Here is a 144,179-nt window from a genome sequence, read left to right as displayed (position 1 = left end):
TTCCTCATAGCTGAGTTTCTCCATGCCTGTCTTTGACAGCTTGGTCTTTGTGTTGGGGTGTCTGTGTCAGTACAGAAACGTTGGCTGTCCAATGATGCATATGTGAGGCATATGGGTGTTAAAGACCACCTTTTTGCCGCTGCATATCCACTATATTGTCAAAAGTATGGGGACACCTGACTTTACACACACATAAACTTTAATGGCATCCCAGTCTTAGTGCTAGAGTTCAATACAGACAACAACATATAAACAGACAATATAAGGGGGGGGGGGGGTACTGTTGTCCCTACATATGGGGATTCTCTCTATAGTTCACAAGGTTTAGGAGTGTGTCTGTGGTAATGTTTGACTATTCTTCCAGAAGGTCATCCCCAAACTGTTCCAACAAAGTTGGGGGCATGAAATTGTTCAAAATGTCTTGGTATGCTGATGCCTTAAGAATTCCCTTCACTGGAACTAAGGGGCCAAGCCCAACCCCTGAACAATAACCCCCAAACCATAATACCCTGACCTCAACCCGATAGAACACCCTTGGGGTGAGTTAGAATGGAGACTGCGAGCCAGACCTTCTCCACATCACATTGTCCACATCAATGACTGACCTCACAAATGCACTTCTGGAAGAATGGTCAAACATTCTTCCAGATGTGTCTTCCATAGACACACTCCTAAACCTTGTGGACGGCCTCCCCAGAAGAGTTGAAGCTGTTATAGCTGCAAAGGGTGGACCAACTCAATATTGAACCCTACGGACTAAGACTGGGATGCCATTAAAGTTTATGTGCGTGTAAAGGCAGGCGTCACAATACTTTTGGTAATATAGTGAATATGAAGTGCAGTGCCAATGCGAATTTGCTGCGAATTGAAAAAGAGTCCTGTGCATTATCTGAGCACTGCGGTGCAGTTCAGATGTGAAATCCCACCTATTGCCTTCTTTGGGAATGCATCTGAATCGCACATGTCATCAGTTTTGACATCTCTCGCCGATGATCTCCACACACTGAGAATCCTCATTGACTGACATAGAAACGGCCAGTTTATGAAGCTGCGATCTCAGCGCTTCACTAGCGATCTGTGTCAGAATTCACCCTCCCCGATTACCCAGAATTCACCTTCCCCGATTACCCAGAATTCACCCTCCCCAATTATCCAGAATTCACCCTCCCCGATTACCCAGAATTCGCCCTCCCCGATTACCCAGAATTCACCCTCCCCGATTACCCAGAATTCACCCTCCCCGATTACCCAGAATTCGCCCTCCCCGATTACCCAGAATTCGCCCTCCCCGATTATCCAGAATTCAGCCTCCCCGATAACCCAGAATTCGCCCTCCCCGATTACCCAGAATTCGCCCTCCCCGATTACCCAGAATTCGCCCTCCCCGATTACCCAGAATTCACCCTCCCCAATTATCCAGAATTCACCCTCCCCGATTACCCAGAATTCGCCCTCCCCGATTACCCAGAATTCTCCCTCCCCGATTCCCCAGAATTCGCCCTCCCCGATTCCTCAGAATTCACCCTCCCCGATTACCCAGAATTCGCCTCCCCCCGATTACCCAGAATTCACCCTCCCCGGTTACTCAGAATTCACCCTCCCCAATTACTCAGAATTCACCCTCCCCGATTACCCAGAATTCGCCCCCCCCCCGATTACCCAGAATTCACCCTCCCCGATTACCCAGAATTTGCCCTCCCTGATTACCCAGAATTCGCCCTCCCCGATTACCCAGAATTCGCCCTCCCCGATTACCCAGAATTCGCCCTCCCCGATTACCCAGAATTCACCCTCCCCAATTATCCAGAATTCACCCTCCCCGATTACCCAGAATTCGCCCTCCCCGATTACCCAGAATTCTCCCTCCCCGATTCCCCAGAATTCGCCCTCCCCGATTCCTCAGAATTCACCCTCCCCGATTACCCAGAATTCGCCTCCCCCCGATTACCCAGAATTCACCCTCCCCGGTTACTCAGAATTCACCCTCCCCAATTACTCAGAATTCACCCTCCCCGATTACCCAGAATTCGCCCCCCCCCCCCGATTACCCAGAATTCACCCTCCCCGATTACCCAGAATTTGCCCTCCCTGATTACTCAGAATTCACCCTCCCCGATTACCCAGAATTCGCCCCCCCCCGATTACCCAGAATTCGCCCTCCCCGATTACCCAGAATTCGCCCTCCCCGATTACCCAGAATTCGCCCTCCCCGATTACCCAGAATTCACCCTCCCCAATTATCCAGAATTCACCCTCCCCGATTACCCAGAATTCGCCCTCCCCGATTACCCAGAATTCTCCCTCCCCGATTCCCCAGAATTCGCCCTCCCCGATTCCTCAGAATTCACCCTCCCCGATTACCCAGAATTCGCCTCCCCCCGATTACCCAGAATTCACCCTCCCCGGTTACTCAGAATTCACCCTCCCCAATTACTCAGAATTCACCCTCCCCGATTACCCAGAATTCGCCCCCCCCCCCGATTACCCAGAATTCACCCTCCCCGATTACCCAGAATTTGCCCTCCCTGATTACCCAGAATTCGCCCTCCCCGATTACCCAGAATTCGCCCTCCCCGATTACCCAGAATTCGCCCTCCCCGATTACCCAGAATTCACCCTCCCCAATTATCCAGAATTCACCCTCCCCGATTACCCAGAATTCGCCCTCCCCGATTACCCAGAATTCTCCCTCCCCGATTCCCCAGAATTCGCCCTCCCCGATTCCTCAGAATTCACCCTCCCCGATTACCCAGAATTCGCCTCCCCCCGATTACCCAGAATTCACCCTCCCCGGTTACTCAGAATTCACCCTCCCCAATTACTCAGAATTCACCCTCCCCGATTACCCAGAATTCGCCCCCCCCCCGATTACCCAGAATTCACCCTCCCCGATTACCCAGAATTTGCCCTCCCTGATTACTCAGAATTCACCCTCCCCGATTACCCAGAATTCGCCCCCCCCCCGATTACCCAGAATTCACCCTCCCCGATTACCGAGAATTCACCCTCCCCGATTACCCAGAATTCGCCTTCCCCGATTACCCAGAATTTGCCCTCCCCGATTACCCAGAATTCGCCATCCCCGATTACCCAGAATTCACCCTCCCCGATTACCCAGAATTCGCCTTCCCCGATTACTCAGAGTCACCCTCCCCGATTCACCAGCTCAGAGGTGATGAAGCGGGGAGTGAAGAGGGAATCCCCCGGGGGGACCTGAGGGGGAAGGAGGAAGATTTTTAATTTCCTTCTACCTCGTTCAGACCCCCCAACATTGTAACCATGTCTCCCTGTCATATTTATATATATATATATATATATATATATATATATATATATATCAGTGTCCATCTGCAGCCTTGACCATCATTGCAGCCTTGTCAGTGTCATTTTCAACTTTGCCGTTTCAAAAATGGCATCGCCGAGATACAGAGCCGGATGTCCTGTGTATTTCGGCGGCTCTTGGTAGCTCTCGGCCGTTCTCGGCGGCTTTCGGCCGCTCTCTTGCCACCTCACGCAGGACTGCAAGAGAGGCCGAAAGTCACTGAGGATGCCCGAAAGCCGCCGAGAATGGCCGAGAGGCTCACAATCGACGGGAGATTGGCGTATAACACGCACCCACAATTTTCTCCTGATTTTAAGGGGAAAAAAGTGTGTGTTATACGCCGATAAATATGGTATATATATATATATATATATATATATATATATATATATATATATATATATATATATAAAATGTGTGTGTATATACATATATATATAATGTAGGGGGATTGTTAACATTAACCACGTCGTCTGTCATTGTTCTGAGCGGTGATAATTTATCACTTCTTAACCAGTTCCCTACCGCCATGTAGTAAAATGACGGCGGCAGGAACCCTTCATATGATGTCCTTTGCTTCGTGGAATGGGGAGAGCGCGCGCTCACGGCATTACTAAAAAAAAAAAAAATGGGAAAATTATTATAGCAAAAATTATAATTATGTACAAGCAAAAATGCTGTTTTTTATTTTCCTTGCATGTCCCCCTCGGATCTACAGAGACTCTACTTCCAAGTGCAAGTGATCAAATACCACCAAAAGAAAGCTCTATTTGTGGGGGGGGGGGGGGGGGGGGAACGTTAAAAAATGTAATTTTGGGTACAACGTCGCATGACCGCGCAAATGTCATTCAAAGTGTCACAGCGCTGGAAGCTGAAAATTGGCCAGGGCAGGAAGGGGGTGAAAATGCCCGGTATTGAAGTGGTTAATAAACTGACATTTTTTGAGACACTGACATGTTTCGGTGAATTTCTGGTGCTTAAATCTCGTAAAGTATCACGAGATTCCAGTATCAGGGGCCGTTCTCCACTGCTGGAAGCGTTTGTAGATCGCTTCACTTCTCCACAGGTGAAGCGATCTACTCCGCTTCATAAACAGGCACACAGAGGAGAAAGATCTCCGCTGTGAATACCGGAGAATGAAGCAGTGAATAGATTTCACCGATTCATAAACTTACACCTTTGTGTGAAAAAAAACGATAAAAACTTTGTTTGGGTACAGCATACCTCCTAATTTTTTGAGATGGGAATGAGGGACATCTATCAGCAAAAGTATGCAGGCATAGGACACACCCCTGGCCACACCCCCTTAAAGGAGAATTGTACAAAAAAACAAGATTGGTTAAAGGGGTTGTAAAGTACATTTTTAAAAAAAATTTTAAATAACAAACCTGTTATACTTACCTAACCTCTGCAGCTCGTTTTGCACAGAGTGGCCCCCGAACCTGCTCTTCTGGGGTCCCTCGGCGGCTGTCTCTGCTTCCTGCAAGTACTTCTTACGTTCATGCGAGCTCCCTCACATGGTGAGAAGCACTTGTGGGCGCGCTCCCGTGATACAGACGGGGGCTATAGCGGCTCGCTGTATCACTCGGCCCCGCCCCCAGCGCGCTGCGTCATTGGATGTGATTGACAGCAGAGCGAGCCAATGGCTGTGCTGCTTTCAATCCATCCACTCCAGCCAATCAGCGGCCAGGCTGAGCGGGGAAGAGGAGGTTGGGAGCGAGCGCGGGCCTTTCGAGGGGTCAGGTATGTAAAACGGGGGGCGGCACTGTCAGATGTTTTTTCAACTTAATGCATTAACCTCCCTAGCGGTAATCCCGAGTCTGGCTCGGGTTGGGATTTTCATTACAATAGCGGTAACCCCGAGCCAGACTCGGGTTTGCACCGCTCAATGCAGGGAGGACACAGGGATCGTTACTTACCTTGTCCCCTGGATCCAGCGATGTCCGCCGCGCTGTGTGATCGAGCCGTCCTGCGCTCGATTCACAGTGCCGAATGCCGCCGAGCTCCGTTCCCTGCGACGTTACGGCGCACGGGAGCGGAGAACGGCGGCAAATTCAAAAAAGTAAAAACACACAAAACACACACAGCACTGTAATCTTACAGATTACAGTGCTGTAGTAAAAAATACACACCCCCTTTGTCCCTAGTGGTCTGTGCAGTGCCCTGCATGCACTTTTATATTATAAATACTGTTTTTTACTGCTTGGAATTTGGAGATTGTCCATAGCAACCAAAACATGTCCCTTTTTCATTTTTTTTTGGATTTGATTACATTATTGAATAATTTTTATTATTCTTTATTATATTATAAACTTTATCATACCCGGGATGTCCGCTAGACTCTGGTTTGAAGAGATTTCAGAGCGTTATTCCTAAGAATTACAGGACTACAAAATAAAAGCCAGATTTCCATGCAAAATAATTGTACCGCTTTCAGCACCTTATTCCAGACTGAATCATACCGCCAGGGAGGTTAAGGTGAATAAATATTTACCTTTACAACCCCTTTAAACCCACAAGTGCTTTTTTTTAACACTTCTATTCCTTTATATTGGCTTTTGGAATTTACAAATGCAGCAATTTAGAAATCAGATGAAAGGTTTAGCTCTGGGAAACACTTTTTGATAGATAAAAAGTGCATTTTCTATACAACTATATGGATCAGACCAAAATGAGGGACAAAGGAGGGGGAAAGAGGGACAGAGGGACATTGCTCCAAATCAGGGACAGTTGGGATCTATGGTACAGCGTTGCATGACGGCGCAATTGTCATTCAAAAAGTAAAAGTGCCCGGTAATTGAAGTGGTTAAACTTCATCTGAAACTTTCTTATAGAATCTTAACATCTGTTTTGTCTGGAAATATTAAACACAGTTCATACATATGATACTTTATAGATGTAATTTCTTCTGTTTATTGAGTTCCAGAGGAGGCGGTTCTACAAATAGCATTGTATTTATTACTCATATCTCACCATCTGCAATATGACTATGATATAACGCGTGTTTACTTTATCACGCACTAATCTGATGAATTCTAATTTTATCAAATGCCATGCTGCTTTTCAGTGGAGGACGCTCAAAATGGACGCACAGTACAATTTAAACAATATAAACTCCAAATGGCAATGACATTCAATCTATACAGCTATAAAAAAAATAAAAAAATCACTGACAATGGAAAGTTTTCTGTTATAATACTGAGACTCCTACCAGCCGATACGGGTCATGTGACCTGTGCTGAGGCCTGGGTCATGTGATGGATGCTGATGTAAAAACCTTTGGGGGGGGCTATTTTAACCGCTTCCCGACCGCTGATATACAAGTATACCCCACTTTTAAGTACACAATGGGGTTTATTTACTAAAGCTGGAAAGTGCAAAATCAGGCTCACTTCTGCATAGAAACCAATGAGCTTCCAGGTTTTATTACCAAAGCTTAATTGAACAAGCCAAGGTTAGAAGCTCATTGGTTTCTATGCAGAAGTGAGCCTGATATTGCACTTTCTAACTTTAGTAAATAAACCCCATTGTGTACTTAAAAGTGGGGTATACCTGTACTGTTGCAGAAGGGCACGTACAGGCAGATTAACGTACCTGTACGTTGCCCTTTAAGAGGCAGCTTGCGGGCGCTAGCCCACCGGGAGCTCCGTGAGCGTGATCGTGGGTCTTGCGGACTTGATGTCCGCGGAAAAAACCCACGATCGTCTGACGGAGAGGAAGAACGGGGAAATGCTGATGTAAACAAGCATCTCCCCGTTCTGCCTAATGACACTGATCACAGCTCCCTGTAATCGGGAGCGGTGATCAGTGATGTGTCACACACAGCCCCTCCCCCCCACAGTTAGAATCACTCCCCAGGACACACTTAACCCCAGCAGCGCCACCTAGTGGTTAACCCCTTCACTGCCAGTCACATTTACACAGTAATCAATGCATTTTTAATCGCTGTATAAATGTGAATGGTCCCAAAATCGTGCCAAAAGTGTCCGATCTGTCCGCCATAATGTCGCAGTCCCGATAAAAATCGCTCGTCACTGCCATTATTAGTAAAAAAAAAAAAAAAAAAGAAGAATAAAAATGCCATAAAAGGATCCCCTATATTGTAGACGCTATAACTTTTGCACAAACTAATCAAAAAACGCTTATTGCGATTTTTTTTAACCAAAAATATGTAGAAGAATATGTATCGGGATAAACTGAGGGAAAAAAAAATTATATATTTTTTGGGGATATTTATTATAGCAAAAAGTAAAAAAATTATGAATTTTTTTCAAAAATGTTGCTATTTTTTTGTTTATAGCGCAAAAAATAAAAACCGCAGAGGTGATCAAATACCACCAAAAGAAAGCTCTATTTGTGGGGAAAAAAAGGACGTTCTATTTTGTTTGGGAGCCACGTTGCACGACCGCGCAATTGTCAGTTAAAGCGACGCAGTGCCAAATCGCAAAAAGTGCTCTGGTCTTTCGCCAGCCAAATGATCCGGGGCTTAAGTGGTTAAAGAGACTGGTAAAGCCTTTAAAGGGTACCTCCACATTCATGGGGAAAAAAATAACACATTAAAAAAAAAATTAATACAGTGTATACAATTGCTACACAAATCATATTGAATTTAAATGTTATTAAAAAAAATCCTTTCCTTTTTAACCAGTTCCAGACCAGCCACCACAGTTGTACTGCAGCAGGTTGGCTCCCTGTAGCTGTACGTCAGCTCTTTAAGACGCTGTAGGAGGCGTTCGGCAGAGCATGTGCGCTTGCAGTGTGTGCACACCCGCAGCATGTGCCCGGAGCCCATGTGGGTGCCCGGCGGGCACGATGACCGCATGGCACTCACGATCTTTTGTGACAGAGCGACAACCGGGATCTGTGTGTGTAAAGACACAGATCCCGGTTCTCTCAGGGGAGAAGAGAGAGATCGGTGTTCATACTAAGAATGAACACTGATCTGTCTGCTCCCCTAGTTAGTTAGTTCCATCCCCCCTACAGCTAAAACACACCCAGGGAACACAGTTAACCCCTTGATCGCCCCTAGTCTTAACCCCTTCAGTGCCAGTGACATTTTTACAGTAATCAGTGCATTTTTTATATATATATATATATATATATATATATATATATATATATATATAGATAGATATATATAGATAGATAGATATATGCACAAATGTTTTGCTTTCACATTTATTTTAAACTGAATAGGTTGTTTTACAAGGTCTTCAATTACAATCACATTAACATTTCTGTTGGGCTCTTTATTTCTCTGGGTGTGGCAACCACAGACCATGTGACTCCAGGAGAAGCAATGGGGGGGGGGGGGGGGGGGGTGGTATAATGGATCAATTAATCCTAATTTCCTCTAGAAGTCTGTATGTTTTGCTGTGATGCATTACCCCAAGCAGGCTTGAGTTAATTCTATAACTCAGCTACATTGACATAGTTTGACAAGTTGACATTGTCTGACATACAGGTAGCCACCAGAGGGCGCACCTACCTGTATATGAAATATGTTAATTCAAATGTGGAACAGCGTCAAATCACATTGTGACTGTCGGAGAGAAAATTACTTTCAGGTCAACTTAACAATAAAATAGGAAAATAAATGCCGGTCTTCCTCTGAAATTCTGGGTGGATAGAATGACTTGCTGGCCCTATTGGAGACCCCCCGGCCTGCCATCACCCCAGCTATGTGGTCTCAGCGCCTCCAAATTTGGGAGAAGGGATTGTACATGTGTGTCTGCAGTATACAAGGTGAGAGCATGGACCTGCCATCTACCCGGAGATACACACAGGCCGTACACAGGATTATTGCTGGTGATAAAAGCAAACTTGACAGCTGAAGAAAACCACTTAAGGCATAATCTTCCCCAGGATCTCTTCCTCCACCATCCCGCCACATTTATTATTTCTGATAAGTAACATTCTGCTATGAAAGGTCTCATACATTATCTGTGGCCACACCGAAATGCTGTCTCTGAGCAAAGTATAAACTATATATGTGTCTGCATCTATCCACCAATCCATCCACATACAGTATCTATCTATCTATCTATCTATCTATCTATCTATCTATCTATCTATCTATCTATCTATGCAGTATCTAATTCTATAGATCAAATTTTATATATATATAAAATATCTCTCTTTATAATATATCTTTCTATATATCATCCAATTTGTTATATGTGGATACAGTATCTATCTCTCTCTTTCTCTCTGTCTATCTATCTATCTATCTATCTATCTATCTATCTATCTATCTATCTATCTATCTATCTATCTATCTATCTATCTATCTGCCTGCCTGCCTGCCTGCCTGCCTGCCTGCCTGCCTGTCTGTCTGTCTGTCTGTCTGTCTGTCTGTCTGTCTATCTATCTATCTATCTATCTACCTACCTACGTACCTACATATCTGTCTATCTATCTATCTGTCTATCTATCTATCTATCTACCTACGTACCTATTTGTCTATCTATCTACCTATCTACCTATCTGTCTACCTATCTGTCTATCTATCTACCTACCTACCTGTCTATCTTTCTATCTATCTATCTACCTACCTACCTATCTGTCTATCTATCTATCTACCTACCTACCTATCTATCTATCTATCTACCTACGTACCTATCTGTCTATCTATCTACCTATCTGTCTATCTATCTACCTACCTACCTGTCTATCTATCTGTCTACCTACCTATCTATCTGTCTATCTATCTATCTATCTATCTATCTATCTATCTATCTATCTACCTACGTACCTACATATCTGTCTATCTATCTATCTGTCTATCTATCTATCTACCTACGTACCTATTTGTCTATCTATCTACCTATCTGTCTATCTATCTACCTATCTGTCTATCTACCTACCTACCTACCTGTCTACCTATCTATCTATCTATCTATCTATCTATCTATCTATCTATCTATCTATCTATCTATCTATCTATCTACCTACGTACCTATCTGTCTATCTATCTACCTATCTGTCTATCTATCTACCTATCTATCTGTCTATCTATCTATCTATCTATCTATCTATCTATCTATCTACAGTGGCACAAATAATTATTTGATCCACTGCTGATTTTTTTAAGTTTGCCCACTTACAACGGAATGAAGGGTTTGTAAATTTTATCATATGTGTATTTTAACTGATAGAGACAGAATATCTACCAAAAATCCAGAGAAAACTGGTACAATCTAAGGTCTCTAACTCACATTCATACATACACATACTAGGGCCAATTTAGACAGGAACCAATTAACCTACCAACATGTCTTTAGCGTGTGGGAGGAAACTGGTGTACCCGGAGGAAACCTACGCAGGCACAGGGAGAACATGCAATTGAGTTGCAGTTCAGTGAATAAAATAAGTATTTGATCCCCTACCAACCAACAATAATTCTGGCTCCCACAGACTGGCTACAGTAGGTGCTCATGTGGTACACAGATTAGTCCTGTCAATTTAAGAAGGTGCTTCTAACGACAACTCATAATGTGTATAACAAACACCTGTCCACAGAATTACTTTCTTCCATTCAACCCTCACCATCATGGGTGAGACCAAAGAGCTGTCAAAGGATGTTGGGGACAAGATTGTAGACTTGCACAAGGCTGGAATGGGCTACAAGACCATCAGCGAGAAGCTGGGTGAGAAGCAGACAACTGTAGGAGCGATTATCCGCAAATGGAAGAAATACTAAATAAATATCACTCGTCATCAGTCTGGAGCTCCGGGTAAGGTTTTGCCTCATGGGGTGAGGGTGATCATGAGAAAAGTGAGGGCTCAGCCCAGAATTACACAGGAGGGGCTTGTGAATGATCTCACCGCATTTGGGACCACACTTGCCAAACAAACCATTGGTAACACAATACGCCGCCATGGATTGAAATCCTTCAGAGCCCGCAAGGTCCCCTCCTCAAGGAGGCACATGTACAGACCCGTCTGAAGTTTGCCAATGAACATATAAATGATTCAGAAGGGGATTGGAGACTTTCAAATGGACCTAGTCCGTTTGTGTGTTGCCAAGTCCGTTCGTTCAGAAAGTCCGTCGGAACTCCACCGAAAGTCCGTCAGGAAGACCGTCGGACCTAATCTGCCGGAAAGTCTGCTCGTGTGTATGCGGCATAAGTCATGTTTTCCTTGAGGATCAAATACTTATTTTACTCACTGAACTGGCTATTGAACTTCCTTGTTTTGTCCCGTTTACGTCATCACGTTCAAAACGAATGGACTTTTAAATGGACCTAGTCCATTCGTGTGTGGCCAAGTCCATTCTTTCAGAAAGTCCATCGGAACTCCACCGAACGTCCGTTGGGAAGACCGTCGGACCTAATCTGCCGGAAAGTCTGGTCGCGTGTACGCGGCATAAGTCATGTTTTGCTTGAGGATTAAATACTTATTTTACTCACTGAACTGCAAGCCAATTTAATTTCAGTCTATACCACGAAGAATTAATGAAGTTCTGAAGGCAAAAGGGCTCCAAACTGATACTAGCAAGGTGTACCTAATAAGGTGAGTGTATATTGATTGAATGACATATCAAAATGGTCAAATAAGGAGAGCCGCAAAAATATCAAAAGAATGCGTGAAAAACATTGCCACATTGAAACCAAGGATCATATTTTATTTATTGTAATAGGATAGGGTTATATAAAGTATGAAAAATCTTTCCCACGCAACTAACGGAGTCTACTCTCGCTTTAATTTGTGAGACTGGGACAGAAGGGGTTTGCCGATGCAAGGAGATAACACAATGAGCTTAGACACATATAGTATGGATAAGTCTCATATGAGGGATGGAGATATCTGGGATAGATGAGAGAAGTGCAGCAATTCCAGAATTAGGGTGAAATCAATTGGCCTCAACTATCCCTTTGCAAATAAATTTACTAGCAATCCTTCCTAAACATCAGGGTGCTATAATACTCTGACTTTAATGGCGCGTACACACGACCAGACTTTGCGACGGACTTGGTCTGGTGGACTGGAATCCGTCGGACAATTCGATCGTGTGTGGGCTCCAGCGGACTTTTTCTTCCCAAAAGTCCGGCGGACCTAGAAATAAAACTTGCTTCAAAAATTTCCAACGGACTCAAGCTCAGTCGAAAAATCCGGTCGTCTGTGTGCTAGTCCGACAGACTAAAACCGACGCTAGGGCAGCTATTGGCTACTGGCTATGATCTTCCTTATTCTATGTCATCACGTTCGAAAATCCGTCAGACTTTTGGAGTGATGGTGTGTGGCCAAGTCCGTTCGTTTGAAAGTCCGGCAGACCTCAGCTGTAAAGTCCGTCTGATTGTCCGCCTGACCTTGTCCATCGAAAAGTCCGGTCGTGTTAATGCGGCATAATGCCGCGTACACACGACCGGACTTTCCAAGGACTCGGTCCGGCGGACTGGAAACAGGCAGACAATTCGATCGTGTGTGGGACCTTGTCCGTCGAAAAGTCCAGTCGTGTATACGTGGCATTATCCTACAAAAACTCTGACTTTTGTGCAAGTGTACAAAGTGTGCAAGTGTAAGAATTTATGCTGGATTTAAGCAAAAGGGTGGTCACACCAAATATTGATTTGATTTAGATTTTTCTTCTGTTCGCTCACTTTGCAGTTTGTAAATTGATAAAAAATAAACATTTAAAATATATATTTTGGAAAGCATTCTCACTTTACAGCATTTCTTCACACCTGCCTAAAACGTGTGCACAGTACTCTATCTATCTATCTATCTATCTATCTATCTATCTCTATCTATCTCTATCTATCTCTATCTATCTCTATCTATCTCACTATCTACCTATCTATCTCACTATCTCACTATCTCACTATCTATCTATCTATCTATCTATCTATCTATCTATCTATCTATCTATCTATCTATCTATCTATCTATCTATCTATCTCTATCTATCTATCTATCTATCTATCTATCTATCTATCTATCTATCTATCTATCTATCTCTATCTCACTATCTACCTATCTATCTCACTATCTCACTATCTCTCTATCTATCTATCTATCTATCTATCTATCTATCTATCTATCTATCTATCTATCTATCTATCTATCTATCTATCTATTTCTATCTATCTATCTATCTATCTATTTCTATCTATCTATCTCTATCTATTATAATTGCTGTTTGTCTTATTAAATAAACTATTGTGTGTTATAAACATCAATCACAATCACAACTGCTCTTTATATAACCTTGAAGAACAAAATCACGAGGAAATCATGATAATACAATTCATTAAAATAACACTGAATTAATCTTAAAACAGTGTAAAAGTAAATGACAATAACATTAATTTCCAATCAGTCGTCTCCCCATGTGAACAATTTATATTCATGGCATTAATATGATAAGCCCGCAAGAAGGCTGTATATAGAAAATCATTGTGTCGTGTCCCTGCTTTCAGCAATTACAATCCAGACACAATGCTCAGAGCCGCTGTCTGTATTATCATCTATTATAACACATTTACTGGGCTTTAAAAATGGCAGAGGACACAATAGAAAGATTTGTCACTTAGTCACGCGGTGTTCAGTATGGAGGGCTATGTTCTGGTGGAGTGGAGCAGCGTTCTTGAATATCCCACCTATACAGGATGAGTTTGGCTTTTTAGCTGACCCATGTTCAGGACTTTTTTTTTTTTTGTGAGAACATGGTGGAACGCAGTTCCGGCACCTCCAGAACCTCCAGCACTGAATGTATGTAATGGCAAGTGGGGTGCTGGGTTGTGCCCGAGGGTCTGTTGTTGCTGGCTGCTGGGGGACCTATTGCCATTGGGGGGAATCTACTGTTGTGGGGTGCGGGATCTATTTTATTGTTTTTGTAAGGGGGTCAATTATTGCTGGGTGTGATCTACTTTGGAGGAAGGGGTCCATTGTTGCTGGCTGCTGGAGGGTCTATTGATGCTGGCTGCTGTTAATACTATTGTTGCTGGTATGGATCTATTGTTGCTGAGGTTTATTGTTGCTGGGGAGGTATTTTGTTGCAGGGGGGTCCATTGTTGCTGGGGATATTTTATTGCTGTGGAGTTTTTTGTTCCTGAGGGGGTCTATTGTTGCTGGGGGGTCTATTGTTGATGACTGCAAGGGATCTATATTACTGCTTTTCTTGATACCGTATTATTCACAAACTCCATACAAATTACTCAGTACCACAAAATGATATTAGGTTCTGTATTCTTCAAAAGGGGCAGAACTGGGAGGCTGGTAAGGGGTGGCGTGAAAGAGAAGAGTACCTGCAATGGTGGCAGGTGTTGGGGTGGAGGGGGCGTCAAACAACAAACACCACCCCTCCCTCGTGTTTGCTGTCTGCCGGTCAGCCCTCCGGCACTTACCCCATCTAAATGGGGAGCCTATCGGGTAGCCGTGGGCATCAGCGGCATCCGGCAGTGGCAGGCATCGACGGGCATCAGGCATCAGCGGGCATTAGGCATTGGTAGACATCAGGCAGTGGCAGGCATCGGGCATTGGTGGGCATCCAGTATCAGGCAATGGTGGGCATTGGGCTCCTGTGCCTTTTCTCCTCCTTCTTGCTTCCTCCCTGTGTCTCCCTCCCTCCTCCTAGACGTCCAATAGGATTGCCTGTCCTTTCAGCCGATCAGGTGATGGGTCTCAGACCCGCTTCCTGGTTGACCGGGAAGAGGATCAGTGTTATTATAGAAAATATTCATTCGCTATTGCAACACACCTGGGTGGGCTCCGGACGCAAAGCTCTGTGCCCAGAGCCCTCTATTTCGAAGTCTATTAGAGCCTCTAGCTCTAATCAGGTGGTTAAAAAAACACCCCCGTCGCTGTAATTCATGCACCTGGCGTCCTGAAAGGGGCCGGACACATAGATAGGAGGGCGGCGCCATGGATGGGGGGGCGGCGCCCATGCGCCCATGAGCCCAATGCACCCTTAATGGACACCCCTGAGTACCTGCACCTATTCTCTGAGAAAAAAAGCACTGCCAATGTCTGTCACCAGTGTAGAAATATAGTAAGTGTCCAGCTGGTGATCGCTGCAGCACCCGCTACAGAGGAGCCTGTAATCCAGGAACATGTGCGAAGGCAATATAGACAAGACTGTCACCAGTGCAAGTCTGTGAATAATATAAAATACATCTTTCCAATACATACATTTTTTCTTTAATTGATTCTTAAGGCAAAATGTACAGAAAAAAGAAAAATACATGTTGATCCTGCCATCCTGATCCAGCGCTCCTAACATCCTTTGCTTTCAGCTTCTACTGCACTGAAATCCCCAACACCACTATCAGTCCTGCACAGTTCTCTTCTGTGAACTACAGAACACCTCCGCTAATGTTATGAAGATGAGGTAAGGAGGAGGGTTCTTCTATTGTCCAAAGCAGAAAACAGCAGTCTTGGATGACAAATAGAAAATTTAAAGCTGCTATAGATGAGCTGGGATTTTTCGGAGACGTCACTTCCTCTTTTTGGAACGCATGTTGGAACGCAGACTGGCGTTCCCCATTTCAGTTTCCTTTGGCTTGTTCTTGTTATTGCTAATGTAAGTGTATTACTATTCCCAATGAAAAATACTGCACTATATGAGGTTTCCCCACTCTCTTCTAACGCTTGGAACACTGGGCAATACCGAGTACCCTTTAAGCTTGGTGTGACGAACTCCGGACACCCCGACTGGGTACCTCCGCCAAGAAGCTGCTTCCCAAACTCTGGAACACGAGGTCAGTGAATCTGGCTATAGCTACCCCAAAGAACTAGGCGATACTAGTTTTGGAGCAAACCAGAAGAAGAACTCCTTTATTAGAGAAACTTGCGGAAATTATGAAGAAAACCCTCAGATAAGGACTACTCCCATTATCACAGACAACGGCCACCTCGGACATTAGAGCTAATCCTATTATCATGGACAATGGCCACCTCAGACAGTCTGGCTTCCCCATAGGAATACCTTATGCTTAAGAATCCAATTAGTTATCCTTCTCAATAACTAAAAGCGGAGGTTCACACAAAAATTTCGGAACCCTCCCCGCTTCCGGAGTCACATTTGGCACCTTTCAGGGAGGAGGGGGGTGCAGATACCTGTATAATACAGGTATTTTCAGCCACTTCCGGGCATAGACTCCTCTACTCCTCTCCCCCCCCCCCCCCCGCTGTCTGCTAGGAAACACACGGGTCCCAGAGACAGCAGGGACCATCCGGTTTGCGCAGCGCGACTTGCGTATGCGCAGTAGGGAACCGGGGAGTGAAGCCACAAGGCTTAATTACCTGATTACCTTACTGAAGATGGCGGCGGAGAACCGAGCGGCAGATCAGCTTCGGGTGCCGACATCGCGGGCGCCCTGGACAGGTAAGTGTCCATATTTTAAAAGTCAGCAGCTGCAGTATTTGTAGCTGCTGACTTTTTTTAAATAACATTTCGGCGGACCTCCGCTTTAAGAACACATTAAAACACAGAGTTCTCTGGTAGAAATGTGTTCTCCAAAAAATTCATTTGTTTTCGTTTCATTCGTTTTTTGTTTTTGTTTTTTTGGTTTTTTTTGGGTCATTTGTTAAGATCGAAATTCATTATTTTGAATAAGTTTGGAAATTCGCAAATTCGAATTCGGAAAATTAGAAAATTCGGAAATGTGGAAATTCGAAAGAATGAAAACCTAAAAATTCTAAAGTCCAAAAATGTGGAAAAAAGCCAAAATAATAACTAACAAAATTAAATAATAATAACTAACTATTAAATTATAGGTATTGGAATTTCCTTTTAAATTTGGCTATTAGTGAACACAACAAATATGAATTTATCCAAAGTTACGAACTATCCGAAAAAATTAATGCCACATCTAAACAAAAGGAAACGTAACAAATGAATAATAATAATAAAATGTTTTTAATTTTTATTATTATTTATTTTTATTCATTCATTATTTTCCATTTGTTTAGAATTCGTTATTTCGGATAATTCGTAACTTCGGATAAATTCGTATTTATTACGTTCACTAACAACCGAATTTGAAAGGAAATTCCAATACCAATAATTTAATAAACAAAGAGAAAAAAAAGAAAATATTTGGGACTTTAAATGAGGTAATAGGGGCCGTTCAAATCCCCTCCTCCATCCCGGTTTCATATTTAAAAGGAAGGAGCGGCAAGCGGGACTTTGTATGAGGCACACGGGAGCAGAAGCACAAAATTTGATAAAAAAACATATTTTAATAAATACAGGTAGTCATATATTTACATATTAATACACGTAGCCATATATTAGTATTTTCTATTACATCAGATTATACATTGCAACAAGGACTTAGTAGTAAACACATGAAGGGTCAAACACTAAATAAGCACAAATCATATGTAAATACATGACACATTGAAGCGTAATTTAGGAGAAAGAAATTTATAAAGAAACAAAGGTCGAGAAGGAACGTTCATGCTTTGTTTAAGATTGTATACACAAAACGGCAGTTGAAAGCTTTACGTGTTCCGTGACCTTATAGTCACTCGTCAGGAGAAACACCGTAATGTAAAAAAGAAAAATGTGCATTTATTATTTGGATCACTTGGAGCCTCGAAAGCATTGGACCCATGATCAGCAGATTGCAGGTGCCATGCAGGACTCCTGCAGACTTCTCACCGTATCTGTGTGCCCATATCTCATACAGGCAGGCAGATACACACTTACAGGAAGAATGAATGAACTACCGTGGTAGTTCATTGAAACTACAAGCTGACAAAGGCTGTGTCTGGACTTGTAGTTTCCCATTCACAGGGAGCTGTAAATGAATGACGTGGCTGGGTGGGCAGAGTCCCGCACGGCCATGTTTTTTTTCGAACAGTGACAGCGGACACCCGTAGAAGATGTCCCACTCACTGTCACTGCAGAAAGGCTGCAGCTGCTGGAACATGTTACATGTTCCACCCTGAATACAGGTGGAACATGTACATAAGGATTGAGAAACTCAAAAATAGGTGGTACATAATGAGAGGAGAATTAATTAGAAAATTATAAATGTTATTACAACATGATTAAGAAACATAGAAAACATACACAAAACACCCTATATGGACACAGTTACCAGTTACCCAATAATAACGCAATTATGAAGGTTGGATCTGAGGTAGAAAAATTGACTTAATGGCATGTCCAATAAAGAAAATTTGACCCAATATAGCCTCCAAAACTTGCTCGTCGACGCGTTTCCCTAGATATTAGCTTCCTCAGGACAAATACTGGGTAGATGATCTCTGCCTTTGCCTTGGTCACATCTCTAGAGACGCTCCCCTGTGTTCCTGTTAAAGACTTGCTTGGCTGACATTCCTTCTTGCTCCAGATCCTGCTTGCTGTTCTATTACACTCATCTCTGGCTCCCTGACGTTTTGGCTTGTCTGACTATCTGTTCCGGTTCCTGAACTCTGGCTATGTTTTGACTACGTTTACCTTTTTTTATTATTATTAAAAGTGTGATTTAACTGTACTTCTGTCTCAGTCTGATTCATGGTTTCTGACACTCATCCAACATCAGTGCCTGACCTCACAAATGCCCAATACACAAAATGGTAAAAAATTCCCATAGACACACTCCCAAACCTTGTGGACGGCCTTTCCAGAAGAGTTGAAGCTGTTATAACTGCAAAGGGCCAACTCAATATTGAACCTTACAGGCTAAGACTGGGATGCCATTAAAGTTCATGTGCGTGTATTACTTTTGGTAATATAATGTATATACAGTGTATTTTCTATATAAAACATGGCCAACATTTTGGAGACACAAATATCTCCCCTTATCAAGCTGACAATACAGAACAAAAAGGCCACCTTGATGAAGAGGGCCTTTGTTTCCTCCAAAATGTTGGTGGCTGTGTTCCACTGCTCCTCTCTTTGCGCACAAGTCTATGACATGGGTGAAAAAACTCCATCTGTAAAGAGAATTTTCTTGGTTTTGAAAACAGTAGGGGAAAATAACCAACCTTGACAGGTCTTCATTGCTCTAAATGGCCTCTCTATAACATACAGGGGGAGATTTACTAAAAGCGGAGTGTGCAGAATCTGGTGCAGCTGTTCATAGAAACCAATCAGCGTCCAACTTCAGCTTGTTCCATTAAGCGTTGACAATAAAATCTGGATGCTGATTGGCTCCCATGCACAGCTGCACCAGATTCTGTGTGCTCCAGTTCTGGCAAATCCCCCCTCATTGTCTCCAATTGTCAAGAATATGTAGTTGGTGCTCAGCCAACGGTGATGCCGTCAACTGTCCGTTATTAGAAACAAAGCAGCATACCATGTTCACATGCAACATATTTTAGGTAAATCCCATATAAAACATGGTCAATGTTTTGTGTAGGACCTTTATTTCGCCAAAACATTGGTCATCTTTTGTTTGGGACTTCAGTAAAATGTATTGCTTGTGCACATAGTGTGCTGGCTTGTTCTAGTAATGAACAGTTGATGGCACCACCATTGGCCAAGCACCCTCTACATCTTGCCGATTAGAGACATTGTTGTATGGATTGGTGATTTGGAGCAATAAAGACCTGACAAGGCTTCAAATTTTCCCAAACTGTATTCACAACTAAGATAGCTCAAAATGAAGAGGACAAGGAAGGTGGGACTTTATGTGAACTGAAGCACATGATAGCGAAGGAGTAATTTAGTTGAACAAAAGGAATTGTATTCATATAGCAATGTACACATACATACATAAATTGTTAGTATCAAGTAAAGGTGTAACATGGTAACAACAATAACCATAATGATAACAGGGATATCTCAAGATATAACCACTGGCAATGGTAAAATGATAAACATAGTGATGGACAATAAACAATTTAATAAATATAGTATCTCAAGTAAGATCGTAATAAAAATTCCATAGTTCAACATGGACAAGCTTGAATAAAATGATAATTATGAGATAAAGCCTGCAGGACCTATGGCCTCACTGGACCTGGAGAGGTAAGTATGATATAGTAGCTTAAAAATAGATGTAGATGGGTGGAAACACGGCATCAAGTAGCTCTACGCGTTTCGTGGCTGATACGCCACTCATCAGGAGCATGCACGTGAAAATCTAAAAATAAAAAATATGAAAATGATCAATAATCATTGAAGGCATGAGCAGGGGTAAAATGACACCCCATCACAGCACCGAAGTGCAGACTTACTGATTAGAATTGGCTAGCTCAGGGGTAGGGAACCTTTTTGATGGAGAGAGCCATGAACACTACATATTTTAAAATTTTATTTGGTGAGAGCCATACAATATGTTTAAAACTAAATACAAGTAAATGTGTGCGTTTTATGTAAGACCAACACTTTTAAAGTACAATAAGTCTCTGAATTAAACAATCAGGTGTTCTTTATTAAGAGATAAATCACAGAACAAAGAAATACAGCAAAGTTGCCGAACATGACATGACCTCTGAATTCTTTTAATAACGTTGTTATGCTGTTGCTAGCCAATGATGAATAAAGTATTTCTTTCCGTTAATGCGACTTCTAGTGCTGAATGGTTTTGCTGATGGCTTTGTAGTCTTGTTGATATGTGGTGAGGTTAAGCTTCATGCAGGCGTTGAGACTTCCATCCATTAAACGTGATCGTAGGTTGGTCTTAATGTTCTTTTTTTAATCAATTAATCAACTAATTTTGATTAATTATAACTGTAATGTTTCCTTCTCTCCCACTGTAATATCCACGTCATCTCCTCCCACTGCAATATCCACGTCTCCCCCACTGTGATGTCCACATCTCCCCCCACTGTAATATCCACATCATCTCCCTCCACTGTAATATCCACGTCATCTCCCCCACTGTAATATCCACGTCTCACCCCACTGAAATATCCACGTCTCCCCCACTGTAATATCCACGTCTCCCCCCACTGTAATATCCACGTCTCCCCCACTGTAATATCCACGTCTCCCCCCACTGTAATATCCACGTCTCCCCCACTGTAATATCCACGCCATCTCCCCCACTGTAATATCCACGCCATCTCCCCCACTGTAATATCCACATCTCCCTATGTCTGACTCTGCTTGCTTACCACTAGCAGGCACATCCAGGAGCAGATGAGGCGGGCGGTGATGATTATGTCAGCTCACCTAGGCCGCCGCCGGGTGTACCAAGATGGCCGCAGCTCCGGAGCTAGGTCGAAGCCGTGGCCTTTCCTATGGGCTCAATCCGCAGATCGGCACACCATGCAATCCGCGGATTGAGAGGCGAGAGCCAGATGTAGCCATCAAAAGAGCCACATCTGGCTCACGAGCCATAGGTTCCCAACCCCTGGGCTAGCTAATGATGCAGTGGTGAGGCTCCAAAAGCATCCGGGATAACCTCCAACCGGGGGCCATGGCAGACAGCCCAACAGGGGCGACCCAAACAGGCAGTCAACAGGGCGGGCATGGGACCACAAGGAATCACTGTTAAGAGTGAAAAAAAGATCATGATTGAACTTAGACCCTACCGGTTCATGATTTCATGTAAAGTCCTATAGGGAAGGAAATACGTGACCTTACCAGGTCTTGGACTCCTTAAAGTCCCTAAAAATCCTCTTTTTCCTATTTAAGATAGTTAGCTATATTGAAAGTTTATACAAAATAATAAATTTAGGGGCCCAGGCACTACCTCTAGAAGGTGTTTTCTAAAATGGCAACTATACCCTTACCAAATAGGGTGATCTAAATTTTTTTTTTTAGCTAAGTAGTCTTTATGTCCCGTAGATGAGAAAGAAGAAATGTATCTAATGTAAAAGCAAAAAACAACAACAAAACTTTTTATTTTTTATATTGAAAGTTTGCTTTTTGTAGGCCACACCCATAGACTTGAACAAAAGAGATGATAAGTGCAGCACAACCACTATGCAGCACTACTAAAATAAAGCAGAGCCTGCACATGCACCGATATAATTACTAACTATACACCGGTATTATATAATAATACCCATTGGGAAGATTGGCAGAACTGAGAGCACACAGAGAAGAGCCCTCTCCATGCGCTGTTACATTGGCTATATTCGGGGTCCATGCAGTTATCCTTAATCACTTTGTAATTTCTACCTTCATGATATAAATGTAATGTGTTATAGCTGCTCGTAAATTGAAAACCACCGCTGACTTTAATCTAATTGAAGCCAGCAAGCAACCAATTAAAATTATATGTTTTTTTTTTCTTTTATACTGTATCATGCCACTTTCCATTACAAGAAAAATGAAACCTTGGTTTGAGGTCACTAACCATTTAAAGCCAAGGATGAGGAAGCTGGTTTCAATGGTTGATCCTAATTCAAGGCCGCAGAGTTAGAAATGTCAGTGTTGATGCCGTAGAGTAAAGAATAGAAAATATTAATGTTTCAGTAGGATCTACACAATATATAAAAAAAATATATATAATAAACGCCATCACAGTTAAAGGAAATGCAATACTTTAAAGCAGCCTTTCTCAAGCTTTTTTTCCCCAAAGGAACCCTTGAAATTATGTTTCAGGTCTCGGAAACCTGTGCTAAAACCAACTGGTGATCAGTAGAAAATAATTCCCTTCCTTTGGTGTTTAGTGGGATGAAACCCCCCGTAACAACACTGGTCAAAAGGCAGACAGCTAAGAAGTCATCTGTGCCGGATGGGACTGACCCCATAAACTATGCGGTCATCATCAAATGGGAGGAACCTCAAGCAATATCTAGAAGAAACTTTGGGTTTCGATGAGTCCCAATTAATAATGGCTGCTTTAAAGTATATGTGGATCCAAGACAAAAAAATATAATATATTTAAAGTGATACTAAACACACACTGTTCAATATACATCCCCATCAAATCATTCCCTGCATCTATTACCTTTTGTACCACCACCCCCTCCCTTTAGAATGTAAGCTCTACGAGCAGGGCCCTCCTGTCCCTTCTGTATTATTATTATACAGGATTTATATGGCGCCAACAGTTTACGCAGCACTTTACAATATATAAAAATGAAAAACCGGTAATAATACAATAAAATACAAGAGGATTAAGAGGGCCCTGCTCAGAAGAGCTTACAGTCTAATAGGGTGGGGCAGGTGGTACAAAAGGTGGTAACTGTGGGGATTGAGCTGATGGAAGTGGTAAAAGATTAGTTGGAGATGTGTTAGCCCTTGTGCACACGGTCGGAGAATCTGTCGGAATGAGTCTTATCGGACCGTGTCGTCAGATAATCCGAATGTGTGTGGTATGCATCGGACTGATTCCATCCGAATCTCCGTCCGACCCAATTTTCCAACATGTTGGAAATATTTCCCGACCAACTGGGCCGGACGGACCTAATCCGATCATGTGTAGAGCATTTTCATCAGACCAAGTGCCACGCATGCTCAGATCAAATTCCTACATCAAAGCTATTGGCTACTAGCGTGAATGTAGTCCCATCGTAACGAAATTACGTCATCACGTTCTGAAAGATCGGATTTTTCGCCAACTTGGCCCGACCGTGTGTATGCAACAGTTTTGGACACAATCTGTCGGACTAAATCCGAGGGGCAAAATCCGACGGATTTGGTTTGCAAAATCTCCGACCGTGTGTACGTGGGCATAGGCTTTCCTGAAGAGATGAGTTTTTGGGGATTGCCTGAAGGTAGCAAGAGTAGGGGATAAGCGGACCGGTGGAGGTAGTGAGTTTCAGAGGATGGGAGAGGCTCTGGAGAAATCCTGGAAACGAGCATGGGAGGAGGAGACAAGAGAGCTTGAGATTAGGAGGTCTTGAGAAGAGCGGGGAGGATGATTTGGGTGAACTGTACTGTAATTGTGCTGCCCCCCCTCTACATTGTAAAGTGCTGCGTAAACGGTTGGTGCTATATAAATCATCTATAATAATAATAATATACATTGGGCTCCATTCATAGAACCAGAAGGTATTTAGGTATCTAGACACACTTTCCCTAAATTTTGCAGGCTATCCTGCAATTGTTATATCACTATACAATTTTGCGGTATGTACTACAAAAGGCTTCAAACTGTCAGTAAATACGGCATGAAAAGAGTTTAAAGGTTTTTTTTCTGAGAAATATCAGAGAAAAAATTAATTTAAAAGCCAGGTTTCTCAACCATGGTTCCATGGAAGCCTAGGGTTTCTCCAGAGGTTTCTAGAGGAAAATAGTATACAAAATTACACATGTACAGTATATAAATAGCATTCTTCCACCAATAAAAAAGACAACGTTGTCACACCCCTCCAGCCTGTGCCTTAAGGCCCCTTTCACACTGGGGCGGGGTATTCGGCCGCTAGTGAGGCGCTTTTAACCCCTGCTAGCGGCCGAAAAAGGGTTAAAACCACCTGCAAAGCGCTGCTGCAGCAGCGCTTTGCCCGTGGTATAGCCATGCTGCCCTACTGATTTCAATGGGCAGGAAAGGTATACACACCGATCCTTCACCGCTCCAAAGAAGCTGCTAGCAGGACTTTTTTTACAGTCCTGCCAGTGCACCGCTCTAGTGTGAAAGCCCTCAGAGTGAATGGAGCGGCTCTTTCAGGGTGCTTTGCAGGCACTATTTTTAACGCTATAGTGCCTGCAAAAGGCTCAAGTGTGAAAGGGGTCTAAATGAGAGGGACCACTATTATTCTACATGTAGCATCCCACCCTCATTGAGTTTTAGCTGGTTATTGGGCATGGAGTAGGAGGAGAGAAGGGGCTGGGCTGTCATTTACCACTATGTACAGGCATACCCCACTTTTAAGTACACAATGGCGTTTATTTACTAAAGCTGGAAAATGATAAATCAGGCTCACTTCTGCATAGAAACCAATAAGCTTCTAACCCCAGCTTGTTCAATTAAGCTTTGGTAATAAAACCTGGAAGCTCATTGGTTTCTATGCAGAAGTGAGCCTGATTTTGCACTTTCCAGCTTTAGTAAATAAACCCCATTGTGTACTTAAAAGTGGGGTATGCCTGTATACAACCACATGTGTGACTCTATAGTCACATGGGCTGCTCAGATGTGATAGGGAGGAAATGCTCAGCATGGAAACTCACTGAAAACTGAGCATGTGCAGAGCTACCACTGCAGCTTCAAAATCCCTAGCTGAATTTGGGACATGAACAGAAAGGAAAGATAGAGAGCAGCAGGATCAAACAGGTTTTTTGCAGACTACAGAAAAGGAATCTCATAGTGACTGAGTGAGTATGAACAGCATGTAATACACCATCTGTTGGTAGTTTTTTATGATGTGGGTTTAGTGACACTTTAGGCTTACCAGTCCTTAGAAGTGGTAGCTGTATTACTTTTATTTTATAGGCTTTTTGTTTACTTTGTTTTCACGTGGTGGTCCTATCAGTATTGCGCTTCCTGCCCTAGAGAGTGAAACGCTCATTCACTTTACTGTATCTATGTAAAAGCAGCGAATCCAAAGAGATTAAAACTCCAGGTGAAGATCCCACATTCACACCATCCTTGCTCACTTAGGAGATGAAGGGTGACGGCTCAGGAGAAACAATTAGTAGAGGAAAGGAAAATGGACGGGCGCACTCCAATTTAACACCTTTATTCATATAACGTGATCCATACACCAACAGAGGCACAGGTACACATATAGATAGCTGACGATTTTTACACCGTTAGTGGTGCTTAATACGCACTTGTATTTAGTGGTACTTGCACTATGTATTTGTATATCGCACTATTGTCACTTTGTTATCTATCATTTTATTCTATTTTGATCAATTATGCACTATAAATTATGATATATATTGTCACTTTTACATCAGATCTAAACCATTGGTACATAAGCTAAGAATTAACAGTTTTTAATCATAATTTTTATATTTAGGATCAGACCATATCCTCAATTCCCAGGTTACCAATTATCAGCTTATAGTATCAATTAGGAGGAACCAGCGCTGTTTTATTTATTATTTTTATGCACATGCCCAACTTTATGGGCATATTCTGAACAGCAGCAGACCCACATATATACTTTTCTGTCCAGTTCCAAGGCGCGAGTGGCTCATTATATATAGAAAATGATAAATGGTTTGCAATTTATTTTTTACAAATAAATATGTGAAACGTGTGGCGTGCATTTGTATTCAGTTCCCTTTACTCTGATGCCCCATAACTAAAATCTAATGGAACCAATTGCTTTCAGAAGTCACCTAATTAGTAAATAGAGTCCACGTGTGTGTAATTTAAACTCAGTATGAATACAGCTGTTCTGTGAAGCCCTCAGAGGTTTGTTAACCACTTGAGACCCGCGCTATAGCCGAATGACGGCTACAGCGCGGATCTCCTTTGCCGGGACGACGTCTATTGACGTCGTCCCATGCACGAGCGGCCTGAACGCCCCCTGAGGGGCGCGCACGGCGCGCTCTGTGATCGGCGAGTCTAAGAGACTCGCCTGATCACCGATCCGAGCAAGGGGTCGATCCCGACCCCTTATCACGTGATCAGCTGTCAGACAATGACAGCTGATCATGTGATACAACGGAGCCGGTAATCGGCTATTATTTCTCCTCGCGCTGACAGCGCGAGGAGAAAAAAAAAGAGGCGATCACCGGCGGCCATGATCGGGACATCAGTCCCGATCACGGCCAGCCCTGCCAGTGCCCACCTGCCCCCTGCCAGTGCCCACCTGCCCCCTGCTTTGCCACATCAATAAAAAATGTGTCCCCCCTGTCAGTGCCACCCAGCAGTGCCCATAGTGCCACCCAGCAGTGCCCACAGTGCCACCCAGCAGTGCCCACAGTACCACACAGCAGTGCCACCCAGCAGTGCCCACAGTGCCACCCAGCAGTGCCCACAATCTGCCTCAACTAAGGTGCTGCACCCCAGTGCCACATATCTATGCCCATCAGTGTCATCTACCAGTGCCCATCAGTGCCCAGCAGTGCCGCCCATCAGTGCCCAGCAGTGCCACCTATCAGAGCCACCTATCAGTGCCACCTATCAGTGCCTATCAGTCCCATCTATCAGTGGTACCTATCAGTGCCCCTTAGTGCCACCCATCCGTGCCACCTATCTGTGCCCCCCATCCGTGCCATCTTATCTGTGCCCATCTTTGCCCATCAGTGCCGCCTTATCTGTGCCCATCGCTGCCACCTTATCTGTGCCTATCAGCGCCCACCAGTGCAGCCTATCAGTGCCCACCAATGCAGCCTATCAGTGCCCACCAGTGCAGACTATCAGTGCCGCCTCATCAGCGCACTTCAATAAAGGAGAAAAATTACCTGTTTGCAAAATTTTATAACAAACTATTAAACATGATTTTTTTTTTTTTGCATCTTTTTTTGTTTGTTTAGCAAAAAATAAAACTCCCAGATGTAATTAAATACCACCAAAAGAAAGCTCTATTTGTGGGAAAAAAATGATAAAAATTTCATTTGAGTACAGTGTTGTATGCCCGCGCAATTGTCATTCAAAGTGCATCAGCGATGAAAGCTGAAAATTGGTCTGGGACTGAGGGGGGTTTAAGTGCCCAGTAAGCAAGTGGTTAAATAACCATAGTGAACAAATAGCATCATGAAGGCCAAGGAACACACCAGACAGGTCAGGGATAAAGTTGTGGGGAAGTTTAAAGCAGGGTTAGGTTATATATCCCAAGCTTTGAACATCTCACGGAGCTCTGTTCAATCCATTATCCAAAAATGGAAAGAGTATTTCACAACTGCAAACCTACCAAGACATGGCCGTCCACCTAAACTGACCGGCCGGGCAAGAAGAGCATTCATCAGAGAAGCAGCCATGAGACGCCCATGGTAACTCTGGAGGAGCTTCAGAGATCCACAGCTCAGGTGGGAGAATCTGTCCACAGGACAACTATTAGTCGTGCTCTCCACAAATCTGCCCTTTATGGAAGAGTGTCAAGAAGAAAGACATTGTTGAAAGAAAAGCCATTAGAAGTCCTGTTTACAGTTTGTGAGAAGCCATATGGGGGACACAGCAAACATGCGGAAGAAGGAGCTCTGGTCAGATGAGACCAAAATTGAACTTTTTGGCCTAAAAGCAAAACGCTATGTGTGGCGGAAAACTAACACCTCACATCACCCTGAACACACCATCCCCACCGTGAAACATGGTGGTGGCAGCATCATGTTGTGGGAGTGATTTTTTTCAGCAGGGACAGGGAAGCTGGTCAGAGCTGATGGGAAGATGGATGGAGCCAAATACAGGGCAATCTTAGAAGAAAACCTGTTAAAGTTTGCAAAAGACTTGGGGTGGAGGTTCACCTTCCAGCAGGACAACGACCCTAAACATACAGCCAGAGCTACAATGGAATGGTTTAGATCAAAGCATATTCATGTGTTAGAATGGCCCAGTCACAGTCCAGACCTAAATCCAATTGTGACAAGACTTGAAAATGTCTGTTCACAGACGCTCTCCATCCAATCTGACAGAGCTTGAGCTGTTTTGCAAAGAAGAATGGGAAAAAATGTCCCTCTCTAGATGTGCAAAGCTGGTAGAGACATCCCCAAAAAGACTTGCAGCTGTAATTGCAGAGAAAGGCGGTTCTACAAATTATTGACTCAGGGGGGCGCCATACAAATGTACCCCACACTTTTCACATCATTATTTGTAAAAAAATGGGGAAAACCATTAATCATTTTCCTTCCACTTCACAATTATGTGCCACTTTGTGTTGGTCTATCTCATAAAATCCCAATAAAATACATTTATTTTTCTTGGTTGTAACATAACAAAATGTGGAAAATTTCAAGGAGTATGAATACTTCTTCAAGGCACTGTACATCGTACAGATGCCCCACTGCACAGGTGAGTTAAGGGCATTCTGCCCAGCCCCCCCCCCCCCTTTTTGATATTGCCCTTTAAGAATTATTAAAATCACTGCTGCCTACCAAAGTGGAGTTTTCTTGTTCAATTTATTTATTGAAATATTAGAGTACAAAAAGTACAAAACAGTTGATTCAAATGAGACAGTTGTTGTAACAAATGCCTTGAGTAATATAACAATCATTATGTTTTCTGTGCATTAGTAAAAAAATGCCTTCAAGCGGTTCTAAAGGCAGAAGGTTTATTACCTTAATGCATTTCCTTATAGCAGGTTAAACAGTACAGTGCTTGTGCTGTCTAACCTGTCCCTCTCTAAGCTGTAAAAAACCTGGTTGATCTTGCCTGTTCCTGTGTCCCCTTTAGTGTGCTAAACATGGTAATCATGGCTGCTGATCCATGACTACAGTGGTCAGGTTGCATGCCTCCGTCATCCCACTGCTCTCCTCTCTCCCCCCCCACCTCCCTGCCTGTCAGCGGCTGTGTGTGTGAGCCAACCCCTCCCCTCCTGCCACTATTAATAGCTGGCAGTAAAGTTAAATAAAGATTACTGCCAGTCCCTTTGTTTTATGAAGCCATCCTACACTGTGTAAATGTTAGTGTAATACGATGCCTGTAAATACCTTATCTCTGATCTGTTGTGACCGGTCACGTGACCTCCAACCGCTCTCCTCCTCCGATCTAAAGGCTGCAGCAGGCAGCACAACGGTCACGTGACCTCTCCGGCTGACATCAGAGGGGATCTTGGCCCCTCCCACTGTAGCCTTTAGATCGGGGGAGGAGAGCGGTCGGAGGTCACGTGACCAGCCACGACAGATCGGAGATAAGATATTTACAGGCATCATTTTACACTAACATTTACATAGTGTAGAATGGCTTCATAAAACAGAGGGGTTGGCAGTGATTATTTTTTCTTTTACTTTACAACCACTTTAAGGTAGAAAATTATTCTGGGTGCAGCTCCCCCCCCCCCCCCCCTTATACTTACCTGAGTCCGATCTCAATCCAGTGATGTGTATGAGAGCGGTGGCTCTCCCGGATCTCTCTCCTCATTGGCTCACACAGCAGTGGGAGCCATAGTCTCCTGCTGCTGTCAATCACAGCCAGTGGCCCAATAAGTAGAGATCAGGGGATGGGGACAAATCCTCTAGCGTGCCCCTTTAGCAAGAGGCTTGAAAAAAAGGAGAATTTCAAGAGAACATTACAACAATATAAAAAGATATAAAATGAAAAAAGGTATAGAGACAGGAAGAATAGGAAGACAGAGTGGGGTAGCGGTGGGGGGAGGTTGGTGGGGTAGGGGGTACAGGGGTTCTTGGAGGTCACCCATACACTGGACACCTTAAATGTAAGACAAAGGGAATTTTGCTTTGGTGCATATCTCCCAGGGCAATATACAGCCCCCCCATCCCCCCCCCCCATGTAATTTGTTTGACAAAAATGTTCCTGATAACCCAGTAAATTGCCATTACCTGAAAATGTCTCATTCATAGTCTGCTATAATGTTTCCATTAACATATCATTAAATTGTATTTTATCTTTTTATTTATTATTGTATTTTTTTTTTTTAAGCAAGCAGAGTATATCTCTGAATCCGGCTTGGTTTAAGCCTCTAACAAAAAAAAATGACCAGATGCTTGAAAATGTCAGACATGGTTTTTTCAGAGACAAACTCTGAAATGTAAGCAGAAGCCATGCGTCAGCAAAGATCGTAATGCACTTGCACTGGAAAGATAGATGACTTTTTTATTGCTCGGATCATTTTATTTATTAACTTGACTTAAGGTGATAGTCACAGGGTGTTGCAAGATGAACCCTGACAATTTTTTCTTTGTCTACATCTTCATGTTTAATGATTATTAACCACCTCAGCCCCGGAAGAATTTACCCCCCGTCCTGACAATTGCGTGCACATGCGACGTTGCACCCAAACAAAATTGATGTCCTTTTTTCGCAGAAATTATTTTGGTGGTATTTCATCACCTCTGGGGTTTTTATTTTTTGCGTTATAAAAAAAAAAAGCAAAATGATGTCATAAATCCACCTTTTTTTCTCAGAGAATCGGTGCAAGAACTCCCTCCTTCTGAGTCATCCTTTCTCTCTGCCCCCTACCCACCTCTGAGCAGCGTTCCTTGGTTCTGCCCCCTACCCACCTCTGAGCAGCGATTCTTGGTTCCGCCCCCTACCCACCTCTGAGCAGCGTTTCTTGGTTGCACCCCCTACCCACCTCTGAGCAGCGTTCCTTGGTTCCGCCCCCTACCCACCTCTGAGCAGCGTTTCTTGGTTCCACCCCCTTCCCACCTCTGAGCACCTTCCCTTGGTTCCACCCGCTACCCACCTCTGAGCAGCGTTCCTTGGTTCCACCCCCTACCCACCTCTGAGCAGCGTTCCTTGGTTCCGCCCCCTACCCACCTCTGAGCAGCGTTTCTTGGTTCCACCCCCTACCCACCTCTGAGCAGCGTTCCTTGGTTCCACCCCCTTCCCACCTCTGAGCACCTTCCCTTGGTTTCACCCCCTTCCCACCTCTGAGCACCTTCCCTTGGTTTAACCCCCTTCCCACCTCTGAGCACCTTCCCTTGGTTTCACCCCCTACCCATCTCTGTGCAGCATTCCTTGGTTCCACCCCCTTCCCACCTCTGAGCACCTTCCCTTGGTTTCACCCCCTACCCACCTCTGAGCAGCGCTCCTTGGTTCCACCCCCTTCCCACCTCTGAGCACCTTCCCTTGGTTTCACCCCCTACCCACCTCTGAGCAGCGCTCCTTGGTTCCACCCCCTACCCACCTCTGAGCAGCGCTCCTTGGTTCCACCCCCTACCCACCTCTGAGCAGCGTTCCTTGGTTCCACCCCCTACCCACCTCTGAGCAGCGTTCCTTGGTTCCACCCCCTACCCACCTCCCAGTACCGCCCCTTTTAGAGAAAACAGAATCAAGTATCACTCAGTTATTTGTGTGGAATTTGTAAATGATAACAAGAAAGAAATTAAAATACTTTCTTGCAGTGAGCAACAATAGACCCTGAACCCAGCAACAGTAGACCCCCAAGCAACAATAGATCCCCCATTAACAATAGACTCCACTTTAGCAACAATAGATCCCCCACACAAAAATAGACTACAAGCCGCATCAAGAAAATACCACCCCAGCAACAAGAGACCCCCATCAGCAACAACAGACCTCCCAGCAGCTAGCATCAATATACCATCCAGCAGCCAGCAACAATAGACCTTTCCCTCAACAGTAGACCCCCACCACCACCACCAGCGACAATAAACCCCCACACAAAAATACATCCCTACCACCGACAATAGATCCGCCAGCAACCAGCATCAATAGGCCCTCCAGCACACCCAGCACCCCTTGCCATTACATTCATTAATTGTTGGAGGTGCCAGGACTATATACACCTGTGTTCCCACTGAAAAAAGCCCTGCATACATCCCAGGAGTTTTCATGGGCATTTTTATCTTCTTTCATCTGGAGGAAGGGAGAAGGGGCTTTTCCAGCTAAGCACACCCACCTTCCTGCATGCCTGAGCAAAAGGCAGATAGATTCCAGGAAAGTAAACGCCTTAAGAATCATCTATCCTTACTCAAGATGGCCTTGGCTAGAAATGCTAGGGGGCGTTTATCAAAGTGATTTCTCAACAAAAGCAAGCATGGAGACATGGATGGATCGGTGAGTTTGCTTTTACATAGTTACATAGTTTAGGGTGACCAGATTTTAAAAATGAAATCCGGGGACATATTTTTTTTTTATACTAGTAATGGCAGCAATCAGCAACTCATAGCGGGACTGCGCTATTGCGGTGGACAAGTCGGACACTAATGCCGCATACAAACTACCGGTTTTCCCATCGGAATAAACTCCGAAGGTTTTTCCGACGGAGTTCCGCTGAAGCTGTCTTGCGTACACACGATCACACCAAAGTCCGACCGTCTAGAATGCGGTGACGTACAACACGTATGACGGGACTAGAAAAAGGAAGTTCAATAGCCAGTAGCCAATAGCTGCCGTCTCGTACTTGCTTCAGAGCATGCATAGTTTTTGGTCCATCGGAACAGCATACAGACGAGCGGTTTTCCCGATAGGAATTGGATCTGTCGGAAATATTTAAAACATGTTCTATTTCTAGGTCCGTCAGAATTTTTGAAAAAAAAAAGTCAGATGAGGCATACACACGATCGGAATATCCGATGAAAAGATTCTGTTGGACTTTTTCTGTTGGAGATTCAGCTTGTGTGTACGCGGCATTAGTGACACATTGTGGGAACCAGTGACACTAATACAGTGATCAGTGCTAAAAATATGTACTGTCACTGTACTAATGACACTGGCTGGGAAGGGGATAACATCTAGGGCAATCAATGGGTTAAATGTGTGCCTAACAAGTGTTTTCTCACTGTGGGGGAGGGGCTTTTACCAAGACATAGATCCCTGTACTTGCTTTGCAGGAACACAGGATCAATGTATTCCACACTGACAGAATGGCGAACTGCCTTGTTTACATAGGCAGACCACTAGGCGAGTCCGCCGGATCCGCTGATTGGCTCTGATACCCAGAAATGCAGGATCACGTATATAAGTGATCCTGCGCAGTGCGACCGCCCTGCAGCAGTAAATCGGCTATCAGGCAATTGGCAACTGGTTAAGATCATCAGCATTATGATAACTCACAGGCAGCGGGCACTCTATCATGGCTCTGGCTGGCTCTGTCACAGTGTGTCACATACCATGGCTGCTGGGTGCTGATTTTGTTAACTTCTGACCAATAACTGCCCCCCCCGCTGCCTGTGAGTTCTGATTAGGGATGAGCTTCGTGTTCGAGTCGAATGCATGTTCGATTCGAACATCGGTCGTTCGTGCGTTCGCCGAATTCCGAACGTTTGGGCCGTTCGCGGCAAAATTCGTGTGGCCCACAATGCACTGCGATGGCGCAATGCATTGCTGTCTCACGATTGGCCAAGCATGCACTGTGACCCCGCATGCTTGGCCAATCGCAGCGCCAGTAGCGAGGAGAGCAATGGTTGGCCACAGGCATCCTGCCTGTGGCCAATCATAGCTCAGACTGTGTAGTGCACGCCCCACACTATATAAAGCTGCCTTTCAGGCGGCCTCGTGTAGTGTTTGTTAGCATCTGAAGCAGTGGGTGTTCTGTGTACCTTCAACACAGTTACACACCAATCGTTTTTGGCTGATTTACTATTTTGCTCTTGTGTAGTGGTTACTGTCTGTGCCCTGACCGCAGTATACACCACTATATTCACCTCACCTATATAGCTAGTGATCTATCTTTAATAATAGAGCTTGCAGTCAGTAGTGTTAGTGCGTGCTGTCTGCGTGCTCTGTACCCAGTACATACCACTATATACACCTACATAGCTGTTCTCTATTTGAGCCCGATTGTCATTTGCTGGAGTTATTGGAAGTTGTGTGTGCCTCCAGCACAGCACAGTATACATCTGTATATACCCCTTTAACTCTGCTGTTTTCTGGTTATTGTCTGCGTGCCCTGACCGCAGTATACACCGTGATATTCACCTCACCTATATAGCTAGTGGTCCATCTTTAACAATAGAGCTTGCAGTCAGTAGTGTCACTCAGGAGATAGTGCGTGCTGTGTGCGTGCTCTGTACCCAGTACATACCGCTATTATCCACCTACATAGCTGTTCTCTATTTGGGCCCGATTGACATCTGCTGGAGTTATTGGAAGTTGTGTGTGCTTCCAGCACAGCACAGTATACATCTGTATATACCCCTTTAACTCTGCTGTTTTCTGGTTATTGTCTGCGTGCCCTGACCGCAGTATACACCGTGATATTCACCTCACCTATATAGCTAGTGGTCCATCTTTAACAATAGAGCTTGCAGTCAGTAGTGTCACTCAGGAGATAGTGCGTGCTGTGTGCCTGCTCTGTACCCAGTACATACCGCTATTATCCACCTACATAGCTGTTCTCTATTTGGGCCCGATTGACATCTGCTGGAGTTATTGGAAGTTGTGTGTGCTTCCAGCACAGCACAGTAGACATCTGTATATACCCCTTTAACTCTGCTGTTCTATAAAAAAGGCATCTGCAGGAGTTAGTGGGTGTTGTGTGCCTCCAGCACAATATAAACTACCCAACTACTGTTTTACCCAACTCCCTTCAGGCCATTACCATGTCTGGAAGGCCAGCAAGGAGAGGCAGACAGGCGCGAGCCGATAAAAGAGGGCAAGCAGGCTCTGTGTCTAGAGACAACAGTGCTGGTAGTGGACGCGGTGCATTGTCATCAGCACGTGGCCATGGGACATGCTTGTCCTTCTTTTCTGCAGCTGGACATGTTGAACCGCAACATGCCAACGACTTGGTAGAGTGGATGACCAAGCCCTCTTCATCCTCCTCATCCTCTCTCACCCAGTCTCAGGGTAGTAGAAAAGCAGCTGCCAACACATCGTCGTCCCTCCTCTCAATGTCATCATCAGTGACTCCTTCCCTAGACCCACCACGTCCTCCTGAGGAGTCTCCTGAACTCTTTGAGCACAGTGTTGGGTACATGCTCCAGGAGGATGCCCAGTGTTTGGTGGGCTCTGATGATGACACTCAGCTAGAGGAAGGCAGTAGCGTGAGCACAGAGAGAGGGGATGCTCAAGAAGGACAGCAATCTGGCAGTCATGTTCCACAAGCTGCAGCATACTGCCAGGTTTGCTACAGCGATGAAGAGGGAGGGGATGATGAGGGCACTGACTCCACGTGGGTGCCTGGAAGGAGGGAGGAGGAGGAGGAGGAGGAGGAGGAGGAGGAGGAGACACATGTCCAACGAGGCAGGATGCCCTCCGGGGGCCAGCTTAGGGGCAGCACACCGACTGAATCACACCGCAGAGCTCCGCCTGCGCAGAGCGCTTCCTCTGCGCAGAGCGCTTCCTCTGCGCAGAGCGCTTCCTCTGCGCGTTATTCTAAAAGTTCTTTGGTGTGGGCCTTTTTTGAGACGAGTGCATCAGATCGCACCGCTGCTATTTGCAACATATGTCTCAAGCGTATCTCACGTGGCCAAAACATCAGCCGCTTGGGCACCACATGCTTGACCAGACATATGTTGACCTGCCATGCAGCTCGTTGGCAAGCATACCTCAAAGACCCACACCAAAGAACAAAGCGGACCTCTCCTTGCTCCTCATCAGCTGGCATCTCCAACCCCACTAGACCTTCAGTCCTCTCTGAAACCTGCTCTGAGAGGAATGAAGGTGTAGAATTAGGTGTGTCACAGCCAAGTGCTTCCGGGAACTCTGCTAGTGGTACATCCACGTCCGATTATAGCAGACAAATGTCCCTGCCCCAGCTGCTGGACCGGCGGAAGAAATTTACTCCCAGCCATCCACATGCCCAGCGGTTGAATGCTAGCTTGGCTAAATTGCTAGCACTTCAACTGCTGCCTTTTCAGTTGGTAGACTCGGCCCCCTTCCGTGAGTTTGTACAATGTGCGGTTCCTCAGTGGCAGGTCCCCAAACGCCACTTTTTCTCACGGAAGGCGATTCCGGCTCTCTACCGGCATGTGGAAGGCAATGTCCTTGCCTCGCTGGACAGGGCGGTCAGCGGTAAGGTGCATATTACCGCTGACTCATGGTCCAGCAGGCATGGACAGGGACGTTACCTGTCTTTCACGGCCCATTGGGTCACTCTTCTGGCTGCTGGGAAGGATGCAGGACAAGGTGCAGTAGTATTGGAGGTTGTTCCGCCCCCACGCCTCCAAAATGCTACTATTGGTTGTGACACACCTCTCTCCTCCACCCCCTCCTCTTCTTCTTCCTCCATGGCCTCTTCCAGTGCTCTGTCCTCAGAACCAGCGGTGCTCCGTAGGCGTTGCAGGGGCTACGCAAGTACGCAGGCAAAACGATGCCATGCCGTGCTTGCGCTGGTTTGTTTGGGGGACAGGAGCCACACTGGGGCGGATGTTTTGTCAGCTCTGCAGGGGCAGGCCGAGAGGTGGTTGACGCCACGCCAGCTTAAGCCAGGAATGGTGGTTTGCGACAATGGCACCAACCTCCTCTCCGCCCTCCGACAGGGACAACTGACCCATATGCCCTGTGTAGCTCACGTCCTTAACCTGGTGGTGCAGCGGTTCTTGGGCAGGTACCCCGGCTTACAGGATGTCCTGAAACAGGCCAGGAGAGTCTGTGTGCATTTCCGCCGATCATTTAATGCCTGTGCTCGGCTGGCTGAGCTCCAAAAGGAGTTGAACCTGCCCAAGAACCGCCTTATATGTGACATGCCCACCAGATGGAACTCAACATTGGCCATGCTGCAGCGGCTGCACACGCAGCAGAGGGCCATCAATGAGTACCTGTGCGACTACGGCACCAGGACAGGGTCAGGGGAGCTTGGTTTTTTCTCACCACGCCAGTGGGGCATGATCAGGGATGCATGCACTGTCCTGTCACCGTTTGAGGAGGCCACAAGGATGGTGAGCAGTGACAGTGCATGCATCAGTGACACTGTACCTCTTGTCCATCTCTTGGAGCATACGCTGCGTGGAATAATGGACAGGGCACTTGAGGCAGAACAGAGGCAGGAAGAGGAGGACTTCCTTGCCTCTCAAGGCCCCCTTTATCCAGACAGTGTTCCTGCTGTGCCACCCATCACACAGGAAGAGGGTGAGGAGGAGGAAGAGGAGGAGGAGGATGATTGTGTCAGCATGGAGGTGGAGGCTGGCACTCAGCATCAGCAGCAGCAGTCTTATAGGGATGATTTACAGTCCCAAGAAACACGTGGACTTGTACGTGGCTGGGAGGAGGTAGCTGCGGATCATGTTGTCCTTAGTGACCCAGAGGACTCCGGACCGAATGCCTCAGCTAACCTACGCTGCATGGCCTCCCTGATCCTGCAAAGCCTGCGGAAGGATCCTCGTATTCTTCGGATCAAGGAGAGGGACCATTACTGGCTGGCCACTCTCCTTGATCCACGGTACAAGGGTAAGGTTGCCGACCTTATCTTGCCATCGCAGAGGGAGCAGAGGATGAGACATCTCCGGGAGGCCTTGCAGAAAGCTCTGTGCAACGCGTTCCCAGAGACTAGGAGGTCACAAACTCCTGGTCCTGGACAACGTGTTGCTGAGGCATCAGTCAGAAGGAGCGGTGGAGAAGGTGGCCGTCTGACTGATGCTTTCAGACAATTTTTTAGTCCGCAGCCCCAAGGTATGATTGGTTCGAGCACCCATCGCCAGCGTCTAATTTACATGGTGCAGGAATACCTAGGGGCAAGGTCAGACTTGGACACCTTTCCCACTGAAAATCCTCTGGCTTACTGGGTCTTGAGGATGGATCACTGGCCAGAGCTTGCACAGTATGCAATTGAGCTACTGGCCTGTCCTGCATCCAGCGTTCTTTCGGAACGCACCTTCAGTGCTGCTGGTGGCTTCGTTACCGATCACAGGGTGCGCCTGTCCACCGAATCAGTTGATCGACTGACCTTCATCAAGATGAATCAGTCTTGGATCACCCACAGCTACCAAGCACCTGAAGCTGATGTAACCGAATAATTTTTTTTGAAATACCACATCCCTTCAAGACTGCCTATGCTGATGCTGAGTGACTGTCCTGTTATGTTGATTGTCTATCCTCTTCCTCCTCCGCTGATATGTTGGAAGAACATTTTTGGTTCTGGGTGATGCCAGCAGCCCAATTTTTCTGCCCCTGTTTAACAGGGGCGTTTAAGTACAATTTTTGATGCAATGCTTTGCAGCAGGGCTAATTCCTGCAAAAAAACTAGAGTATATGGCAGAGGTTGCAGTGTGATGGCACCAGTGCCTAAGGCCCAATTTTTCTGCCCCTGTTTAACAGGGGCGTTTAAGTACAATTTTTGATGCAATGCTTTGCAGCAGGGCTAATTCCTGCAATAAAACTAGAGTATATGGCAGAGGTTGCAGTGTGATGGCACCAGTGCCTAAGGCCCAATTTTTCTGCCCCTGTTTAACAGGGGCGTTTAAGTACAATTTTTGATGCAATGCTTTGCAGCAGGGCTAATTCCTGCAAAAAAACTAGAGTATATGGCAGAGGTTGCAGTGTGATGGCACCAGTGCCTAAGGCCCAATTTTTCTGCCCCTGTTTAACAGGGGCGTTTAAGTACAATGTTTGATGCAATGCTTTGCAGCAGGGCTAATTCCTGCAATAAAACTAGAGTATATGGCAGAAGTTGCAGTGTAAAAAAATGTTACCCTGTGACACTGCGCTATCCAAACAGAAAAAACAAAGCTGCTATCACAATCACAAGGATATAAAACAGTGAATCATTAACAAATATTAAATCATAGTGTAGCGCTAAAGAACAAACTATTACATAGCAATATGTGATCATAAAATATTTTAACCAATCACAAAACTCATATAGTGTGCAAGAAATACACCTTAAGTGTATAATTCATAAGTGTATATAAAAAAAGTCCAAAGACAAAAAATAAAAAATAATAAAAGTCTCTGTATAAACGTTGATCGAATCCAAACGTGAGATAAAGGTCACCATCCACCTTCCTTAAATGAGACTAACATGCAGACACCATGTGGTATTCCCGTCACCTTTCAAGATAGAGGCTTACCAGATGTAATAGACCCACACGAATCTACACTCGGAGGGTCACACAGGCTTGTGTACTCGTATACGAGATTTTTAGACGTAGTTTTTCCAGGAAAGTAGCGAATCAGACTGGATGTCTCGGCTAGTTGACAAATCCTTCAGCAGTAAAATCCAACTCAAATAGTATTGAACCCATACAAAGAGAAAATAGGGGCCACAATAGTGTAATTCCGTTTAAGAAAAATATTTAATAAAAAGGTAATAAACTTACATGTAACCAAAGAATCAAGCGCTTAGTCAGTAAAAACAGTGCTACAGCAGGAGTCCCGACGCGTTTCGTCCTCCACAGACGTCATCTGGGGTAACACTCCACTGTAGCACACTCACTTTTATATCCCCCCTTTCAATCTGGGCGAGAATTCCATCTGCCTGTGTCACCGTATATTACTTCCGGTTTAAGATGGCGCCCGGCGTGCGTTCCACGCCTCGCTCTAATATTACAACAAAAATCCGCCAGCGTTTTAATGCCATAACACATGCGGAGTAAGCCGATAGATAAAATCAGCCTTAATCCACCTAGAAAGACAAAATACTAAAGATCTTCCCATCACACAAAGAAACCTCATATCCGGGTCATAGCTGAAATAATGACAGACGCCCAATAAGAGGACTGATCACACAGTGGGCGTATCACATTGCATAACTAACCTCATATCCGGGTCATGAGTGAAATGATAACACACGCCATACGTGGGAGACTAATCCCGCGGTGGGCGTGTCCCCGATTAGAGCGTGAGGTTTCCAGACAACGGCGCTGGAACGCAACGTCCACAGGAAGCGCCGGTGTACCTGACGCCGGAAGTGACGTAGAAGGAAATACGTCACCTCCGGTCAAGGCACATCAAACATCGGAACTGACTCAACAGGAAATACGTCACCTGCAATCAACCACGGAGCGCATATATATGTTCCGGAACGCACGGCTCAAGAGGCTGTGCACTAGTATACCCACCTGTTCAAAATTGCAAAAAATACTGATACGAAGTAGACTCAGCACAAAAAAATGGAAAATAGATATAAATAAATATAAATAATAATAAAAATAAAAAAATATAAAAAAATGAAAATGAAAAATCTCCTTATTTTAAGTAAAAACTTTAAATCGAATAGCACCTAGCAAACAACCAAAGGGTGCATTCACCAGGGACATGAATATATCACCCCCAAAAAAATTTTTCATTTTTCCTTCCTTTATTTAAAAATATCCTTATACAGAACAATAATTTTTTATGTATAAAAAATCAAAGCCAGCAATAGTGTACTATATGTCTGAATGTTCATCAAACCAGTTAGCATTGACACATACGGCAGATGGAATTCTGTCCCAAAAGGATTTTTTTAAACATATTACATAGAAAGTATAAAAAACTAGGCCAAAGTGAAACATTGACAATATACACATTAACCATCATTAATAAAAGCATTAATATCCCACTCTATATTTAGGCCAAATGGAGAGTAGGATCGAATAGTATATATCCAATAGGTCTCTAATCTTGAAACACCTCGAGTCATAGCACCCCCTCTCCAGGGCGGTGTGTATTTGTCAATAGCCAAAAACTCGGTACCCGTAGGGTCACTATTGTGACATTCCCTATAGTGTTTCGGGACAGTATGTTTAGAGACCTTACCCCTTATTAGAGCTATATGCTCACCTACTCTAATCGCAAACGTTCTTGTTGTCCTCCCCACATATTGTTTCCCGCATGGGCAAGTGATCAAATAAACCACATACTTAGTGCTACAAGTACAAAATGATTTTATAGTGTATGTTTTATTGGTTACTGTTGATGTAAACTCAGTTGTTTTTTGTCTTCCGGCTGTATTAAATTGGCAAACGCCACATTTTTTACAGGGGTAAAAACCTGTTAAGTTGTGAAAAAAAGATGGACGACAGGGTGGATTAATGACATTGGGAGCAATACGACTCCGTAAGGAGGGCGCACCCCTAAAGAGTACTTTCGCTCTCTCAGGTAACCTAGATCTAAGAACCGGATCACTTCTTAATACATCCCAATGTCTGTTTATAATGGTCTTGATTTGTTTATGCTGTACTGAAAAAGATGTAAGCATAGACCATCTATAGGTGTCATCCGATTCTTGGCGTGATTTCTCAACAACCAGGCTCTCCCTATTAGTACCGATAACTTTCTGTATCTCTGCATCAAGAACATTAGTGTCATATCCCTTATCCTCAAATTTTTGTTTGAGGGTTTCTGCCTGTGTCCTGAATGTGTCCAGGTCTGTGCAATTCCTCCGCAGCCGTAAAAACTGGCTCCGTGGTATCGAACTCAACCATGTTCTATGATGACAGCTATCGAGGGGAATAAAACTATTCCTATCCGTCGGTTTAAAATGCGTTTTAAACACAAATTTGTTATCTACTAACTCAATTTCTAAATCAAGAAAATTGATCTTAGAGAAACTCATTTCAAACGATAATGAGATACCCCTGTCATTACAGTTCAAATTCCTAAAAAATTCAGTTAGCGAATCCGGTGAACCACTCCATAGGAGGAGGATGTCGTCTATATACCTAGCCCACAGGACCAAAGAAGGGTTCTGCTGGGCATAGACGACATCCTCCTCCCACTTGGCCATAAATAGATTAGCAAGACTGGGGGCAAACTTAGCCCCCATGGCTACACCGCGTTGTTGTAAATAATACTTATCGCCAAACCAAAAATAATTGTGTTCCATAGCAAATTCTAAAAGTTCGATGAGATAATCACATTGGAATGGCGCCAAGGAATCTTCAAGATCCAAAAAATGCCGGGCGGCCTCTATACCCATCCCCTGAGGTATACAAGTATAGAGGGACGCTACATCCGCTGTAGCCAGAAGACATTGCTCATGTAGTACTAAGTCCTCAAGTCTCCTAATTGTAGCACCTGTATCTTTAAGATAAGAGGGGGTTTTCTTAACAAGAGGTTGCAAATAAAAATCTATGTAGCGGCCTATACGTGAAGTGACCGAATTTATACCACTCACTATAGGCCTACCAGGGGGGCTCACCAAATCTTTATGGATCTTCGGTAAGTAATAAATTACGGGAATACGTGGGGAAATAGGAACCAAAAAATTTTTTTCTTTATTATTCAAGATTTTTTGATCGTGACCTCTCTTAATAAGATCTATAAGTTGTTTTTTATATGTAATCGTAGGGTTGTTGGCAAGTTGCTTATAAGTACCTGGCTCATCCAAAATCCTGTGCATTTCCATTTCATACTGTTCCCTGTCCAAAATCACGACTCCTCCACCTTTGTCCGCTGGACGAATAACTACATCTTTTTGTTCACATAAAGATTTAAAACCATTTACTGAAAAAGTGGTTCTATTAACGCTTCTGGTGGGAAGTCTGTCCAAATCTTTTAATACTAAATCCCTAAATATTTTAACAGCTGGAACCGTAGATACAGGGGGTACAAATAAAGACGGGTTAGCCAACCCTGAATGTACGGTTCCAGATGTGGCCGCTGAATAATCTGTTCTGAAGGGATTGGTTGTCAAATACCGCTGAATATTAATCTTTCTGATGAATTTGTGTATATCAATAAAAGTATTAAATTTATTGAGTGTTTTAGGGGGTGCATATTTTAATCCTTTATCAAGTACTGACAGTTCGGCATGAGAAAAAGATTTCTTGCTTAGATTAAACACACCCTGTCCTACTAAACCCGCCTTCTTTTTCCTCCTTTGTACTCGCTCTCCGCCTCTACACCCTCTCTTGGGTCTTGATCCCTTTTTCGGATATGTGGATCCTCGCGAAAATCCTGACTCCTATAGTTAGTATTAGGTGGATTATACCCAGATGGTACATAGGTATTGTTCTTAATGTCTGGATCACGCAATTCTCTCAATGGGGAGAACCTATTATATGTAGGGACCAAAGTAGTATTATAGTATTGCGGTCCACCATAGTGGGGGTTGGGGGGAGCACGTCTAGGTGATGGAGAGTAATAAGAGGAGTCATTATACTCCCTATACTGGTGAGCATCATGATTATATGGACGTCCTCTATTAAAACCTCTACCACCTCTTTTTCCTCGATTGTTACCTCTTCCCCTCTGGGGATTATTGGGGGTGTGGGGGGTATAATGATGTACTCTCTGTTGGGAAGGGGGTGGACCCTCACACATCCCACTCTGTGCAACTTCACTATAAGACATAGGAGGCAAGGCAATCCTCTGCGAGGCACTAGGACCTCCGGATTGGGAACCATTAGTAGGTTGTGCATCTATGGCAGGTGTATTCTGAACAGATTTCTGCCAACCGAAGACAATACCCGTTTTATAATCATTAACATCTCTTGAGTACTTTTTCTGTTTCTTATATTTTTGTTCCCTGTCTTCTTTCTCCAGATGGTTTAACAAATTGGCAGAAAGAGAGTTATATTCCGGGGTGTCTTTAAACATCATCAGTTTATCTTTAATTTCTTTGATTTCTTTATCCAACAAGGCCATTTTACTGTTCTTCCTTGAAATCAGAAAGCCCAACAGATTAATTCCTGCCTCATTAAAGTATTTAAACCAGATATCCAAATCCGTTTCACCCTGTTGGGGGTTTACATCCCACCTTAAGCTTCTAGGGACCATATGCTCTGCAATGTATTGTTGCAGGAACACAAGATCCCACTGTAGGTGAAGTTCAGACGTCATGATATTTTTAAGTCTCATAAACATCCCACCCACCTCGGTGTTACTACCCGTAGCAACAAATACACCATCTGTGTTAACTTTGTGCGAAGCACGATATTCAAAGATATCCATACCCACGGTGGAGTGTGTAAAAAAAGGGGAAGAGGGATTGCCGCAATGTGTATATCCAAACAATATATAGTCAAAAAAATGTTACCCTGTGACACTGCGCTATCCAAACAGAAAAAACAAAGCTGCTATCACAATCACAAGGATATAAAACAGTGAATCATTAACAAATATTAAATCATAGTGTAGCGCTAAAGAACAAACTATTACATAGCAATATGTGATCATAAAATATTTTAACCAATCACAAAACTCATATAGTGTGCAAGAAATACACCTTAAGTGTATAATTCATAAGTGTATATAAAAAAAGTCCAAAGACAAAAAATAAAAAATAATAAAAGTCTCTGTATAAACGTTGATCGAATCCAAACGTGAGATAAAGGTCACCATCCACCTTCCTTAAATGAGACTAACATGCAGACACCATGTGGTATTCCCGTCACCTTTCAAGATAGAGGCTTACCAGATGTAATAGACCCACACGAATCTACACTCGGAGGGTCACACAGGCTTGTGTACTCGTATACGAGATTTTTAGACGTAGTTTTTCCAGGAAAGTAGCGAATCAGACTGGATGTCTCGGCTAGTTGACAAATCCTTCAGCAGTAAAATCCAACTCAAATAGTATTGAACCCATACAAAGAGAAAATAGGGGCCACAATAGTGTAATTCCGTTTAAGAAAAATATTTAATAAAAAGGTAATAAACTTACATGTAACCAAAGAATCAAGCGCTTAGTCAGTAAAAACAGTGCTACAGCAGGAGTCCCGACGCGTTTCGTCCTCCACAGACGTCATCTGGGGTAACACTCCACTGTAGCACACTCACTTTTATATCCCCCCTTTCAATCTGGGCGAGAATTCCATCTGCCTGTGTCACCGTATATTACTTCCGGTTTAAGATGGCGCCCGGCGTGCGTTCCACGCCTCGCTCTAATATTACAACAAAAATCCGCCAGCGTTTTAATGCCATAACACATGCGGAGTAAGCCGATAGATAAAATCAGCCTTAATCCACCTAGAAAGACAAAATACTAAAGATCTTCCCATCACACAAAGAAACCTCATATCCGGGTCATAGCTGAAATAATGACAGACGCCCAATAAGAGGACTGATCACACAGTGGGCGTATCACATTGCATAACTAACCTCATATCCGGGTCATGAGTGAAATGATAACACACGCCATACGTGGGAGACTAATCCCGCGGTGGGCGTGTCCCCGATTAGAGCGTGAGGTTTCCAGACAACGGCGCTGGAACGCAACGTCCACAGGAAGCGCCGGTGTACCTGACGCCGGAAGTGACGTAGAAGGAAATACGTCACCTCCGGTCAAGGCACATCAAACATCGGAACTGACTCAACAGGAAATACGTCACCTGCAATCAACCACGGAGCGCATATATATGTTCCGGAACGCACGGCTCAAGAGGCTGTGCACTAGTATACCCACCTGTTCAAAATTGCAAAAAATACTGATACGAAGTAGACTCAGCACAAAAAAATGGAAAATAGATATAAATAAATATAAATAATAATAAAAATAAAAAAATATAAAAAAATGAAAATGAAAAATCTCCTTATTTTAAGTAAAAACTTTAAATCGAATAGCACCTAGCAAACAACCAAAGGGTGCATTCACCAGGGACATGAATATATCACCCCCAAAAAATTTTTTCATTTTTCCTTCCTTTATATAAAAATATCCTTATACAGAACAATAATTTTTTATGTATAAAAAATCAAAGCCAGCAATAGTGTACTATATGTCTGAATGTTCATCAAACCAGTTAGCATTGACACATACGGCAGATGGAATTCTGTCCCAAAAGGATTTTTTTAAACATATTACATAGAAAGTATAAAAAACTAGGCCAAAGTGAAACATTGACAATATACACATTAACCATCATTAATAAAAGCATTAATATCCCACTCTATATTTAGGCCAAATGGAGAGTAGGATCGAATAGTATATATCCAATAGGTCTCTAATCTTGAAACACCTCGAGTCATAGCACCCCCTCTCCAGGGCGGTGTGTATTTGTCAATAGCCAAAAACTCGGTACCCGTAGGGTCACTATTGTGACATTCCCTATAGTGTTTCGGGACAGTATGTTTAGAGACCTTACCCCTTATTAGAGCTATATGCTCACCTACTCTAATCGCAAACGTTCTTGTTGTCCTCCCCACATATTGTTTCCCGCATGGGCAAGTGATCAAATAAACCACATACTTAGTGCTACAAGTACAAAATGATTTTATAGTGTATGTTTTATTGGTTACTGTTGATGTAAACTCAGTTGTTTTTTGTCTTCCGGCTGTATTAAATTGGCAAACGCCACATTTTTTACAGGGGTAAAAACCTGTTAAGTTGTGAAAAAAAGATGGACGACAGGGTGGATTAATGACATTGGGAGCAATACGACTCCGTAAGGAGGGCGCACCCCTAAAGAGTACTTTCGCTCTCTCAGGTAACCTAGATCTAAGAACCGGATCACTTCTTAATACATCCCAATGTCTGTTTATAATGGTCTTGATTTGTTTATGCTGTACTGAAAAAGATGTAAGCATAGACCATCTATAGGTGTCATCCGATTCTTGGCGTGATTTCTCAACAACCAGGCTCTCCCTATTAGTACCGATAACTTTCTGTATCTCTGCATCAAGAACATTAGTGTCATATCCCTTATCCTCAAATTTTTGTTTGAGGGTTTCTGCCTGTGTCCTGAATGTGTCCAGGTCTGTGCAATTCCTCCGCAGCCGTAAAAACTGGCTCCGTGGTATCGAACTCAACCATGTTCTATGATGACAGCTATCGAGGGGAATAAAACTATTCCTATCCGTCGGTTTAAAATGCGTTTTAAACACAAATTTGTTATCTACTAACTCAATTTCTAAATCAAGAAAATTGATCTTAGAGAAACTCATTTCAAACGATAATGAGATACCCCTGTCATTACAGTTCAAATTCCTAAAAAATTCAGTTAGCGAATCCGGTGAACCACTCCATAGGAGGAGGATGTCGTCTATATACCTAGCCCACAGGACCAAAGAAGGGTTCTGCTGGGCATAGACGACATCCTCCTCCCACTTGGCCATAAATAGATTAGCAAGACTGGGGGCAAACTTAGCCCCCATGGCTACACCGCGTTGTTGTAAATAATACTTATCGCCAAACCAAAAATAATTGTGTTCCATAGCAAATTCTAAAAGTTCGATGAGATAATCACATTGGAATGGCGCCAAGGAATCTTCAAGATCTGGGTATAATCCACCTAATACTAACTATAGGAGTCAGGATTTTCGCGAGGATCCACATATCCGAAAAAGGGATCAAGACCCAAGAGAGGGTGTAGAGGCGGAGAGCGAGTACAAAGGAGGAAAAAGAAGGCGGGTTTAGTAGGACAGGGTGTGTTTAATCTAAGCAAGAAATCTTTTTCTCATGCCGAACTGTCAGTACTTGATAAAGGATTAAAATATGCACCCCCTAAAACACTCAATAAATTTAATACTTTTATTGATATACACAAATTCATCAGAAAGATTAATATTCAGCGGTATTTGACAACCAATCCCTTCAGAACAGATTATTCAGCGGCCACATCTGGAACCGTACATTCAGGGTTGGCTAACCCGTCTTTATTTGTACCCCCTGTATCTACGGTTCCAGCTGTTAAAATATTTAGGGATTTAGTATTAAAAGATTTGGACAGACTTCCCACCAGAAGCGTTAATAGAACCACTTTTTCAGTAAATGGTTTTAAATCTTTATGTGAACAAAAAGATGTAGTTATTCGTCCAGCGGACAAAGGTGGAGGAGTCGTGATTTTGGACAGGGAACAGTATGAAATGGAAATGCACAGGATTTTGGATGAGCCAGGTACTTATAAGCAACTTGCCAACAACCCTACGATTACATATAAAAAACAACTTATAGATCTTATTAAGAGAGGTCACGATCAAAAAATCTTGAATAATAAAGAAAAAAATTTTTTGGTTCCTATTTCCCCACGTATTCCCGTAATTTATTACTTACCGAAGATCCATAAAGATTTGGTGAGCCCCCCTGGTAGGCCTATAGTGAGTGGTATAAATTCGGTCACTTCACGTATAGGCCGCTACATAGATTTTTATTTGCAACCTCTTGTTAAGAAAACCCCCTCTTATCTTAAAGATACAGGTGCTACAATTAGGAGACTTGAGGACTTAGTACTACATGAGCAATGTCTTCTGGCTACAGCGGATGTAGCGTCCCTCTATACTTGTATACCTCAGGGGATGGGTATAGAGGCCGCCCGGCATTTTTTGGATCTTGAAGATTCCTTGGCGCCATTCCAATGTGATTATCTCATCGAACTTTTAGAATTTGCTATGGAACACAATTATTTTTGGTTTGGCGATAAGTATTATTTACAACAACGCGGTGTAGCCATGGGGGCTAAGTTTGCCCCCAGTCTTGCTAATCTATTTATGGCCAAGTGGGAGGAGGATGTCGTCTATGCCCAGCAGAACCCTTCTTTGGTCCTGTGGGCTAGGTATATAGACGACATCCTCCTCCTATGGAGTGGTTCACCGGATTCGCTAACTGAATTTTTTAGGAATTTGAACTGTAATGACAGGGGTATCTCATTATCGTTTGAAATGAGTTTCTCTAAGATCAATTTTCTTGATTTAGAAATTGAGTTAGTAGATAACAAATTTGTGTTTAAAACGCATTTTAAACCGACGGATAGGAATAGTTTTATTCCCCTCGATAGCTGTCATCATAGAACATGGTTGAGTTCGATACCACGGAGCCAGTTTTTACGGCTGCGGAGGAATTGCACAGACCTGGACACATTCAGGACACAGGCAGAAACCCTCAAACAAAAATTTGAGGATAAGGGATATGACACTAATGTTCTTGATGCAGAGATACAGAAAGTTATCGGTACTAATAGGGAGAGCCTGGTTGTTGAGAAATCACGCCAAGAATCGGATGACACCTATAGATGGTCTATGCTTACATCTTTTTCAGTACAGCATAAACAAATCAAGACCATTATAAACAGACATTGGGATGTATTAAGAAGTGATCCGGTTCTTAGATCTAGGTTACCTGAGAGAGCGAAAGTACTCTTTAGGGGTGCGCCCTCCTTACGGAGTCGTATTGCTCCCAATGTCATTAATCCACCCTGTCGTCCATCTTTTTTTCACAACTTAACAGGTTTTTACCCCTGTAAAAAATGTGGCGTTTGCCAATTTAATACAGCCGGAAGACAAAAAACAACTGAGTTTACATCAACAGTAACCAATAAAACATACACTATAAAATCATTTTGTACTTGTAGCACTAAGTATGTGGTTTATTTGATCACTTGCCCATGCGGGAAACAATATGTGGGGAGGACAACAAGAACGTTTGCGATTAGAGTAGGTGAGCATATAGCTCTAATAAGGGGTAAGGTCTCTAAACATACTGTCCCGAAACACTATAGGGAATGTCACAATAGTGACCCTACGGGTACCGAGTTTTTGGCTATTGACAAATACACACCGCCCTGGAGAGGGGGTGCTATGACTCGAGGTGTTTCAAGATTAGAGACCTATTGGATATATACTATTCGATCCTACTCTCCATTTGGCCTAAATATAGAGTGGGATATTAATGCTTTTATTAATGATGGTTAATGTGTATATTGTCAATGTTTCACTTTGGCCTAGTTTTTTATACTTTCTATGTAATATGTTTAAAAAAATCCTTTTGGGACAGAATTCCATCTGCCGTATGTGTCAATGCTAACTGGTTTGATGAACATTCAGACATATAGTACACTATTGCTGGCTTTGATTTTTTATACATAAAAAATTATTGTTCTGTATAAGGATATTTTTATATAAAGGAAGGAAAAATGAAAAATTTTTTTGGGGGTGATATATTCATGTCCCTGGTGAATGCACCCTTTGGTTGTTTGCTAGGTGCTATTCGATTTAAAGTTTTTACTTAAAATAAGGAGATTTTTCATTTTCATTTTTTTATATTTTTTTATTTTTATTATTATTTATATTTATTTATATCTATTTTCCATTTTTTTGTGCTGAGTCTACTTCGTATCAGTATTTTTTGCAATTTTGAACAGGTGGGTATACTAGTGCACAGCCTCTTGAGCCGTGCGTTCCGGAACATATATATGCGCTCCGTGGTTGATTGCAGGTGACGTATTTCCTGTTGAGTCAGTTCCGATGTTTGATGTGCCTTGACCGGAGGTGACGTATTTCCTTCTACGTCACTTCCGGCGTCAGGTACACCGGCGCTTCCTGTGGACGTTGCGTTCCAGCGCCGTTGTCTGGAAACCTCACGCTCTAATCGGGGACACGCCCACCGCGGGATTAGTCTCCCACGTATGGCGTGTGTTATCATTTCACTCATGACCCGGATATGAGGTTAGTTATGCAATGTGATACGCCCACTGTGTGATCAGTCCTCTTATTGGGCGTCTGTCATTATTTCAGCTATGACCCGGATATGAGGTTTCTTTGTGTGATGGGAAGATCTTTAGTATTTTGTCTTTCTAGGTGGATTAAGGCTGATTTTATCTATCGGCTTACTCTGCATGTGTTATGGCATTAAAACGCTGGCGGATTTTTGTTGTAATATTAGAGCGAGGCGTGGAACGCACGCCGGGCGCCATCTTAAACCGGAAGTAATATACGGTGACACAGGCAGATGGAATTCTCGCCCAGATTGAAAGGGGGGATATAAAAGTGAGTGTGCTACAGTGGAGTGTTACCCCAGATGACGTCTGTGGAGGACGAAACGCGTCGGGACTCCTGCTGTAGCACTGTTTTTACTGACTAAGCGCTTGATTCTTTGGTTACATGTAAGTTTATTACCTTTTTATTAAATATTTTTCTTAAACGGAATTACACTATTGTGGCCCCTATTTTCTCTTTGTATGGGTTCAATACTATTTGAGTTGGATTTTACTGCTGAAGGATTTGTCAACTAGCCGAGACATCCAGTCTGATTCGCTACTTTCCTGGAAAAACTACGTCTAAAAATCTCGTATACGAGTACACAAGCCTGTGTGACCCTCCGAGTGTAGATTCGTGTGGGTCTATTACATCTGGTAAGCCTCTATCTTGAAAGGTGACGGGAATACCACATGGTGTCTGCATGTTAGTCTCATTTAAGGAAGGTGGATGGTGACCTTTATCTCACGTTTGGATTCGATCAACGTTTATACAGAGACTTTTATTATTTTTTATTTTTTGTCTTTGGACTTTTTTTATATACACTTATGAATTATACACTTAAGGTGTATTTCTTGCACACTATATGAGTTTTGTGATTGGTTAAAATATTTTATGATCACATATTGCTATGTAATAGTTTGTTCTTTAGCGCTACACTATGATTTAATATTTGTTAATGATTCACTGTTTTATATCCTTGTGATTGTGATAGCAGCTTTGTTTTTTCTGTTTGGATAGCGCAGTGTCACAGGGTAACATTTTTTTGACTATATATTGTTTGGATATACACATTGCGGCAATCCCTCTTCCCCTTTTTTTACACACTCCACCGTGGGTATGGATATCTTTGAATATCGTGCTTCGCACAAAGTTAACACAGATGGTGTATTTGTTGCTACGGGTAGTAACACCGAGGTGGGTGGGATGTTTATGAGACTTAAAAATATCATGACGTCTGAACTTCACCTACAGTGGGATCTTGTGTTCCTGCAACAATACATTGCAGAGCATATGGTCCCTAGAAGCTTAAGGTGGGATGTAAACCCCCAACAGGGTGAAACGGATTTGGATATCTGGTTTAAATACTTTAATGAGGCAGGAATTAATCTGTTGGGCTTTCTGATTTCAAGGAAGAACAGTAAAATGGCCTTGTTGGATAAAGAAATCAAAGAAATTAAAGATAAACTGATGATGTTTAAAGACACCCCGGAATATAACTCTCTTTCTGCCAATTTGTTAAACCATCTGGAGAAAGAAGACAGGGAACAAAAATATAAGAAACAGAAAAAGTACTCAAGAGATGTTAATGATTATAAAACGGGTATTGTCTTCGGTTGGCAGAAATCTGTTCAGAATACACCTGCCATAGATGCACAACCTACTAATGGTTCCCAATCCGGAGGTCCTAGTGCCTCGCAGAGGATTGCCTTGCCTCCTATGTCTTATAGTGAAGTTGCACAGAGTGGGATGTGTGAGGGTCCACCCCCTTCCCAACAGAGAGTACATCATTATACCCCCCACACCCCCAATAATCCCCAGAGGGGAAGAGGTAACAATCGAGGAAAAAGAGGTGGTAGAGGTTTTAATAGAGGACGTCCATATAATCATGATGCTCACCAGTATAGGGAGTATAATGACTCCTCTTATTACTCTCCATCACCTAGACGTGCTCCCCCCAACCCCCACTATGGTGGACCGCAATACTATAATACTACTTTGGTCCCTACATATAATAGGTTCTCCCCATTGAGAGAATTGCGTGATCCAGACATTAAGAACAATACCTATGTACCATCTGGGTATAATCCACCTAATACTAACTATAGGAGTCAGGATTTTCGCGAGGATCCACATATCCGAAAAAGGGATCAAGACCCAAGAGAGGGTGTAGAGGCGGAGAGCGAGTACAAAGGAGGAAAAAGAAGGCGGGTTTAGTAGGACAGGGTGTGTTTAATCTAAGCAAGAAATCTTTTTCTCATGCCGAACTGTCAGTACTTGATAAAGGATTAAAATATGCACCCCCTAAAACACTCAATAAATTTAATACTTTTATTGATATACACAAATTCATCAGAAAGATTAATATTCAGCGGTATTTGACAACCAATCCCTTCAGAACAGATTATTCAGCGGCCACATCTGGAACCGTACATTCAGGGTTGGCTAACCCGTCTTTATTTGTACCCCCTGTATCTACGGTTCCAGCTGTTAAAATATTTAGGGATTTAGTATTAAAAGATTTGGACAGACTTCCCACCAGAAGCGTTAATAGAACCACTTTTTCAGTAAATGGTTTTAAATCTTTATGTGAACAAAAAGATGTAGTTATTCGTCCAGCGGACAAAGGTGGAGGAGTCGTGATTTTGGACAGGGAACAGTATGAAATGGAAATGCACAGGATTTTGGATGAGCCAGGTACTTATAAGCAACTTGCCAACAACCCTACGATTACATATAAAAAACAACTTATAGATCTTATTAAGAGAGGTCACGATCAAAAAATCTTGAATAATAAAGAAAAAAATTTTTTGGTTCCTATTTCCCCACGTATTCCCGTAATTTATTACTTACCGAAGATCCATAAAGATTTGGTGAGCCCCCCTGGTAGGCCTATAGTGAGTGGTATAAATTCGGTCACTTCACGTATAGGCCGCTACATAGATTTTTATTTGCAACCTCTTGTTAAGAAAACCCCCTCTTATCTTAAAGATACAGGTGCTACAATTAGGAGACTTGAGGACTTAGTACTACATGAGCAATGTCTTCTGGCTACAGCGGATGTAGCGTCCCTCTATACTTGTATACCTCAGGGGATGGGTATAGAGGCCGCCCGGCATTTTTTGGATCTTGAAGATTCCTTGGCGCCATTCCAATGTGATTATCTCATCGAACTTTTAGAATTTGCTATGGAACACAATTATTTTTGGTTTGGCGATAAGTATTATTTACAACAACGCGGTGTAGCCATGGGGGCTAAGTTTGCCCCCAGTCTTGCTAATCTATTTATGGCCAAGTGGGAGGAGGATGTCGTCTATGCCCAGCAGAACCCTTCTTTGGTCCTGTGGGCTAGGTATATAGACGACATCCTCCTCCTATGGAGTGGTTCACCGGATTCGCTAACTGAATTTTTTAGGAATTTGAACTGTAATGACAGGGGTATCTCATTATCGTTTGAAATGAGTTTCTCTAAGATCAATTTTCTTGATTTAGAAATTGAGTTAGTAGATAACAAATTTGTGTTTAAAACGCATTTTAAACCGACGGATAGGAATAGTTTTATTCCCCTCGATAGCTGTCATCATAGAACATGGTTGAGTTCGATACCACGGAGCCAGTTTTTACGGCTGCGGAGGAATTGCACAGACCTGGACACATTCAGGACACAGGCAGAAACCCTCAAACAAAAATTTGAGGATAAGGGATATGACACTAATGTTCTTGATGCAGAGATACAGAAAGTTATCGGTACTAATAGGGAGAGCCTGGTTGTTGAGAAATCACGCCAAGAATCGGATGACACCTATAGATGGTCTATGCTTACATCTTTTTCAGTACAGCATAAACAAATCAAGACCATTATAAACAGACATTGGGATGTATTAAGAAGTGATCCGGTTCTTAGATCTAGGTTACCTGAGAGAGCGAAAGTACTCTTTAGGGGTGCGCCCTCCTTACGGAGTCGTATTGCTCCCAATGTCATTAATCCACCCTGTCGTCCATCTTTTTTTCACAACTTAACAGGTTTTTACCCCTGTAAAAAATGTGGCGTTTGCCAATTTAATACAGCCGGAAGACAAAAAACAACTGAGTTTACATCAACAGTAACCAATAAAACATACACTATAAAATCATTTTGTACTTGTAGCACTAAGTATGTGGTTTATTTGATCACTTGCCCATGCGGGAAACAATATGTGGGGAGGACAACAAGAACGTTTGCGATTAGAGTAGGTGAGCATATAGCTCTAATAAGGGGTAAGGTCTCTAAACATACTGTCCCGAAACACTATAGGGAATGTCACAATAGTGACCCTACGGGTACCGAGTTTTTGGCTATTGACAAATACACACCGCCCTGGAGAGGGGGTGCTATGACTCGAGGTGTTTCAAGATTAGAGACCTATTGGATATATACTATTCGATCCTACTCTCCATTTGGCCTAAATATAGAGTGGGATATTAATGCTTTTATTAATGATGGTTAATGTGTATATTGTCAATGTTTCACTTTGGCCTAGTTTTTTATACTTTCTATGTAATATGTTTAAAAAAATCCTTTTGGGACAGAATTCCATCTGCCGTATGTGTCAATGCTAACTGGTTTGATGAACATTCAGACATATAGTACACTATTGCTGGCTTTGATTTTTTATACATAAAAAATTATTGTTCTGTATAAGGATATTTTTATATAAAGGAAGGAAAAATGAAAAATTTTTGTTGGGGGTGATATATTCATGTCCCTGGTGAATGCACCCTTTGGTTGTTTGCTAGGTGCTATTCGATTTAAAGTTTTTACTTAAAATAAGGAGATTTTTCATTTTCATTTTTTTATATTTTTTTATTTTTATTATTATTTATATTTATTTATATCTATTTTCCATTTTTTTGTGCTGAGTCTACTTCGTATCAGTATTTTTTGCAATTTTGAACAGGTGGGTATACTAGTGCACAGCCTCTTGAGCCGTGCGTTCCGGAACATATATATGCGCTCCGTGGTTGATTGCAGGTGACGTATTTCCTGTTGAGTCAGTTCCGATGTTTGATGTGCCTTGACCGGAGGTGACGTATTTCCTTCTACGTCACTTCCGGCGTCAGGTACACCGGCGCTTCCTGTGGACGTTGCGTTCCAGCGCCGTTGTCTGGAAACCTCACGCTCTAATCGGGGACACGCCCACCGCGGGATTAGTCTCCCACGTATGGCGTGTGTTATCATTTCACTCATGACCCGGATATGAGGTTAGTTATGCAATGTGATACGCCCACTGTGTGATCAGTCCTCTTATTGGGCGTCTGTCATTATTTCAGCTATGACCCGGATATGAGGTTTCTTTGTGTGATGGGAAGATCTTTAGTATTTTGTCTTTCTAGGTGGATTAAGGCTGATTTTATCTATCGGCTTACTCCGCATGTGTTATGGCATTAAAACGCTGGCGGATTTTTGTTGTAATATTAGAGCGAGGCGTGGAACGCACGCCGGGCGCCATCTTAAACCGGAAGTAATATACGGTGACACAGGCAGATGGAATTCTCGCCCAGATTGAAAGGGGGGATATAAAAGTGAGTGTGCTACAGTGGAGTGTTACCCCAGATGACGTCTGTGGAGGACGAAACGCGTCGGGACTCCTGCTGTAGCACTGTTTTTACTGACTAAGCGCTTGATTCTTTGGTTACATGTAAGTTTATTACCTTTTTATTAAATATTTTTCTTAAACGGAATTACACTATTGTGGCCCCTATTTTCTCTTTGTATGGGTTCAATACTATTTGAGTTGGATTTTACTGCTGAAGGATTTGTCAACTAGCCGAGACATCCAGTCTGATTCGCTACTTTCCTGGAAAAACTACGTCTAAAAATCTCGTATACGAGTACACAAGCCTGTGTGACCCTCCGAGTGTAGATTCGTGTGGGTCTATTACATCTGGTAAGCCTCTATCTTGAAAGGTGACGGGAATACCACATGGTGTCTGCATGTTAGTCTCATTTAAGGAAGGTGGATGGTGACCTTTATCTCACGTTTGGATTCGATCAACGTTTATACAGAGACTTTTATTATTTTTTATTTTTTGTCTTTGGACTTTTTTTATATACACTTATGAATTATACACTTAAGGTGTATTTCTTGCACACTATATGAGTTTTGTGATTGGTTAAAATATTTTATGATCACATATTGCTATGTAATAGTTTGTTCTTTAGCGCTACACTATGATTTAATAGAAGTTGCAGTGTGATGGCACCAGTGCCTAAGGCCCAATTTTTCTGCCCCTGTTTAACAGGGGCGTTTAAGTACAATTTTTGATGCAATGCTTTGCAGCAGGGCTAATTCCTGCAAAAAAACTAGAGTATATGGCAGAGGTTGCAGTGTGATGGCACCAGTGCCTAAGGCCCAATTTTTCTGCCCCTGTTTAACAGGGGCGTTTAAGTACAATTTTTGATGCAATGCTTTGCAGCAGGGCTAATTCCTGCAAAAAAACTAGAGTATATGGCAGGGGTTGCAGTGTGATGGCACCAGTGCCTAAGGCCCAATTTTTCTGCCCCTGTTTAACAGGGGCGTTTAAGTACAATTTTTGATGCAATGCTTTGCAGCAGGGCTAATTCCTGCAAAAAAACTAGAGTGTATGGCAGAGGTTGCAGTGTGATGGCACCAGTGCCTAAGGCCCAATTTTTCTGCCCCTGTTTAACAGGGGCGTTTAAGTACAATTTTTGATGCAATGCTTTGCAGCAGGGCTAATTCCTGCAATAAAACTAGAGTGTATGGCAGAGGTTGCAGTGTGATGGCACCAGTGCCTAAGGCCCAATTTTTCTGCCCCTGTTTAACAGGGACATGTAATTACAATTCTTGATATAATATTTCACAGGAGGGCCCCTTCCTGTGCCCACCCAGAGTAACGGTGAGGACTTATAGTGTTGTGGCACCAGCACCACAACCACCAAAGGTCAATTTTTCTACCACTGTTCAACAATGGCATGTAATTACAATTCTTGATATAATCGTTCACAGCAGGGCGCTCCAGCGCCCACCAAGAGTCACTTTGAGGGCTTACAATGTTGTTGCAAAACCAACACCTTGTTCCGCCATTTCTGCAGAGCATATAGGGCAGGCCCCTACTTTCAAACATCCAATTTACAAACATCTCCTACTTGCAAACGGAAGGAGACAACAGCAAGTGAGATGAAAAAAGATGGACGACAAAACAAATTATACAGGGGTGATAACCCTTCCCTATGTTTTCCAAAAAGCTTAAAAATATTTTTTTTGACTGGAGCTACACTTTAAAAATGTACCAGTTGAAAATTACAAACAGATTCAACTTAACACAACAAACCTACACAGTCCCAGTCTTGTTTGCACCGCCTGTATACTGCTGTTCTGAGTATATAGGGCCTGGGGGCCACACGCATTTCCTTTTTTTAATATGGGTACAGGGTTCCCCTTAATATGCGTACAAGACCCAAATAGGCTGGTAATGGGCAGGGAGGGCTACCCATGCCATTTTTCTGAATGATTTTCAACCATATTGCAGGAACCAGATATAACATTAAAACCGCAAGCAGTTTTAAATGGTGTTATTTCCGCTTAATGTCATTTTGTGCAGGGACTGTTCTAAACACGGGAAACACGTGGCACTTCACAGGCATACTACAGACACCCCCCAGGCACCATATTTAAAGGAATATTTCACTTTTTTTTTTCACTTTAATCGTCATTAATATCAGTGCTCCCACCAAAACGGTAGTTTTTAAAAAAAATTTTTGCAGTGACCCATGTCCCCTGAGGCAGGAGGCAGGTCGCCAAACCCTTTTTAGGACACTATCTTGCATATTAGCCGTTAAAATTAGCACTTTCCAATTCGAACGTTCGAGTCCCATAGACTTCAATGGGGTTCTAACGTTCGTACCGAACGCGGGGGTCGTTCGCAAGTTCTGGTGCGAACCGAACCGGGGGGTGTTTGGCTCATCCCTAGTTCTGATACCATCCATTATGCCAGAGAGACAGACACAGTGCAAAGTAGTCTATTCACAGACACCCCCAAAGCACGCCTGTGTTGAAGCCTTGAAGGCACTGGCAGCCCCACGATTGGATCTGCTTCCCCTCTATTCCTGCTGCTGGACATCATCAGCTGAGCTCAGCTGCCTTTCTCTGCCCGTTGCCACCACCGCCGGCCTCACAGCCTCTCAGGTCTCACTCTCCGACCCCGGCTACTACTGGGTGGGGAGCAGAGGAAAATGACTCTGCCGGGGAAGGCAAGGAGATAGGCAGGCAGGCGGCTGGCCGGGATTTGAGCCAAGGCAGAAGAAGATGTGAGCGGAGCTGAATGGGCATGTGCCAGAAATTGAAGAAATAGTCCATCCGCTCCGACCAGCACATCATCTTCAGAAAGGATCACAGATAATGGAAAAAATACACCCCCCTAAGCTAGTAGGAGCGGGGGGTGTAATTCCAATATTTTTTTTTTTTTATTCTGCACTGACTGTCTTTGAAAATTGCCCCAACTCCTGTTGAAGTCAAATCCGGGGACAAAATCGGGGACAGACTTGGTCCGGGGACAGTGTCCTCAATCCAGGGACTGTCCCCTGAAACCAGGGACATCTGGCCACCCTAACATAGTTAGTCTGGTTGAAAAAAAGACACAAGTCCACCTAGTTCAACCAATAAATATTTGAATATTAAAAATGAAATAAATGTCCTGTAGACCACCACAAGTCCCAGCAACGTAAATCGATCCGAAGAACATCGGCAGAGGATTTTTGATTTGGTTGCTGTGGGCTGTTGCGCTTTGGACACTTTGGGCTATTAAATAAAGTCCTTTGTTTATAAACCGGATAAAAGCTCTCCCAGATGTCAATCCTTTATAATCTAATTACAGAAAGGAGAGATCTTTAAACCCAATTTGCGGTACCTTTTTCTGAAAGGTGTTAAATCATTCTCATTCATCATACTGAAACGGCATGATTCCCAGTCTGAGCTCTGCATAAACGCTCCTGGAGAGTCCTGTACTGTACGGGCGGAATACTAAACATGCACCGTGTCAGACTGAGAATTAGCTGTAATTCAATTATGCCAGACAAAGACATCTCAAGACAGGAGTGTATTCAATAAAGCAGCAACGAAGCATAAAGTGTAATAAGCCATAGCGCCCAATCAGATTTCAGTTTACCGGCATCAAAGAAAGATCTGATTGGTTTCTGTTGGAAAGGTCTCCAAGTCTGCTCTTGCCCCTAGATATTCCTGCACCATGTAATGCAGACACTGGCGATGGTTGCTTGAAATGATCAGACTTTGTCGCTGAGGACTGAAAAATCGTTTAAAGGCATTGGTCAGCCAGCCACCTTCTCCACCGCTCTTCCTCTGACTGAATGAAGCCTCAGCAACACGTTGTCCAGCACCAGGAAATTGTAACCTCCCAGGGTCTAGAAATGTGCTGCACAAACCTTTGTTCAAGGCCTCCTGAAGGCGCGCAGGCGCACTGAGCGCGGCATTTCCAAGAATGGAGCTGCCGCGCGTGTCGACTCCCGTGCGCATGCGTGGGAGTGACGTCATCGCGGCTTCGCCGAATGACAGCGGCGGAGCTGCGAGACGCCACCAGCAAGATGGATGCGGTGGACTACAGGGGACAGCGGTGACTTCGCTGGCTCCTGTGTCAGGTAAGTGACACATAATGGGCTACTATGCGATGCGTAGTAGTCCATTATGCTTTGCCTTTGCAGGGAATGAAAAAGGAAGTAAACCCATCAGGGTTTACTTCCTCTTTAATACCAAAAATCCTAGGGTCCTCTCGCAGGCTTTGCAGAATCAGGGAGGCCATGCAGTATAAGTTTGCAGAGGCATTCGATTCTGAGTCCTCTGGGTCACTAAGGATCACATGGAAAGACAAGGGGTGGTAGGTTGCGCTATGGGGCCTATATATAAGTACAAAGAAGTGGTATGTTGAGATAGGTAAGAGCAGCCTCTATTAATATCCACCTGGTGGGGTGGAGAACATTAAGAGGGGGTTGCAGTGAATAGATCTGGCGCTATACCTATATATTGTCAGAGAATATGTCACTGGGGACTCATTTGTCCGAAGTGTTCAGCATAATAGCAGGTGGTAATAAGAAATGGGATTAGTTATATTAGTGTACCAATGAAATAAAAAGTGTTAAACCAGCCCAATTATATAAAAAATAAAGTGTACAACATCCTACCACTTGGTGTAACACTAGTGAAGTATAAAAAAGTATTATGAAAAAATTAAAAAATATTTTTCAAAAACAATAAATATTTTCCAGCGTGCTGGCTTTGTAGGTGAAAAAAACAAAGAAATAATGAAAACTAATAATCCTCAAAAGGGTTGTGACAAATGCTGGTACAAATAAATATATAAAGTGCTAGTGCTATTGCATTACTGATAAATTAGTGACAATAAGTATAAAACCAAGACAGACTGTGCTGTTTTCAAAACTGTTAGTGCACTAACGTGACGGTGAAGTTTATACAAAATTCATGCACCAAGTAGAATGATACAATAAGTGGTAAATATCAATGCTTCAAGTGAAACGTGCAAAAAAAATTAAAAAATAAAAAAGTATAAAAATGAAAAGTCTCTGGTGAAATAAAATTGATGGGATTGTCCCGTGAAATGGGGAGAGGGGGTGTGATAAATTCAGATCTTATTCTCCATGCATTGTGGTCACTTCTAGGTTGTACTCTCACCGGAAAAAAGACTCCATCCGGGGTGGATCAGCCTTCACAATATTAGCTATTGTGTCGCTCTCTGGCTTGCTTCTGGTAAAATGTTGGGGATCCCTCGTTATTTCCAGGTGGAGTGTGCCACAGTATATATGTTAAAAAAGAGGACCATCCATAGTGTGATACCGTATGAGAAACAGTTTTATTGACAAAGATTAAAACTACTTACAATTGTGAGTAGGAATGGTAGCGGTTTAGTTAGATTATTCTTATTGCTTTAAAGCAGCTGCGAGCATTCCGTTCGGCTTCCCCGCCGTCTATACTGAAGGTGTATGTCGATTAGGCCACGCCCTACGCGTTTCGTCACTCGGACGTCATCTGGAGCTCCAGATGACGTCCGAGTGACGAAACGCGTAGGGCGTGGCCTAATCGACATACACCTTCAGTATAGACGGCGGGGAAGCCGAACGGAACGCTCGCAGCTGCTTTAAAGCAATAAGAATAATCTAACTAAACCGCTACCATTCCTACTCACAATTGTAAGTAGTTTTAATCTTTGTCAATAAAACTGTTTCTCATACGGTATCACACTATGGATGGTCCTCTTTTTTAACATATATACTGTGGCACACTCCACCTGGAAATAACGAGGGATCCCCAACATTTTACCAGAAGCAAGCCAGAGAGCGACACAATAGCTAATATTGTGAAGGCTGATCCACCCCGGATGGGGTCTTTTTTCCGGTGAGAGTACAACCTAGAAGTGACCACAATGCATGGAGAATAAGATCTGAATTTATCACACCCCCTCTCCCCATTTCACGGGACAATCCCATCAATTTTATTTCACCAGAGACTTTTCATTTTTATACTTTTTTATTTTTTTAATTTTTTTTTGCACGTTTCACTTGAAGCATTGATATTTACCACTTATTGTATCATTCTACTTGGTGCATGAATTTTGTATAAACTTCACCGTCACGTTAGTGCACTAACAGTTTTGAAAACAGCACAGTCTGTCTTGGTTTTATACTTATTGTCACTAATTTATCAGTAATGCAATAGCACTAGCACTTTATATATTTATTTGTACCAGCATTTGTCACAACCCTTTTGAGGATTATTAGTTTTCATTATTTCTTTGTTTTTTTCACCTACATAGCCAGCACACTGGAAAATATTTATTGTTTTTGAAAAATATTTTTTAATTTTTTCATAATACTTTTTTATACTTCACTAGTGTTACACCAAGTGGTAGGATGTTGTACACTTTATTTTTTATATAATTGGGCTGGTTTAACACTTTTTATTTCATTGGTACACTAATATAACTAATCCCATTTCTTATTACCACCTGCTATTATGCTGAACACTTCGGACAAATGAGTCCCCAGTGACATATTCTCTGACAATATATAGGTATAGCGCCAGATCTATTCACTGCAACCCCCTCTTAACTAAGGATCACATGATCTGTAACTACCTCCTCCCACCCATGTAAAAATCCTTGGGTTTCTGGGGACGAAAAAAACATCCCTTGAAGACTGTTATCCTCTACATCCATGCTGGCACAATCCTCCTCCTCCTCCTCTTCTTCTTCCTGTGTGTTTAGCGGGCCCGCAGGAATGCTATCTGGATAAAGGGGTCCTTGAGGGGTAAGGAAGCCCTCTTCTTCCTCCCGCTGTTCTGCCTCAAGTGTCCTGTCCATGATTCCACAAAGCCTGTTCTCCAACAGGAAGACTAGAGGGACAGTGTCACCGATGCATGCATTGTCTCTGCTCACCATCCTTGTGGCCTCCTCAAATGGTGACAGGACAGTGCATGCATTCTTGATCAGTAGCCACTGGCGTGGTGAAAAGAAGCCAGGCTCCCCTGACCCTGTCCTGGTGCCGTACTCACACAGGTACTCATTGATGGCCCTCTGCTGTGTGTGCAGCCGCTGCAGCATTGCCAACTTTGAGTTCCACCTGGTGGGCATGTCACAAAGGAGGCGGCTGGTGGGCAGGTTGCATTCCCTTTGAATGTCAGCCAGCCACACACTGGCATTGTATGACCAGCAGAAATGACCACAGACTTTTCTGACCTGCCTTAGGAGATCCCTTAAGCCTGGGTGCCTGCTCAAGAACCGCTGTACCACCAAATTCAGGACGTGTGCCAAACATGGAACATGGGTCAAGTGTCCTTGTCGGAGGGTGGAGAGAAAGCTTGTGCCATTGTCGCATACAACCATTCCTGGCAGAAGCTGGCATGGCGTCAACCACCTCTGAGCCTGCCCCTGCAGAGCTCACAGAATCTCTGTCCCAGTGTGGCACCTGTCCCCTAAGCAGACCAATTCAAGCACAGCATGGCATCTTTTAGCCTAACTGTATGCGTAGCCCCTTGAATGCTTACAGAGTACCGCTGGGTCAGAGGAAAAATCTGCAGAAGAGGCCATAGAGGAAGAAGAAGAGGAGAGGGTGGAAGAGAGAACTTTGGCAGAATCACCACTAGCATTTTGGAGGTGTGGTGGCGGAACAAGCTGCAACAACACTGAAACCTGTCTTGCATCCTACCCAGCTGCCAGCAGAGTTACCGCCATAAAGAGTACCAGTCACTGCCTATTACTGATGTTTACATTCCTTGTGACAGCAATAAAAGTGATCAGGAAAAAATGTTTTAAAGGGACAGCGTAAAAAGAAATAAATAAAATAAATAAGAAAAAAATATATATATTTTTTTAAGGCACCCCACCCCGTATACATAAGTCGTGCCAGCAAATGTATTTGGAGATTTTTAGGTACGATAGGTTGTTGCCGTTCCATGAGTGTGTACAATTTTAAAGCATGGCATGTTAGGCATCTATTTACTGGGGGTACTATCATCTTTGACATTGTATAAAAAATTGGGCTAACTTTACTGTTTAGTTTTTTTTTTCATTCATTGAAGTGTATTTTTTTTTTTTTAAATGCGTTTTAAAGACTGCTGCACAAACACAGTGTGACATAAAATATTGCAACAATCACTATTTTATTCTCTAGGGTCTCTGCTATTTATATATATATATATATATATATATATATATATATATATATATATATATATATATATATATATATATACATATACAATTATACAATGCCTTGCGAAAGTATTCGGCCCCCTTGAACTTTTCAACCTTTTGCCACATTTCAGGCTTCAAACATAAAGATATAAAATTTTTATTTTTTGTGAAGAATCACCAACAAGTGGGACACAATTGTGAAGTGGAATGAAATCTATTGGATATTTTAAACTTTTTTAGCAAATAAAAAACGGAAAAGTGGTGCGTGCAAAATTATTTGGCCCCTTCACTTTCAGTGCAGCAAACTCACTCCAGAAGTTCAGCGAGGATCTCTGAATGATCCAATGTTGTCCTAAATGACTGATGGTGATAAATAGAATCCACCTGTGTGTAATCAAGTCTCTGTATAAATGCACCTGCTCTGTGATAGTCTCAGGGTTCTATTGAAAGCGCAGAGAGCATCATGAAGACCAAGGAACACACCAGGCAGGTCCGTAATACTGTTGTGGAGAAGTTTAAAGCCGTATTTGGATACAAAAAGATTTCCCAAGCTTTAAACATCCCAAGGAGCACTGTGCAAGCGATCATTTTGAAATGGAAGGAGTATCAGACCACTGCAAATCTACCAAGACCTGGCCGTCCCTCTAAACTTTCAGCTCAGACAAAAAGAAAACTGATCAGAGATGCAGCCAAGAGGCCCATGATCACTCTGGATGAACTGCAGAGAACTACAGCTGAGGTGGGAGAGTCTGTCCATAGGACAACAATCAGTCGTACACTGCACAAATCTGGCCTTTACGGAAGAGTGGCAAGAAGAAAGCCATATCTCAAAGATATACATAAAAAGTCTCGTCTAAAGTTTGCCACAAGCCACCTGGGAGACACACCAAACATGTGGAAGAAGGTACTCTGGTCAGATGAAACCAAAATTGAACTTTTTGCCCACAATGCAAAACGATATGTTTGGCGTAAAAGCAACACAGCTCAACACCCTCAACACACCATCCCCACTGTCAAACATGGTGGTGGCAGCATCATGGTTTGGGCCTGCTTTTCTTCAGCAGGGACAGGGAAGATGGTTAAAATTGAGGGGAAGATGGATGCAGCCAAATACAGGACCATTCTGGATGAAAACCTGTTGGAGTCTGCAAAAGACCTGAAACTGGGACGAAGATTTATCTTCCAACAAGACAATGATCCCAAACACACAGCAAAATCTACAAAGGAATGGTTCACAAATAAACGTATCCAGGTGTTAGAATGGCCAAGTCAAAGTCCAGACCTGAATCCAATCGAGAATCTGTGGAAAGAGCTGAAAACTGCTGTTCCCAAACGCTCTCCATCCAACCTCACTGAGCTCGAGCTGTTTTGCAAGGAAGAATGGGCAAGAATTTCAGTCTCTCGATGTGCAAAACTGATAGAGACATACCCCAAGCGACTTGCAGCTGTAATCGCAGCAAAAGGTGGCTCTACAAAGTATTAACGCAAGGGGGCCGAATAATTTTGCACGCCCCACTTTTAATTTTTTTATTAGTTAAAAAAGTTTCAAAAATCCAATAGATTTCGTTCCACTTCACAATTGTGTCCCACTTGTTGGTGATTCTTCACAAAAAATAAAAATGTTATATCTTTATGTTTGAAGCCTGAAATGTGGCAAAAGGTTGAAAAGTTCAAGGGGGCCGAATACTTTCGCAAGGCACTGTATATCTATATGTATAGGTATATATATGTAGCACTAACCCCCGAAGGAGGTGCTGGTTAGATTTGGGCTTACCGTTACCTCCTGTTTTCCTTGTTGTACGTCTAAGGGTTCCCGTGGTAGATGGCCCAGTAACTTAGAGACTGACAACAGATCCACTTGAATAGATTTTATTTGAAAAAACTTAGACAATGAAACAGTCTCTTCAATTGGGATCAGAGGGTTGTTCAGGTACTCTTAATATCAAAGTCAAATTTGTTGAAGAACTTGCTTACTTTGATTGCATCCAGAGAATAGCCATTTACAACTGGATGATCACTCAAGTTGGACAGTTCCTCTCTCACAAGGACTAGCAGCCAACATGGTGTTTACTCAGGAACAAGTCTCTGCCACAGACGTTGTTGTAGAACATACAAGATAATGTCTCTGCCACAGACGTCATTGTAGAACACGTAGGAAGACTAAGCTTGAGCACACTTGTACGATACCTGGATCTTTCAGCCAGCTTGGCGATATCCACAAGTCCAGATTCTCTTGGTTACTTCAGCCCTTCCAGGCTCTTACTAAGAAGTCAACCCGTGCGTGGTCTTCCTCTGAAGAGTCCGCCCCTGGAATGCTTGAAGTCACTGGGTCTCTCCCGAACCGGAGACGGCACCCAACCACCTCAGAATCCTCCTTTAGTTTCCTTGCCTCAGGCTAGCCAGCCCCGGGACATTAAAGCAAGGTGGATCCACACCCCAGGCCATAGCCTTCCTGGGGGCTGGTCAGGAGGACCAGGACCATGAAGTCAGTGCATCATTCTGGACCGGAATCCCGAGCCACGTGACACCTAACCAGACCATCGTTCCATGCCTGCCAGAAGAGACTGTGCCCCCTGTGGCCAGACTGAACGTCTCACAGTCCAGTCAGACTGATGCTGAAGTATAATTTAGACAATTGCACCCAAACTAAACTGCAGTTTAGGCAAAACGTTAACTTTGGAAAAATGCATAGCACGTGCTCTTCAGGAGCCGCCGCTACATATCTCTCTCTCTCTCTCTCTCTCTCTCTCTCTCTCTATATATATATATATATATATATATATATATATATATATATATATGTATACATACATATATATATTCTAAGTCTAGCAAAAAAAACACTGATTTTAACTTGTAAGCAGCAAGTGTCAGAAATAGGCCTGGTCTTGAATTGGTTAATCACCAGTAAATTACAATGTAACAAGATCACGGCCCCATTTTTGTTCCGGAATTGCGCTCCTCGCTGCCCGTTGGCTTCCATATCGTTCTGCAACATAATCTGCGTCACTGTTTTTCCTTTTGCTTAAAACCCGAGACGGAGTGAATATTTCATCTAAAGAATATTGACGTTCCCGTCTGTGTTTCAAGAAATGTTCTCCGGCTCAACGGAGAGCATACGTTTTCCTTTGCCTCAGCAGATGGGATGAGTTGAAAGCAAAATCTAAATTAAGACAGTTTATTTTATGATGAATATTCCAGAATGCGTAAAAATATATTTTGGTGCGCATCGGCTCGGGCTCCAGCGCTATACTAACTTCTGTATCGCTCTCTAACAATGATTTTTTCTGAGGTTCGGCATCCAACGCCGTGCTGAAATGCCTCATTAGTTTTGTTATTAAATTTTAATGTGTAACCTTTCGAGACTGTAGCACTAGCTCACATCAAAGCCTTGTAGCTGGGCTACTTCATCCCGGCCTCTGCTGCCCAAACCAGGCAGCCAGTAACTATCTCATCAAATAAATCAGAGGTAGCAAGAAGATTCATGCAGATTACATAGCCGGGGGAGCGAACATGCATTCCAGCTGCACTCCTGGTCTAGTTTATTCTTTGGTGACCCTGTTATAGTAATTAAAGATGAACTCCATACAGATATAAAAGACACAAATTAATGCAGCTCTGTACTCTTCAATACAATATTAAATGTATCTTTTTTTCAATGCAGGCTGTGTAAGTACCTGAATCTGACATGATATTCCATTGCAGTCCTTGTGCAGCAGATTAGTGGAATGTGGAAGCAGCACAAGGAGCCAGTCAATTGTGCAAGGAGGATGCACAAAGGAGGAGAGAGCAGAGTGATGATCTCATCAGTCTGTTGCTTCTCCTTTCACTGTCCAGTCACAGGCTGAGGAAGAGGCAAGACATGTACAGTGGTGTGAAAAAGTGTTTGCCCCCTTCCTCATTTCCTGTTCCTTTGCATGTTTGTCACACTTAAGTGTTTCGGAACATCAAACCAATTTAAACAATAGTCAAGGGCAACACAAGTAAACACAAAATGCAATTTGTAAATGAAGGTGTTTATTATTAAAGGTGAAAAAAAATCAAAACCATCATGGCCCTGTGTGAAAAAGTGATTGCCCCCTAAACCTAATAACTGGTTGGGCCACCCTTAGCAGCAACAACTGCAACCAAGCATTTGCGATAACGTGCAATGAGGCTTTTACAGCGTCCTGGAGGAATTTTGGCCCACTCATCTTTGCAGAATTGTCCTAATTCAGTTACATTAGAGGGTTTCCGAGCATGAACGGCCTTTTTAAGGTCATACCACAACATCTCAATAGGATTCAGGTCAGGACTTTGGCTAGGCCACTCCAAAGTCTTCATTTTGTTTTTCTTCAGCCATTCGGTGGTGGACTTGCTGGTGTGTTTAGGATCATTGTCCTGCTGCAGAACCCAAGTTCGTTTCAGCTTGAGTACACGAACAGATGGTCGGACATTCTCCTTCAGGATCTCTTGGTAGACAGCAGAATTCATAGTTCCTTTTATCACGGCAAGTCTTCCAGGTCCTGAAGCAGCAAAACAGCCCCAGACCATCACACTACCACCACCATATTTTACTGTTGGTATAATGTTCTTTTTATGAAATGCAGTGTTCCTTCTACGCCAGATATACTTGGACACACACCTTCCAAAGAGTTCCGCTTTTGTCTCATCGGTCCACAGAATGTTGTCCCAAAAGTCTTGGGGATCATCAAGATGTGTTGTGGAGAAATTGAGACGAGCTTTGATGTTCTTTTTGCTCAGCAGTGGTTTTCTCCTTGGAACTCTGCCATGCAGGCCATTTTTGCCCAGTCTTTTCCTGATGGTGGAGGCATGAACGCTGACCTTAACTGAGGCAAGTGAGGCCTGCAGTTCCTTGGACGTTGTTGTGGGGTCTTTTGTGACCTCTTGGATGAGTCGTCGCTGCGCTCTTGGGGTAATTTTGGGCGGCCGGCCACTCCTGGGAAGGTTCACCACTGTTCCATGTCTTCGCCATTTGTGGATAATGGCTCTCACTGTGGTTCGCTGGATTCCCAAAGCTTTGGAAATGGCTTTATAACCCTTTCCAGACTGATAGATCTCAATTACTTTCTTTCTCAATTGTTCCTGAATTTCTTTGGGTCTCAGCATGATGTGTAGCTTTTAAGGATCTTCTGGTGGACCTTACTGTGTCAAGCAGCTCCTATTTAAGTGATGCCTTGATTGTGAACAGGTGTGGCAATAATCAGGCCTGGGTGTGGCTAGAGAAATTGAACTCAGGTGTGGACAACCACAGTTATAGTATGTTTTAACAAGGGGGGCAATCACTTTTTCACACAGGGCCATGATGGTTTGGATTTTTTTTCACCTTTAATAATAAACACCTTCATTTACAAATTGCATTTTGTGTTTACTTGTGTTGTCCTTGACTATTGTTTAAATTGGTTTGATGTTCCGAAACACTTAAGTGTGACAAACATGCAAAGGAACAGGAAATGAGGAAGGGGGCAAACACTTTTTCACACCACTGTATGTTTTTTTCCAAATGCTGCTTTTTGCATGGAGAAACCTCCTGCTCCTGAAGACGTTGCCTATTGATGACGAAACGCGTTTCGGTGCATCACTTCTACCCTGTAGGTGAAAGGAATGCCCAGCTACAGGCGACATCCATCTTGCTTGGCCAATAGAGGGCCGATGTGAAGGTCTCTTGGTGTTTTTTTGTGGCGCTTTTAACATTTTAACAAACTTTTTAGCTAATAAAATATAAAGGTTTTCCACTATGAGAGGTTTCATCTCTTTTTCTTACTTCCTGCCTACTGAATTCATTTGAGAAAAAACAAGATCACATTAAGGAGGGGACAGGATCCAAGCCAGGAGCCCTCTAGAAGGTTGAGATAGGTCCCATAGTGACCAACAAAGTGGTTGTGACTTCTCTTGCTGTAGATTAAGGGGGTCATTGGAGTCTGGTGAGTGTGGTGCATGTCACAAGAGCACGAGGTGGAATAACACTATAAAGTATCATTTTTGGGAGTTTGTGTTTAAAGTACTCAAGTTTTTTTGCACATCCACAAGGACTGTCACATTTGTTTATTTCATGGACACCTAATTTATAGACTTTTTGTTCAATAATGTTAACATAGAAGTTTGATTATTATAGGATTATTATACGTGCTATTTTAAAAAGCACATGTAGCAAGAAGGAGAACCTCCAAGGCCAAAGATAGCTGACATCCTTCAATATGTCAAGAAAGAAGAAAGAACAAAGGGGTGCGACTTTAAATGAATTTTGTGGTTGCAATATAGTAGTTTGATGATCATAATAGAAATGTATTGATTGCCAAGAAGTACAAACAGGGTATAAGATGTAAAAATACATTAAAATAATGCATGGGTAAAACAATACATCTTGGTTATAGCTTGAATACACAAACAATGGCAAAACAATCATTTTCCAAAGTGCACCAAAAACACATTTTAGGTAAAACCATAATACAAAGTAATGCCTGCAAAGCCTCTGGCCTCTTGGATCCTTATATGGGATATTAAAGGTTAGCTAGCAAAGCTGTATGAGTATTGATAAATATCAAATTGTATGGCAGCTCTATGCATTTCGTGGCTAGAAGGCCACTCGTCAGGAGCCAGCACTTGATGTACCTAAAAGTAGAAATATTGATGTAAATTTAGATGGTAAGGTAAATGCACATATGAACAGGGGGTAGAACTAGACACCCCCATATCAAATGCAAGTTGACTTACTCAAGTTCATAAGGTGGTGGTGTGGTGCCAGGCAACACTAGCTATCTAACAGTATCCCCCACCGCGGCAGGCAATTAAAGGGGGGTGTCCCAGGGGCCCCACCCAGGGCAGGCATGAAACCAAGGCAACCTATGTGTGAAAAATAAAATGAACCAGAAAATTCACAACAGGAAAGTCAATGAACGATGGAGGTGAGGAGGGAGAATCAGTGCTGGGGACTAGAAAGGGTGATGAAGGCTGGTGCCTAAAAAGTGATGGAGGGAGGAAAGTTGAAGAGAGCAAGTTACCACCAGCGAAGTGGGAAAGTGACGGATAAAACAAGAAACAGAGGTGAGGTTGACTGGATACCTATATAGAATAGATCAGTTAATTTATAAAGAGAGAAATCCGGAACTGTGTGAAAGCCAGTGTAAAGCGGAGCCTCGTGTGTCACAACCCACCCGGAAGATGCCCATATAAACGGCACCCCAGGACCGCCCACCGACGTCACGCCGCGTAGCATGACAAGGGGAGGGGAAAGGCGAGTCGGGCATTAAGTGCCCAGCCAGCCTGCACCAACAATCCCCCAGTCCGCTCGCGAGCGTAGCTCCCACATGTCTGGGTGTGACGGCGCCCATAAAGCGCCGCACGTCAGGCACGGGATGCGTGACACTGATGTGCTGTGGCTGCGCCCACACCCCCCCCAGGTTTGGCAAAGGCGGGGGGTGGGAGGGAGCCCGTCAGACACATCACAGCTCCCGGATAAGGTCAACCAAAAAAGGATGGCGAGCTAGCCCGGCTAACAACTCACACCACCAACGCAGTGAATCACCCAAACAACTTTTAATCTTTTAGCCAACGTGGCTCAAATGATTGTTCCCTTTAACTGGCGGCAGCCATCAGTCCAGCACAGTCCTGGCGTTACAGCTTTCTGGCATTTTCCCATTAGTTAAATGTTAAATGGGTGTGCAAGGTTACTATCAGCAGAGTGTCCTTGACATCACATAACCCATATTTGTTATCCACAAGGTATTGATAAGACTTCACCAGTAATGGAATCTGGAATCTGGCTTTTCACAAATGGTTACACTGTCCAGGTTACTTTTACGGCCGTAGCCCCTAACATTCACACTAATGCCACGTACACATGACCGGACTTTTGGACAGCAAATGTCCGACAGAGCGAATCTGGACAATTCGATCGTGTGTGGGCTCCATTGGACCTTTGCTGTCCAAAAATCTGACGGACTTTAGAAATAGAACATGTTTAAAAAAATTTCGACAGAACTCCGCCGGATCCAGTTCCTATCCAGAAATCCGCTCGTGTGTATGCTAGTCCGACGGATGAAAACCGAAGCTAGGACAGCTATTGGCTACTAGCTATGAACTTCCTTATTCTAGTCCGGTCGTACGTCATCACGTTCGAACTAGTCAGACTTTGGTGTGATTGTGTGTGGCCAAGTCCGTTCATTCGGAAAGTTCGTCGGAACTCCGCCTAAAGTCAAAGAAAAGACCGTCGCACCTAGTCCATTGAAAAGTCAGCTTGTGTGTACGTGGCATAAGAGGTATTTCTCTTTTTAAGAGCTTGATATAAAGACATTGGAGTAACTTCAGCAGAGTGTCTTCTACTCCACAGATGCACATTTATAATTCCCCAGCGAGCTAGCTGTACCATTTCCATAACAATTGCTAGTAGAGCCCGAGGCTGGGCAGAATCATGGTTACTCTTGTAGCATTCACCGTAGTGATAACATTTAAATTCTCTTTGTGAAACTAATATTATTAACGTTAAGTCAATGAATAGACTCAGAACAAGTCACAGTGGGGCTTCCGAACCTCGCTTCTTTTCCATGTTTCGGTAGTAACAACTTGCTTACACAATTCTTAAGGCGGTGAAACTGTTGCAACTTCACCTGCAGTGAACATTTCATCCCTTACAATGAGAGACAAACAATACGGAATACAGTCTCTAAAACTCAGCACATACTAGCAACCTTACACCGTTACTTTATCCCTTGTAGCTTTTTCAGATTCCTTATCTACGATCTCATGGACAGGGTATAAAGGTTTCCATATTAGAATCATTGCATTGAGGGCATTTGGTGCTGAGACTGTAACAGGTGATTTTAATAATCCAATGTTCCTGCCAATCTTCTGCTATACCTTCCATTAATTCCTCATCACTTTCACTACATTCTTTGCTGTCCAGTATCGCATTCAGATTGGATTCGAATAGACCAGCCAGCAAGATGTCTGGCTCTGTAATGTTAGAACAATCTCGGTCCAGTACACAGCTGCATACATTTGGCATTGTCGCATGTGCCTCGAGGGCACCCCTTTTATAGACCGCTGACTCCGCATGAAAGCAGGCACACTGCTTTCATGCTCCACTGGCTTACCCGATTCTGGTATTTTCCCTTCAGGCGGTTCAGACAGGGTGAGTAGCTGAGCCTGACCCCTGCTCCTAGGAGCAATCAACATGTGGAGCCTAGGGGAGGTCATTGATCCAATGTTAGCAGCTTCTCGCCCGGTTTGGGCAACGGCCGGTAAACTCTGAGTACCGATTCCAGCAGGGACCACAACACCCCCGTTCTGGTTCATGGGGTAGAGACGATCTCAAATAAGTGTGTTCCCCAACATCCACACATGATCCGAGGCCTCAACAGGGGGGTCAGACTAGATCACTTCACTTCTCACAGATCAGCCCCAGTGCCTCGTAGCCTCAGACTGGATACAGGACGAGTTGACCCTCTGCGGTCCATCCCTGAAAGGTACATCGCCTGGGCCGACAGCGTGCTCCAGAATTACCCAATCGTCTTCACTATCCTGCAATCAAACACAGGCGGTGGCACTTCCTTATGCTCCTCTGCAGAGCGGGAGCTCTTTCCCCGCCAACGGATTGGTGCAAATGTTTCTTGGGAACTGTGGCGCCCGCCCACATCTTACTGCGACATGCCAGAACTATAATGGGGTCCATTTTGGGGCCTGTTTTAACCGCTGGCGGGAAGTGTCAAAAAAACAGGCTGAATCTTTCCCATGAGCAATGAGACTTGGTGGTTCTTCCCCACAGTGATAGTACACACGACAACACAGTCTATAAGACGGGTAAATGTTACTTGCCACCTTCCCATGGAGCCAGGTGAAGTTCTGGTGGGGCTACTGCAAAGACCACACCTTAAAATCTAAGTACAAACAAGTACAGAAACAAATGTATCAAAAACAAAGAATGTATCAAATTTACGATAAGGTACCCAAATGAAACCCGAGGATGCCCTTGGTGTTGTAAACCCGTGGTGCCACTAGTGGGTGCAGCTTCCCATTTCTAACATGGCCGAGCTGTCTTTTCCGGCACGATATGTGTGAAGCTATCGTATTGCCCCCACGGCGCTTGGCACTGACGTCACTGATGCAGAATGTCCGACCTCTCTTGGCGTGCTGTTTGCGTGCCTCCATGAGGTATGGCGCGGAGGATTGGGGACCTGCTTAGCAATTAACTGAAGTTAATTCTGCCTATAAATAGCCAGTGTCAGATACATTTAGGTTTCATTAAGCTCTGTGACTGGCGGGGTATGCATACCACAGGGACACCTTAAGGTATGTCATTTGTTCAATGTATTGAGCTTGTGATATATCAAACTACACCCTGTTCAAAATTGTTATTCAAATTCTATTTCAGTGTCACAAAGATTAAATATTTTGTTTTTCAGTTTAACTCATGGATGGCATTGTGTCTCAGGGCTCTTTTGATCACTGAAAACAATCTCGGACACCTGTGATAATTAGATTGCCAGGGGAGCCCAATTAAAGGAAAAACTACTAAAGGAGGGTGTTCCACATTATTAAGCAGAGCACCATTTTCAAGCAATATGTCGAAGAAAAAGGATCTCTCTGCTGCCGAAAAGAGTGAAATAGTTCAATGCCTTGGACAAGGTATGAAAACATTAGATATTTCATGAAAACGTAAGCGTGATCATTGCACTATTAAGAGATTTATGGCTGATTCAGAGTTTGACGGGTTTCATGCAGATAAAGGCACATTGAGGAAGATTTCTGCCAGATCCATGCATCGGATCAAGAGAGCAGCTGCTAAAACACCATTACATAGCAGCAAACAGATATTTGAAGCTGCTGGTGCCTCTGGAGTCCCACAGACATAAAGGTGTAGAGTCCTCCAGAGTATTGCAACTGTGCATAAACCTTCCATTCGGCCCCCACTAACCAATGCTCACAAGAAGAAATGGCTGCATTGGGCAGAAAAATACACGAAGACTAATTTTCAAACAGTCCTGTTGACTGATGAGTGCCGTGCAACCCTGGATGGAGTAGTGGATGGTTGGTGGATGGCCATCCTGTTCCAACAAGGCTGCGACGTCAGCAAGGCGGTGGTGGAGTCATGTTTTGGGCCGGAATCATGGGAAGAGAGCTGGTCGGGCCCTTTAGGTTCCCCAAAGGTGTAAAGATGACCTCTGCAAAGTATGTGGAGTTCCTGACTGACCACTGACTGGTACAGAAGGAAGAACTATGCTTTCCATAACAAAATCATCTTCATGCATGACAATGCACCATCTCATGCTGCAAAGAATACCTCTGCATCAATGGCTGCTATGGGGATAAAAGGAGAGAAAGTCACGATGTGGCCTCCATCCTCCCCTGACCTCAATCCTATTGAGAACCTTTGGAGCATCCTCAAACAAAAGATCTATGAGGGTGGGAGGCAGGTTACATCCAAACAGCAACTCCGGGAGGCTATTCTGACATCTTGCAAACAAATTCAAGCAGAAACTGTCCAAAAACTCACAAGTTCAAAGGATGCAAGACTTGTGAAGTTTCTATCAAATAAGGAGTCCTATGTTAAAATATATAACGTGACCTGTTAAAATGTTTAAAAAGTTAAAATGTTATTCAAAGTTTGATTTGAAATAGCTTTTGATTTCAGTAAATATGCTGCAAACACAACAAATGACAATTTTCAGTTCTTTACAACCTATAAAGGGTTTTAAAACTTACTGTGCGTAATAATTTGGAACAGTGCATTGTACGTTTTTTATTTAGAAAAAAAAAAAACGTTATCATTAGGAGATTTGTTCAATACATTTTTAATTGAACTCTTAATAGTTGATAACATGAGAATTATGCTGACTGTTTACATCAATTATTTAGGTAAATGAGAAAAATATCATTGGCATAATAATTTGGAACAGGGTGTATGTACTGATATATACTTTTAATCTACAAGATTTTAAAATGCTTCTAAATAAAAATGATATGTTTTAATTTGTTTATTTCTAGTGTTTTTGGCACAACTACAGTCCCTCAATCAGAAACCGGAACCGGAAGTGAGGTGATGTCAGAGTGTGGCAGCGAAATGACGTCAATGACGAGGGTGTGGCTACGTGTTTCAGGCGATAAGACAACCCCTTTAACTAATCCAAATTGACAGTATTACACAGGTCTATATAGGGGAGGGGACCCGATTGAAACAAATGATATAGGCCGCAATGTTCATTACTTGTTACATTATAATGTTCATGGATCATCGGACTCCTCAGACTGGTAAACTGAATCCCACTAGCCCCCCCCCCCCCCACTAAGATGTCCTTAGTGGCCCATCCGGTGTCTCCTATCCCTTTAAATGTAATGAACATTGCGGCCTATGTGTATTTATTTGTTTCTGCCACGTCCCCTCCCCAATATAGACGCATGTAATACCGTGTCGTATATCTGCAGGTGTAGCAATCCACACACTTGTATACTCCATACTCAGCCCCGGAAGCTGTGTAGCAGCATAATAATGCAATAACTGGCAGTCATTGGTCAGTGTGGTCATGTGACAGAGGAGTCATTTTTCCTAGCACAGCCCCTCCCTGCATGTTGTACGCTTCTGAGAGTGTCTAATTACTGTCTGTGCTGGCCCAGCTCCCCCACCCCTCCCAGCACCTCAGTACATAACAGTACATAACATTTTATGCAACTGTCAGGGGAGGATCAAAGGGGAAATACTATTAAGTGACATCTGAGAGTCTGCTAGGGTTGCAGGTATCACTGATATCACTGATAAAGGTCCAGAAAGGAGTCCTCATCGCTTCCTAGTATGGATATGCAGCTGCACGCCTCTCATGCCTGATGGCATCACAAGGCCCCAATCTTTCCAATGCGTTTCGTCCAGTTGACTTCATCAGGAGAAGTGAACCAAAAAGGTAAACATGCTGTATATGTATTTCCTGAGCATTTATACATCAGATGGCTCCACTGTTCTGTGCTGCACACACATTTTTTATCACAATGGCTTGCAAAATATGCAATAATATAATGCCATTGTTACATTTGTATACATATTTTGTCACTCTTATTCTACTGCCCTTGGTTAGGTATACTGTACATGTTAATTCCGTATCTATTATACAATTCACTTGGCGGTGTGAACTGCAGCATTACAGCTCATATAATCATCTGCAGTTTATGAATAGGTGTATCGCACAATAGAAACATAAGAGATGATTCCTCACTTTACTGTTAACTCCGCATAAGCAATGCCGCCTATATAAATGAACAATTTCCCTTTCATGTTTATGTAACATTTTGCAACCTCTACGTTTCCCCCTCTGTGTGTTGCCTTATGGCACGCAGGAATTTATTTTCACGGTCTTAAATAAAGAAAATGTTTTAAGCGATTAAAACAACATACAGGTAATGATGTTGAGCCCTGCTTCCCCCGGGGGTGGGGGGGGGGGACTGGACTAAAAGATTTGTCGACCTCAGACATGAACTGCGCGACATGGGTTTAAATGGTCACAGCAAACCTTTTGTTAACAAACGAATAAATAACATAAATTAAAGCAATTCAACAATGCAACCAGAAGGGGTCTTTGGGGGTCCTTAACCGCTTGCCGACCATATACAGTAAATGTACGGGGGCAAGGTGACTACCCTGGGCAGGATCATGTACCTGTACGTGATCCTGCACTCCCAGTTCTGGGGCGCACATGCGCGCCGCTGGCGATTCACTGTGATTGGACACAGCGGGAGCCAATGAGCAGGTCCGCTGGACACGATGTCCACTAGGACCCCGCTGATCATTTGGGACACAGGCAGAATGGCGATCTGCCTATGTAAACAAAGCAGATTGCCATTCTGGGAGAAGAGAAGGCCGTGATCCTGTGTTCTTACAAAGCAGGAACACGGATCTCTGCCTTCCCATAGTAAAAGCACCCCCCGCACAGTTAGAAAGCGCTCCCTAGGCACACATTTATTACTTTGACAGATTGCCATTCTGTCACTACAGAAGACATCTGTAGTCAGAGGTGGATCCAGAGTCTAGTCTCTAGAGGGGCACTGCCAGCAAATAAGGTGTACATGTACGCCATTTTGTGCAATAGCCAGCGAAGGCACGCTCGCTGATTGCCCAGAGGGGGAGCCAATCAGCGGGTCCGGCGGCTACCCGCGATCACTCCCCACAGAGATAGAACAGTGGTCTGCCAATGTAAACAAGGCAGAGGTGGGTGGAGCCAACACTCTCACTCAGCTCAGGGGCGGAGAAGGAATGAGGCTCTGCTCTGAATGCTGGGGCTCTCCTCCTTAGGAGCGGCTCCGACATGACTGATGTCATTGGTTGCTAGACGCCAGGTGGCACAGGCGCTAGCAACCAGTGCAGAGAACACTAGAGGCCAAGCCAGCAGCGCGGCTCCACCCGACTCCTCCTCCATCCTCTCCAGGCTCCAGCGCAGTGTAATGACAATAGAGTTTCTCTCTCTGCGCCGCTGATGATACTGATGTGTGAGAGAGAGAGAGACACGGGACTGGACTGGAGTCTGTTGGTAATATTTTCGGGGGAAGCAATTGCCCAATTGCCCCCCCCCATCCACCCCTGCTCCTAGTAAAAGCACCTCTCGCACAGTGGTAAGGCACTGGTTAGGCACACATTTAACCATTTAATTCCCCCTGATGTAAACCCCTTTCCCATACCTCCCAAATTTTTGGAATGGGAAGGAGAGACACCTATTAGCGAAAGTATGTAGGCATAGGACACACCCCTTTCCACACCCTCTTAAAGGAGAATAATGCAAAAAAAATTATTGGTTATATGGGCATACCCACATGTGCTTTTTTTTTTAACCACTATTCCTTTATATTGACTTTTAAATTTACACATGCAGTGATTTAGAAATTGGAAGAAAGGTTTAGCACTGGGAAAAACGTTTTGAAAGCACCTGAACGACCACAACATACAGGGATATACAATGTAATACTGACATATAATCACACACATGGGTTGGACTTGATGGTCTTTTTTCAACCTCACCCACCTACTATGTAACTACAGGGCTGGACTGGGACAAAAATATGGCCCTGTACTTTATCCAGGCAGGCCCAGGGCACAGCACATCAGGGTACAGAATCCAGCACATCAAGGCACAGCCTATCAGGGTACAGAGCCCAGCACATCAGGGTATAGCACATCAGGGTACAGGGCACAGCACATCAGGCCACATCAGGGTACATCACATCAGGGTACAGGGCACAGCAGAGCACAGCACATCAGGGTACAGCACAACAGGCCACATCAGCGTACAGGGCACGGCACATCAGGACAGGGCATATCAGGACAGGGCACATGGCACATCAAAGTACAGGACATGGCACATAAGGGCACAGCACATCAGGGCACAGCACATCGGGGCACAGGGCACAGCACATCGGGGCACAAGGCACAGCACATCAGGGTACATGGGGCACATCAGGGTACATGGGGCACATGAGGGCACATGGGGCACATCAAAGCACATGGGGCAAATCAGGGCACATTCAGGGCACACGAGGCACATCAGAGCACATTCAGGCACATCAGCGCACATGGTGCACATCAGGGCACATTCGGGTACATCAGGGTACATGGGACACATCAGGGCACATCAGGGCACATGGGGCACATCAGAGCACATGGGGCACATTCAGGGCACATAAGGGCACATCAGGGCACATAAGGACACATGGGGCACAGCTTTTACTTGTTGTGTTCTTCATGTTTCTCTCTCATGTCACGCAGCGCTGCTCCCCGGTGACACCTCCTCTCTTCTCTTTAATCGCAGATTGATGTCACAAGGAAATGGGGATGAACGAGAAGAGAGGAGGGGTCGCCTCGATCTACCCATCGGACGCCAGCTGTTGGCGATTGACGGGTAAATCTCTGCGGACCTCTGGGGGGAATTCACCGCACCGCAGATGCAATAGGCGGCCACTGAAACCGGCCCACTGAGCCATCGGCCCACCGGGAAAGTCCCGGTAGTCCCGAAGGCCAGTACATGCCTGTGTAACTATGTAAAAAGATAAAAAAAATTACAATTTATATACCATCATATAGATCAGACCAAAATGAGGGACAAATGAGGGGGAAAGAGGGACAGAGGGAAATTTGATCCAAATCAGGGACAGTCCCTCGAAATCAGGGACAGTTTGGAGCTATGCTTCCCAGCCAGTTTTCTTAGTACAGTGACAGTGCATATTTCTAGCACTGTATTAGTGTCACTGGTCCCCAAAAAGTGTCAGTTAGTGTCCGATTTGTCTGCTGCAATATTGCAGTCCCACTATAAGCAACTGATTGCCGCCATATCCTCTCTGACAATCATATATAGTAAAAAAAAAAAAAATATTAAAATAAAAACTCCATAAATCTATCCTATAGTTTGTAGACGCTATAACTTTTGCACAAACCAATCAATATACACTTATTGGGATTTTTTTTACTAAAAATATGTAGTAGAATACATATTTGCCTACATTTATGAAGAAATTGGAATTTTAAATTTTTTTTATTGGATATGTTTTATAGCAGAATGTAAGAAATATTGTTATTTTTTTTCAACATTGACGCTCTTTTTTTGTTTATAGCGCAAAAAATAAAAATCGCAGAAGTGATAAAATACCACCAAAGCAAAGCTCTATTTGTGCGGAAAAAAGAATGCAAATCTTGTTTGGGTACAGCGTTGTACGGCCGCGCAATTGTCAGTTAAAGTAACGCAGTGCCGTATCGCAAAAAATGGCCTGGTCATGAAGGGGGGAAAATCTTCCAGAGGGCAAGTGGTTAATGCACACTTTATAACTGTAATCACCCATGTCCTCAGCCACGCCCTAACCGGTTAGAAGACGTTACGATCGCACACATTATTATATTTTCACCCAGGGGTCTTAGCTCCCAGGATAACCAACAAGGTGGAAGCACCATATCCTAGATGGGCCACCATTTTTGTAACAATATAGTTACACAATGACCCCCAAAGACCCCCTGACCTGCTAAACTGCTGGTTTTCTTTCTTTAAAATTAAGTATTTGCCTATTAATTTGTAACCCATGAAATAGTACCCCACAACCCCTACTACCCCAGGAACCCCGAAATACAGGGCAGGGAGGAGGGGACGTTTTCTCTTCTCCTAAACTTTCCGGAATTAATCCGAGCATTCTTTGCATGAACCACCCTTGTGGCTTCTTCCTGCCCATCTGATCTTAAGCCTCCAATCAGGTAATAACTACGCCCCTTCACCTCTAAATTACAAAGATTTAAAGTAGTTGTAAAGACTAGACATCTGCAATTAATTTCCTTCCGAATTACTTTTTTGATGACATTCGACATATTCATTAATTTGGAAATATTAAAATTAACGAAAACCCATTTAACAAATTCGAAAATTTGAAAAATCGGAAATTTGTAAATTCAAAAATTTGTAAATTGGAAAATAAGAACGAAAAATAAATTTGAAAGACGACAATTTGAAAATTCGGAAATTCTAAAATCCAAAAATGCTGAAATCATAAATTGGAAAATAAGAACGAAAATCCGAAAATTCATAAATTTGAAAATTCGGAAATTCAAAAATCAGAAAATTTGAAAATCGTAAATTTGACAATAAGAACAAAAATGGGAAAAAAAAGAAAAGAAATAATAACTAATAATAACTATTACTAACTATTAAATTATAGGTATTAGAATTAGCTTTAAAATTTGGCTGTTAATGAATGTAATGAATACAAATTTATCTGAAGTTACGAATTATCTGAAATAACGAATGGAACATAACAAATTAATAAAAAAATAAATAAAAACGAAATAAATATAAAAAACTTTTTATTATTATTATTTATTATTATTATTGTTCCATTTGTTTAGATGTCGCATTCCTTATTTCGAAAAATTCGTAACTTCAGATAAATTCGTATTCGTTACGTTCACCAACACCCAGATTTTAAAGGAAATTCCAATACCTATAATTTAAAAGTTAGTTATTATTAGTTAGTTAATTAGTTATTATTTCTAATTTTTGGATTTTTGAATTTTCGGATTTTCGTTCTTATTTTCGAATTTTTGTTCTTTCGAATTTCCGAATTTTTAGATTTTTGAATTTCTAAATTTCCGAATTTTAGATTTTTCGGATTTCCAAATTTCCGATTTGTTGAATTTCCAAATTCTCTAATTTTCGGATTTCGAATTTACAAATTTCGATCATAATAATTGACCCCAAAAAACGAAATAAATAAATAAATGTAACAAAAACAAACACTTTTTTTGGCAGTGCACATGTCTAGTAAAGACACAAGGTTTTATTTTACCCTCATACATTCCAAGCATGAAAGTAAAAAACCTTTTGTGTGCAGCAGCCCCCTAATACTTACCTGAGCCCCCTCTTGATCAAGCAATGTACACAGGGGTCTCCAGGGACTTGCATTCCTGATTGGCCTTCGATTTTTCAAAGTTAAGACAAGTGGATGTAAATAATAAAATTTGTTAAAATGTTGCTTGGTACTTCTTAAACTTTCAAATAATGCGATCTACTTCTGTAATTGCATTAAATCAAAATTAAAATGCATTTATTACGAAATAATTCATGATTACAGGATAAGTAACTTATTACAAAATATGAATAATAATGTAATTTATATAGTTTTGCTCTTTGAAAACCATTCTTATTTTGTATGTAATGATGTGTCTCTCTATGCAAAAAAGTGTCCCTAAAAAAAAATATATACCACGTGGCAAAACCTGAGTCTGTGCTTTGAGTCAAGTAGAACAAGGAAAAAGATATCCATGACTACAAAGGTCTCCAAGCTACAGCCCCGCTGCGAGATTTTATGCTTCACTCCAATGTAAAATAGGGACTTTGATGGGGATCCAGATGGAAGCAGGGACTCCGATGGGGACTTGGATGTAAGAGGGACTCAGATGGGCAACCAGATGTGGGGGGACTCTGATGGGGAACAAGATGTAAGAGGAGTTCTGATTGGGACCCAGATGTATGGGAGGGGCTTTGGCATACCTCCCAGCATTTTGAGATGGGAATGAGGGACACCTACCAGCAAACGTATGTAGGCATGGGACACGCCCCCTGCCACACCCCCTTAAGGCTTTATTCACACCCAGAGGCATACCTAGGGTCTCCACCGCCCTTGGCGAGAATCTGTATCGGCGCCCCCCCGGCACCCCCCCTCCCCTTCATTAAAGAGTTAGTATTTCAGTTGTTTTATATATCAATTTCCTTTAATTTTAAAGAGGAAGTAAACCCTGATGGTTTTACTTCCTCTTTCATTCCCTGCAAAGGTAAAGCATAATGGACTACTATGCATCACATAGTAGTCCATTATGTGTCACTTACCTGACACAGGAGCCAGCGATGTCACCGCTGTCCCCTGTAGTCCGCCGCATCCATCTTCTCGGTGGGGTCTCGCGGCTCCGCCGCTGTCATTCGGCGAAGCCGCGATGACGTCACTCCCGCTCATGTGCACGGGAGCCGAGAAGCGCGGCATTGCGTGGCATCTTCGTTATCGAGGATGCCACGCTCAGTGCGCCTGCGCGCCGCTGTCTACGGCGCATGCGCCGTAGACAGCGATGCCCGTCTTCGGGCAAATATCTCCTAAACTGTATAGGTTTAGGAGATATTTCTTGGACCTACAGGTAAGCCTTAATCTAGGCTTACCTGTAGGTTAAAGTGGTTTGTAAGGGTTTACAACCACTTTAAATTCTCTAGATATTCATTAAAGATAATGTTTAGGCTAAACAGTCACTTTTCAATGGTTTTGACTGGAAAAAAGATATTGCATATAAACATAGTAGTCAGATGAGAGATTTAGGATAAACACGTGGTATCACATTCAGAAGAATTATAAAACCTTATAAACCTTAATTGTTTTTTTTTTTTTTTAATATAACTTATTCCAGTTTAAAGTATCTGAAGGAAGACCCGTACTTGCCCCACACAGTGGCTAGTTTAATTTTTCCCCTTAGGCCCCTTTCACACATGCGGACATTATGTCCGTATTTCATCCATCTGTTTGCGGATGAAATACGGACATACATGCATTCCTATGGGATAGCGGGTGTCTGCGGATGTTCAGTATGCGATGCATACTAGCACATTATGACACGCATTTGCAGGGAGAAGACAGTGCGTTTTTATTTTTTTTTACGGTTTACTAGATGGACCGATTCCATTCATCTATGGGCAGGAAGATTGTATTGAAGATAATCCATCAATCATCTTCAGTACAACCAGCCTGTCAATTTTTTTACACGTGATCAGTGCCCACAGAGTACATTATTGCTGCAGGAGGGATTGCTCCATCCCCACTGGCTGTTTTGATGGGGGGAAGATGGAAGGAAAAAAAAATAACAATGTGTGAGCTGCTTAAGAGAGATTACTACTTGGGGAGGCCTTCATATTTGCACAATTTACCCTATAGACTCAGTTTGCATGGTTTCCAATCGGATTCATATACATTATTTATTATTATGGTCAACACTGTACATCAAAAAAAAAAAAAAACACATAAGAACAGTATTGTGTAATTACCACTTTAGCTTCCAGAAATATTTAAGAAAGTTGGTAAACTACTGCGCAAAATTTTAGTAATGCAACCAAAGGAAACAACTAATGAGGAGCCATTGTCCAAAATGTTATCATTATCTTTGCAACTAGAAGTAATCACACATTTAATTAGTCTCCATGGACCAACCACTGATAACACAGAGCTGAGTTAACAAGGCTCAGTTTAAAATTAATTAGGTAGATACACTTTGTAGATGGAGAGCAAGAGAGGCTGAGAGTGAAAAACAGGAGGCCGCTCAATCAGTTTATAACTAGCGAGGGAGGGGCACGACACAGGAGTAATTCACTAAGCACATAAAATAGTATACTCCAGTGCCCAGTTTTGCTAGCCAGCAAAGGTCCTACTAAATGTGCTTCATGTGATTAAAACAAAGTTCTCAAGTGGACACATTTGCATAGTATCTCGAAGCCGCCCGATGAATTCTGATATGATCTATGGTTAAAACGTGATAGAGATCAGGGGTGGCCCGTCCATTAGGGGTGCTGGGTGCCGCCCCCTCTCTCTACGCTACCCCCTATATGCAATGGATAGATTCATGCCCCTTTCAGGATGTTGGGCACATGAATTACAGCAGCCAGGATTTTTTTTTTTAAACACCTGATTAGCGACAGAGGCTCTAATAGGCTTCAACATAGGATGGGCTCGGGTCGCAGAGAATGTGTACAGAGCCCACCTTGGTGTGTTGCACTAGATCCTCAATCTGGCCAGTCAGAAGCGGGTGTGAGATCTGTTTTCCAATTGGCCAAAAAGAGCAAACTCCCGATTGGCTGCCGAGGTGGAGGGAGGAAACCGAAGCTGCTGCCCTGATGACCTGTGGAGAGCAAGAGAATGGGAGGCCGCCGCTGCCAAGCAGGGGAAGCTGCCGGTGATGGGGTAAGTGCTGCTGGCTGATAGACCGGGGGGTGGTATATTGTTTGTGCACCCCAAAACATACATGGGGGGTGGTATATTGTGTGTGTGCCCCCAAAACATACATTTTCCTCCAGTCACCACTGATAGAGACTTCTCCAAATACTTTGCCAGGCCGGAGCTGCCGGGCTGCATGACAAGAGCTGGCTAATGAAGGGTTCCCCAACCCTCAGAATGGTACCATTCCGTGGCCTATTGGTAACCTGACCGCATATTGGGAGGTAAATGACCATGGTCAAGGCAGAGCTAACACAGACTGTGGTTGCCAATTACCTTCTGCTATGCAGTCATGCCCGTGTCTCCTCTCCTGCTCCAGAAATGATGCCATCCTATCAGCAGAGCAGGGGGTGGGAGGAGCTGGATATCTGCCAAGAGAGCAGGAGTCTTTTAATATTAACAAGTGGGTAATTATATTAACAAGCGTGGCTGCAAGGGGCACTGTGATGGGTGGGCTAAGATTGCTAGGGGTATTGTAATGTAAAGGGGTACTATGCTATAAATCATTACAGTGCCCTTTTATAGTGCGGTTCACTTCATATCAAAGTGCTCCTTTACATTACAGTGCAAACCACTGTCCTCCCCCCGGAAACGCTTGCCTCTTGTCTATTGTCTACTCAGTATAAAATGCTCAGCCTGGGCCTGTTTTTTGTCCCAGTCCAGGCCTGATAGTGAACATGAGTGTTGCAAATATCTAGTCTTTTTTGAGGTGGGTCGATATTTTGGGGAGAGTTACAGTCCTGTCGGTGGTGGTGGCGCACAACTAATTTTGAGATCTGTTTTACTGCACTGGATGATTTGTATTGCAAGAAAAATAACTCTTTTTAAGGCTTGTTCGTTTTAAAACTGTTTGGGCTTATATATATTATATAATTCACTTAGCACACGCTTTTCAGATAGGAGCAAGCTTTGCTGGAGGTTATGCGATTTCTCGCTGTGATGCAGTACAACATGAGAGATTTAGACAACATAGCTGAAGACCTGTCATGGGTTTACTGTGCACAGCAAAAAGAGAAAAAAAACATGCAATCCATTCATTTATAACTAGCTAGGGAAGTGCACAGTGGGAAACAATTTACTGATTAAACAATACATAATAAAAGCACCCCAACACAGATACATATAGTTACATAGTAGGTAAGGTTGAATAAAGACAATAGTCCATCCAGTTCAATCTGTGTAGGTGTACGTGTGTCAGTGTCTATAATTATTTACTATATCCCTGTATGTTTTGTTCTTTAAGATGAACATCCAAGAGTCTTTTAAAAATATCCATACTCCCCGCAACACTGAGCTGTACTATCCAGGATGGAGAAAAGGGACATCATATCGGCAGGCCAGTCAGGGTAAAGACTGGAAAGGGTCCTGGTGAAGCAGAGAGGATGGGTATATGTCTACTCTTGGTGAGACGTGCTCATATAATGTCAGCGGCAGTTTATAAGACCTGTGGGGTGCTAACATTTCTAAACTTAAAGTGTTACTAATTCCAGGACCCTGCATTCACTATATCTGGTCTTCCACAGTACACAGAACACTTGTCTAGCTGTCACACCTATGTAGCCAATCGCCGCAGGACAGCACAGAATCCACTGGGCAGGGGGGTATCTGAATTGAGAACAAGGCTGCATGATGGGTAGAAAGTGGTAAAAAAGGCAGGGGGAATGAAGTTCCTCTTCACAAACCTCATTTGAAAAAGTCAATTATAGGGGGCGTGGCTAACCGCCGAGCAAGATGGAGGTCTGATCCCTCAGCTCCTGCACCAACCGGAACGTTAATCACAGACACCGCCACTCAGACAGCATCCAGCGGCAGATAAAGCCACAGCAACACCATCCCAAGACCCAGCCATGTCTCACCAGAACCGCAAGAGAAAAGAATACAGGCCACCGAAGAAGCTGACAGACTTCTTCACACAGCAGCCGGACACAGAATTCCAAGATGGCACCCGAGGCCCTGCACAAGGAATAGCCTCAGCGTACACAGACCTCCCTGCAATCCTCAGAGTCCACTTTATCCTACACATCAACCTCAGCCAGCAACAGCCCAGCAAAATCCCGGATGCAACTGGATTCTGTTGGAACCAGCACAGAGATAAGCCCTGTATCTCCCCTTACCTCATCACAGACATCTGCCATCTGCCATAGCAGCTTTCCCTACATCTGACCAACCTGTATTAGATACTACCATGAAGGAGATGCTCATCTGCTTTGAGAATTCTCTCCACACTGAGATCCATGTTTACTAAATTCTCATCTCGTGCACAACTTGTGGGAAACAAAATTCACCATATTGGAAATCGCATAGGTGATATAGCTGAAACTGTGAATGATCTAGTAGAAGCGCAAGATCATACTCATGAAGAACAATGGATGAAAGCCAAAATGACGGACCTCGAGGACAGGTCTTGTCGTAATAATGTTAAAATCAGGGGTATACCTGAAACTGTTATGCCACATGACCTAAACGTATATGCCAGAAAGCTGATATCCACTGTTCTGCCCGATTTGTCACCAATGGGGACCATAATAGACCACATTCACCGCATTCCCAAACTGCCGCACCTCTCTGCAGATATACCCAGATATATACTAACAAGGGTCCATTTTTTTCATGCAAAGGACCAACTTCTGTTCAAAGCAAGACACCTGGGTAAACTCCTGGTGCCATTCAACACCTCACAGCTCTATGCAGACCTGTCACAATACACTCGTCGGCTGTGAAGGCAATCGAACACCATCATCAAACCGCTAAACAATCACGAAATCCCATACCAATGGAGATTCCCTACCAAAAAGTTAAGCATAACATCACCACAGTCCGAAAAGTAATCAAACTCCTCAACCTATGGGGCATTATCCCAGAACCACCTGAGTCAACCATCCCAATCCACAAATGGTCCGCACAAACCTCCTTTGCTACACGCTGAATCTGCTCTGAATGGCGGTTCCAATTAAAAATTAAAAATCCAATTAAAAATCCATATGCCATTTCATCTGGTGGGATGCCTTGCTCATTGCAACTTAAACCACAAACGTTAACCCCACAAATTAACATAGCCTGGTGTTAACTGGCTGTTCGAAGTTGAAACTATGTTACGTTTCTCATACTGTTGTGCTTGAGTTATTACGCATTGTATTGACTTTTCTTCTACCTTTTACCCTTACCTCATTGTGATCCCCCTACCCTTGAGACTCTCACCACTGAACTTCTCAAGACCACAAAGCAATCCCTTCCAGACATAAGTACTACCTTTCTTGTTTAACACTACTATATTCCACACAAGATTCCTACATTTCTCACTCAATGTCAAGGGGCTTAACCACCACGTTAAGAGAACCTCCATACGGCAAACAGCCAAAGAATTAAATTGTGATGTCTTTTGCTTACAAGAGACACACTTTAAAAAAAATCAGCTACATCCTACATCATCACGTTCAAAACCATCTGACTTTTGGAGTGATCGCGTGTGGGCTAGTCCGTTCGCTTGAAAGTCCGGCGGACCTCCGTTGCAAAGTCCGTCAGATTGTCCGCCGGACCTAGTCTGATCAAGTGTACGCGGAATTGGACTCACATACTAAAATTCAAACACAATTTAGAGCAAATCACTATCCTACAGGAAATAAAGCAGGGAAAGCATTGGCAATTAGATTCTGCACCTCTTTCACCCAACCACGAATCAGAAACTCATAGACCCTCAAGCTATTGCTGAGGCATAGTGATGGCCGAACGGTTCGCCCGGCGGTCGTTTCGCGGCGAATTTCCGACATTCGCGGTCCGCACGTTCGAACGCCTTTTTCCGTCGTTCGCCGCGGCGGACTTACGTGTTTAATGTATACAAGAACTTTAACCTTTGGTGACACGTTTATCATGTGATACAGGACAGCCAATTGAGACATGACAGCACATGGACACTTGTACATTCCCCCTAACCTATAAATACACCCGATCCGGTGGCCATTTTACATTCTTTCTTCTGTTACGATAGGGACAGGTTCCTGTGTGGAGTAGGGAGAGATAAACCACTAGCTATTTGGTACACAAAAGTTCTTTTCAGGACTGGTATAGGTGTTAGGTGTTGATAGGTTTGCTGTGCTGCTGATTCTTGCAGCAGCCTGAGTGTCTTTTGTTAGTTTAGAGAAAGGGAAAGGACGGTGTATGCTACAGGGACAGCCAGATTAGTCTTTCATCATCATCATCATCATCATCATCATTAGCTGTTACTATCAAGGTCCACAAAAGAGCTGTTCCAGTAACCACTAATCGTTCTCTTTTTTTGCCAATTTGTATAGGGACAGGAAGGAAGCAGTGTTGTCAGGCAGTGAGGGTAATTTTAAAGACTTGCTGTTATTATTAGTTCCACAAAGGTTCTTTTCAGGACTGGTATCAGTGGTACAGTAATAGGCTTGTACATGTATAATATTCTTTCTTCCAAATATAGAAAGGATATTATACTTGACTGCTGCCCTTCTGCTGCAGTCTGCTAAACATTCACAACTCACTTGTTCCACAAAAGTTCTTATAAGGACTGGTAACTTGGTATAGGGTGCTACGGTACATAGGCTTGAGTGCGGTACAGTCTGCTGTTCTGTAAGGACCGCTATCGGTCCACAATAGATAGGGTTGACGTGCACCACTGCTGACCGCTGCCCTATACTGCAGCAGTCCTTCAGCGGTATAGGGACTGACGTACAGTCTGCTAATCACTAACACACAACCTGCTTGTTCCACAAAAGTTCTTATAAGGACTGGTAACTTGGTATAGGGTGCTACGGTACATAGGCTTGAGTGCGGTACAGTCTGCTGTTCTGTAAGGACCGCTATCGGTCCACAATAGATAGGGTTGACGTGCACCACTGCTGACCGCTGCCCTATACTGCAGCAGTCCTTCAGCGGTATAGGGACTGACGTACAGTCTGCTAAACACTAATACACAACCTGCTTGGTCCACAAAAGTTCTTATAAGGACTGGTAACTTGGTATAGGGTGCTACGGTACATAGGCTTGAGTGCGGTACAGTCTGCTGTTCTGTAAGGACCGCTATCGGTCCACAATAGATAGGGTTGACGTGCACCACTGCTGACCGCTCACCTATACTGCAGCAGTCCTTCAGCGGTATAGGGACTGACGTACAGTCTGCTAATCACTAACACACAACCTGCTTGTTCCACAAAAGTTCTTATAAGGACTGGTAACTTGGTATAGGGTGCTACGGTACATAGGCTTGAGTGCGGTACAGTCTGCTGTTCTGTAAGGACCGCTATCGGTCCACAATAGATAGGGTTGACGTGCACCACTGCTGACCGCTGCCCTATACTGCAGCAGTCCTTCAGCGGTATAGGGACTGACGTACAGTCTGCTAAACACTAATACACAACCTGCTTGGTCCACAAAAGTTCTTATAAGGACTGGTAACTTGGTATAGGGTGCTACGGTACATAGGCTTGAGTGCGGTACAGTCTGCTGTTCTGTAAGGACCGCTATCGGTCCACAATAGATAGGGTTGACGTGCACCACTGCTGACCGCTGCCCTATACTGCAGCAGTCCTTCAGCGGTATAGGGACTGACGTACAGTCTGCTAAACACTAATACACAACCTGCTTGGTCCACAAAAGTTCTTATAAGGACTGGTAACTTGGTATAGGGTGCTACGGTACATAGGCTTGAGTGCGGTACAGTCTGCTGTTCTGTAAGGACCGCTATCGGTCCACAATAGATAGGGTTGACGTGCACCACTGCTGACCGCTCACCTATACTGCAGCAGTCCTTCAGCGGTATAGGGACTGACGTACAGTCTGCTAATCACTAACACACAACCTGCTTGTTCCACAAAAGTTCTTATAAGGACTGGTAACTTGGTATAGGGTGCTACGGTACATAGGCTTGAGTGCGGTACAGTCTGCTGTTCTGTAAGGACCGCTATCGGTCCACAATAGATAGGGTTGACGTGCACCACTGCTGACCGCTGCCCTATACTGCAGCAGTCCTTCAGCGGTATAGGGACTGACGTACAGTCTGCTAAACACTAATACACAACCTGCTTGGTCCACAAAAGTTCTTATAAGGACTGGTAACTTGGTATAGGGTGCTACGGTACATAGGCTTGAGTGCGGTACAGTCTGCTGTTCTGTAAGGACCGCTATCGGTCCACAATAGATAGGGTTGACGTGCACCACTGCTGACCGCTGCCCTATACTGCAGCAGTCCTTCAGCGGTATAGGGACTGACGTACAGTCTGCTAAACACTAATACACAACCTGCTTGGTCCACAAAAGTTCTTATAAGGACTGGTAACTTGGTATAGGGTGCTACGGTACATAGGCTTGAGTGCGGTACAGTCTGCTGTTCTGTAAGGACCGCTATAGGTCCACAATAGATAGGGTTGACGTGCACCACTGCTGACCGCTCACCTATACTGCAGCAGTCCTTCAGCGGTATAGGGACTGACGTACAGTCTGCTAATCACTAACACACAACCTGCTTGTTCCACAAAAGTTCTTATAAGGACTGGTAACTTGGTATAGGGTGCTACGGTACATAGGCTTGAGTGCGGTACAGTCTGCTGTTCTGTAAGGACCGCTATCGGTCCACAATAGATAGGGTTGACGTGCACCACTGCTGACCGCTGCCCTATACTGCAGCAGTCCTTCAGCGGTATAGGGACTGACGTACAGTCTGCTAAACACTAATACACAACCTGCTTGGTCCACAAAAGTTCTTATAAGGACTGGTAACTTGGTATAGGGTGCTACGGTACATAGGCTTGAGTGCGGTACAGTCTGCTGTTCTGTAAGGACCGCTATCGGTCCACAATAGATAGGGTTGACGTGCACCACTGCTGACCGCTCACCTATACTGCAGCAGTCCTTCAGCGGTATAGGGACTGACGTACAGTCTGCTAATCACTAACACACAACCTGCTTGTTCCACAAAAGTTCTTATAAGGACTGGTAACTTGGTATAGGGTGCTACGGTACATAGGCTTGAGTGCGGTACAGTCTGCTGTTCTGTAAGGACCGCTATCGGTCCACAATAGATAGGGTTGACGTGCACCACTGCTGACCGCTGCCCTATACTGCAGCAGTCCTTCAGCGGTATAGGGACTGACGTACAGTCTGCTAAACACTAATACACAACCTGCTTGGTCCACAAAAGTTCTTATAAGGACTGGTAACTTGGTATAGGGTGCTACGGTACATAGGCTTGAGTGCGGTACAGTCTGCTGTTCTGTAAGGACCGCTATCGGTCCACAATAGATAGGGTTGACGTGCACCACTGCTGACCGCTGCCCTATACTGCAGCAGTCCTTCAGCGGTATAGGGACTGACGTACAGTCTGCTAAACACTAATACACAACCTGCTTGGTCCACAAAAGTTCTTATAAGGACTGGTAACTTGGTATAGGGTGCTACGGTACATAGGCTTGAGTGCGGTACAGTCTGCTGTTCTGTAAGGACCGCTATCGGTCCACAATAGATAGGGTTGACGTGCACCACTGCTGACCGCTCACCTATACTGCAGCAGTCCTTCAGCGGTATAGGGACTGACGTACAGTCTGCTAAACACTAATACACAACCTGCTTGGTCCACAAAAGTTCTTATAAGGACTGGTAACTTGGTATAGGGTGCTACGGTACATAGGCTTGAGTGCGGTACAGTCTGCTGTTCTGTAAGGACCGCTATAGGTCCACAATAGATAGGGTTGACGTGCACCACTGCTGACCGCTCACCTATACTGCAGCAGTCCTTCAGCGGTATAGGGACTAAGAGTTTTGTCACAGGGTCATTTAAAAAATGACAGGCAGAGGAAGAGGCAGGCCCTTCCGCAGGGGTGGTAGGGGTAGGGCAGGAGCAACAGGCTTGAGCCAAAGTGGGAAGTTGCAGAAGGTGCGTTCAATTACTTTAAAGGATGCACCAGACTTGGTTGAGTGGCTCGCTCAGCCTTACTCTTCTGCACCCTCCTCATCCTCTCGATCTGCACCCTCTTCTTCACTCTCTGCTATGTGCACCCCCAAAGACACTACCACCAACAACACGACCACCACCACCACCACCACATACCTTCCGCTTGAGTCACTGGAATTATTTTCCGATCCATATCAAGAGGACATTTCTGATGCGCAGCCACTCTTGGTATTGGATCAGGAAGAGGAGGTAGCAACAAGCGCTACTCAGCAGTCTGACGCCAGTACCCAGATCAGCCCAAGGAGGAGGTTGGTCCCCGGTGTTGCTGCCTACTCCGAGATCTCTACTTATAGCGGTGGGGAAGGTGACGTTGATGATGACGTGTCTAGTGATGTCACGTGGGTGCCCACAAGAGAGGAAGAGGAGGGGAGTTCAGAGGGAGATATGGACCAGCAGATAGGGAGGAGAAGCAGCAATGACTTACATTGCACAGCAGGGACAAAGCAGACTGCAAATGTATCAGGAGCGAGTCATCGACCATGTACGGTCACATCTGGCGCTCCCAGGACACCGGCACATGGCTCCGCAGTGTGGGCTTTTTTTAACGTGTCCGCTGCTGACAATAGCGTTGCCATCTGCAATCTTTGCAGTCAACGCGTTAGTCGCGGTAAGCCCAATACTCACCTAGGGACGACCGCCTTAAGAAGGCACATGAGCAGCCATCACCGAGCCCAGTGGGAGCAACGGAACACACAAAGCCACACTGCAGGCTCTCACCGTCCAGCCTCGTCTTCTACTTCTCCTTCTCCTCTCTCCTCACAATTGTCCTCCACTCCACCTTCCATCACGCCAAGCTCACATTTTTCTGCAAAAAGGCAGGCTTCCGTGGGCCTAATGTTTGAGCGTAAAAAAATGATGACGCCGGATAACCCTCTTGCCCAACGGTTGGCGGCTGGCTTGTCAGAACTCATAGCCCGCCAACTACTGCCATATAAACTGGTGGACTCGGAGGCCTTTCGCAAATTTGTGGCCATTGGAACACCACAATGGAAGGTCCCAGGAAGGAAGTATTTCTCAGAGAAGGGCATCCCAGAGCTATATGGCCATGTTCAGCGGCAAGTGAATGTATCTCTGGCACACAGTGTCGGTGCCAAGATACATCTGACCACAGACACGTGGTCTAGCAAACACGGGCAGGGAAGGTATATCAGTTTTACTGCCCACTGGGTGAACCTTCTGACGGCCGTCAAGCATGTAACCCGTGGCACCCGTGTAGATTTGGTTTTACCGCCACGGATTGCATGCAGGCCTGACTCTTCTTCTCCTCCTCCTACTCCATCCTCCTCCCTCTCCTCCTCAGCTGCCTCCTCCTTTTCCGCTGCTAGCGTCTCTTCCACTGCACCGCCCAAGCTCCCCAGAACCTATTCCACATGCCAGGTGAGACGTTGCCATGCCGTGCTGCGTCTGTTGTGCCTGGAAGCAAAGAGCCACACTGGCCCGGCACTCCTTTCAGCTTTGCGTTCACAGGCAGATGAGTGGCTAACACCGCTCAATTTGACAGTTGGTAAAGTGGTGTGTGACAACGGTGCCAATCTGCTTAGCGCATTGAAACAGGGCAAAATCACGCACGTGCCGTGCATGGCACACGTCTTAAACTTGGTCGTGCAGCGATTCCTTGTCAAATACCCTGGGGTCCAGGACATCTTGCGGCAGGCAAGGAAAATCTCGGCCCATTTCAGAAGATCTTACACGGCCATGGCTCGCCTTGCTGACATTCAGCGGCGACACCATCTGCCGGTCAGACGTCTTATTTGCGATTGCCCGACGCGATGGAACTCAACCTTCTATATGCTTGATAGGCTGCTCCAGCAGAAACGTGCAGTTAACGTCTACCTGTATGAACTCTGCGAAAGAAACGGTTCTGGGGAGCTGGGTTTTTTTTCACCGCGCCAGTGGCTGCTCATGCGCGACACATGCAGACTTCTGCGGCCATTTGAGGAGATCACCAAACTGGTCAGTCGCAGCCATGGCGCCATCAGTGACATGGTACCTTATGCCTTCTTTCTGGAGCGTGCATTGCGTCGTGTCATTGATCAGGCTGTGGAGGAGCAGGAGCGGGAAGATGAGGAAGTCGCAATGCTGGATGAATTCCCAGGGGGGGCTACTCTATCTGAGACAAGTCAACAACAGGAGTCTGATGAGGAGTCAGAGGAGGATGGTGCCGGGGCGGATGAGCAGGAGCAAGAAGAGCATGCTTTAAACCTTTCTGGGATCCCTGTTGTGCGAGGATGGGGAGAGGAGAATGAAGAGGACGACATTATCCTGGATGATGAGCAGGAGCCAGGCCACCACACCGCTTCCACTTTAGTGCAAATGGGGGCCTTCATGCTCCAGTGTTTTAATAGGGACCCCCGTATAAAAAGCATGAGGGTCAAGGACCAGTACTGGGTGGCAACGTACTTAGACCCCCGGTACAAACACAAAATGGCGGAAATGTTACCGCCGTCGCAGAGGGCTGTCAGAATGCAGCACTTCCAGGCCTTGCTTCGAGAAATGCTGCATTCTGCTTTTGCGTGCGCTGGCAGAGGAGCAATTCCCACTCCCAGAGAAGGATTTGCGGGTACCAATCCAACAGCGCCTGCAAGAAGAGGCCGGTTTGAAGATGTGTTGGTGACTTCGGATATGAGGTCATTCTTTCAGCCGACCCATCGACAGGTGTCATCCGGATCCAGCATCAGGGAACGCCTAGACCGTCAGGTGTCCGACTACATTGGGTTAACGGCCGATGTGGACGCTCTGAGGAGTGATGAACCCCTAGACTACTGGGTGGGCAGGCTTGACCTCTGGCCAGAGCTTGCCCAATTTGCAATCGAACTGTTGGCTTGCCCCTCATCCAGTGTCCTGTCCGAAAGGACGTTCAGCGCAGCAGGGGGGATTGTGACCGATAAGCGTACTCGCCTAGCTCACCACAGTGTTAACTACCTCACATTTCTAAAAATGAATGAGGCATGGATCTCGGAGGAATTCAACACATGTGACCAGTAGACCATGTATATGTCTATAAACTATTTTTTTAATCAAGCACACAGACCTTCTTAATTCATTTGGCTCACTTCCTTGACCCAAAAAAGCACACCGTACTATATGCCCCTACCCTCCTCTTTGAAGAGGTTGAGCGGTGTCATATTTCTACTGGGGCTGCTTATGATATCCCTGTGCTGTGCTGACTTCCTCCTGGGGGTTCTTATTATGAAGGGATCACACTATCCCTGTGCTGTGCTGACTTCCTCCTGGGGGTTCTTATTATGAGGGGATCACACCATCCCTGTGCTGTGCTGACTTCCTCCTGGGGCTGCTTACGGTGCTGCTGTCAGTGCTGTATGTCACGGTGCTGCTGTCAGCGCTGTATGTCACGGTGCTGCTGTCAGCGCTGTATGTCACGGTGCTGCTGTCAGCGCTGTATGTCACGGTGCTGCTGTCAGCGCTGTATGTCACGGTGCTGCTGTCAGCGCTGTATGTCACGGTGCTGCTGTCAGCGCTGTATGTCACGGTGCTGCTGTCAGCGCTGTATGTCACGGTGCTGCTGTCAGCGCTGTATGTCACGGTGCTGCTGTCAGCGCTGTATGTCACGGTGCTGCTGTCAGCGCTGTATGTCACGGTGCTGCTGTCAGCGCTGTATGTCACGGTGCTGCTGTCAGTGCTCTGTATTACGGTGCTGCTGTCAGATGCCTCTATCACGGTGCATGTGTCATTCCGGTATGTCACGCTGCTGGTGATCATCTCCTGCACCCTCTTCTTTGCCTACCCTGGTCCCTGACCTTCCCTCTCCTCCATTGCCTTCATTAGCTCCATAGTCCTGAATTGTTAGAACAATTTCCCAAATAAAATAAAAATGCTTGTAGTTATCGATCCCAAATTCACCTCATACATGTATTATGTCATTGTCCAGATGGTGGGACTACGTTTTACCCCCTAATAATTACCACGTGGCCGCAAATTCGACATGAAGGTTTGCAAAGTTCGCCTCCCATTGAAGTCAATGGGGCCCGCGGCGAACGTTCGGTTTCGCGAACGTTTGGGTCCGTTCGCATTTCGCTTTCGCGAAACGTCCCGTCGGAAGTTCGTCCATCACTACTGAGGCATTCAGCCACTACTACCAAACACTATACAATCTAAAAGATGACACTAACACCACCCAACCATCCTTAGAAGATACTGAATTTTTTTTGCAAGAAATTAATCTACCCAAACTCTCCTAGCAGCAACTCACTGACCTGAACACACCATTTATCCCCCTAGAGATTCTAAATATCATCTCTACCTTGCCATCCAATAAATCCCCAGGCCCTGACGGCCTAACAGATGAATATTATAAACAATTCCATACCACCTTAGCACCATACCTTTCAGAAATGTGCAATGAGGCTACTTCCTCCTCTTCTCTCCCAAATGAGATGCTTAACGCTCTAATAATTACCTTACTGAAGCCAGGGAAGGAACCTATAGCACCCCAAAATTTCAGACCAATTTCACTTCTATACATAGACATAAAGATTTATGCCAAACTCATAGCGACCAGACTAATGCAAAATATGCCCTCGTTAATATATCCAGACCGAACTGGCTTTACAAAAGGGAGGCAAACTTTTGATGCAACCCGCAGACTCATAAATATAATTCATAATGCTGAGAGTAAACAAACGCCTTCTATGCTCCTTTCTCTGGATGCAGAGAAGGCATTCAATAGAGTCCACTGGTCCTATTTAGAAGCAACCCCATAAATATGGCTTCCAGGGCCACATACTATCAGCAGTTATGGCTTTGTACTCATCTCCCTCGGCCCAAGTATACACGGAGGGGATAATTTCAAGGCCATTTCCAATCACAAACGGAACCCGCCAGGGATGTCCCTTATCGGCACTTATTTTGCAATCTAATAATGGACCCCCTGACGGAACATATCAGAATGAATAGAAAAATCACTGGATTCAAATTGAAACACAAAATCAATCTGTTTGCTGATGATGTAATAATGATGATCACCAACCCAGTTGTCTTCCCTGGCTTTGGTTCAAAATGTTCTAAGGAGATTCAGTTCTATTTCATATTATAAAGTCAATGAAATAAGTCATATGTCTTGGATCTATGACTCGATGCAATAACTAGCAACACATTATGCAACCTTCATACGTATCCCTGGGCAGGCACAGCTATATCTTACTTGGGCATCACACTTACCAAATCAGTAAAAGGCTTGTTCAACTAAAATTACTCCAAAACCAAACAAATGTTAATCAAAGAAACAAAAAAAATTATCCAAATTCGAACTCTCATGGTCAGGTAGGTTAGCAGCCTTTAAAATGCTCATACTACCTACCCATCCCACTATCCAACTCATATCTCAAATCCCTACAAACTATTGTTCTTCACTATATATGGTAGGGCAAGAAACCATGAAGCAGCCACTCTAAACTCATTAAACACAGAATGACGGGAGGAATGAGATACATTGATCTCAAAGATTATTATATAGCCACCATTCTCTCCCAAATGAAAGAATGGATCAACCTACGTCAAACCACACTGTGGAGAAATATTTAGAACAACGCAACTCCGGGCCCTAATCTTAAAAATAGGTTGTTTAGCACCTCTAGCTCAGTTTCCAATCTTCACCTTTACTCACCAACTATACAAGCATCAATCAAAGCTTGGAAACTACTCCATAACACTAAGTGGTCCTCGCTCACCACCAAACACTTACAAATACCCTTACAAACTCTCCAACCAGCATCACCTGATCTAACCATTCCTAAATGGATACTACCGCACGCATCATCCACTGATGAACTCAGAACCATGATAACTCACAAGCCATTTTCACTAATCCAATCTATTTACAAAGCACCTACATCAGACCAGCTCATCTACCATCAAATTCAAACATGTCTATCGACATATACACAAATAGAAGGGGCACTGCCTACCAAGCAATGGAACTTCTATTTCTCACACGAGTCAGAAACAAAAGGCATCTCTCTCATCTATTCTACATTACAAGATAAATCGATATTCTATAAATACAAACCATATAAAGATTGGGAAACAGACACCCAGATGTAATACTCAGATCAACAATGGCAACAGGCATTAAGATTGATCTATAAAGCCACGGGTTGCACCTCCTTATGGGAACTAACAAACAAAATTACACTCAGATGGTACTTGACCCCACTCAGACTGGCTAAGTTTCAAACTAATAACACATCTCTTTGGTGTAGAAACCGCAACCACACAGAAACCCTAATCCATATTTTATGGTCTTGTCCAATGGTAGCCAATCTGTCTAAAGAAGTAGAACTTCTAATCCAAGAAGTAGGCCACTTCAACATAACTCTTACTCCACAACTAGCTATTCTCAATATGCTTCCAGAAACAGTTCCACATACGTTTAAAACAATCCCCACTCACATACTCCTTGCAACCAGACTACTTATAACAAGAAATTGGAAAATGTCAAATGTCCCAACTTTTTTGGACGTGATCACCCTAGTACACTCACACTGCACTTAAGAACCCATAGGCTCAAGAGTACACACCTCACAATTCAACATTCAAAATCATTGCTTCAATGGAAAAATTGGTACAAACAACATTTTTTATAATTTACCTTTTGATGATTTTATGTGCATCTGTCTTGACGTTTTAATGCAAATACAACTAGTATAATGCTCTCACCCTTCCCCACCCTCTCCCCCCTATCCCCCTACCTTCCCTACTCACCAATCCTTTTCCAATGGTTCATAGAATACACTGTTATCTTTCTTCTATGGTACCTGTTTTCTCAAAAAAATATGTGTATTACTGATTTCAGTTGACTAAGTTATAATATACTGTATTCAAATTTACTAAAATGGAATTTACAACATTGTTTAAATGTAAAACTTAATAAAAATCTATTTTGAAAAAAAAAAAGTAAATTATAAAATGTAAAAATAAAGGCAGAAACCTAAAGTGTTACTAAACCCAGGAGTCTGCATTCACTATATCTGGTCTCCCATATTACACAGAACATGGAAATGCAATTATTTTTGCTCTGATCTGGGTAAAGAGCCTCTTAACATAGACTCTTTAACACGATCAGCTGTGTCCAATCACAGCTGATCATGATGTAAACAGAAAAAGCCATATATTGGCATTTCCTCTATCGTGTCCGACAGACACAAGTAGAGGAGAGCTGATCAGCGGCTCTCCTGGCAGGGGGGTCTGTGCTGATTGATTATCAGTGCAGCCCCCCCCCCCAAGGATGCCCACCCAGGAACACCCAGGATGTCACCCATGGCCACCAGGGATGCTGACAATGGATGACCACCCAGGGCCACCAGGGATGCCACACAGGACCACCAGGTATGAACTTTAGAAGTGCCAATCAGTGCCCATTGTAGATGCCAATCAGTGCCCAGCAGTAAAGTCTGTAAGTGCCTCCTCATCAGTGCTGCCTATCAGAGCCATCTATCAGTGCCCATCTTAATGCATTCCATGCATTAAGGTGAAAAACCTTCTCTGGTGCTGAAGCCCCTCCAGAGCCCCCTTTTTACTTACCTGACCCCGATCCTTCGCCGGCCGTGAACAAGCACACCAGCTCTAGCTGGTGTTTCGTGTACTGTTTTGATAGATTGATAACAGCGCAGCCATTGGCTCCCGCTGCTGTCAATAAAATCCAATGACGCGGCACTGGGGGGCGGGGCCAAGTCCTGCATTCTGTGAATGGACACAGATGCAGGACTCGGGGTCGCGCCTGCACGGATGTCCACCGTAGGAGAGAGCTTCTCCAACATGGACCTCGATGCGGGGAGGAGCCAGGAGCGCTGCTGAGGGACCCCAAACGAACTGCACAGTGGAGGTAAGTATGACATGTTTGTTTTTAAAAAAAAAAAGAAGAAGCTTTATAATCCCTTTAAGGGCTTGTTCACACTTTCTCAAAATACTGACTCTTATGAGTGTTAAAAACGCTCCCAAAAAACGCCCTATCTGCGTTTGCAGCATAGTTAACATTTTTTTTGGGTGTTAAGACCGCACCACAAACGCACGGTGGCGCTGTTGCGGTGCGTTACCATAGACTTAAATGGAAGGTGTTGAAATGCTTCAATTCCTTTCAAGCTCAACATGAAATTCAGATACCTTCAGGTATTTCTCCAGGAATACTTCAGTAATCCATGGCATTAGTGAAACACAAATATCTGTGTACATTGACCATTATGTATGATCCCATTAAACTGGCCAGGGGGCCATGAATTGAAGACAACCTGGAGGCCATAGTGCAATCAATCCACCACTGAGTATTGCAGATCCTATCTTTCAGAAAGAGATTGCAGTAAATGATCATTTGTATGTAAACGATCGGAATGATTCAGCAGCCTACCAAATCGATCTTTTCCATGTTGTATCTATTTTTTAGAGTGAAGGATCATTTGAAACAATTGCGTCTATGATTGATTATTTCTCATTCCATGTATGGTGGTCAGTCAAAGGCTTTCTCTTCTTATCTATTCATTTGTACTCATCCTGATATTATTATTCCTCCTACAGAATCATCCCAGATGGTCTTTGCAAAGTGTGAAAATGAAAACATTCTCAGTTACTTTGGGTTTGTAGAAGTTACATGCCGACGCCTTTCTCGGTTACATAATTTGAGATCAGAAAGAATAGAACTATCCTTTCAAATTTTACAGCTTTCAAATCCTAATGAAGCATTACTACCTCCTGCGGTTCCTATAAACTTCAGACTTCTGCAATAAACCGGCTCATTAACATGAAGGGAACGCAGGAAACGCTCAGGTCTGTGATCCAAAACACATTCACCGTGGAATCTATTTCTGTGCTGCGGATGAACCGAAAGCGTAGAGGTCTTAAAGTGGGAATGTAGAAGGACAGCAAAATGTAGAAATTGAAAAACTAAAGTCATTGTAAAGGCTTGTTTTTCTTTCCCATAAAAATAACAAACATGTTATACTTACCTTATCTGTGCAGTGGATTTGCACAGAGCAGCCCAGATCCTCCGCTTCTCGGGTCCCTCTTCAGCTCTTCTGGCCCCTCCCTCCTGTCAAGTGCCCCCCACGGCAAATAGCTTGCTAGGGAGGCACCCGAGCCGAGCCGCAGCTCCCTGTGTCCATTCAGACACTGAGTCGCGGTTTGTCCCCATACCCTCACTCTCCTGATTGGCTAAGTGACTTTTAATGACAGCAGCGGGAGCCAATGGCACAGCTGCTGTGTCTCAGCCAGTCAGGTAGGAAAGTCCCGGACAGACGAGACACCCGTGGACATTGCTGAACAAGCTCTCCAGCAGAATGTATCAGTTACAGAGATGAGATAAACCAATTACCAATATCGGGGTGTTTACAACGCAATACGTGAATCTATCTATAGTACACAGAGGCTGGAGAGAGGGAGTGGCACCCGAGCATCCCTAATGGACGCACCGCCACTGGAGCTGGATGTATTTCTAAATGCACAAAATATAACCGGGTACTAACATTTATAGGTAATAACACCAGAGAATATTCAGGGGATATCCGATTGCCTTCTGGTGGAATCAGGAAGGGATTTCATTCCCCCGTTGGAGCAAATTGAACCATGCTTTATAGTGTTTTTTGCCTCCCTCTAGATCAGCTGTGGGTATAGTATTGTGTTCATGGAGGTTTTCTATTTATTTTTCTATTGGTTGAAGTAGATGGACTTTTTTCAACCTACCTGTGTGTAACTATGTAATGATATCCAGTATCCACCTGTCTGTGATGGTCTCCACCCAGGCCTCTCTAAAGCGAGCTTATCTTCCTTCCACCGGAGCAAAACCTCCAGAAGCTTTTATTGATTGCCTTGGCACTTACCTGATCTTGAACTTGTAAGCCCTTGTACTCACGGTCGGAGATTCCGTCGGAATTTTTCCTATCGGAGCATTTTGTCGGATATTCCGACTGTGTGTGGTCTGCATCGGTCTGTTTCCATCGGAATATCCGACGGGCCAAATTTTCCAACTTGCCGGTAAAATTTTCCGACAAAATGCTCCGATCGGACATACTCCGATCATGTGTAGCCTACTCCGACGGACAAAGTGCCACGCATGCTCAGATCAAATTCCTAGTCCAAAGCTATTGGCTACTAGCCTGAACGTAGTCCCGTTATGTACAATCGGATTTTCCGACAACTTAGTCCAACCATGTGTATGCAACATCACTTCCGGACCTCTTCCGGAATTAATCCTTCGGAATTACTCTGGTAGATTTGGTTGTCGGAATCTCCGACCGTGTGTACAAGGGCTTAAAGGTTGTAATTATAACCTTATATATAATTATACTTCCTATCTGGTCAGTATAATCTTGCCTCCTTTAAATTTTTTCTTTTGATCTTTCAAAAAAAAAACAACAACAACAAATAGGCTGTTCCTGGCATCTTCAGGTCCTGGTATACCAAACCCGAATTGTCCCCTCAAGCTGGCCATACACCTATAGATTATCTGCAGATTTTCTATGGTTAGAATGAAAAAGTGGGAGATTCCTCCATCCACACAGTTTAGCATACATGGAGAAATCTGTTGCACTTTTTCCATCTAACCATAGAAAATCTTTAGATAATCTATAGGTGTATGGCCAGCTTAAATTTGCAAAATGGCTTCTTCTAATGTATTTTTTTTTTTCAATCGGTGGCTTTCTTGAAGAATAAAATTAGGCACAGGCCTTGTCTGGAGGAACTGTCACCAGTGTTTTAGCAATAAAGCTCTTCAAGCTGTAATTGAGTGACCCATTAAGCACGCTGTCATTTTAATCTGATCTACTGCCAGGTTTGCAATGAAGTCTGACACCCATCCCAAAAGCTGGAAAGCTGCCGAATGTTATATTTCTATCTACTACTCGTCGCCTCCGCTTCCCCTATTCACTTTAAGGGCCCTAGCAATGGAGATAAGAGATTCTGCCAGCCTGCAAATGACCCTTTCTAGATTGCCAGCAGACTTGTTGGATAGTGGCAGTGTGGTGTGGTGGGCAGTAAACACACACAGTCCCATTTTGCAAAGAATGTTTTATTGAAACAGCCAATATAAAACAGTACAAATGGGCCCGACAGGAAGCTCACCTGTCTGGGCCACTTACGGCTGAGCAGCAGATAATCAGCGGACAGAAGACTCCTGGATGCCAACAACGTCTGCCATGGAGAACGAAGTGCGGCCTGGCTTGTCCAACTCAAAGGGGAGCCGTCCTGAAGAGGTAGACATAGGCTCTCTCCCTACTATACTGGAACCTTTCCCTATTGCTTCCACTGTCCCTGACAGATGGGGTTTCTGTCTCTATCCTATCCACTTGCAAAAAGTACGCCAAGCCCTGGAGTCAGGGTTTTAAATAGACTCTGGCTTACCCAAGATGGCTGCCAAACTCACTTGAGGCGCCCCCCTCCAATCGAATAGCTGCCTCCTTGTGACTGAGGAAACCATAGGAGGAACCAAGTTCCTCCCGACTTCCTCCTCCACCAGCATTGCCGACGGGGTCAAACGCCACCTGCAGCAGAGAACAAAGAATGCACTTGCCTAAAGACTCAAAAAATCAAAAGCGCCACATTACCTCAGCAATAAAACACCAAATAATGCAGACTTGCAGCTGTAATTGCAGCAAAAGGTGGTTCTACAAAGTATTGACTCAGGGGGGCGGAATACAAATACTCACCACACTTTTCACATCATTATTTGTAAAAAAAAATTGAAAACCATTTATCATTTTCCTTCCATTTCACAATGATGTGCCACTCTGTGTTGGTCTTTCACAGCGATGGCGAACCTTGGCACCCCAGATGTTTTGAAACTACATCTCCCATGATTCTCATGCACTCTGCAGTGTAGTGGAGCATCATGGGAAATGTAGTTCCAAAACATCTGGGGTGCCAAGGTTTGCCATCACTGGACTATCACATAAAATCCCAATAAAATACGTTTTTGGTTGTAACATGACAAAATGTGGAAAATTTCAAGGGGTATGAATACTTTTTTAAGACACTGTATATGTAATTTGTGAAACTCATGTGCTTGGTGAGATTTTCACTTTTCAAAATATAGATGTTTTTAATGGAATTTTGCTATATTTTATCTTTGATATATGCTTTTCTGTTGAATTTGTTTTTAACTACTTCAGCCTCAGAAGATTTTACCCCCTTCCTTACCAGAGCACTTTTTACAATTTGGCAATGGGTCGATTTAACTGACAATTGCGCGGACACGCATTGCTGTACCCAAACAAAACTTGTGTCCTTTTTTCCCCACAAATAGAGCTTTCTTTTGGTGGTATTTGATCACCTCTACGGTTTTAATTTTTTTGCGCTATAAACAAAAAAAAGCGACATTTTTGAAAAAAAAAAAAACAATATTTTTTACTTTTTGCTATAAGAAATATGCCCAAATAAAAATAAAAAAATACTTTCTTCATCAGTTTAGGCCAATATATATTCTTCTGCATATTTTTGGTTAAAAAAAAAATCGCAATAAGCTTATATTGATTGGTTTGTGCAAAAGTTATAGCGTCTACAATCTACGGGAAAGATTTATGGTATTTTTTTCTTTTTTTACTAGTAATGGAGGTGATCTGCGATTTTTAGTGGTGTAACAAACTGACGGATCGGACACTTTTGACACATTTTTGGGACCATTGACATTTATACAGCGATCCGTGCTACAAATATGCCCTGATTGCCATGTAAATGTCACTATCAGGGAAGGGGTTAACACTAGGGGGCGATGAAGGGGTTAAATGCATGTTCTCTCTAGCTCCAAACATACTATTGCATCTATTATGTAAGAAACACCGGAAAATGATGTTCATTAAAGGATTTTATTATGATAGAATGAAGATACAGGGGCAAGTCTTTATATATCCACTGAATGTATACCACTCTGCTGTATGTGATATTGGTTTGGGCAACGTTCGCTCTATATACATGTATGTATTGTTGCTGTTTGTTTGTTATGTACCAAAAAAAGAATACAAATTTACCCTTTAAAAAAAAAATGTGTGTTCTCTCAGTGTGTTCTAACTGTGTGGAATGACTAGGGGAGGAGACATATCGTTGTTCCTACTTAGTAGGAACACACAATATGTCTCCTCTCCCCTGGCAGCACAGGGATTTGTGTGTTACACACAATTCCCTGTGCTGGCTCTCGTGCACGCGGTCGCGCCTGGCCGGCGGCGATCGTGCCCGCTGGCCACGCGCATCGGGTCCTCTGCTGTGCATTGTGCACGCACTCTCTGGTGGCTCTCCTGGGCAAAGCAGTACCCGTATGGAATTTCGCCCAAGAGAGCCTTTCCGTAGCAGTAAAAGTATGTGAGCCAGTCGGGAAATGGTTAAAGGAATGTGGCTATCCAATACATGAGCGCTTTCAAAACTTTAAAAACTTGAAGTTTTTGTTTTCTTTACAGCACTTAAGAATGAAAATGTATTCCTGTTCCAGCCACACAAAAAAAACAAAAAAACAGAACAAATAAAGTCAAGACTTGTGATTTTTTTTTTTTGCTTCTACATTTTTTGTAAAATTTTTAGACAATCTAACCTACTGAACCTGCCATTTTGTGCAATTAAATTCCCTTTCATTATACCGCTGTTGAAAGAGCGGCTGGATAAAACTCAGCCCTAACTTTATGACCTTGTTATATGATAGATAATGTGCATTGTGGGAAAACCACACGAGCGACGGAAAACATGATGCCCATTAGTATTTCAGGCTGGCTGAGAGGTTAAGAGCGTTAACTGTGTAATAATTCTGCCTGGTGATTTGATGGCATTTTAAAATGTTTTCGTGACCTTGGAAAAGTTAGCGCATTTCAATAGTTGTTTTTTTCTATTTCGCCACTAATCATTTGTCGGCTTCTTACTTAAACTTTTCCAACTTGAAAAGAGACCAGTTTATGCAAGATTAAAGCAAACTTGTGTTTTGTCCATTTGCTTTATGCCCCTCCTCCTACCTTCTGCAGCAGCATATGCATTAATTCCCTCTGCTAGAAAGGAAAGGTGCAACCAGCGGTGGGGGGGGGGGGGGGGGGGGGTCATTAACAGGATTTTTTTGCTTTAAACTGGATGTAAAAAAACAAAACACAGGTTTTTGCACTGCACTGGTCAACTCCAGGTTTTTGTCTCCTGCAGGGGCCTCCAAACTTTCTAAACAAAGGGCCAGTGTACTGTGCTTCAGAGTGAGGGGCAGACTGAGACCAGGGGGAGTAGAAAATGTCCTGGGGTCAGTGGGACTATACAATGCCCCATCCTTGGCGTCAGTGGAAGGAATAGGGCCCTATTGTTGGTGTAGTGGTAGGAATAGTGCCCCATTGTTTGTGTCATTAGGAGGAATTTTGCCCCTTCATTGGTGTCAGCGAGAGGACATATTGGTTGGTGTAAATTGGAGGACATATGCCCAATTGTTGGTATCAATGAAAGAAATAGTGCCCTATCGTTGGTGTCACTGGCAGGATTTGTGCCCCATTGCTTGTGTCGTTGGGAACAATTGTGCCTCTTCATTGATGACAGTGGGAGGACATATTGGAGGAAATATGCCCAATTGTTAGTGTCAATAGATGGAATAGTGCCCCAATGGCCAGATAAAAGCAAGCAAAGGGCAACATCTAGCCACCAGGCCGTAGTTTGGAGACTGGTCTAGGGGATTGGAGAATGGTGATATACTTACCTAATCCTCTCTGCACAGGACTGGTGCCTGTAGATTCTGCCCCTCTATCACATACCTGATAGGAGACTGATATGACAAGGTTGGCCTCTCATATATCTCCAGCCCTGGTCCCACTGAGAGTGGAATGGAGGGTACCAAGGGACAGAAGGAACATGAGTTCCAGTAGATGTCGATAAGAGAACTTGCAGCTGGAACAAGAGATTCTGGGAAGCAGGTGGACCATCAGGTCAGGAACAGTAGCTGATTAAAGGGGCACTGTACTTGTGCTGCAGAGCCGAAGTCAGGAACAGAGCAGGGGTCAGGGATAAAGTGACAAATCAGAAGCAGGTTCTAAGATGAAGTCAGGAGCAAGCTGGGTCAGCAACAAGGGAAACACACAGGAAGAAAGCAGGATGCAGGGAATAGTGATGGACGAACTTCCGACGGGACGTTTCGCGAACGCGAAACGCGAACGGACACAAACGTTCGCGAAAACGACCGTTCGCCGCGGGCTCCATTGACTTCAATGGGAGGCGAATTTCGCAAACCTTTAGGTCGAATTTGCGGCCACGGGGTAATTATTAGGGGGTAGCACGTAGTCCCACCACCTGGACAATAGCATAATACATGTATGAGGTGAATTTGGGATCGATAACTACAAGCATTTTTTTTTTATTTGGGAAATTGTTCTGACAATTCAGGACTATGGAGCTAATGAAGGCAATGGAGGAGAGGGAAGGTCAGGGACCAGGGTAGGCAAACAAGAGGGTGCAGGAGATACAGAGCACTGACAGCAGCACCGTAATACAGAGCACTGACATCAGCACCGTGACATACAGCGCTGACAGCAGCTCCGTGACATACAGCGCTGACAGCAGCTCCGTGACATACAGCGCTGACAGCAGCTCCGTGACATACAGCGCTGACAGCAGCTCCGTGACATACAGCGCTGACAGCAGCTCCGTGACATACAGCGCTGACAGCAGCACCGTGACATACAGCGCTGACAGCAGCTCCGTGACATACAGCGCTGACAGCAGCTCCGTGACATACAGCGCTGACAGCAGCTCCGTGACATACAGCACTGACAGCAGCTCCGTGACATACAGCGCTGACAGCAGCTCCGTGACATACAGCGCTGACAGCAGCACCGTGACATACAGCGCTGACAGCAGCTCCGTGACATACAGCGCTGACAGCAGCTCCGTGACATACAGCGCTGACAGCAGCTCCGTGACATACAGCGCTGACAGCAGCTCCGTGACATACAGCGCTGACAGCAGCTCCGTGACATACAGCGCTGACAGCAGCTCCGTGACATACAGCGCTGACAGCAGCTCCGTGACATACAGCGCTGACAGCAGCTCCATGACATACAGCGCTGACAGCAGCTCCGTGACATACAGCGCTGACAGCAGCTCCGTGACATACAGCGCTGACAGCAGCACCGTAAGCAGCCCCAGGAGGAAGTCAGCACAGCACAGGGATGGTGTGATCCCCTCATAATAAGAACCCCCAGGAGGAAGTCAGCACAGCACAGGGATGGTGGGAGCCCCTCATAATAAGAACACCCAGGAGGAAGTCAGCACAGCACAGGGATGGTGGGAACCCCTCATAATAAGCAGCCCCAGTAGAAATATGACACCGCTCAACCTCTTCAAAGAGGAGGGTAGGGGCATATAGTACGGTGTGCTTTTTTGGGTCAGGGAAGTGAGCCAAATGAATTAAGAAGGTCTGTGTGCTTGATTCCAAAAATTGTTTATAGACATATACATGGTCTACTGATCACATGTGTTGAATTCCTCCGAGATCCATGCCTCATTCATTTTTAGAAATGTGAGGTAGTTAACACTGTGGTGAGCTAGGCGAGTACGCTTATCGGTCACAATCCCCCCTGCTGCGCTGAACGTCCTTTCGGACAGGACACTGGATGAGGGGCAAGCCAACAGTTCGATTGCAAATTGGGCAAGCTCTGGCCAGAGGTCAAGCCTGCCCACCCAGTAGTCTAGGGGTTCATCACTCCTCAGAGCGTCCACATCGGCCGTTAACCCAATGTAGTCGGACACCTGACGGTCTAGGCGTTCCCTGATGCTGGATCCGGATGACACCTGTCGATGGGTCGGCTGAAAGAATGACCTCATATCCGAAGTCACCAACACATCTTCAAACCGGCCTCTTCTTGCAGGCGCTGTTGGATTGGTACCCGCAAATCCTTCTCTGGGAGTGGGAATTGCTCCTCTGCCAGCGCACGCAAAAGCAGAATGCAGCATTTCTCGAAGCAAGGCCTGGAAGTGCTGCATTCTGACAGCCCTCTGCGACGGCGGTAACATTTCCGCCATTTTGTGTTTGTACCGGGGGTCTAAGTACGTTGCCACCCAGTACTGGTCCTTGACCCTCATGCTTTTTATACGGGGGTCCCTATTAAAACACTGGAGCATGAAGGCCCCCATTTGCACTAAAGTGGAAGCGGTGTGGTGGCCTGGCTCCTGCTCATCATCCAGGATAATGTCGTCCTCTTCATTCTCCTCTCCCCATCCTCGCACAACAGGGATCCCAGAAAGGTTTAAAGCATGCTCTTCTTGCTCCTGCTCATCCGCCCCGGCACCATCCTCCTCTGACTCCTCATCAGACTCCTGTTGTTGACTTGTCTCAGATAGAGTAGCCCCCCCTGGGAATTCATCCAGCATTGCGACTTCCTCATCTTCCCGCTCCTGCTCCTCCACAGCCTGATCAATGACACGACGCAATGCACGCTCCAGAAAGAAGGCATAAGGTACCATGTCACTGATGGCGCCATGGCTGCGACTGACCAGTTTGGTGATCTCCTCAAATGGCCGCAGAAGTCTGCATGTGTCGCGCATGAGCAGCCACTGGCGCGGTGAAAAAAAACCCAGCTCCCCAGAACCGTTTCTTTCGCAGAGTTCATACAGGTAGACGTTAACTGCACGTTTCTGCTGGAGCAGCCTATCAAGCATATAGAAGGTTGAGTTCCATCGCGTCGGGCAATCGCAAATAAGACGTCTGACCGGCAGATGGTGTCGCCGCTGAATGTCAGCAAGGCGAGCCATGGCCGTGTAAGATCTTCTGAAATGGGCCGAGATTTTCCTTGCCTGCCGCAAGATGTCCTGGACCCCAGGGTATTTGACAAGGAATCGCTGCACGACCAAGTTTAAGACGTGTGCCATGCACGGCACGTGCGTGATTTTGCCCTGTTTCAATGCGCTAAGCAGATTGGCACCGTTGTCACACACCACTTTACCAACTGTCAAATTGAGCGGTGTTAGCCACTCATCTGCCTGTGAACGCAAAGCTGAAAGGAGTGCCGGGCCAGTGTGGCTCTTTGCTTCCAGGCACAACAGACGCAGCACGGCATGGCAACGTCTCACCTGGCATGTGGAATAGGTTCTGGGGAGCTTGGGCGGTGCAGTGGAAGAGACGCTAGCAGCGGAAAAGGAGGAGGCAGCTGAGGAGGAGAGGGAGGAGGATGGAGTAGGAGGAGGAGAAGAAGAGTCAGGCCTGCATGCAATCCGTGGCGGTAAAACCAAATCTACACGGGTGCCACGGGTTACATGCTTGACGGCCGTCAGAAGGTTCACCCAGTGGGCAGTAAAACTGATATACCTTCCCTGCCCGTGTTTGCTAGACCACGTGTCTGTGGTCAGATGTATCTTGGCACCGACACTGTGTGCCAGAGATACATTCACTTGCCGCTGAACATGGCCATATAGCTCTGGGATGCCCTTCTCTGAGAAATACTTCCTTCCTGGGACCTTCCATTGTGGTGTTCCAATGGCCACAAATTTGCGAAAGGCCTCCGAGTCCACCAGTTTATATGGCAGTAGTTGGCGGGCTATGAGTTCTGACAAGCCAGCCGCCAACCGTTGGGCAAGAGGGTTATCCGGCGTCATCATTTTTTTACGCTCAAACATTAGGCCCACGGAAGCCTGCCTTTTTGCAGAAAAATGTGAGCTTGGCGTGATGGAAGGTGGAGTGGAGGACAATTGTGAGGAGAGAGGAGAAGGAGAAGTAGAAGACGAGGCTGGACGGTGAGAGCCTGCAGTGTGGCTTTGTGTGTTCCGTTGCTCCCACTGGGCTCGGTGATGGCTGCTCATGTGCCTTCTTAAGGCGGTCGTCCCTAGGTGAGTATTGGGCTTACCGCGACTAACGCGTTGACTGCAAAGATTGCAGATGGCAACGCTATTGTCAGCAGCGGACACGTTAAAAAAAGCCCACACTGCGGAGCCATGTGCCGGTGTCCTGGGAGCGCCAGATGTGACCGTACATGGTCGATGACTCGCTCCTGATACATTTGCAGTCTGCTTTGTCCCTGCTGTGCAATGTAAGTCATTGCTGCTTCTCCTCCCTATCTGCTGGTCCATATCTCCCTCTGAACTCCCCTCCTCTTCCTCTCTTGTGGGCACCCACGTGACATCACTAGACACGTCATCATCAACGTCACCTTCCCCACCGCTATAAGTAGAGTAGGCAGCAACACCGGGGACCAACCTCCTCCTTGGGCTGATCTGGGTACTGGCGTCAGACTGCTGAGTAGCGCTTGTTGCTACCTCCTCTTCCTGATCCAATACCAAGAGTGGCTGCGCATCAGAAATGTCCTCTTGATATGGATCGGAAAATAATTCCAGTGACTCAAGCGGAAGGTATGTGGTGGTGGTGGTGGTGGTCGTGTTGTTGGTGGTAGTGTCTTTGGGGGTGCACATAGCAGAGAGTGAAGAAGAGGGTGCAGATCGAGAGGATGAGGAGGGTGCAGAAGAGTAAGGCTGAGCGAGCCACTCAACCAAGTCTGGTGCATCCTTTAAAGTAATTGAACGCACCTTCTGCAACTTCCCACTTTGGCTCAAGCCTGTTGCTCCTGCCCTACCCCTACCACCCCTGCGGAAGGGCCTGCCTCTTCCTCTGCATGTCATTTTTTAAATGACCCTGTGACAAAACTCTTAGTCCCTATACCGCTGAAGGACTGCTGCAGTATAGGTGAGCGGTCAGCAGTGGTGCACGTCAACCCTATCTATTGTGGACCTATAGCGGTCCTTACAGAACAGCAGACTGTACCGCACTCAAGCCTATGTACCGTAGCACCCTATACCAAGTTACCAGTCCTTATAAGAACTTTTGTGGACCAAGCAGGTTGTGTATTAGTGTTTAGCAGACTGTACGTCAGTCCCTATACCGCTGAAGGACTGCTGCAGTATAGGGCAGCGGTCAGCAGTAGTGCACGGCAACCCTATGTATTGTGGACCGATAGCGGTCCTTACAGAACAGCAGACTGTAACGCACTCAGGCCTATGTACCGTAGCACCCTATACCAAGTTACCAGTCCTTATAAGAACTTTTGTGGACCAAGCAGGTTGTGTGTTAGTGATTAGCAGACTGTACGTCAGTCCCTATACCAATGAAGGACTGCTGCAGTATAGGGCAGCGGTCAGCAGTAGTGCACGGCAACCCTATGTATTGTGGACCGATAGCGGTCCTTACAGAACAGCAGACTGTAACGCACTCAGGCCTATGTACCGTAGCACCCTATACCAAGTTACCAGTCCTTATAAGAACTTTTGTGGAACAAGCAGGTTGTGTGTTAGTGATTAGCAGACTGTACGTCAGTCCCTATACCGCTGAAGGACTGCTGCAGTATAGGTGAGCGGTCAGCAGTGGTGCACGTCAACCCTATCTATTGTGGACCGATAGCGGTCCTTACAGAACAGCAGACTGTACCGCACTCAAGCCTATGTACCGTAGCACCCTATACCAAGTTACCAGTCCTTATAAGAACTTTTGTGGACCAAGCAGGTTGTGTATTAGTGTTTAGCAGACTGTACGTCAGTCCCTATACCGCTGAAGGACTGCTGCAGTATAGGGCAGCGGTCAGCAGTAGTGCACGGCAACCCTATGTATTGTGGACCGATAGCGGTCCTTACAGAACAGCAGACTGTAACGCACTCAGGCCTATGTACCGTAGCACCCTATACCAAGTTACCAGTCCTTATAAGAACTTTTGTGGACCAAGCAGGTTGTGTGTTAGTGATTAGCAGACTGTACGTCAGTCCCTATACCAATGAAGGACTGCTGCAGTATAGGGCAGCGGTCAGCAGTAGTGCACGGCAACCCTATGTATTGTGGACCGATAGCGGTCCTTACAGAACAGCAGACTGTACTGCACTCAGGCCTATGTACCGTAGCACCCTATACCAAGTTACCAGTCCTTATAAGAACTTTTGTGGAACAAGCAGGTTGTGTGTTAGTGATTAGCAGACTGTACGTCAGTCCCTATACCGCTGAAGGACTGCTGCAGTATAGGTGAGCGGTCAGCAGTGGTGCACGTCAACCCTATCTATTGTGGACCGATAGCGGTCCTTACAGAACAGCAGACTGTACCGCACTCAAGCCTATGTACCGTAGCACCCTATACCAAGTTACCAGTCCTTATAAGAACTTTTGTGGACCAAGCAGGTTGTGTATTAGTGTTTAGCAGACTGTACGTCAGTCCCTATACCGCTGAAGGACTGCTGCAGTATAGGGCAGCGGTCAGCAGTAGTGCACGGCAACCCTATGTATTGTGGACCGATAGCGGTCCTTACAGAACAGCAGACTGTAACGCACTCAGGCCTATGTACCGTAGCACCCTATACCAAGTTACCAGTCCTTATAAGAACTTTTGTGGACCAAGCAGGTTGTGTGTTAGTGATTAGCAGACTGTACGTCAGTCCCTATACCAATGAAGGACTGCTGCAGTATAGGGCAGCGGTCAGCAGTAGTGCACGGCAACCCTATGTATTGTGGACCGATAGCGGTCCTTACAGAACAGCAGACTGTACTGCACTCAGGCCTATGTACCGTAGCACCCTATACCAAGTTACCAGTCCTTATAAAAACTTTTGTGGACCAAGCAGGTTGTGTGTTAGTGTTTAGCAGACTGTGCGTCAGTCCCTATACCGCTGAAGGACTGCTGCAGTATAGGGCAGCGGTCAGCAGTAGTGCACGGCAACCCTATGTATTGTGGACCGATAGCGGTCCTTACAGAACAGCAGACTGTAACGCACTCAGGCCTATGTACCGTAGCACCCTATACCAAGTTACCAGTCCTTATAAGAACTTTTGTGGACCAAGCAGGTTGTGTGTTAGTGATTAGCAGACTGTACGTCAGTCCCTATACCAATGAAGGACTGCTGCAGTATAGGGCAGCGGTCAGCAGTAGTGCACGGCAACCCTATGTATTGTGGACCGATAGCGGTCCTTACAGAACAGCAGACTGTACTGCACTCAGGCCTATGTACCGTAGCACCCTATACCAAGTTACCAGTCCTTATAAGAACTTTTGTGGACCAAGCAGGTTGTGTGTTAGTGATTAGCAGACTGTACGTCAGTCCCTATACCAATGAAGGACTGCTGCAGTATAGGGCAGCGGTCAGCAGTAGTGCACGGCAACCCTATGTATTGTGGACCGATAGCGGTCCTTACAGAACAGCAGACTGTACTGCACTCAGGCCTATGTACCGTAGCACCCTATACCAAGTTACCAGTCCTTATAAGAACTTTTGTGGACCAAGCAGGTTGTGTATTAGTGTTTAGCAGACTGTGCGTCAGTCCCTATACCGCTGAAGGACTGCTGCAGTATAGGGCAGCGGTCAGCAGTAGTGCACGGCAACCCTATGTATTGTGGACCGATAGCGGTCCTTACAGAACAGCAGACTGTACCGCACCCAAGCCTATGTACCGTAGCACCCTAGACAGACCAAGTTACCAGTCCTGATAAAGAGCTTTGTGGAACAAGTGAGTTGTGAATGATTAGCAGACTGCAGCAGAAGGGCAGCAGTCAAGTATAATATTCTTTCTATATTTGGAAGAAAGAATATTATACGTGTACAAGCCTATTACCGTACCACTGATACCAGTCCTGAAAAGAACCTTTGTGGAACTAATAGTAACAGCAAGTCTTTAAAATTATCCTCACTGCCTGACACACTGCTTCCTGCCTGTCCCTATACAAATTGGCAAAAAAGAGTAGGCTGGAACGATTAGCTGGAACAGCTCTTTTGTGGACCTGATAGTAACAGCTAATGATGATGATGATGATGATGATGAAGAAAGACTAATCTGGCTGAGCTGTCCCTAAAATAGCAGCATACAGCGCTCTGTCCCTTTATCTAAACTGACAAAAGAAACTCAGGCTGCTGACCTAACACCTATACCAGTCCTGAAAAGAACTTTTGTGTACCAAATAGCTAGCGTTTTCTCTGTCCCTACTCCACACAGGATCCTTTCCCTACAGTGACAGAAGAAAGAATGTAAAATGGCCACCGGATCGGGTGTATTTATAGGTTAGGGGGAATGTCCAAGTGTCCATGAGCTGTCATGTCTCAATTGGTTGTCCTGTAACACATGATAAACGTGTCACGAAAGGTTAAAGTTCTTGTATACATTAAACACGTAAGTCCGCCGGGGCGAACGACGGAAAAAGGCGTTCGAACCCGCGGACGGCGAAAGTCGGAAATTCGCCGCGAAACGACCGCCGGGCGAACCGTTCGGCCATCACTAGCAGGGAACAGCTGAAAGACCAGTCAGCATCTAAGCATGAGCAGAAGCATTCTTAAATAGCCCTTCTGCTGCCAACATGCACTGTGTGAGATCCTGTGCATGTGCACTTGTGTACAATCCTTTGCGCATACGTGCGCCTGCTCCCTATTCGGATAATAATTCAACATGCATGCGCATTTCTGCGAGCCAAATGTCTTGTAGGCATTCTCTGACACCCCCGCGGTCTAGCGGTCTTGTGTAGAGGACTATTCCTGACAACATCAAGCCCATAGACCAGCTCTGGACATGAGGAGGTCAGGAACAGTCACCTGCTGGATTGGGAGGGAGTGCCATTTGCCAGTGGAGTGGATGATTGGGTGTACTCTCCCCTGGACAAAATGAGCAGTTGAACCGTGCAGTGCGGGCAAAACCCGAATGCATGGGGCAATTTTTTATTTTTTTTGCCTGGACTTGGGCTTTAAATAACTGGTTATTAACAGATGATGAGTAGGCAATATATCATCGCCTGTCAAGGGACTCCAAGCGAGGATTTATTTTTGACCTTTGGGGAGGTCCTTATTCCAATCCCTAAGTCCTAACCTTGTTCTTCTAGGGGAAACCCTAACCCCTAACCCTAACACTAACCCTAACCCCTAACCCTTAAAACTAACCCTAGCACCCTAACACTAACCTTAAACTCTAACCCCTAACCCTGACCCTAACCGCTAACCCTAACCTTGCATTTCTCAGTGGCTGAGATAAGGCTTGAGTGCTGTCAGACCTCCCAGTATAAGGGTCTAGTGATGGCCGAACGGTTCGCCCGGCGGTCGTTTCGCGGCGAATTTCCGACTTTCGCCGTCCGCGGGTTCGAACGCCTTTTTCCGTCGTTCGCCCCGGCGGACTTACGTGTTTAATGTATACAAGAACTTTAACCTTTCGTGACACGTTTATCATGTGTTACAGGACAACCAATTGAGACATGACAGCTCATGGACACTTGGACATTCCCCCTAACCTATAAATACACCCGATCCGGTGGCCATTTTACATTCTTTCTTCTGTCACTGTAGGGAAAGGATCCTGTGTGGAGTAGGGACAGAGAAAACGCTAGCTATTTGGTACACAAAAGTTCTTTTCAGGACTGGTATAGGTGTTAGGTCAGCAGCCTGAGTTTCTTTTGTCAGTTTAGATAAAGGGACAGAGCGCTGTATGCTGCTATTTTAGGGACAGCTCAGCCAGATTAGTCTTTCTTCATCATCATCATCATCATCATCATTAGCTGTTACTATCAGGTCCACAAAAGAGCTGTTCCAGCTAATCGTTCCAGCCTACTCTTTTTTGCCAATTTGTATAGGGACAGGCAGGAAGCAGTGTGTCAGGCAGTGAGGATAATTTTAAAGACTTGCTGTTACTATTAGTTCCACAAAGGTTCTTTTCAGGACTGGTATCAGTGGTACGGTAATAGGCTTGTACACGTATAATATTCTTTCTTCCAAATATAGAAAGAATATTATACTTGACTGCTGCCCTTCTGCTGCAGTCTGCTAATCATTCACAACTCACTTGTTCCACAAAGCTCTTTATCAGGACTGGTAACTTGGTCTGTCTAGGGTGCTACGGTACATAGGCTTGGGTGCGGTACAGTCTGCTGTTCTGTAAGGACCGCTATCGGTCCACAATACATAGGGTTGCCGTGCACTACTGCTGACCGCTGCCCTATACTGCAGCAGTCCTTCAGCGGTATAGGGACTGACGCACAGTCTGCTAAACACTAATACACAACCTGCTTGGTCCACAAAAGTTCTTATAAGGACTGGTAACTTGGTATAGGGTGCTACGGTACATAGGCCTGAGTGCAGTACAGTCTGCTGTTCTGTAAGGACCGCTATCGGTCCACAATACATAGGGTTGCCGTGCACTACTGCTGACCGCTGCCCTATACTGCAGCAGTCCTTCATTGGTATAGGGACTGACGTACAGTCTGCTAATCACTAACACACAACCTGCTTGGTCCACAAAAGTTCTTATAAGGACTGGTAACTTGGTATAGGGTGCTACGGTACATAGGCCTGAGTGCAGTACAGTCTGCTGTTCTGTAAGGACCGCTATCGGTCCACAATACATAGGGTTGCCGTGCACTACTGCTGACCGCTGCCCTATACTGCAGCAGTCCTTCATTGGTATAGGGACTGACGTACAGTCTGCTAATCACTAACACACAACCTGCTTGGTCCACAAAAGTTCTTATAAGGACTGGTAACTTGGTATAGGGTGCTACGGTACATAGGCCTGAGTGCGTTACAGTCTGCTGTTCTGTAAGGACCGCTATCGGTCCACAATACATAGGGTTGCCGTGCACTACTGCTGACCGCTGCCCTATACTGCAGCAGTCCTTCATTGGTATAGGGACTGACGTACAGTCTGCTAATCACTAACACACAACCTGCTTGGTCCACAAAAGTTCTTATAAGGACTGGTAACTTGGTATAGGGTGCTACGGTACATAGGCCTGAGTGCGTTACAGTCTGCTGTTCTGTAAGGACCGCTATCGGTCCACAATACATAGGGTTGCCGTGCACTACTGCTGACCGCTGCCCTATACTGCAGCAGTCCTTCAGCGGTATAGGGACTGACGTACAGTCTGCTAAACACTAATACACAACCTGCTTGGTCCACAAAAGTTCTTATAAGGACTGGTAACTTGGTATAGGGTGCTACGGTACATAGGCTTGAGTGCGGTACAGTCTGCTGTTCTGTAAGGACCGCTATCGGTCCACAATAGATAGGGTTGACGTGCACCACTGCTGACCGCTCACCTATACTGCAGCAGTCCTTCAGCGGTATAGGGACTGACGTACAGTCTGCTAATCACTAACACACAACCTGCTTGTTCCACAAAAGTTCTTATAAGGACTGGTAACTTGGTATAGGGTGCTACGGTACATAGGCCTGAGTGCGTTACAGTCTGCTGTTCTGTAAGGACCGCTATCGGTCCACAATACATAGGGTTGCCGTGCACTACTGCTGACCGCTGCCCTATACTGCAGCAGTCCTTCATTGGTATAGGGACTGACGTACAGTCTGCTAATCACTAACACACAACCTGCTTGGTCCACAAAAGTTCTTATAAGGACTGGTAACTTGGTATAGGGTGCTACGGTACATAGGCCTGAGTGCGTTACAGTCTGCTGTTCTGTAAGGACCGCTATCGGTCCACAATACATAGGGTTGCCGTGCACTACTGCTGACCGCTGCCCTATACTGCAGCAGTCCTTCATTGGTATAGGGACTGACGTACAGTCTGCTAATCACTAACACACAACCTGCTTGGTCCACAAAAGTTCTTATAAGGACTGGTAACTTGGTATAGGGTGCTACGGTACATAGGCCTGAGTGCGTTACAGTCTGCTGTTCTGTAAGGACCGCTATCGGTCCACAATACATAGGGTTGCCGTGCACTACTGCTGACCGCTGCCCTATACTGCAGCAGTCCTTCAGCGGTATAGGGACTGACGTACAGTCTGCTAAACACTAATACACAACCTGCTTGGTCCACAAAAGTTCTTATAAGGACTGGTAACTTGGTATAGGGTGCTACGGTACATAGGCCTGAGTGCGGTACAGTCTGCTGTTCTGTAAGGACCGCTATCGGTCCACAATACATAGGGTTGCCGTGCACTACTGCTGACCGCTGCCCTATACTGCAGCAGTCCTTCATTGGTATAGGGACTGACGTACAGTCTGCTAATCACTAACACACAACCTGCTTGGTCCACAAAAGTTCTTATAAGGACTGGTAACTTGGTATAGGGTGCTACGGTACATAGGCCTGAGTGCGTTACAGTCTGCTGTTCTGTAAGGACCGCTATCGGTCCACAATACATAGGGTTGCCGTGCACTACTGCTGACCGCTGCCCTATACTGCAGCAGTCCTTCAGCGGTATAGGGACTGACGCACAGTCTGCTAAACACTAACACACAACCTGCTTGGTCCACAAAAGTTTTTATAAGGACTGGTAACTTGGTATAGGGTGCTACGGTACATAGGCCTGAGTGCGTTACAGTCTGCTGTTCTGTAAGGACCGCTATCGGTCCACAATACATAGGGTTGCCGTGCACTACTGCTGACCGCTGCCCTATACTGCAGCAGTCCTTCAGCGGTATAGGGACTGACGTACAGTCTGCTAAACACTAATACACAACCTGCTTGGTCCACAAAAGTTCTTATAAGGACTGGTAACTTGGTATAGGGTGCTACGGTACATAGGCTTGAGTGCGGTACAGTCTGCTGTTCTGTAAGGACCGCTATCGGTCCACAATAGATAGGGTTGACGTGCACCACTGCTGACCGCTCACCTATACTGCAGCAGTCCTTCAGCGGTATAGGGACTGACGTACAGTCTGCTAATCACTAACACACAACCTGCTTGTTCCACAAAAGTTCTTATAAGGACTGGTAACTTGGTATAGGGTGCTACGGTACATAGGCCTGAGTGCGTTACAGTCTGCTGTTCTGTAAGGACCGCTATCGGTCCACAATACATAGGGTTGCCGTGCACTACTGCTGACCGCTGCCCTATACTGCAGCAGTCCTTCATTGGTATAGGGACTGACGTACAGTCTGCTAATCACTAACACACAACCTGCTTGGTCCACAAAAGTTCTTATAAGGACTGGTAACTTGGTATAGGGTGCTACGGTACATAGGCCTGAGTGCGTTACAGTCTGCTGTTCTGTAAGGACCGCTATCGGTCCACAATACATAGGGTTGCCGTGCACTACTGCTGACCGCTGCCCTATACTGCAGCAGTCCTTCAGCGGTATAGGGACTGACGCACAGTCTGCTAAACACTAACACACAACCTGCTTGGTCCACAAAAGTTTTTATAAGGACTGGTAACTTGGTATAGGGTGCTACGGTACATAGGCCTGAGTGCGTTACAGTCTGCTGTTCTGTAAGGACCGCTATCGGTCCACAATACATAGGGTTGCCGTGCACTACTGCTGACCGCTGCCCTATACTGCAGCAGTCCTTCAGCGGTATAGGGACTGACGTACAGTCTGCTAAACACTAATACACAACCTGCTTGGTCCACAAAAGTTCTTATAAGGACTGGTAACTTGGTATAGGGTGCTACGGTACATAGGCTTGAGTGCGGTACAGTCTGCTGTTCTGTAAGGACCGCTATCGGTCCACAATAGATAGGGTTGACGTGCACCACTGCTGACCGCTCACCTATACTGCAGCAGTCCTTCAGCGGTATAGGGACTGACGTACAGTCTGCTAATCACTAACACACAACCTGCTTGTTCCACAAAAGTTCTTATAAGGACTGGTAACTTGGTATAGGGTGCTACGGTACATAGGCTTGAGTGCGGTACAGTCTGCTGTTCTGTAAGGACCGCTATAGGTCCACAATAGATAGGGTTGACGTGCACCACTGCTGACCGCTCACCTATACTGCAGCAGTCCTTCAGCGGTATAGGGACTAAGAGTTTTGTCACAGGGTCATTTAAAAAATGACATGCAGAGGAAGAGGCAGGCCCTTCCGCAGGGGTGGTAGGGGTAGGGCAGGAGCAACAGGCTTGAGCCAAAGTGGGAAGTTGCAGAAGGTGCGTTCAATTACTTTAAAGAATGCACCAGACTTGGTTGAGTGGCTCGCTCAGCCTTACTCTTCTGCACCCTCCTCATCCTCTCGATCTGCACCCTCTTCTTCACTCTCTGCTATGTGCACCCCCAAAGACACTACCACCAACAACACGACCACCACCACCACCACCACATACCTTCCGCTTGAGTCACTGGAATTATTTTCCGATCCATATCAAGAGGACATTTCTGATGCGCAGCCACTCTTGGTATTGGATCAGGAAGAGGAGGTAGCAACAAGCGCTACTCAGCAGTCTGACGCCAGTACCCAGATCAGCCCAAGGAGGAGGTTGGTCCCCGGTGTTGCTGCCTACTCTACTTATAGCGGTGGGGAAGGTGACGTTGATGATGACGTGTCTAGTGATGTCACGTGGGTGCCCACAAGAGAGGAAGAGGAGGGGAGTTCAGAGGGAGATATGGACCAGCAGATAGGGAGGAGAAGCAGCAATGACTTACATTGCACAGCAGGGACAAAGCAGACTGCAAATGTATCAGGAGCGAGTCATCGACCATGTACGGTCACATCTGGCGCTCCCAGGACACCGGCACATGGCTCCGCAGTGTGGGCTTTTTTTAACGTGTCCGCTGCTGACAATAGCGTTGCCATCTGCAATCTTTGCAGTCAACGCGTTAGTCGCGGTAAGCCCAATACTCACCTAGGGACGACCGCCTTAAGAAGGCACATGAGCAGCCATCACCGAGCCCAGTGGGAGCAACGGAACACACAAAGCCACACTGCAGGCTCTCACCGTCCAGCCTCGTCTTCTACTTCTCCTTCTCCTCTCTCCTCACAATTGTCCTCCACTCCACCTTCCATCACGCCAAGCTCACATTTTTCTGCAAAAAGGCAGGCTTCCGTGGGCCTAATGTTTGAGCGTAAAAAAATGATGACGCCGGATAACCCTCTTGCCCAACGGTTGGCGGCTGGCTTGTCAGAACTCATAGCCCGCCAACTACTGCCATATAAACTGGTGGACTCGGAGGCCTTTCGCAAATTTGTGGCCATTGGAACACCACAATGGAAGGTCCCAGGAAGGAAGTATTTCTCAGAGAAGGGCATCCCAGAGCTATATGGCCATGTTCAGCGGCAAGTGAATGTATCTCTGGCACACAGTGTCGGTGCCAAGATACATCTGACCACAGACACGTGGTCTAGCAAACACGGGCAGGGAAGGTATATCAGTTTTACTGCCCACTGGGTGAACCTTCTGACGGCCGTCAAGCATGTAACCCGTGGCACCCGTGTAGATTTGGTTTTACCGCCACGGATTGCATGCAGGCCTGACTCTTCTTCTCCTCCTCCTACTCCATCCTCCTCCCTCTCCTCCTCAGCTGCCTCCTCCTTTTCCGCTGCTAGCGTCTCTTCCACTGCACCGCCCAAGCTCCCCAGAACCTATTCCACATGCCAGGTGAGACGTTGCCATGCCGTGCTGCGTCTGTTGTGCCTGGAAGCAAAGAGCCACACTGGCCCGGCACTCCTTTCAGCTTTGCGTTCACAGGCAGATGAGTGGCTAACACCGCTCAATTTGACAGTTGGTAAAGTGGTGTGTGACAACGGTGCCAATCTGCTTAGCGCATTGAAACAGGGCAAAATCACGCACGTGCCGTGCATGGCACACGTCTTAAACTTGGTCGTGCAGCGATTCCTTGTCAAATACCCTGGGGTCCAGGACATCTTGCGGCAGGCAAGGAAAATCTCGGCCCATTTCAGAAGATCTTACACGGCCATGGCTCGCCTTGCTGACATTCAGCGGCGACACCATCTGCCGGTCAGACGTCTTATTTGCGATTGCCCGACGCGATGGAACTCAACCTTCTATATGCTTGATAGGCTGCTCCAGCAGAAACGTGCAGTTAACGTCTACCTGTATGAACTCTGCGAAAGAAACGGTTCTGGGGAGCTGGGTTTTTTTTCACCGCGCCAGTGGCTGCTCATGCGCGACACATGCAGACTTCTGCGGCCATTTGAGGAGATCACCAAACTGGTCAGTCGCAGCCATGGCGCCATCAGTGACATGGTACCTTATGCCTTCTTTCTGGAGCGTGCATTGCGTCGTGTCATTGATCAGGCTGTGGAGGAGCAGGAGCGGGAAGATGAGGAAGTCGCAATGCTGGATGAATTCCCAGGGGGGGCTACTCTATCTGAGACAAGTCAACAACAGGAGTCTGATGAGGAGTCAGAGGAGGATGGTGCCGGGGCGGATGAGCAGGAGCAAGAAGAGCATGCTTTAAACCTTTCTGGGATCCCTGTTGTGCGAGGATGGGGAGAGGAGAATGAAGAGGACGACATTATCCTGGATGATGAGCAGGAGCCAGGCCACCACACCGCTTCCACTTTAGTGCAAATGGGGGCCTTCATGCTCCAGTGTTTTAATAGGGACCCCCGTATAAAAAGCATGAGGGTCAAGGACCAGTACTGGGTGGCAACGTACTTAGACCCCCGGTACAAACACAAAATGGCGGAAATGTTACCGCCGTCGCAGAGGGCTGTCAGAATGCAGCACTTCCAGGCCTTGCTTCGAGAAATGCTGCATTCTGCTTTTGCGTGCGCTGGCAGAGGAGCAATTCCCACTCCCAGAGAAGGATTTGCGGGTACCAATCCAACAGCGCCTGCAAGAAGAGGCCGGTTTGAAGATGTGTTGGTGACTTCGGATATGAGGTCATTCTTTCAGCCGACCCATCGACAGGTGTCATCCGGATCCAGCATCAGGGAACGCCTAGACCGTCAGGTGTCCGACTACATTGGGTTAACGGCCGATGTGGACGCTCTGAGGAGTGATGAACCCCTAGACTACTGGGTGGGCAGGCTTGACCTCTGGCCAGAGCTTGCCCAATTTGCAATCGAACTGTTGGCTTGCCCCTCATCCAGTGTCCTGTCCGAAAGGACGTTCAGCGCAGCAGGGGGGGTTGTGACCGATAAGCGTACTCGCCTAGCTCACCACAGTGTTAACTACCTCACATTTCTAAAAATGAATGAGGCATGGATCTCGGAGGAATTCAACACATGTGATCAGTAGACCATGTATATGTCTATAAACAATTTTTGGAATCAAGCACACAGACCTTCTTAATTCATTTGGCTCACTTCCCTGACCCAAAAAAGCACACCGTACTATATGCCCCTACCCTCCTCTTTGAAGAGGTTGAGCGGTGTCATATTTCTACTGGGGCTGCTTATTATGAGGGGTTCCCACCATCCCTGTGCTGTGCTGACTTCCTCCTGGGTGTTCTTATTATGAGGGGCTCCCACCATCCCTGTGCTGTGCTGACTTCCTCCTGGGGGTTCTTATTATGAGGGGATCACACCATCCCTGTGCTGTGCTGACTTCCTCCTGGGGCTGCTTACGGTGCTGCTGTCAGCGCTGTATGTCACGGAGCTGCTGTCAGTGCTGTATGTCACGGAGCTGCTGTCAGCGCTGTATGTCACGGAGCTGCTGTCAGCGCTGTATGTCACGGAGCTGCTGTCAGCGCTGTATGTCACGGAGCTGCTGTCAGCGCTGTATGTCACGGAGCTGCTGTCAGCGCTGTATGTCACGGAGCTGCTGTCAGCGCTGTATGTCACGGAGCTGCTGTCAGCGCTGTATGTCACGGAGCTGCTGTCAGCGCTGTATGTCACGGAGCTGCTGTCAGCGCTGTATGTCACGGTGCTGCTGTCAGCGCTGTATGTCACGGAGCTGCTGTCAGCGCTGTATGTCACGGAGCTGCTGTCAGCGCTGTATGTCACGGAGCTGCTGTCAGCGCTGTATGTCACGGAGCTGCTGTCAGCGCTGTATGTCACGGAGCTGCTGTCAGCGCTGTATGTCACGGTGCTGCTGTCAGCGCTGTATGTCACGGAGCTGCTGTCAGCGCTGTATGTCACGGAGCTGCTGTCAGCGCTGTATGTCACGGAGCTGCTGTCAGCGCTGTATGTCACGGAGCTGCTGTCAGCGCTGTATGTCACGGAGCTGCTGTCAGCGCTGTATGTCACGGTGCTGATGTCAGTGCTCTGTATTACGGTGCTGCTGTCAGTGCTCTGTATCTCCTGCACCCTCTTGTTTGCCTACCCTGGTCCCTGACCTTCCCTCTCCTCCATTGCCTTCATTAGCTCCATAGTCCTGAATTGTCAGAACAATTTCCCAAATAAAAAAAAAATGCTTGTAGTTATCGATCCCAAATTCACCTCATACATGTATTATGCTATTGTCCAGGTGGTGGGACTACGTGCTACCCCCTAATAATTACCCCGTGGCCGCAAATTCGACCTAAAGGTTTGCGAAATTCGCCTCCCATTGAAGTCAATGGAGCCCGCGGCGAACGGTCGTTTTCGCGAACGTTTGTGTCCGTTCGCGTTTCGCGTTCGCGAAACGTCCCGTCGGAAGTTCGTCCATCACTATAAGGGTCTATATATCTGGTAAGCAGTTATGCCGCGTACACACGGTCGGATTTTCAGACGGAAAATTTTCGATGGGAGCTTTTTTGTCAGAAATTCTGACCTTGTGTAGGCTCCATTGGAATTTGTGACACACAAAATTTGAGATCTGGATCTTAAATTTTCCGACAACAAAATCCGTTGTTGGAAATTCCAATCGTGTGTACACAATTCCATCACACAAAGTTCTACGCATGCTCTGAATCAAGCAGAAGAGCCGCACTGGCTATTGAACTTAAATTTTCTCAGGTCGTCCTATCTCATCGCGTTCTTTACATTCGGAATTTCCGACAACGTTGTGTGACCGTGTGTATGCAAGACAAGTTTGAGCCAACGTCCATCGGAAAACAATCCCATGGATTTTGTTGTCGGAATGTCCGATCGATGTCCGATCGTGTGTACGTGGCATTAGTGCCCTGTGGAGCTCTAAAGCGTGTTTAAGCATTTTTGGGATCTGAAGTTATTTGGTCACACTTATGTGTGGATGTTTTGTATGGATATTTATTTATGGACACTTGGATTCACTTATTAAATTTAGGATTTTACATTTGTTAGATTTTTTAAAAATATTTACATTAATGAAGCATTTGTGAGATTTCATGTGTTTACATTGGGTATGCATATGTTTTTCACGTTATGTTAAAAAAGGGCCACAATTTCTTACTTGGGCTATGAGATTTGTAGTGTGTATAGAGCAATGCAACTAAAATGCACTGCTTGTTCCAAGCAAACAAAAGTGTGGGGGGGGGGGGGGGGGGAGGGCTTTGTGAACTAACTGGGATGTTACAAGGAGGCAGACAAATGCAGTAAGAAACAATTTCATGAAAACATGCAGACAGTGGCGGCTGGTGCTCAAAATTTTTTTTTTGGGGGGGGGGGGGGGGTGCAAACAATTTGAACAATTCTGAGAAATACTAAAAGAAAAACATCAATTGCAGCCACTGTGCCATCATATGCAGTCAACTGTGCCCATCATATGCAGTCAACTGTGCCCATCATATGCAGCCACTGTGCCCATCATATGCAGCCAAATGTGCCCATCATTTGCAGCCACTGTACCCATCATATGCATCCAACTGTGCCCATCATATGCAGCCTCTGTGCCCATCATATGCAACCTCTGTGCCCGGCAAATGCAGCCAACTGTGCCCCATCAATTGCAGCATCGGTGCCCATAATATGCAGCCACTGTGTCCAGCAAAAGCAGCCAACTGTGCCCATCAATTGCAGCCTCTGTGCCAATAATATGTAGTTGCTATGCCCAGCAAATGCAGCCAACTGTGTACCGTCCTTTGCAGCCTCTGTGCCAATAATATACAGCCACTGTGCCCCCCCCCCGCCCGCTGTCTGCCCAGCACTTACCCCATCATGGTGGTGGGTCAGGCAGCGGGACAGGCAGCAAGCTGTGGGACTAGTAGCGCGGTGATGGCTTCTGTGTCCTCCGTGCACGTCTTCCTCCTGTTCTGAGAGGCGGCCAATGGGATCGCCTCTGTCTTCTAGTGACTGGTATTAAATCCGTGCCTCCTGATTGACTGAGAGGTGGTTCTGTGGTAGAAAAGCAAATATTCATTTGCTTTACTAGCACACCTGGGTGGCCTGCGAGTGCAATGGATTGCGCTCGCAGTTCACTCTTTTTTGAAGCCTATTAGAGCCTATGGCTCTAATCGTGTGCTTCAAAAACACCCCCCGCTGCTAGATTTCAGGCGTCCGGTGTCCGAAACAGGGCTGGATGCCTGAATAAGGGGTGGCTACAGCACCCAAGGATAAATTCATGCAATGCATGAAACAGAGGGGGTGGCTGGAGAGAGGGGGCGGTGCCCATGCGACCTTAATGGATGCAGCACTACTGCATGCAGGGCCATTAAGTAGTGGATGTGTATGGCTTATTTTTGGAGAATAAGGATATTGTTTAGTGTTACTTTAAAGCTGGCCTTGTCTCCACCCTGGGTCCCTACCATTGGTCACTGCTGCTCTCTCTCCTCATGTAGGGAGTCTGGCCTTGTCTCCACCCTGGGCCCCTACCATTGGTCACTGCCGCCCTCTCTCTTCATGCAGGGAGACTGGCCTTGTCTCCACCCTGGGTCCCTACCATTGGTCACTGCCGCTCTCTCTCTTCATGCAGGGAGACTGGCCTTGTCTCCACCCTGGGTCCCTACCATTGGTCACTGCCGCCCTCTCTCTTCATGCAGGGAGTCTGGCCTTGTCTCCACCCTGGGTCCCTACCATTGGTCACTGCTGCTCTCTCTCCTCATGCAGGGAGACTGGCCTTGTCTCCACCCTGGGTCCCTACCATTGGTCACTGCCGCTCTCTCTCTTCATGCAGGGAGACTGGCCTTTTTATCCACCCTGGGTCCCTACCACTGGTCACTGCTGGTTTCCACTCACAGCGCTGGAGCCGCAAAACCTGGAAGACATTGCTAGGCAAAATGTCAGCTCCCTTGCGTGGACCTGGTGAGATACCGATGCCTCGTTCTAAGGTAAGTATTTCATAATGAGCTAGTATGTGATGCATACTAGCTCATTATGCCTTTTGCCTTACAGGTGTAGAAACAAAAAGTCAGCAGGTTTATTACCGCTTTAAGGAACCTGGTGCACACAAGTACCTTTATGTTCTAATTTTTAAGGCTGTTGGGGAATATATTTCAGCTGTAAGGTTAAAGTGTTACTAAACCCAAGAGCCTGCATTCCCATATCTGGTCTCCCACAGTACATAAAACATGAAATTGCAATAGTTTTTGTAAAAATAAACTGCAACATTTTCTCATCAGCACAGTATATAGCGGTCTTGTGATCTTCTATCAGTGCCTGGTTAAAGCTTGTAGGAGTTTTCATTCTGCACTGACTGTCCTATGAGGCTGCAGGACCACTGATCTTCTGTTTGGACAGTGCTGATTGGCCCTGTGCTAATCACATGCATCCTCCCAAGAAACAAAAAAAAAACCTCTCTAGCAATACACACCAAACTGAGCATGTGCAGAGTGACCCCAAAGACTCTGGGGGTTATTTACAAAATGGCGAATCCACTTTGCACTGCAAGTGCACTTGGAAGTAAAGCTGCTGTAGATCCGAGGGGGACATGCAAGGAAAATAAAAAACAGCATTTTAGCTTGCACATGATTGGATGATAAAATCGGCAGAGCTTCCCCTCATTTCAGATCTACCCCTTAGATTTAGAGCGACTGCACTTCCAAGTGCACTTGCAGTGCAAAGTGGGTTTGACTTTCATAAATAACCCCAGGGGCGTAACTATAGGGGGTGCAGCAGTCGCGACCGCAACTGGGCCCTGTGATGCAGGGGGCCCATGCAGCCCCCTCTACATATGGCTGGCAGCAGCATAGGCAGCTAGCACACACTATTACATACCCCCTCCATATCCCCCTGGGGACAAGGACCCCTTCTCACGTGGGGACAGGGACCCCCACCTCCCCTGGGAACAGAGACCCCTTTTCACCTGGGGGCAGTAACTTCATCTGCTTTGGAGAAAAGGACCTCATCTCTTCTAGGGACGGGGACCCAATCCTGCCTAGGGACAGTCCCCCAATGGGGCACCTAAAAATGTAAAAAATTTAATAAATAAAAACTACTGATACCAGTGGTGGAACTACAGGGCTCACAAAGGTCATGCCTGTGACCTGGAGTTCCACCGCCAGACTCGGAGGGAAGGGCCCTGGCTGGGGTTCAGGGGGGCCCTTCATGGTTTCTTGCATCGGGGCCCTGAAGGTTCTAGTTACGCCACTGAATAACCCCCTCTGTCTTATTGGGACTTGGGTTGGGGACAGTGGAAGAATGGGAGGATCAGAGAAGACATGATCAACCAGCCTTTTTACACAATGCAGAGGATTAACCCCTTAGATTCCACAGTGAGTATAACAAGCACACGCTTTACTGCATATACAGACTGATTTTACTGTTGCGGGTTTAGTAAAACTTTAACAGACCAGCTTATTCCAGCAGAATGGAGCCCATAGAATGTATAAGATCGCTATGATAGCAGATCAGGACAGAAAATAATTGATGCTAAAGATGATTACCGTCGTCCAGCTGAGCTTTTGAGCTGAAAGGTATCAGTTTTTTTATTTTATTTTTTCCCTGTTTTCGATACCCCACTGAGGTTTGCTCACCTGATTTAGAATTCACAAGTCAGAATTCAATTAAGTTGCAAATCCTTTTCTCCCCGCATGCAAAATTAAAGAGCTAATTTCTTATGTTATTTATCTGATAAACGATGATCAAAGTTAATACCATGGAATTAATAAAAAAGCTTTTCAGCTTATCATTAGGATTTGTAAGTAACTTAGCCTCCGCAGAATCCCGGTACCTCTCCAGCCAGGCAGAGCTCTCCTCGCAGGGAAGTGAGAAAATTACCTTTTCTTAAGTACCGACTCGCACTGGCCCGGGGCAAGGGAAAATAGATGATTAATGGATCACACCTCGCTGGGACCTATTCATGCTTGTGTATTAACACAATGCTTACCCTTTAGGTTTCCCAGACAGTTTGCCAAATCATCAAGTGGTAAACCTATTACCAAACTCAAAGTGATTCATTCCATTATGCTGGGACTGCGGTAAGCTTAACGCTGAACTCAGGGCACAAAAACTTTAATTTCAATATATTTCTCAATATTGGCAAATATATAAATCCACTTTGTAGGCATAAAATGCTTTTGCAAACCCAGCTATTACATTACTGGGCTGTACATAGCCTGTGCAGAGGGTGGAGCTGTGGGAGGGACCCAGCAGGCTCCACCCACTGCAGGTTGCCTGCAGAAAACTATAAGAGGGGGCGGAGACAAGACCAGTCACCCTGCACAAGGAGAGAGAGCAGCAGACAAGTGGAAGGAACCCAGTAGACTCCGCCCACTACAGGATGCCTGCAGGAGGGGGCGGAGACAAGACCAGTCACCCTGCACAAGGAGAGAGAGCAGCAGCGACAAGTGGGAAGAACCCAGTAGACTCCACCCACTACAGGATGCCTGCAGGAGGGGGCGGAGACAAGACCAGTCACCCTGCACAAGGAGAGAGAGCAGCAGCGACAAGTGGGAGGAAGCCAGTAGACTCCGCCCACTACAGGATGCCTGCAGGAGGGGGCGGAGACAAGACCAGTCACCCTGCACAAGGGGAAAAAGCAGCAGTGACCGGTGGGAGGGACCCAGTAGACTCCAGCCACTACAGGCTACCTGTATAAAACTACAGGAGAGGTGGAGATAAGACCAGTCACCCTGTACAAGGAGAGAGAGCAGCAGTGACCGGTGGGAGGGACCAAGTAGACTCCACCCAATACAAGTTGCCTGCAGAAAACTTCAAGAGGGGTGGAGACAAGACCAGTCACCCTGCACATGGAGAGAGAGCAGAAGTGACCGGTGGGAGGGACCCAGTATACTCCGCCCACGACAGGTTGCCTGTACAAAATGACAGGAGGGGCGGAGACAAGACCAATCACCCTGCACAAAGAGATAGAGCAGCAGTGACTGGTGGGAGGGACACAGTAGACTCCACCAACTACAGGCTGCCTTTAGAAAATTACAGGGGGCGGAGACAAGACTAGTCACCCTGCACAAGGAAAAAGAGCAGCAGTGACCGGTGGGAGGGACCACGCAGACTCCACCCACTACAGGCTGCCTGTAGAAAACTACAGGAGGGGGCGGAGACAAGACCAGTCACCCTGCACAAGGAGAGAGAGCATCAGTCACAGTCTTGATTACAGGAAGGAAACGTCTCCCACTGGATTACTGCACAGACCAAAGCTATCGGCTACTAGCCTGAACGTAGTCCCGTCGTAACTAAATAACGTCATCACGTTCCCGAACTATCTTTGTCTGATCGTGTGTATGCAACAACAGTTTCGGACAAAGTCCGACGGATTTTGTTGCCCCAATGTCTGACCATGTGTACAAGGGCTTAGGCATTTATGTTATATATAGTGTTTACTGGATTCATATATTTATATAGTATTGTTTCCATATTTATCAGCGCTGCACAGTGTGTTATATTGATTGCATTATCACCATCTGGGGAAGTGTGGGAAGTGCGGCAGCTGATTATAGTTATGTCTCCTGTGTTTATGTTAGGTTAATTTAGGCTTAGTGTGGCAGCTCACAAGGCTTTTATCCATCGGGCCAAACTGCAGCTCAGTGTCTGAATGGATATACGGAGATGCAACTCGGCTTGGGTGCCCCCATAGCAAGAAAGGGACCAGGAGCAGCGAATAGGGACCCAAGAATAGGAGGATTCAGGCTGCCCTGTGCAAATACACTGCGACAGAGCAGATAAGTATGTCATGTTTGTTATTTAAAAAATTTTTTACAATCACTTTAATCCTGTCCCATCAGGTCTGGGATTCTATCGCCAGTTTTAGCTCAGGGCACAATAACCTACAAACTGCAACCTTTTATCCTTTATCTGGCCTTGTGGCCTTATTCCAAGCACTGACCCCAACAATGGGGCACAATTCCTCACACTGACACCAATGATGGGGCACTAGTCCTTCCATTGACAACAACAATGGGCACTATTCTTCCCACTGACACCAATGATGGTGCACACTTCCTTACACTAACAGCAATGATGGGGCACTATTGCTCCCACTGACACCAACAATTGGCACTAATTCTCCCATTGACAACAAAAATAAGGCATTGTTTACTCCCACTGGACACCAGGACATTTTCTTCTCCCACTGTTCACCCAAAGTCTGATGGACAGTAAGGACTGGCCCTTTGTTTAGAAAGGTTAGAGACCCTTGGCTAGAGCCAGGTTAGACATTTGATGGCCACTTCTTCTAATTAAAGGTCCGGGTTGCTTGACGGATTAGAAGTTGCTAGGGAATAAGACGTAGAGTAGCTAGACTCACTCTATGTTTCAGATGTACGCCATATTGCAATCATCCTCAGGGCTCCCTGCAACTGGACTTTTCTACAACATTCATCTGAAGGTATCTTTTATTAAGAACTACATACACCCGGGTACATGTGCACAATTCCACCTGGACTCTTGTTGGGCCCTTTGCTGATAATACCTGTTTGCACATTGAATGTACTGTATGTACGATTATTAATCTCTTCTTATATAAAGTCTGCATTATTTCTGTCCCGGTGTGTATCTGTATGCTTATGTTTAATATTATATGCTGGTTGCAGTTGTTCTGGTTCTCTTACCTGCAGTTTTAGTGCAATACCCTGTTTGGGGGGGGGGCATTTCTCATACCCCCCCCCCCCCCCAAAAGAGGTCTACACAGCCATTGACCAAGGGTTGTTAATACATGTTGCAAACTCATCAAAATACATGCTATTTGCATTTTGATGTGCTGCTATTGACTCCTAGGCCCCCCCCCAATGCCCTAAAACACAGTAACACATACAGTCAGCATTGGCAACAATGCAAAGCTCGTACTAGAAAACAAGCGATCTAATGTATTCCTCTTTTAATCTACAATATTCAGAATCCGCACTCGCAGATTTTATAAAGCATCTGTCTATATTTCTCTTTGGAATGTGATGTAGCTTGTCTTCTTCCGTTTAAAAGGTTCCATATTTCTCTGTGACAGCCAGCAGCTGAAAAGGTTACAGAGAGGACCCGTCATGTAGAAAAATTAAGGTTAAAGAATGACTAGCAGACAGTTTGATTTTTCCTCTTTATAAATCCTTATTAAGATCTTACCTGGAATGGTGAGCCTGTCATAAACAATAACTGCAAATGAGGAGGAAATTGCATGGATTTAGTGGGGTGTGTCACGTGGAAAAAGTGCAGGTTAGCAATCTTCACTTAACTCAATAGAATATTTCAAAGCTTGAGTCCAATGGGTTTTTTCTTTTTTTTTTCTTTTACTATGTTGTAAAATTTAGGGAAGGCACGTACATTTAAGGGTGTATTGATAAAAAAAAAAAAAAAAAAAAACAACTGACAAAGCAATTCACCCACTGAAACTGCATGTTCTGTGCAAATAGGGCAAACAAAACAAATGTTATTAAAGTGGTGTTGCCACAAAAAAATAAAAAAGTTTTTAAAATTCTTAAAAAAAAATTGGAATTTTTTTTTTACTCACCTCTAAATACCTGTTGCTAGGGGGTCCCTCGTAGTCTGCCTTCTTCCTTGCCCTGGCTGGTGACATCACTTCCCCTCACGCCGCACAGTCATCTGGGACCTGTCACGTGTCCCAGATGACTGTGCGGCGTATCACGCATGCGCAGTGGGTGCCCCAGTACGAATGATGGCGCCGCGGGGAATGTGGGGGGGATTCGTTCCCGCGCATCGCTGGACCCTGGGACAGGTAAGTGTCCGATTATTAAAAGTCAGCAGCTGCAGTATTTGTAGTTGCTAACTTTTTTAATTTTTTTTTTTTTTTTAGGGGCACCCCACTTTAAGCTATTTCCTGTACCAGCTGAACGTTTTTCATTGATTTAAAATGCCACATTTGGCCACTAGATGGCTCTAAGTATAATTGGAATTTCCTATGATATGTAGCAACATCTAGTGGCCAAATACAGTATTTTCTATTTTAAATTTGTTTTCCTGACGCCAACATGGCAGCATACTAGTGATAGAGCTCCGCCTCTTGACCACTCCCTCAGGACCAGTGAATAGCATAAAAAAGGGCATAGTTAGCCGCCTCCCCATTGTTATTTTTTTCCCCCCTCATATCTCCCCTCACCAGTGAAGAGTAAGCAGTTCTATGTCTCCACCTCTGCCTCAGTGCAGTAGCCGTCTGGGTTGAGCCTCTCCCAGTGCGAAGTCCCAGCGCTCAAGCTGCTAAATGCGCTGATAGCCTGGGAGCCTTCATTCTTTCTTGGCTCCTTTTGTCTCCATTTTTAGAAAGTGTTTGTTTTTGTGCCACCCTCTTTCTTGCATGGGCAGGGGGGATTCATGCAGTACTGCCTGGGGTGTCCACAGTGTCCCTATAGGGAGAGAGCGGCCACCCAGTGCTGCTTTTCTTTACCGAGGGCACTCTTGCAAAAGTAATTGGGCTGCACCCTGCTGGAAATGCACGCGGCGCAGCGGAGAAGACCGGCTCCATCTTGGGATGTTTTGTTGCCATCAGTGGATGGGGGAGTCCTGGGGGGTCTCTGGCTCTCCCTGGACAATTCAAAAGGCTCAGACTGCCTTTGTTTGTTGGGCAATGCACAGCCTCCATAATTTGGCTCCTGGCTGTGACTACTTCCTGGTCTGAATCAGCAGGCTTCCCTCTGCTGTTATTTTCAAGTATAACACCCAAATAAAAAAAAACATTATTTGTTTTTATATAACCCACTCTCTGTAAGGCCGCGTACACACGGGCGGATTGTCTGCCCAACTTAGTCCGCTGAACCGTGTTTCAGCGGACAATCCGCTCGTGTGTGGGCTTCAGCGGACTTTTTCAGCGGACAATCTGACGGACTTAGTCTTTCGGAATTTCCGTAATTTTGTCCGTCCAAACTTGGTTTTGTCCGTCCAAACTTGGTTTCAGCGGACAGTCCGCTCGTGTGTAGGCAAGTTGGACGGACTAAGTATGGCGCATGCTCAGAAAGGATTTACACGGCCGAAGGTTGCATTGCAGTGTATTGGACGTCGTTTTTCTAGTCCCGTCGTACGCGCTGTACACGTCATCGCGCAAGTTTTCAGCGGACTGTCTGTTCATCGTGTGTGGTCCAAAATTTGGACGGACTGTCTGTCGGATTGTCTGACGAACTTAGTTGGGCAGACAATCTGCCCGTGTGTACGCGGCCTTACTGTTTTTTCTTTTCAGCTATCCTCATTTCAGCTGGATGTCCTATCTTCCTCAACCATGAGTCAGTCACCACTTATGCAAAAAGACCCTCAAATTCAAAGGCAGGGGACCACCATGTTGGTAAGTTTTCAGGAAAAAGCGTGCCTCCTTATGCAGATAGCTTTGATTTGTTTCAGCCCTGCACGCTCTAAAAGAGCGAGAGCCAAAGAGGACAGACGTTCTTCAGTGGAGTGTAGCCCTACATGCCGCTCCCACTCAAGGGAAACATTCCAAGGAAGACATCTTACCTCCTTTTCCCCAGAGCAATGCCAGAGCCCCAGTAGAAGCAGCTCTGGCTATGGCTGAGTGGACAAATGCATCTTCCAAGCAAATGTGAGTCTGAATCCTGCAAAAGACCTGCAGGGCCCGTGGCGCCGTGCCCATTCCCAACAGATTGGTGTTTAAAGAGGAAGTAAACCCTGATGAGTTTACTTCCTCTTTCATTCCCTGCAAAGGTAAAGCATAATGGACTACTATGCATCGTATGTGTCACTTACCTGACACAGGAGCCAGCGAAGTCACCCCTGTAGTCCGGCGCATCCATCTTCTCGGTGGGTCTCGTTGCTCCGCCGCTGTCATTCGGCGAAGCCGTGATGACGTCACTCCCGCTCATGTGCACGGGAGCCGCTACTCGCGGCACATCGCCGTTGACCGCAGCGCGCTCAGTAGACAGCGATGCCTGTCTTTCGGCAAAATATCTCCTAAACCATGTAGGTTTAGGATATATTTCTTGGACCTACAGATAAGCCTTAATCTAGGCTTACCTGTAGGTCAAAGTGTGTTGTAAGGGTTTACAACCACTTTAAAGACTGCCTAGAGGGGTTCGCAGTCAACATGCAATGCCTAAAATGCCATCATTATTAAAGAGGGTAGAAAGGCTGCAGTGGCAGACCTGGTAAGTCACGATCCAGTCTGTGGGGATCACAGGTTCAAGACACGGCATTCAGTTTCCGACACTGCTATTCACTTAGAAAAGTAAATGTTGAACATGTCATTAATCTCGGGCAGGCAGTCCCCCGAGTTGACAGTCAGGCCACTGGAAAAGCAACGTGGCATTTAGGCAGGTAGCCCTTATACACTTACCTCTGCTACCATGCCAAGTGAGCAGCCTGCAGACAATAGTAGCTCCTCTCCATCAGTCAGAGGAAGAGTTGCTTGGTTTCAGTTGTTCTCTCAGGGAACCATATACCAAGGCAGTCAGGCAAGCCAGTTCAGGGGTTAAAAGACAAGGTTGTATTTCCCCTTTCTTCAAAATGGCAATTGTTTTACCGATCATGAAAAAAAAAAAGACAGCAGGTAATAAAGCAGGAGTTGCAAAAGGGGACAATTGACTATCCAAACCACAGCCTTGTCAGGAACCGGATATAGCATCGCTTGAAACTCTGCCTGCAGTAGATGCGTCAGTAGTCTAGTAAAGAGGTGGCCAGGGGGGCATGCCATCCGCCAGTGGCCCCTAACTAAAGCTGATATCATTTGGGTCCTAGCCGAAATTAATGTGTCGACGAACTCTATTGGAGAGGTGGCAATAGACTCAATCAGGTGCTCAGCCAGGCCAATGCTATACTCGGTCATGGCTAAGAGGGGCCTATGGTTGAAACCTCAGAATGTGTTTGCTTCTTCAAAGCAAAATTTTTGTAGGATACCATATGACAGAAAATCTCTGTTCAGTAGTAAATTGAAGACAGCCATATAAGGAGTGACAGGTGGCAAGTCCGGTCTGCTCCAACAAAACAGGCAGCAAAAGGGATCAAGATGTTTTTTCTCCCAGCAGGTTCCACTCTTTTAGGTCCAGGGAGCCTAGAGCCTATTGCCACGAAGCCCTTTGATGAGGGCACGCCCCTTCAGTAGGAGCCAGATTGGCATGCTGCACGGGTAGCTGGGCAGAAAGTTGTGCAGATTCTTGGGTGAAGGCATCAGTCACTCATGGTCATTTTGGGAGATTCCTCACCCCTGAGGAAGGCAATGAATACTTATGCCCCCATCTCCCCGTTTTTCCAAAATGTGTTGGGATCTTTTGTGATCACACTGTCCATCTGACCCCATGCTTGGAGTCTTCGTGTGTTCCAAAAAACAAGCAACTGTATATGTAATATATGTTCTATTTAGTGCTTTTAGGCTTGTTCAATTGTATATTGTAATTTTGGTTACTTTGTAATAAAATGTGGATGTTTTATATACTCTGGTACTCTTTCACCTATCCCTTACTGTCCACTCCTACCCGCACAATCCCCAAAGGGCATCCTTTTCCAAAAAATCTATCACTAGTATGCTGCCATGGTTTGGCATCAGGAAAGGAAAATTACGATAAGTATTTGATACAATTTTCTGTTTTTGGCTCAATTTGCACAGAACAAATGCAATTTTGTTTTTATATGAATACACTCCTTAACTACTTAAACTCCAGAAGGTTTTACCCCCTTCATGACCTGGGCCAAAATTAGTTCCTGAACTTTTTTTGGGGGTGACCAGCTCCACGCAATGCACTGCGATTTTAGGTGCCAATCAAATAATTGGCATCTCAAATGTGTGTTCGCATTTTTGAAGCTGCTTTTATCATGTTAGGAAAAAAGCATTTACAAACACCTCAGTGAACATGAAGTTTAACACTGACCCAGGGGGCCATGAAAGAAGAAGGGAGGGTCTAGCTAGGACTAAACTAACTAGCACTAAATAGGAGGGGAGGACAGAACCCACCACTAGATGCCAGCATACTGCAGAAAAATGATAACCTTATGCATTTTCCTTTTTTTTTTGTGGATACTTTTTTTTTGTTAATTTTCAAAGAAAAGAGAATACAAAACAACACACAAGTCATAAAAAATATATGAAAGTGGGGCAGAACGGGGGGGGGGGGGGGAATCAGAAAAGGAAAAATACAGTGGGGAAAATAAATATTTGATCTCCTGCAGATTTTGTTTAGTTTGCCCACATACAAAGAAATTAAGGGTCTATAATTTGTTATCATAGGTGTATTTTAAATGATAGAGACAGAATATCAACCAAAAATCCAGAAAAAAACTAATGATAAAAATGTTATAAATTGAGTTGCAGTTCAGTGAGTAAAATATGTATTTGATCCCCAAGCAAAACATGACTTAGTGCTTGTTGGAGAAACCCTTGGTCCACGCTTCTTTACAGATTTTCTCTAAATCCTTAAGGTTTCTTGGCTGTCCTTGGCAACTCGAAGTTTCAGCTCCCTCCATACATTTTCTATAGGATTAAGGTCTGGAGAATGGCTAGACCACTTCATGACCTTAATGCGTTCTTGAGCCACTCCTTTGTTGCCTTGGCGGTATGTTTTGGGTCATTGTCATGCTGTTAGACCCATCCACGATCCACCTTTAGTGTTCTGGTTGAGGGAAGAAAGTTCTCAGCCAAGATTTTACAATTCATGGCCCTATCCATTGGCCCCTCAATGCGACAAAGTCACCCTGTACCTTTAGCAGAGGAACAGCCCCAAAGCATAATGTTTCCACCTCCGTGCTTGACTGTAGTGTTCTTAGGATCATAGTCTTTTTTTTTTTTACGGAAAGTTGAGTTAATTCCAAAGAGCTCAATTTTGGTCTCATCTGACCACAGCACTTTCTCCCATTCCTTCTCTGAATCATGAAGACGTTCATTGGCAAACTTCAGACGGGCCTGTACATATGCTTTTTTGAGGAGGGGACCTTGAGGGTGCTGCAGGATTTCAATACATGGTGGTGTATTGTGTTACCAATGGTTTGTTTGGTGACTGTGGCCCCAACTGCCTTAAGATCATTCACAAGCTCCTTCTGTGTAGTTCTGGGCTGATCCCTCACTTTTCTCATGCTCATTCCTAACCCATAAGGCAAAATCTTGCATGGAGCTCCAGACCGAGGACGAGTGATGGTTATTTTGTATTTCTTCCATTTGCAAATAATTGCTCCAACAGTTGTCTCCTTCTCACCAAGCTTCTCGCTGATGGTCTTGTAGCCCATTCCAGCCTTATGCAGGTCTACAATCTTGTCCCCGACATCCTTTGACAGCTCTTTGGTCTCGCCCATGATTGTGAGGTTTGAATGGAAGAAAGTAATTCTGTGGAAAGGTGTCTTTTGTACACATAATGAGTTGTCGTTAGAAGCACCTTCTCCAATTGACAGAACTAATCTGTACTGTAGCCAGTCTGTGGGAGCTAGAATTATTGTTGGTTGGTAGGGGATCAAATAATTATTTTACTCACTAAACTGCAACTCAATTTATAACATTTGTAACATGTTTTTTTTCTGGATTTATGGTTGATATTTTGTTTGTATTATTTAAAATATACCTTTGATAAAAATTTTAGACACTTTATTTCATTGTAAGTGGGAAAACTTACAAAATCTGCAGGGGATCAAATAATTATTTCCCCCACTGTATAAGCAGATTAAAGAGGAAGTAAACCCTGATGGGTTTACTTCCTCTTTGATTCCCTGCAAAGGTAAAGCATAATGGGCTACTATGCATCACATAGTAGTCCATTATGTGTCACTTACCTGACACAGGAGCCAGCGAAGTCACCGCTGTCCCCTGTAGTTCCGAGTGTCCATCTTCTTGGTGGGTCTCGCTGCTCCGGCGCTGTGATTAGCCGGAGCCGCGATGACGTCACTCCCGCGCATGCGCACGTAAGCCAACACTCGCGGCAGATCGCCGTGATCTGCGGCTTGCCCAGTGCGCCTGCGCGCCACTGTCTACGGCGCAGCGGTGGCTGTCTTCGGGTAAATATCTCCTAAACCGTATAGGTTTAGGAGATATTTCTTGGACCTACAGGTAAGCCTTAATCTAGGCTTACCTGTAGGTCAAAGTGGTTTGTAAGGGTTTACAACCACTTTAAGCATCGGCTTTAACTTTCTATCAACTGGCATTTAGTTTCCCGACAACTGTCATTTGTACTGGAGATACGGATAATTCTCCCCAATGGGGACACAGGCAATGATGAAACTTGATAGTGGTTTTAGCGGTTCCCCACTCTATCTAAAGCTAGAGAACCAGGTTTGGCTGGTGTTTTAATTTAACAGTCCGCACAACTCCACTCTGCATTGTGAAGAACAATTGTCTGAGCAGAAACCAGTCCATACATCTCTTATTACAATTGTCACACACAATTTATCTCCCTGTACAACGTTACACGATGCAGTTACTGGATATCTCACTAAAGCAAATTATATACTAGTGGTGTGTGAGCTCTTCAAAAGAGGGGGAACGAGTGTTTAGTGGACCAAATAATTAAAAGCTGAAACAAAAGATTGTTCGTCAATGTGGCTACTCCACTGCCTGACGAGGAAGGGCATAAAATGTACATAAAATAATAGATTAAATAAATTTTTTTGGTTTAGCAGTTTGTAATTATCTAATTTCTGGCACCAAGGATTTGGTTGGGATTTCTTGCAACCAGTTTATAGAATATTGCTTAATAGTTTTGTTCTGAAATGTTCATTGACTACATTAAGTTCTGTTTATGTTAAAGTGACTTAATTGTTTGAATCGCAGCTGTACCGGTAGAGAAGTCAATTCGCCTCTTCAAGAGATATCATTGGCTGAAGTCTCTGTAGAAACGGACACTTCTGTGAGTATCGACCTTCTCTGCCCCCTGCAGCACTCAGTTACAGTTGCATTGTCCTCTGAAAAGTGATACGTGGCGTAGCACCCTCTACTGTGCTAGATGTAGATAGTTTTTTTTTGTACAGTAAGCTGTAGTGTAGGAAAATTTAGCTTGGCTGAGAGCCAGGCCTGGGCTGAATCTGGGTCAGGGCTGAGTGACTCAGGGAGGCTAGATGACTCAGCAAGCAGTTTCTCTGGTGCCTTCCCCTGTTTCTGGAACCCCAGAGAAGCCTCCAGTTGTACTGGGTGTAGACTAGGAGGAGCTGCTTGGCATATTTATGAGGTCCTCAACCAACCCCCAGCAAAAAGGGTCTGGAAAGGGGGTAGGCACATCAGAAATAGACATGCCAGCAGGGGCAGTCGAGGGGAAGATGGAGATGGAGTGCTGAAGAGGCTGTTGTGGCCCTTGAGGGTGCCCCTTAATATGGGTTGGGGGGAAGTGACCTCAGGCCTGGGATTCAGGTGCTGGAAGGATCCACCGCAACTCATGGAGGAACCCTGAAGACACGGGAGCAAGAAGACAGCGGAGTAGGTCACTATGACTGGGAGATCTCCTGAGAAGTCAGCCGGGTGGTCTGGAAGGACTGTGGAGAGAGTGTCAGTCTGGGAGGACTGTGTGGAGACGTTAGCCAGGAGGGCTAGTAAAAGGGGCAGCTGCAGCCAAGTGGGCTGGCAGTGCCTGAAGAGGTGGTGCTGGGATCAGTAGCCACAGGCATCATTAACCTCCCTGGTGGTATGATTCAGTCCGGTTTTAGGTGCTGAAAGCGGTACAATTATTTTGCATGGAAATTTGGCGTTTTATATTGTAGTCCTGTAATTCTTAGGAATAACGCTCTTAAATCTGTTCAAACCAGAGTCTAGCAGACATCCCGGGTATGATAAAGTTTATAATATAATAAAGAATAATAAAAAATATTCAATAATGTAATCAAATCCTAAAACACTGAAAAAGGGACACTTTTTGGTTGCTATGGACAATCTCCAAATTTCAGGCAGAAAAAACAGTATTTATAATATAAAAGTGCATGCAGGGCACTGCACAGACCACTGGGGACAAAGGGTGTGTGTAATTTTTAATACAGTACTGTAATCTGTAAGATTACAGTACTGTGTGTGTTTTGTGTGTTTTTACTTTTTTGAATTTGTCGCCGTTCTCCGCTCCCGTGCGCCGTAACGCTGCAGGGAACGGAGCTCGGCGGCATTCGGCACTGTGAATCGAGCGGAGGACAGCTCGCTCACACAGCGCGGCGGACATCGCTGGATCCAGGGGACAAGGTAAGTAACTCTCCCTGTGTCCTCCCCTGCATCCAGCGATGCGATCCCGAGTCTGGCTCGGGGTTACCGCTCCTGTCAGTAAAGTCCCAACCCGAGCCAGACTCAGGATTACCGCTAGGGGGGTTAAGCTGGACACTAAATTTTTTGCTACACACTCAGATGGGTTTCAGGTTCCTTCCTATAACAGGCTGTTTCTCTAAATCTGAGTGCTTTTTGGTTGGGATTTCTTGCAACCAGTCCTCCAGCAGTGTGTCTTCTGGAGGAAGTGAAGAGTGTATATAGGCTGTATGGAGGAGAAGTGTCCCTGAAGTTGTTTGAAGTCAAGTGGGCATCCCATAATTT

Source organism: Lithobates pipiens, unplaced genomic scaffold (genome assembly GCF_037356315.1).
Source record: "Lithobates pipiens isolate NorthernLeopardFrog02 unplaced genomic scaffold, aLitPip1_a1.2 Scaffold_23, whole genome shotgun sequence".
NCBI classification, from domain to species: domain Eukaryota; kingdom Metazoa; phylum Chordata; class Amphibia; order Anura; family Ranidae; genus Lithobates; species Lithobates pipiens.
The sequence above is the reverse complement of the archived record's forward strand: the minus strand, read 5'-3'. Positions refer to the sequence as shown.